This window comes from Procambarus clarkii, chromosome 6, assembly GCF_040958095.1.
Source record: "Procambarus clarkii isolate CNS0578487 chromosome 6, FALCON_Pclarkii_2.0, whole genome shotgun sequence".
In the NCBI taxonomy this organism is placed as follows: Eukaryota; Metazoa; Arthropoda; class Malacostraca; order Decapoda; family Cambaridae; genus Procambarus; species Procambarus clarkii.
This window is the reverse complement of record NC_091155.1, coordinates 15,839,320-15,983,498: the sequence shown is the minus strand read 5'-3', so window position 1 is coordinate 15,983,498 and position 144,179 is coordinate 15,839,320. Positions and strand designations below refer to the sequence as shown.

Sequence of the window (144,179 nt, the reverse complement as noted above, 5' to 3'; positions counted from 1 at the left end):
AAAATAAAAATTGTTGGTTGCAAATTCACAGACAGACACAGACACCAACAGAGGGGAGGGAATTATCAGGGGAAAGCGCCAAGCCATTGCGACTAGATAGCACTGGGAAGGGGTCAGGCTAAGGATTTGGGATGGCGGGGGGGGGGGGGGGGTGGGGAGGAGGAAGGAATGGTACCCAACCACTTGGACGGTCGGGGGATTGAACGCCGACTTGCATTAAGCGAGACCGTCGCTCTACCGTCCAGCCCAAGTGGTTCACCAACAGAAGACAGCCAAATTAAGATATATAGTTCTCATCTTCACTATACTGTCTCTCCATCACTGTAACTTGTCCTTTACTAGGGGGCGAGTCTTCCCAGGCACTTGGGGGCTATCTTGAGGTTATCTTGAGATAATTTCAGGGCTTTAGTGTCCCCGCGGCTCAGTCCTCGACCAGGCCTCCACCCCCAGGAAGCAGCCCATGACAGCTGACTAACACCCAGGTACCTATTTTACTGCTAGGTAACAGAGGCATAGGGTGAAAGAAACTCTGCCCATTGTTTCTCGCCGGCGCCTGGGATCGAACCCAGGATCACAAGTCCAGCGTGCTGTCCGTTCGGCCGACCGGCTAACTTAAACAATAAAATAATGGTGAGATAAGAGTGTCCGCCACCAACTATCCCTTATTCGTTTTGTTGCAACCGTCCTCATATGGACGATAGATAATGTTTACGTAAAGTGCACAAGACAATTGAAATGTTCTCATCTGGATATTAATAATATTATATGATATTTACTTTTGTATGGTTAGGAATGGGGTACTTTATATAATTTGTTTCTGGGTTTTAAATGTATTTATATAACATGAGTGAAGTATGCAGATAAATTATCTCCAAACATACGAAATGAACGAAGTTCGATTTAAGTTTGCTCCGTAATCAGATGTGAATCAGGAGTTAAGAATTGTTAATTATTTAACGAAATTGCTTGATTAGTGAGCATTTAGTCAATGTTTTGTGAAGGGGCTGTTTTATTTACAGAAAATTGGCGCAGCATTTTATGAAAGATATTTCTAGCATGGGAAATAAATTAAGTAATTTATGGAAAAATATTCAATCATAGGAAGAAAAATTCATGACTAAAGGCAGTGTCCAGGAGCTGGAACCTCACGAAGGTCATAATATGACCTTCGTCCATTCAAATGGAGAAGCGATGCAAAGTGTAGTTGAGTTCCAATCATCTGTGTCCGAATGCGTATCGGATACATAAGTAAGTCGACAGATTCATCGATTTGAATAGTTTCGTTAAAGTTTTTATTTGGAGTTATTCTTGAGATGCCTTATGACGATCAAACAATATACCATCCTCTTCTCTCTTGGCTTGCTATTCTTCTTAAGATTTTACAATGTTTTGAAGGCTATAGTTCAATGCTTCATGTCTGTGTTCATTATTGCTGACTGGGCGTTCTTCAGCTATTTGGTAATTCCTCCTGTTTCCGGTAACCAGAATATCTGTTATTGCTGCTTGCTTCGCTTGTGGCTTGGCATTCTCGTATCCAGTTTATTCACGTAATTTTTCTCGTCTTTATCTGTACTTCTCTCTTTCTTCCATTACCAGCCATCCAGTGATTCTTCCTTGAGCACTGGACGCTGACCTTGCTCAGTTCTCAAGGTTTCCTGGATCTTCAGGTAAAGCTCATCACAGATCTTTAATATTTCACAGGAGTAGTTCGTTTGTTCATTTTTAATCTCACGACTTTGCCTTTCTTTATTCTTTTCTATCTACATTCTACAGTGTCTCTAGTAAAGTTTGGTCTGGTACATTGTTTTGGCGATTCAGTCATTCCTAAATTATCTTATCTTTTGCCTCGAGATTTTGGTATGGAGTTTTTACTATCTATTATGTCTACTTATCTACATTTCTTCATTTTTCTGCTAATTCATTTTATACATATTTTTTGTTTCTTCATTTTATTTGAACCAAGCGCTGCCAAGTTCGTATTTATCATACTTGGCGTTTTAGATTGTAATTAATCCTTTTCACCTTCTGGAATACTATTGCAAGATTTATCATTCCTTGCAATGACCCGTAAATAAACTGAGAGTCACGCTGTATTCCATCCAATAAGTTCTTATTATCCAATTAGTTGGTTCAACTGATTGGATAATAAGAACTTATTGGATTAACACTTTTTGGGTTAACACTTTGTATCCACCTGGATATACGGCATCCGAGCTACCACACAAGCAGGGGGAAGGTGATCCACACTACCGTGGAAGTAAACATTCCACTCACCTGGGCCCTTGGAGACTCGAACCGCGGACCCTATATTGTAAGGCGATGTTATGTAGCCAGCATACACCTTACAGGGGAGCCACTAACGTCATCTTACTAGCCAATCTTGTCTATGCGGAGTTGTCTCAGGTCCTGGTGAGACGTCCTAGGTCCTAGTGTGATGTTCCAGGCCCTGGTGAGACGTCCTAGGTCCTAGTGTGATGTTCCAGGCCCTGGTGAGACGTCCTAGGTCCTAGTGTGATGTTCCAGGCCCTGGTGAGACGTCCTAGGTCCTAGTGTGATGTTCCAGGCCCTGGTGAGACGTCCTAGGTCCTAGTGTGATGTTCCAGGCCCTGGTGAGACGTCCTAGGTCCTAGTGTGATGCTCCAGGCCCTGGTGAGACGTCCTAGGTCCTAGTGTGATGTCCCAGGCCCTGGTGAGACGTCCTAGGTCCTAGTGTGATGCTCCAGGCCCTGGTGAGACGTCCTAGGTCCTAGTGTGATGCTCCAGGCCCTGGTGAGACGTCCTAGGTCCTAGTGTGATGCTCCAGGCCCTGGTGAGATGTCCCAGGCTCTGGTGAGATGCCCCAGGCTCTGGTGAGATGTCCCAGGCTCTGTTGAGATGTCCCAGGCTCTGGTGAGATGTCCCAGGATCTGTTGAGATGTCTCAGGCTCCGTTGAGATGTCCCAGGCTCTGTTGAGATGTCCCAGGCTCCGTTGAGATGTCCCAGGCTCTGTTGAGATGTCCCAGGCTCTGTTGAGATGTCCCAGGCTCTGTTGAGATGTCCCAGGCTCCGTTGAGATGTCTCAGGCTCTGTTGAGATGTCCCAGGCTCTGTTGAGATGTCTCAGGCTCTGTTGAGATGTCCCAGGCTCTGTTGAGATGTCCCAGGCTCTGTTGAGATGTCCCAGGCTCTGTTGAGATGTCCCAGGCCCTGTTGAGATGTCCCAGGCTCTGTTGAGAAGTCTCAGGCTCTGTTGAGATGTCCCAGGCCCTGTTGAGATGTCCCAGGCTCTGGTGAGATGTCCCAGACCCTGGTGACGTGACCCCACATCTCACGAGACACCTCTGTCTCTAGATTCAGGTCTTTGGCCCTGGTATGACAGCTATTGCTCAAGTAAAAGGAAGCAGGTATGACGTCTTTCACTCTGGTATAAGGTGTAGGGCTCTGATGATTGACACCAGACATCTGGTATAAGGTGTACAGATCTTGGACAGTGAAGGCCTCGCTTCTCACAACTGGATTTAGAAACATTATTTTCCCATCATTGTTGGCTTTATTTTTAACACTTCCTCACAGATGGCTTTATTTTTAACACTTTTCCTCACAATGGCTTTATTTTTAGCACTTTTCCTCACAGATGGCTTTATTTTTAACACTTTTCCTCACAGATGGCTTTATTTTTAACACTTTTCCTCACAGATGGCTTTATTTTTAATACTTTTCCTCATAGATGGCTTTATTTTTTAAACTTTTCCTCACAGATGGCTTTATTTTTAACACTTTTCCTCACAGATGGCTTTATTTTTAACACTTTTCCTCGCAGATGGCTTTAATTTTAACACTTTTCCTCACAGATGGCTTTATTTTTAACACTTTTCCTCGCAGATGGCTTTATTTTTAACACTTTTCCTCACAGATGGCTTTATTGTTAACATTCCCCCTCTTAGTTAGGTTTATATCAACATATATAACGGAAATATTTATATCAGCATTATATGTTATAAATATATAACATATATCTCCGTCAGCTGGCTTTAAGTAAACATTTTTCTCTTCACAGCTGACTTTATTGCAAAACATTTCATCTCACAGCTGCTTTATATCAATATTATTTCCACTCCCAGCTGACTTTACAGCAACATTATTTCCCCTCATTTCCCTTCCCCTGCTGATTTTTTATCAATATTATTTTCCCCCTCATACTTGGCTTTATAACAACATTATTTCGCCTCACAACTGGCTTTACAGCAGCATTAATTTCCACACACAACTGTCGTTATATCAGTATTATTTCCCTACACAGTTGGCTTTACAGCAGCAGCATTATTTCCCCAGACAGCTGGTTTTATATCAGCCTTATTCCCCTCATAGATGGCTTTATATATATGTATTATTTCCTCTCACAGCTGGCTTTCCAGCAGCATTATTTCCCCTCACAGCTGGCTTTACAACAGCATTATTCCCCCTCACAGCTGGCTTTACAACAGCATTATTCCCCCTCACAGCTGGCTTTACAACAGCATTATTCCCCCTCACAGCTGGCTTTACAACACCATTATTTCCCCTCACAACTGGCTTTACAGCATTATTTCCCCTCACAACTGGCTTTACAACACCATTACTTCCCCTCACAACTATAACTCTACTCTGTTACATTAAATAATTATCTCGCTTCTCTACTATTAATATCTCTCAGCGCCCTGAATATGGCTAAAATAGACGGCAGATTCAGTTGTTGATGTGCACAGGAGCGGGTGTTTAGATGGTCCCAGATCTCACTGGTGACGCCGCCGGAGCGACCTTGGCCTTGATACAGGGAGCTGTTGTGGTACTCGGTAGTGAGGAGCAGCAGTGCGTACTGGTGCCGCCAGGAGGACAGGAGCTTGTGCTGTGAATGATTGATATGGAAGAGGAAGGGGATGCGGACGTAGGATCTCTAGAGAGAAGTGTTTCTGTTCCTTCTTCGCGGGGTGTGCAATTAGACTGTTCCCTCATTATTTTAGACGAGCACCACTGAAGATCTGGTGTCTCCTCTTCACTTATACGAAAATATTGTTGGAAACATCGATAAAATCACAGGAATTAACCTGGCAGTACACTGTTGGCTCAGGTCGATAGAACCTAACATCATCTTAAACTGATCAAGTGTACGTCTAAGACTTTTAGAAACAGATAGACGACCGGACTAGTCGATAATAAAGAGGAGAATGTTACCAAGCAAGAGGGTGAGAGGCGTCCAAGCAAGAGGGTGAGAGCCGTCCAAGCAAGAGGGCGGGAGGCGTCCAAGCAAGAGTGTCTGAAGCGTCCAAGCAAGAAGGTGAGAGGCGTCCAAGCAAGAGGACGGTAGATCTGACGAAATACGAACGCTGTGCATCCCACCCACACGACCCATGAGTGCCTAAGCTAAGCGAGCATCACAACCCACACATCCCCACTACCGTGCGTGTTGCACAGTAGTGAGGTCGTGTACTATACACCCCCCTGTGAATAGTACACTATACACATGTGGCAACACTATACACCTTGAGCGTCACGCAGGATACACTTGCTTCAATTGGGTCTTGCGTCACCCGGTGCTCAGTCAGCACACAACTGCTTATTACACCTGATTCCTCTGTTCTAGCTGAAGTGATGTGAACAAAGTAAGGCATTATAATGTTGAAATGATGATTACATGCAGAGAACCAGCCACAACAACGTGGTTGAACACAGATCCCTTCTGTAACCCTTATCACTCCTGCCACTACAAGAGTGGTTGAGGGAGTCAATATAAGGCAAGAGAGAAGGGGAGATGAGGTAAGGGATAAGGGGAAAAGTAAAGAATGAAACCCAAGAAACAATAATAATAATAATAATAATAATAATAATAATAATAATCAGAAAATTAGTAGATGCCATGAGGAGGATTCGAACCCTCACACTTGGTACACCCGAGCCCGCGCCCTAGATCACTACACCATGATATTGTTAAACTTATGCAACCGGAGATTCTACTGAATCCTCTAAGGGTCCTGAGGCTTCCACTGAAGCCTAATCAGAGGCTTCACTCATCCCCCCCCCATTCGCTCTGTCTGGCATTGCCCCCCCCCCCCACAAAAGAAATTTGCAGTAGCCATACACAGACTCAGACTTGGTTACAAGTGCTGCTGGGAGGTAATAAACCCAATAGTTAAAGAGTGTCATATATGTGGAACAGAAGCAGAGGCGCCACTATTGCATTACTTACTGGAATGTGAAGCTACTAAAGCCCTGTACATCAAACTCAACATTAATCCAACGACAGCAACTGCATTAGATGCACAATCCACAGCGACTACAATGTATAGAAAAGCAGTTGAAGAATGAGACACACTAGTGAACACTGTGTATCTATATCCTCCACCAAAGATAATGTTATTAAAACAAGACACAAACCAGTGCGCAAAAACAGAAGCGAAAAAGAAACGGGAGAAAAGGAGGAAATCCCACCTCCGTTTAAAACTTTGACCCAAATATCACAGTAACAAGGTTATCTTGAATAACTGAATTCAATTACAGGCTCACTATAGCCCTTGCTACATGGACATTTTGTTCTATCTAAATCTTAAACAAAAACAACATCAGAAAGCAGCATCATTAGTCGTTGACTAATGATGCTGAGGTTACATCTCAGCATGTCGTTGAGATGTAAGTCTCATCCTCACCTCACACTCAGACCTTAACAAAGTACTTCCTTAAATAAATTTCACAAATACACTAGTGTGAGTTTTATTATTATTATTATTACTATTATTCGAAGTTGGAAACCAGGTGTGTGGCCTCCAACATCGAACAGACAAACAGACGTTCTCTCCTTTAGTACAGATATATACAACGGTCAATTTCTAATTTATTAGTATAATATAATTTTAAGAGTTAGCATATATGATATAAACTACTCTATTGAAAAACAAAAAGTTTTGTTTCTCCGTCGTAGAATTTGCCCTTGAAATATCCATATACAGTGTCTACATATAAATGCCACACATGCTGTACAATTGGTATACATGCTGTCCAATTGGTACACATACCGTCCAGTGGGTACACATGCTGTACAATTCGTACACATGAAGTCCTCTTTGTACGCAAGTCACGTCCAATTCGTATGTATTAGATGAAAAAGACACACGATATCTGGAGAGGACGTTCATCACGAAAACGACACACGCACGTCGGTCAAACGACACACGCACGTCGTCCAAACGACACACACGTCGTCCAAACGACACACACGTCACCCAAACTACACACACACACATCGTCCAAACGATACACACACACTTGTCGTTCAAACGACACACACACATCGTCCAAACGACACACACACACTTGTCGTTCAAACGACACACACACGTCGTCCAAACGACAGACATAACATCTGAAGAAAGATAATTATTTGGTAAGTTATCAACGCTCAAAGTATCATATTAAAAATTCGTTTGACTATTTGAAGATTCATTTTTTTTCTTTTACCTCAACATTGCACTTGTTTTGTGAAATTTTCATTGACTGGTGAATCCTGATTCCCTAGTCCTTTACTTCATCAATCTGTTGTCATGGTAGTGTTGTTGATATGGTAGTTGCAATGTGCATTGTTATGCCCTACATGCAAGGTCCTGCGTTATGCTGTATTGGAAAGCATTTGCCAGTTTTCAGATCATTTGTGTTCATATAGTGGTCCAAACGTCCAAACGACCTATGAGGCCTATATACATGAGGCCTATGTAAGGCCTCAATATCGTCTTCACCTCATCTTTTACCATGTATTTTTTTTGTGTCATTTGCAAATTTGATGATTTGGTTTGTAATATTCTAATTTATGTTACTGATGACATATAACAAAAAAAAAGTTGGCCCCCAAGATGTGACCTTGCGGTACCCTACTAACTTTGTTATCTTTTGTTTTACCCAGTGTTTTGTCCATTTGACTATTTTATCACATATTCCAACTTATTCCTTATCGAAAGCTTAACAAAAAAAATCTTTGTCTGAATAGCTGGTTATAACGTCTCCAAAAATGTGACCAGGTTAATAAGCCAAGATTTATTTTTAACAAAACCGTATTGTGTTAAATTTGTGAAATGATAAATGATTCCCTCTCTTGGGATCCTTCCAGTTAGTTTGCAAATAGTTAAAGTTGGGATGATTGGTCGGTAGTTTCCTGCTTAATTAATATTAACATCGTCATTGACAGTATTAGTTTACAGTTTGGCCTAATCTGAGTAATTCAACTAGGTCTTGTTACAGTGAAGATGATGCTGGTTATTCACTGACACACGACAGAGGGTTATACACAAATTACACACAAATCGTTCTTCATTCTTTAAAATGGACATGCAAATTTCTTCAGTCTAGGAGACTTGCGATTCATCCTGAGATTTTCTGACTCGGTAAAGACTTAAACGACTCATAATAAGGGGGAAACGTCTTATAATAAGTCTTTTTAACGTTTCATTCTAAGTCTTATAACGTCATATAATTAGCCTTTAACTACTTGCATATCTCATAACGTCATGGTATTAACTTTAGTTCTCATCTTAACATATGAAACGCCGTTAATACAACGGTGTTACACATGTTGGATGACATGGTGGATGTTATTTGGTGGATGACATGGGTGACATATATTAAACGATATAATGGATGACATATGCAGGGTGACATGATGGATTACTTATGTTCATTGAATTGTAGAATAACGTATGTTGGATTTAACATGTTGGCTGACAATGTTGGATGATTTGTTGGATGACATGCCACTTGACATCTTGAATGACATATCGTGAATTACACATCTTGGAAAAAAAAGCGTTGAATGACATTATGAATGACAGATATATTGCCTGACATGACTGATGATGAAGTGTGTCAGATGACACGCTGTCAGAAATCTTCAGAATGCATCCGTCATTGAACGCTAAACGAGGTGGTTGAGTAATCACCATCACGCCACCACACAGTGGGTGACTTGGAGACCATATCGTGTCTAAGAATGAATATCATCCATTGCGTCTAAACCAAAAGCTTACTGCGGTAAGATGTGCGTAAAATGTATTGACTAAGAACTGTGCAAGACTCGACATGATGTGTACATTTTTTTATATATATGGTTGCACTGGCAAGATTGCAGTGCAAGATTGCATTCATTTCTACTCTGGATTTGAAAATGTTGATATGGGTCAACGAAGAATATTTATTGGCGTCTAACCATAATAAAACTATAAAATGTCTAACTCCCAGATTAGATGTAGCAGCTGTCTGACTCCCAGATTAGATGTAGCAGCTGTCTAACTCCCAGATTAGATGTAGCAGCTGTCTAACTCCCAGATTAGATGTAGCAGCTGTCTAACTCCCAGATTAGATGTAGCAGCTGTCTAACTCCCAGATTAGATGTAGCAGCTGTCTAACTCCCAGATTAGATGTAGCAGCTGTCTAACTCCCAGGTAAGACGTAGCAGCTGTCTAACTCCCAGATTAGATGTAGCAGATGTCTAACTCCCAGGTACCTATTTACTGCTAGGTGAACAAGTGCGTCAGGTGAAATAGATTTTGCCCATTTGTTTCTGCTTCAGCCGGGTATCGAACCCGGGTTCTTAGGACTACGACCCCAGAACGTTATCCAATGTGTGTATTCACCTGGTTGTGCTTGCGGGGGTTGAGCTCTGCTCTTTCGGCCCGCCTCTCAACTGTAAATATTTCAACTGTTACTAACTGCTACCTATTTTTTTTTCACACACACACACACACACACCCAGGAAGTAGCCCGTAGCAGCTCTCTAACTCCCAGGTACCTATTTACTGCTAGGTAACAGGAGCATCAGGGTGAAGGAAACTCTGCCCATTTGTTTTTCAAATGGACAGTTTTTCAAATGTTTTTTTTTCAAATGTGTGTGTGTGTGTGTGTGTGTGTGTGTGTGTGTGTGTGTGTGTGTACATGTGCATGCGCGTGCGTGCGTGTGCGCGAATAACGTTAAGAGAACGGACAACATGATTACGATGGATTGTATATTCCCCACTTAGCTCTTAGCCTTCTCTAGGCTAACCTACTTTTTAAAGTATTCTTCTTCCCACAGTCGCCCCAAGGTAGCTGAGTATAACACCGACCTTTAGAGGTCCATGTTAGTAAAAGTCCTCAACCTTCCTCATAATGACTCTGAGTAGAAACAAACCAATCTTCACATCAAATTTAATGGACTCGGTATCCACAGCTTCCCAGATGGCTTTACGGCCTTCCTTACCTCCTCAACAGTTTCTGATCCTATAGGAAATTGTAAGAAGAACTTCAGAGGAGAAACAGTGGTTTGCAGCACAAATTTAACACACTCCACTGGTTCTCCAGTATAGTCCTTGTACTTTGAATCACTATCACCTCCAGAATGATTCTGGTGGTGATAGTGATTGCAAAAAGGACACAAGCATAAACATGTGTGTGTACTTAAGTAATATAAGTGTGTAATATAACCTATATTTCTTGAGGTTATATTACACTAAACGTAGGAGTATTAGGTAAAAATTTATGAATTAAGTGCCACTTAGTGCACAGGAAAAATTTATTTTATTGCGATAACAGAAACATGGAAGAATGTAGATAACATGAAATCTATTAGCCGAAAATAAATTATGAAATGTGTATAGATTGACAGGTTATCTTGGGTTTATATGCAAATGATTTCGGGGCTTATAGTCCCCGCGGCCCGGTCTTCGACCAGGCCTTCTTTTTGTTACACATCCCCAGGAAGCAACCCGTAGCAGCTGTCTAACTGCCAGATACTTATTTACTGCTAGGTTAACAAGGGCATCAGGGTGAAAGAAACTCTGCTCATTTCTTTCCGCCTCCACTGGGTCTCGAACCCGGAACCTCAGGACTACGAATACCGAGCGCTGTCCACTCAGCTGTCAGGCCCCTGAAGGGATTTGTCAGGTAACGACAAATCCTAAAAGTTATTCTCAGATTAATAAAACAAAGATTATCGAGAAACTGGGCCACTAGAAAATGAAACAGGTCAAGAAAATTATAATGATTAAGACATGTTTCATTTCTAATATGTACTTCACCTGAACAAATATGTAGGTTGTGATGATGACAAATTGACTAGTTTCGTTGTTACGAGACAAAAAGTGCTGAAACAAATATACAAAATATTTCTAGTAAGTTACCTAGACCAAATTATTTGTTACTGGTCTAAATAATGTGAAGACCGGAGTATCTGCATCGTATATAGCTGCAAATGGGGTGCCGAATTTTTAAAAGAGTGATGGGTCACTTGCTTAGTATAAGACTCTCTCTCTCTCTCTCTCTCTCTCTCTCTCTCTCTCTCTCTCTCTCTCTCTCTCTCTCTCTCTCTCTCTCTCTCTCTCTCTCTCTCTCTCTCTCTCTCCCTCTCTCTCTCTCTCTCTCTCTCTCTCTCTCTCTCTCTCTCTCTCTCTCTCTCTCTCTCTCTCTCTCTCTCTCTCTCTCTCTCTCTCTCCCTCTCTCTCTCTCTCTCTCTCTCTCTCTCTCTCTCTCTCTCTCTCTCTCTCTCTCTCTCTCTCTCTCTCTCTCTCTCTCTCTCTCTCTCTCTCTCTCTCTCTCTCCCTCTCTCTCTCTCTCTCTCTCTCTCTCTCTCTCTCTCTCTCTCTCTCTCTCTCTCTCTCTCTCTCTCTCTCTCTCTCTCTCTCTCTCTCTCCCCCTCTCCCTCTCTCTCTCTCTCTCTCTCTCTCTCTCTCTCTCTCTCTCTCTCTCTCTCTCTCTCTCTCTCTCTCTCTCTCTCTCTCTCTCTCATAAATATATGGCTGCAAAAGAGAATTTTCTCTAAAAATGATATCTTGCAATAGAGCATAATAATTAATGGTGACTTCCATGTAAAATATTTTTTTTTACTAGAATAAAAAGGTAATTAATAAATCTTCGCAGTAAAACGTTTTCAGTAATATAGACCTCACCGAAATATATATAATTGACTCTTAGGAAGATTGTATTTCATTTTAGAATCTTCTGCAGTAAACGCTCTGAAACAAAAGGTTTGTGAGGACTAAAATTTTATCTTTATGAATGTGTGTCTGTTTACAAAAACAAAAATAATATCTGTATTAAAGATTTTATGAGTTGTAGAAGATAATATGCATAAAAAAATTAATGAAGGTCATTTTATACCAATCTTGTCTATAATAGACAAGATGATCTTGTCTATAATAATAAATTATTGACGATAATAGAGGTTTGTATAAATACTTGTCAGTGATTAAGAAATTCCTTTAATACAGATTTATTTATAAAAAAAAATGTATCGCCTTGAACACAGGATTGTGTGCACAAACAAGCTTGTTTGCCTTTGAAAGCTTGTCTGAAATACAAGCTTAATATTCTGTGATGCAGCCTTACAGCAGCATCTGAAACAAAGACTCACATATATATATTAATGGTTTGAATTTGATACAGGTTTTCTTGAAATATAGAATTTTGTTAATATTGGTTTAAGTGAAAACAGAAGTTTGCAATATTGGTTTGAGTGAAAAACCGAAGTTTGCAATATTGGTTTGAGTGAAAAAAAAAGAAATTTGCAGCATTGGTTTGAGTGAAAAACAGAAGTTTGCAATATTGGTTTGAGTGAAAAAACAGAAGTTTGCAATATTGGTTTGAGTGAAAAACAGAAGTTTGCAATATTGGTTTAAGTGAAAAACAGACGTTTGTAATATTGGTTTGAGTGAAAAACAGAAGTTTGCAATATTGGTTTGAGTGAAAAAAAAAGAAATTTGCAGCATTGGTTTGAGTGAAAAACAGAAGTTTGCAATATTGGTTTGAGTGAAAAAACTGAAGTTTGCAATATTGGTTTGAGTGAAAAACAGAAGTTTGCAATATTGGTTTAAGTGAAAAACAGACGTTTGCAATATTGGTTTGAGTGAAAAACAGAAGTTTGCAATATTGGTTTGAGTGAAAAACAGAAGTTTGCAATATTGGTTTAAGTGAAAAACAGACGTTTGTAATATTGGTTTAAGTGAAAAACAGACGTTTGTAATATTGGTTTGAGTGACAAACAGACGTTTGTAATATTGGTTTGAGTGAAAAACAGAAGTTTGCAATATTGGTTTGAGTGAAATATAGCCAGGAATGTAAGAGAACCTTTATGTTCAACAGGTTCCTAATAATTACCACTTGTTGGTAGTTAAGGCGAGCCTGTAATTATATCTTGTTTTCAGGAAGCTGTCACTGTAATAAATAGTTGGTGGAACTGAAGGTTTCTCAATGATTGAAGTTCCTTTTAGATTACTATTTTATTATTATTATTATTATTTATTATTATTATTATTATTATTATTTTTATTATTATTATTATTATTATTGTTATTGAGAAAATCAGTAGGAGCCGTGAGGAGGATTCGAACCTGTGCTCAGACTTCTCCCAAGCAAACGTTTTAGTTAATTTTCAGATTTTCTCATTGATGCATCACGTTAAATGTGATTTCTTTGTTCGTTTAATTAGTATTATTATTATTTTATTTTTTTATTTTTGTTCTAGTGTTATTAATAATATTATTACTCATTGATACAACTACAAATATTTTCGTTTATTTCAAGAACAAACTTCGTTATTAGTATTATCACTAAATTTATGATTCCATCAACCATATATGAATGATAAAGATGATTACAAACGACACAGCTCAGTGGAGAGTGATCCCAGAAGGCCACTGAGATCTTCACAACACCGGGTTCTAGGTTACTCTTAACATCATCTTGCTTGTCGAGTGCTACGTAATGGCTGTTATAGCCATTGCCTGTGGCTTGTGAAGACCTTACGCCGTCATCCCTCGTCATGTCTTGGGAGGTGGAGAGAACGCAGTTATCATTTGACCTCACTTTGCAACATGAGAACAACTGAACGCTTGAGCAAGTAGTCAACACGCAGGCTAGCAGCAATTGAACTCAAGTCTTAGTAGTCAACTTGGTAGCAATCGTGCAATAGAATACTTCCGGAAAAAGTTCTAATTCATAGTAGTGTAGTATTCAACTGGATATGAATGATTGTTGTTGTTTGAGTATCTGTAAACATTCTGTCAAGATTAACATAATGCACACAGCTTTCCTTTTGAATCCCCTCACTAAGGCCTTACTTTTTTTTTTATTTAAGAATGTAATATATATTTATAACGACCTGCGTAACGCTATTGTTATTACTGTTTTTTTGCGTTAATGAATTTTTTTTTTAATTTTTTAAACTAAATCAGTTATAAAAAGTAACCATTATATGAGTAGCAAATTTGAATTTGTATATATATATGTAAAACTTGATATTACCTAAGGTTAAACTAATGTTAAACTTTCTAGCTGAGTGTAGCCTTACTAGTTATTCTTAACAAATTTCGTACCTAAATTTTTGTTCTCTGTCATGCAGTCGTTTTAATAATTACGTGGGAATAGTTAAGCATGGAGTCTCCTCACGAAGAGCATAAGATTTCCACCCTTCCCATCGTCATGGTGTTGCTTCACTTGTGAGGTTTTGCGGTTATTGTGGAGGTCTTAGCATGACGAGAGCCTGCCAAGCCCTACCGTCCCTGCAAGTCATTTACAATGATTTTGTTCCCAGGGATCCGGCTGAAATTTCACGAGAGTGATTCGACCAATCGTCCAGTGTGTGTACAGCACAAATCTGGCTACAAAGTCAGATTTTACAGTCTCCGTGGTGTAGTGGTAAGACACTCGCCTGGCGTTCCGCGAGCGCTTTGTCATGGGTTCGTATCCTGGCCGGGGAGGATTTACTAGGCGCAAATCGTTAACTGTAGCCTCTGTTTAACGCAACAGTAAAATGGGTACTTGGTTGTAACAACGATTCTTCGCGGCAGGGGATCGTATTCCAGGCACCTGCCCGAAACGCTACGCGTACTAGTGGCTGTACAAGAATGTAACAACTCGTGTATATATCTCAAAAAAAAAGCCACTTGCGGGAGATGTATACCACGCCCGTCGGCAGTCTCTTCTGGGGCAAACATTAAAAACTCGACTCTCAATGTTTTTAAAATAAAGAGTGGCCAGAATGCCTAAAAAGATTTATTTATATTCGACAGAATGATAATTAACAGGAATCTTATTCCCAGGTTGATATTAGATTTAATAAACAATTGAAATTATAAGCGAATCGGTGACGTATTATTTTACTGAGCTGTTACTCACACTCTGTATAAATCAACAAGAAACGTGTACACTAAAACTTAAGTCAGTTACAGCCTCCAAATGCCGAAACGAGAGAGAGGGAGACCCAACACATATTATATTTTTTTATAATTTTGTATATATAGGATGATCATACTCGCTAACACCCACAATCACCCCCCCCCCCTCAGGTTATAATGAGCATTTATTCGAGAATGCGAGTGGCTGTGAGAGCCTAGCAAGGGGAATGTACAAGGCAGATGCCAGGGAGAGAGAAAAACACTACAGTCTTCCAGCGCCTGAAGGAAACATAAGGTAAACATGCAAAGAGGATGATCATCAAGAGATCACAGAAATGATCCACAAAACTCAGGCTGGAGGCGCAACCATGGCAATAGGAAGGTCGATTTTTTGCAATTACTTGCTCGTTAAGACTAAATTAGAGAGACATTAGAAACCCACCAAAGATGAAAACATTGTATAAACAGATTTTGGGAAAGCTATTGATAAGCTTTTGACAAGAAATACCTCATAAAATGTAAAGTAAATGAATAATTTGTAAAGATAAATGGAGGATTTTAAATCTTTTAACAAACATGGCAGAGAGAGAGATGAAGTAAATAACATAAAATCACCCTTAAGTACGGTATAACTCAATAAATCCTATTAACAAGCTGGGTGGACTAGCCAAGAAAAAAATGAGAGCTGTCATAATAACAGCACAATATGGGCCTCGTACTGTTGCTCATCCTCACAGTTTCTTATAACACATAACAATTTCAATCAGATATGAACAAAGCCCTCCCGTGGACGGCAGAAAATAAGTATGATGTTCAATAATACCAAATTCCACTTTTCTACGTACAGAAAGAAAATAAATGTCTTCCAAGGATAGACTTGCCTTTATCCTATACACCTTTTAATGCAATTTAACAGCGACCAGAGCAACCAAATCAAAGATCTTGAAATAATAATGACAAATGACTTTACCTTCACAAGACAACATAGCACACTTAGCAACAGTCAGGAAAATTTAATTTATTATTATTAACATCTTTATTGACAAAATTAATTACAATTTTGCCTAATCTGAGGATTTCGATTAAGTCTTATTAAAGTGAGGATAATGCTGGTATTCACTGTCACGCAGGACAGAGGGTCATACATAAGACAATAGGTCTAAACTGTAGGCGGAAGTACATATATATCATGGTTACAATCAATGTTTTAATGTATGGATATGTGAAAACAACTTTTTATTGTGCACTGCCACACAAGGGCAGGGATGGGTTCATAAGTGATGCAGCTTAGAAGTAATAAGATTTATACGGGAACATTTAGAACAAGAAATGCTACATAAATGATAGTACTATTCATAGCAATGGTACGATCTAGCATGGTAGAAAATGTTTAGAGATTCTCAACTCTCTAAAGTTCATTTTATAATTTTACTGGATCTGATAAAATTGCGTTGCGTTGAAGCACTTGACAAAATTCACGGAGGCAGAAACAAAGTGGATACATAATTCCCGGGAATTCATTATACACAGCAAGTAGGGTGAAGGCAGGGGGGGGGGGTAGTTACTATTGCAAATTTATATACAACAGTAACTATAGCAAATAATTTCTGTTTGATATGCAATAGCTCGGGTATTGCTATTTTTCTATTGTCGTTCTATCTGTCTATTATTTCTGTTATTGGTCAGGATATCTGGGAATACGACTTAGTTTGAGTGTTAAAGCGATATGATCTTTGACAGAACTTTGCTTTGTTAGAAACTTATAAATATTAGTATTTTCTTGACAGCATAATGAGGTCGTTAGGTTTGACAGTTATGTAAAAGACATATACCATATTACACACAGAAATTACACTAACGTGATGTATATCAAAGAGAAAATCCACCAGGACTGAGATGACAATACCCTACAGTTGTAGAGTATGAGGCTGGCAATGCCTTGGTCGCAGGTTCGCATCACCTCACAGCCCTGGTGGCTTTTTTCATATACTACATTAGTGTCACTACACACAGAAATCACAATAGCGTGATGCATCAAATGAACAAGTTCACAAGGGCCGTGACGAGGGATCGAACTTACGTCCGAGAGGATCCCAGACGCTGCTGTAATCGACTGAGCTAACGCATTTTAAAATCCTGGTTTGTGTCTCGGAGAGGCTGCAGGACCCGAGTAAGGTCAGTAGAACTTCCGGTTGCAGTTCTTTTACCATGTTGTAGTTCAGTCGATTAAAGCAGCGTCTGGGATCCTCTCGGACGTAGTTTCGAACCCTCGTCACGGCTCTTGTCGATTTGTTCCCATTAGTGTCCTTCGTGGTATTTTGCCTTATGCCGGGAGAGTTCTTCCTAAGTGGTCTTCACAGTCTTGCTGTATGCAGTGAGATGTATTTTCTAGTGTTGGTAGGGGTCACATCTTTGTTAATGATGACTGACGAACTATTCCCCAAGTCTGGTGAACTTTTGAGAAGAAGTTATTATGGTAAAGTTACTAAGGTGGAACAGAATCTGTAGTGTTCGTTGTTTCCTAAAAGATAACATGGCGGTGTACCATTGGTTTAATGATTTCTTCGACGCGGCAGTTAGAGAATCAATACCAAGTCCCGGGTCAAACATCTTCCAATTGGACTCAAGTGATAGAACATGGTTGACATAGGTATCGACAGGCGAGGCGTCACAATAACGTGGCTAAAGTATGTAGACCAGACCACACACTAGAAGGTGAAGGAACGACGATGTTTCGATCCGTCCAGGACCATTCTCAAACCATTCTTGGGTTTGGTCCATTCTTTGAGAATGGTCCAGGACGGACCGAAACGTCGTCGTCCCTTCACCATCTAGTGTGTGGTCTGGGTTACATTTGCATCGACAACGCCTCCATTGTCCTCTTTGCATTCTGTATTCACGTTATTTTTCTTAAAACGGCACTCGATACCCATGACGCTTCCATCATTATTAACATACTTTGTATTCAAAATCAGCATTTTCTTATTTATATATATATTTTAAAGTTATTGTATTTGAAAATTTGGTGAATAGTTAGACTTAGATTTCGTTAATTTAGGTGTTAAGGTTTAGTTAGAAATTATCTGTACTTGCAATACGTGAGTTAATCATTTATAGAGGTGCGATTAGAACATAAGAAGTGAACGAGGATATTGTCATAAAAAAACACACTTTATCTGTTGTTAGTCGTAAGTAAAGCATTTTTGTCATTAAGATGGTTTTACGGCTGTATTAACGAGCATTTGGTTATTTTTTAAAAAGAATGGGTTGCCTCCTTTGATATCCTAGAACGCTTACTGAGGCAACTTCTTGAAGCATGTATCTGACAGATATCTTTTCTGAGCACTGATTGTCTGATGTACTAGGAAGTAAATATTATCGCAATAGGCTCCTTTCCCTCTGTACTATTTGCGCTATTTCATATAGGTATTTTTAATTGGAAAGTCCTTGTCGACTTAGAACTTAAGCCTGACGTCTTCTGTAGGCATGTTGATGAAATCACCTTGCTGATACCTGACATGTAATGATTTCTACATATTAGAGAAGTTTCCTAGCGAAGATCCAGGTTTAGTTTAATTCTGGAGATGGAGGAAGATAGTGAACTGCCTTTCCCAAATGTAACAGTCCGGGAAAGTTGGAAATAGGTTGATGAGAAACTGAATTAGATTTATTACAATATATTTATATATATTGATATTCATAGAGAAATCACATTAACGTGATATATCAATAAACAAGGACTCCTGGTTCATCCTTGACGACGAGCGGACGTCTGGACGCCTCCTCCGCTTGGGAGCCGCTGGATCGCGTTCTGTTTTCGCGTTTTGACATTGCTACTGCCGTTTGGCATCCCTATTCACCGGTCCGGTTATACGACGCCTGGTGTACATATCGGGATTGTTGATAGTTTTTTTTTTTTTTTTAAGTGTTTTGGCTGGTTCTCCCGGCGGGGTGACGGTGTTCAGGGGCCGGCTTGGCCGACGGGTGCCGGGGGTTGGCGGGTCTTGGTGGGCTCCTGGTGTGCCATCAGTCGTGGTGGGCAGCTGGCTTCTGCTCTGCCGGAGGACACTGGATGACTTTTGCGTTTTGGTTGGGGGCCGAGTTTTGGTTTTGCTACCTGGTGTTCTCTGTGTGGAGCGGGGCCGGTGCTTGTCACCCTGAGGGACTCCTGGGGCTCCCCCAATCATCTGCCCGTCTGTGTTTATTTGCCACATGGCATATTAGTTTCCAGTGATTGGCGTCACTTGTTTCGCGATTTGGCTTGGTGTTTCACCTTTCCAGGCTTCGAGATTAACCCTTAAAGGGTACGCCGGGGCGCATCCGATCCCACGATCGTCGTCGCCCCTAAATGAACAACAAAAAAATACCAATGAACGAATTCACAGGCGCCTTGATGAGGGGTTCGAACCAATGCGCTGGGGGTCTTCACGCGCTCTAGTCGAGGGCACCACGACATGGTCAAAGAATTGCAACCTGGAGTAATACTGCATCCACAAGGGTTCCCGAGGATTCCACTGAAGCTTAACCGGGATTTCACACAATTTTCTCATGCACTCGAGCTCTGTCAACCAGTAATTCTACCTCTGACGCCCTTCCTTGTGGGTGCACTAGTACCCCAAGTTGCAATTATTTGACCATGTGATACAGTCGACTAAAGCATCCCTGAGAAGACCCATATTATATATATATTAATATATATAATATATATATATATATATATATATATATATATATATATATATATATATATAAACAATTTTAGTCATCATTTTATCGATAAAAAACAACGAGTATGTTGTTAATCACTTCATCTTAAAGGAAAAAAAACTCTTTCCTCAGGTTAGCAAGAAGCCTGTATAAGATATTTCATTCTTTATTGTAACATTAAACATTTAATAAATAAGGAATAATAAATAATAATTTTACAAGGTGTTTGTGCAAATATAAATATGTGAAGAGGCATTATAATACATTTACCACTGTGAGCTTACACAAGCACGCCTGATCACGTCACATGATGCACTGAGAGATCTTCGCCAGGCAGAAATATTTCCACTTCGTTTTGCAATTGCATGAGTTTGTTTATTTCCCATAGCTACTGCCACCGCCACCAGATGATCCACCTCCACCTGATCCACCTCCACATAGTATTCCATTACTACCGCAGAGTATACCACCTCCACCTCCTCCAGAAGGTGACGAATATCGTCCTCCACCGCCACCTCCACCTCCGCCGCCTCCAGAAGGTGCCGAATATCGTCCTCCACCACCACCGCCTCCACCTCCACCGCCTCCAGAAGGTGCCGAATATCGTCCTCCACCACCACCTCCACCTCCTCCAGAAGGTGCCGAATAGCGTCCTCCACCACCGCCTCCTCCTCCAACTCCTCCAGAAGGTGCCGAATATCGTCCTCCACCACCACCTCCACCTCCTCCAGAAGGTGCCGAATAGCGTCCTCCACCACCGCCTCCACCTCCTCCAGAAGATGCCGAATATCGTCCTCCACCACCACCTCCACCTCCACCTCCTCCAGAAGGTGCCGAATATCGTCCTCCACCACCGCCTCCTCCTCCACCTCCTCCAGAAGGTGCCGAATATCGTCCTCCACCACCACCTCCACCTCCTCCAGAAGGTGCCGAATATCGTCCTCCACCACCACCTCCACCTCCGCCGCCTCCAGAAGGTGCCGAATATCGTCCTCCACCACCGCCTCCTCCTCCACCTCCACCTCCTCCAGAAGGCGCCGAATATCGTCCTCCACCACCGCCTCCTCCTCCACCTCCACCTCCTCCAGAAGGCGCCGAATATCGTCCTCCTCCGCCGCCCCCACCTCCACTTCCACCAGAAGGTGCCGAATATCGTCCTCCACCACCACCTCCACCTCCGCCGCCTCCAGAAGGTGCCGAATATCGTCCTCCACCTCCTCCAGAAGGCGCCGAATATCGTCCTCCACCACCGCCTCCACCTCCACCTCCTCCAGAAGGTGCCGAGTATTTCCCTCCTACTCCTCCTCCACTGCCTCCACCTCCACATAGTATTCCATTACTACCGCAGAGTATACCACCACCTCCACCTCCACCGCCTCCAGAAGGTGCACCATACCGTCCACCTCCACCTCCACTTGGCAACTCAGCCCAGGAGAAGGTGACCAGGAGGGCCAGACATAGTCCAGCAACTCCAGCTCTCTGCAACAAACACAATAACTTGACTCATCTTGTACTGGAGATGAAGAAATTGCTTAAACAGCATTAACAAGAAACATTAACATTGACACTGAGCGAGAGAGAGCCGTGTCTTTATATTTTAAGTTCAGAAATTATTTGTTTACAATCATTAAGGAATCAATGTTCAGTTATATGCAAGTTGTTCATATATTGTTAGTGGTTGAATTAATATTTGGTTAATAGAGAGGAATAGTCTATGTAGTGGACTATGTACACTGTACAGGAGCATTGTAGCGAACTATGTGCACTAGACAGGAGCAAAAATTGCAACATACTGATGCTGGGAGTGACCAAGAGCTACTCACCATGTTGCTGGTGTGACAGGACGAGCTGAGGAGGTTATGATGGTCAGATGACTCTAGGTTCGCCTTTTATACAGATCCTTCTGGCTGTTGCTGCCACTGGAGGGTCAAGCAATTACTTGGACATTCCCGTCAAAGTTACACACACATATTGATTTACATCTTCTCTGCCCTTGAGTCCATCCACGAAGTCGAGGCGCTCAGGGGCAAGTCCATGGCTTCTGGTGGTGGTGGTGGTGGTGGTGGTAGGAGAGATTATATGGTCATGTAGCTTTATCAGTGACCTTCGAGATCTCACGGGACTTCAACAAATCCTCCTTTACAAGGGCCAGATTCACGAAGCAGTTACGCAAGAACTTATGAATGTGTACATCTTTCCTCAAACTTTGATGGCTTTGGTTACATTTATTAAACAGTTTACAAGCATGAAAACTTTCCAGTCAACTGTTGTTATTGTTATTGTTATAAACAGCCTTCCGACTTCGGAGGTTATTGACTATTTAATAATTGTAAACAAAGCCGCCAAAGATTGAGAAATGATGTAAAGGTTCGTAAATGCTTGCGTAGCTGCTTCGGGAATCTGGCCGTCTATCTGCTGTTCGTAGCTCTTCCTCTGATGTTGCTTGCTAATACACACATTCCCCCCCCCCCTCTTACTCTATCTGTCTACAGTTTATCTGAATCTCGGATTTCTTCTCCAATTTGTGTCTATCTCTAATGCTCTCTCTCTCTCCGTATTTAGCATTTATATTTGTATTTGAGAGTGTAAAGGAGAGACCACACTCAGAGGAACACAAGACCACAGTCGCCCTCGATTGCATGCTGGGCTTGTTCTCTCACTTGCATAGTGTCACTGCTCTCCCAAGCATGGGAGTGAGCGCTCATGCAATGTTGAAGAGGCAAATGTTAGGTAAAAAGACTTCATAACATAAGCACGCACTCCAGCACACATGTACTCATGACCATGCTGTCCCTCAGCATGTAAGAGCTCATTTCTGGACGCATTCTCGCATTTCTTTATGGACATTGGAAAAGTAGAGGTGTTTAGGTATAATGGTGGCGCTCCGCATACAGGAAAGCTATAGTAACCCTGGCTACTCTCACTGCTCGCCCCACAGTGAGGCTATAGCCACCGGGGCTACTCTCACCGTTCGCCCTACGGTGAGTCTATAGCAACCGGGGCTACTCTCACCGCTCGCCCCACGGGGAGGCTATAGTGACTGGGGCTACTCTCACCGCTCGCCCCACGGGGTGGCTATAGTGACTGGGGCTACTCTCACCGCTCGCCCTACGGTGAATCTATTGCCACCGGGGCTAGTCTCACCGCTCGCCCCACGGGGTGGCTATAGTGACTGGGGCTACTCTCACATAGCCATAAAAAATTTAAGGGGGATTGACAGAGTGGAAAAAGAGGAAATGTTTACAATGGACTTCAAGGCGGATGGTCGCCCAAGATTCAGATGTCTCAGAGATGTTATATAGTTTTTTATTTACCGTAAGAGCTGTGGGAGAATGGAATGAACTAAAGGAGGAGGTTGAAGGAGCCAACTCCATTCATAATTTGAAAAGTAGATGTGATAGGGAAATAGGTCAGGAGTCATTTCATCATGCAACCGATGGCAAGAACGCCTGGATCCAAGAGCTAGAGCTCGATCCTGCAGGGACAAATAGGGTAGACAGACTGAACTAGACAGACTGGATGAATAGTCCAACAAATGGCTACTAAATTTCAATCCGACTAAGCGCCAGGTCATGAAACTAGGTGGAAATAGGAGGCCAGACACAGGATACCAAATGGGAAATGAAGTACTTCATGAAACAGACAGAGAGAAAGATCTAGGAGTTGATATCACACCAAACCTGTTTCCTGAAGCCCACATAAAAAAAATTACATCTGCGGCATACGCTAGGCTGGCTAACATCAGAGCAGCCTTCAGGAACTTGTGTAAGGAATCATTCAGAACCTTGTACACAGCATATGTAAGACCAATTTTGAAGTATGCGGCCCCAGTATGGAGCCCGTACCTTGTCAAGCACCAGACGAAGCTGGAAAAAGTTCAGAGGTATGCCACTAGGCTAGTCCCAGAAGTAAAAGCCATGAGTTACGAGGAAAGGCTGCGGGAAATACACCTCACGACACAGGAAGACAGAAGAGTAAGTGGAGACATGATCACTACCTATAAAATTCTCAGAGGAATTGACAGGGTAGATAAGGATAAACGTTTTACCCAAATGAGCCACAGGGACGTTAGAAAGAACTTTTTCAGTGTCAAAGTAGTTGTTACGGCCACTATGGGTCGCAACCGGGTTCTTTTCTTTAGGAACCAAAGTACTAGTATCCGACCCCAAGTCGGTAGTTGCTTTCAAGGAATGAGCTCGGTAATGCAAGTAAAACACAAGAAGGGAGTTTAAAGGAATACGACACTTCATCAATTATCAATATATTCACATATTATCTCTTTTCCATCACCTTAAATAGAATCATAAACGAAGTATTACTACACTGATATATACACATGTGTCGCTCTCATAGGACACTAAGCGGTCCTCGATGCTCACGCGGTGCAGCCTTGTCAACTTCCGTGTTTCCTCAACACACAGTACCGTCCTCAACCAGTACTGGGAAACACCAACGAGTCTACCCTAGCCATGGGCCAGCCTATACACGGTCTCACTAGGTGCTCCTTGTGAACGCCCACAATCACTCTCCAGCCTGGTGCTGGCAGAGAACATCAGCATCGAGCTGCTGGGCCTCTACACGAACAAATACAAGGGTAGCGAACCCCTGGCAGGAGCTTCTTGCAACTAGCTAGTTACTCTCCCCCGTAGCACCTCACTGTCGGTCGTCTCTTCCTCTAGCCAGTCCCGGGATACGCCAAATTCTGTCACTGCCACTTCACAGGCAGACAGCAGATACATCATTGTTCCTCTTCGGCGGCGGCTCACTGCTCCCGTAAAGCAGAATGGAGTAGTGAGATAATGGCTGCCCTGGGTAGACTGACTGTCCTCCTACCACAGCAGCCCTAAGTCGCCTCTGTGGATGCAGACACGTCATCAGTAAACTGGCCAGTACTGGAGACACTAGGAAATACCAGTTATGGACTCTGACATTAACATACAACTCCTCCCACAATAGATGGCGCTGATTTCTAGGCGCCACCTCACCAGAGGTCAGCTACAGCGACTCTTCGGGCTGACCAAGGCAGGAATCTATAGTCTCTGACAGGTATCCTACTGCCACCACCAGATGGCGTCGTCCATTTTGTGGGAGTTTAGGGGGCAGACTCACAGATGGCGTTAACGTTGCTACTCCGTGCTCCAACGGTGGAGTCGGGTTCGTAACAGTAGTTAACAGGTGGAATGCATTAGGCAGTGATGTGGTGGAGGCTGACTCCATACACAGTTTCAAATGTAGATATGATAGAGCTTAAGAAGCTCAGTAATCTGTACTCCAGAAGGTTGACGTTGATAGGCAGGACCAAAAGAGCTCAACCCACGCAAGCACAACTAGATGAGTACAACTAGGTGAGTACACACACATACACTAAAGAGTACTGGGAAGACGGAACACTACGATAATAGCTCCCATCCTGTAACTACACTTAAGTAACTACAAACATGCTAAATATACATCCGGAGGTCCACATGTGACATCTGCTGAAAGACAAATAATGAAACAGCTGACAAAAGTCACCCGGACCCCGTATTCTTTATGCCTTATTTGACCTGATTTTGCAACCAAATGTTCTCACCACTCGTAAGGTTTCTTGCTCCAGGCGCGAGTAATGAACATTTGCTGGTAAAAAAAAAATCAATGTTAGCTGACATTAATGACTGTCAAGAGTGGAAACAAGGCACGCAGTCGCATGTGGGTCAGTGAAGCAAGGCAGTACGACTTATGGTCCTGCATAGTGTAGATATAGGCAGTACGACTTATGGTCCTGTATAATGTAACTATAGGCAGTACGACCTATGGTTCTGTATAGTGTAACTAGGCAGTACGACTATAGATATAATCGTATTGTGTATGACTATAGTGTAAATAGTCGGTATTATAGTCCCAATTCAACATATAACATTATTATAAATATTGCAGGATTATTTATACAGGAATTTATTTACGCCTGTTTACTAAATGAAACTGATAATTTCATGTATATTTTTTCTCAGTATGTTAATAGAGTAGGCCTAGTTGTGCAACAACCACTGCTGTTGATGTTGATATTCATTTGTACCTCATTGACTTTAATTACATTAGGGTGTTCAAAGCCTTTAATTACATTAGGGTGTTCAAAGCCTTTAATTACATTAGGGTGTTCAAAGCCTTTAATTACATTGGGTTGTTCCAAGACTTTAATTATATTGGGCTGTTCCAAGCCTTTAATTATATTAGAATGTTCCAACCCGGAAATGCACTTTGTTTTTGCTATCTGTAGCTATGTGAGTTTTGCCTTGAGCTAAAATATCCTTATTAAGGCTTCACATTTGGCAGAGACCAGTTTGTGTCAAGACAGTGTTTACAAAACTGGAATATGAACTGAAGTGACGGTATGATTTTTGCGTCGTCAGCACAGTAACAAAGTGAGTTCAACGATTTGGTGTATTTCTGATGATACACTCGTCGAAATTGCTCTGTTTGGGATAAGAAGACCTTTTTCTGATGGTCACTAATGGTCATTAATAGTAGCTCTCGTACGGTAGTATATTCTTGAGATGACGAGCTGTATTAGTTCCTAATGGTTAAATATATATTTTGAATTGAATTTTACTATGGTTTTAATAATAATAATAATAATAATAATAATAATAATAATAATAATAATAATAATATAATTATTATCATTATTATTGGGAAAATCAATTGGAGCAATGTATAGTGATTCGAATCAGCGTCCTGGGTATTCCCAGTTGCACACCATAACCCATTGCTTTGCAGTACGCAAAAATTAGCTTAACCTGGAACTTATCTGCATCCACTAGGGGTCCTCCTGGCACTGAACTGATACCAAATCAAGTTTTCACAACTTACCCTTGTGCACTCTGGTGTAGGTGTAAGACTTCTCCACGCGCTTCCCTCAAATACATACAAGGAAATCACTCTAATTTGCGTCAAGGGGAAGAATAGATAGAAGACTAGCACTGGGAAGTTCTTCCTGATTTTGAAGACTGGCCTGAAAGACTAACCATAATATCATAGTGCTTTCTCGTGATAATTGCCATTCCTTGCGTTATAAACTTTGAATTTATATTAAAGTATTGCAAAGGAACATCTGAAATTTTCTCTCAGGAGCACAACTAACAAAGTTAGAACAATGCACAAGGAAATTTATATGCCTGAAAGCCAATGTGTGCTTGAAATTTTAAGTCTCACCAAATCAATCCCTGAATAATAATTTTGTATACCTGTCCACGATCTAAAGTTATTAGAAACACTGAAGACAATGTCACGCATCTAATGATAAGCAAACATAAATACCCGATAAAATGCCGTCCCTTCAGACTCTCCAACTCACAAGAGATATCGCTGGTTTGTGGATATAAATAACTATATATTATAATTAATATAATATATTAACATCACAAAAAACATACCCCACAGTTTCCTTCACTTCAACTCCCTCTATCAAGAATAACACGCTATGTATGCATGTGAATATCAGAATAGTCTTTCCTTTGAACGAACGCAGTATTTCGAAGATTATGGCCTAGGAAATATATAGTAATACAATTTGTGAAGAGGTTCGCAGCCGCAACACAGTTGCTACATCAGCTGAGACATCTTGTTAAGATGTGTTATGACAAATAACGTAAATTGAATTCAGTAAAATTTCAAGCTGAACTGAACTGATACATCATGTTAATGTGATTTCCTTGTGCATTAATAATAATAAGAAGAAGAAGAATAATAATAACAACATAAGACAAAAACCCTCACTTCTGTGGGTTTGTGTGAATGTGTGAATGTTTTTTTAAGGATTTTACACAAGTCTTTCACACTCTCCTGAGTGCTTTATCAAGGTCTTAATATGTGATTAGGACGAGACTTACATCTCAACGTCTAATCTTATTCGTTCAGATGTAATCATTACAAAAAATTGACAAATACACAAGTGTGGGGTTTTTATTCTATGTTATTATGTCTGTGAGAAGACATTACCAATAATAATAATAATAGTAATAATAATAACATATTTGCTAGCATTTATTTATCGTAAAATTTCACAAATCCACAAATGTTCATTGTAAGAGTTCAGTTTCATATAATTTAAGTCGCTCATCACTGTTGTTCCGTCAGAGAATTTCACTTTCTCACCTCTAATGCATCAGTGACGTCCTTCCATCCTGGTTCTCATGTTTGTGAATGATTAGGCGCTTATCGTGCATCTGGGTTTATGTGCCATGCATCTAGACGTTGTAGCCACAGGCAGGTGGATCTACTCATTTAATCTAATGGAATATAATACGAGTCTCTGTTTTGTCCTCCACTTTGTTGTTGGTGTTACAAGCGTCGCATTTTAACGTTTACCCAAGCAATAAACCCAGTAGAGAGCCTTATGCCACTATTTGCGAGAGCCGTCAACTTCATTTATGCTAACCTTATTTTTCTGTCTTTAATCCATGCTATAATCCACGTTAATATGTTTCGTTTTCGAAGGTTTGGAATCTGACCTTCCATTATTTTCCAGATGTATATTATTTCGTTTTCGTCTCAAAGAGTGCAAAACTGAGTAATTTTGGGTCTCAGTAGTTTCACTATGGACCATTAATTATTAATCCTCCTTCCCAAATGAAGAACACAAGAAATGTGGAGGCGATTTGTGTTAGGATCATTTATCGATCATATTCATTGGAATATATCCCTACAAAGTGATTTTATGCCTAATATATCTGATCTGTGCCTAATAATGCTGGCGGATGTTGAGGGTAGAGGTCTTATAACTTCCCAACACTTGTACAGTCGGTGGCTAAATTATTTGAGTACTAGACTATCACAGACTTGAAATCTAATTCCTTTTCAAGTTTAGACATCTATTTGCAGGAAACAATTTTAGTCATCATTTTATCAATTAAAAAACAACGAGTATGTTCTTAATCATTCTTACTGGACGAAAAAAACAACTCTTTCCTCAGGAAAGCAAGAAGCCAGTATAAGATATTTCATTCTTTATTGTAACATTAAACATTTAATAAATAAGGAATAATAAATAATAATTTTACAAGGTGTTTGTGCAAATATAAATATGTGAAGAGGCATTATAATACATTTACCACTGTGAGCTTACACAAGCACGCCTGATCACGTCACATGATGGACTGAGAGATCTTCGCCAGGCAGAAATATTTCCACTTCGTTTTACAATTGCATGAGTTTGTTTATTTCCCATAGCTACTGCCACCGCCACCAGATGATCCACCTCCACCTGATCCACCTCCACATAGTATTCCATTACTACCGCAGAGTATACCACCTCCACCTCCTCAAGAAGGTGCCGAATATCGTCCTCCACCGCCACCTCCACCTCCGCCGCCTCCAGAAGGTGCCGAATATCGTCCTCCACCACCGCCTCCACCTCCACCTCCTCCAGAAGGTGACGAATATCGTCCTCCACCGCCGCCTCCACCTCCGCCGCCTCCAGAAGGTGCCGAATATCGTCCTCCACCACCGCCTCCACCTCCTCCAGAAGGTGCCGAATATCGTCCTCCACCACCACCGCCTCCACCTCCACCGCCTCCAGAAGGTGCCGAATATCGTCCTCCACCACCGCCTCCACCTCCACCTCCTCCAGAAGGCGCCGAATATCGTCCACCACCACCGCCTCCACCTCCACCTCCTCCAGAAGGTGCCGAATATCGTCCTCCACCACCACCTCCACCTCCACCGCCTCCAGAAGGTGCCGAATATCGTCCTCCACCAGCACCTCCACCTCCGCCGCCTCCAGAAGGTGCCGAATATCGTCCTCCACCACCACCTCCACCTCCCCCTCCTCCAGAAGGTGCCGAATATCGTCCTCCACCACCGCCTCCACCTCCGCCACCTCCAGAAGGTGCCGAATATCGCCCTCCACCACCACCACCACCGCCTCCACCTCCGCCTCCACCTCCACCTCCACCTCCTCCAGAAGGTGCCGAATATCGTCCTCCACCACCGCCACCTCCAGAAGGTGACGAATATCGTCCTCCACCACCACCTCCACCTCCTCCAGAAGGTGCCGAATATCGTCCTCCACCACCGCCTCCACCTCCGCCACCTCCAGAAGGTGCCGAATATCGTCCTCCACCACCGCCTCCACCTCCGCCACCTCCAGAAGGTGCCGAATATCGTCCTCCACCACCGCCTCCACCCCCGCCGCCTCCACCCCCGCCGCCTCCAGAAGGTGCCGAATATCGTCCTCCACCACCACCTCCTCCACCGCCTCCACCTCCTCCAGAAGGTGCCAAGTATTTCCCTCCTACTCCTCCTCCACTGCCTCCACCTCCACATAGTATTCCATTACTACCGCAGAGTATACCACCTCCTCCACCTCCACCGCCTCCAGAAGGTGCACCATACCGTCCACCTCCACCTCCACTTGGCAACTCAGCCCAGGAGAAGGTGACCAGGAGGGCCAGACATAGTCCAGCAACTCCAGCTCTCTGCAACAAACACAATAACTTGATTCATCTTGTACTAGAGATGAAGAAATTGCTTAAACAGCATTAACAAGAAACATTAACATTGACACTGAGCGAGAGAGAGCCGTGTCCTTATATTTTAAGTTCAGAAATTATTTGTTTACCATCATTAAAGAATCAATTACATGTTCAGTTATATGTAAGTTGTTCATATATTGTTAGTGGATGAATTAATATTTGGTTAATAGAGGGGAACAGTCTATGTAGTGGACTATGTACACTAGACAGGAACATTATAGCGAACTATGTACGCTAGACAGGAGCAAAAATTGTAACATACTGATGCTGGGAGTGACCAAGAGCTACTCACCATGTTGCTGGTGTAACAGGACGAGCTGAGAAGGTTATGATGGTTAGGTGACTCTAGGTTCGCCTTTTATACAGATCCTTCTGGCTGTTGCTGCCGCTGGAGGGTCAAGCAATGACTTGGACATTCCCATCAAAGTTACACACACACATATTGATTAACATCTTCTCTGCCCTTGAGTCCATCCACGAAGACGAGGCACTCAGGGGCAAGTCCATGGGTTCTGGTGGTGGTGGTGGTGATGGTGGTGGTGGTGGTGGTGGTAGGAGAGATTATATGGTCATGTAGCTTCGTCAGTGACCTTCGAGACCTCACGGGACTTCAACGAATCCTCCTCTACAGTGGCCAGATGCACGAAGCAGTTACGCAAGAACTTACGAATGTGTACATCTTTCCACAAACTTTGACGGCTTTGGTTATATTTATTAAACAGTTTACAAGCATGAAAACTTCACAATCATCTGTTATTATTGTTATAAACAGCCTCCTGACTTAGGAGCTTATTGATTGTTTAATAATGGTAAACAAAGCCGCCAAAGATTAAGAAAAGATGTACAGGTTCGTAAGTGCTTGCGTAACTGCTTCGGGAATCTGGCCGTCTATCTGCTGTTCGTAGCTCTTCCTCTGCTGATACTGCTTGCTAATACACACATTACCCCCCCCCCATTTACTATGTCTGTCTACAGTTTATCTGAATCTCGGATTTCTTCTGCAATTTGTGTCTATCTCTAATGCTCTCTCTCTCTCTCTCTCTCTCTCTCTCTCTCTCTCTCTCTCTCTCTCTCTCTCCGTATTTAGTATTTTATTTGTATTTGAGAGTGTAAAGGAGAGACCACACTCAGAATGTGTAAGTGTAAGGAGAGACCACACTCAGAATGTGTAAGTGTAAGGAGAGACCACACTCAGAATGTGTAAGTGTAAGGAGAGACCACACTCAGGATGTGAGAGTGTAAAGGAGAGACCACACTCAGAATGTGTAAGTGTAAGGAGAGACCACACTCAGAATGTGTAAGTGTAAGGAGAGACCACAATCAGGATGTGAGAGTGTAAAGGAGAGACCACACTCAGAATGTGTAAGTGTAAGGAGAGACCACACTCAGGATGTGAGAGTGTAAAGGAGAGACCACACTCTGAGGAACACAAGACCACAGTCGTCCTCGTTTGCATGTTGGGCTTGTTCTCTCACTTACGTCGTGTCACTGCTCTCCCAAGCATGGGAGTGAGCGTTCATGCATTGTTGAAGAGGCAAATGTTAGGTAAAAAGATTTCTTAACACAAGCACGCACTCCAGCACGCATGTACTCATGACCATGCTGACCCTCAGCATGCACGCGCTCATTTCTAGACGCATTCTCGCATTTCTTCATGGATATTGGAAAATTAGAGATGTTTAAGTATGGTGGTCGCCCTCCGCACACAGGGAGGCTATAGTAACTGGGGCTACTCTCACTGCTCGCTCCACGGGGAGGTTATAGTGAGTGGGGCTACTCTCACCGCTCGCCCCACGGGGTGGCTATAGTGACGGGGCTACACTCACATAGCCATAAAAAATTTAAGGGGGATTGACAGAGTGGAAAAAGAGGAAATGTTTACAGTGGACTTCAAGGCGGACGGTCGCCCAAGATTCAGATGACTCAGAGATGCTATATAGTTTTTTACTTACCGTAAGAGCTGTGGGAGAATGGAATGAAATAAAGGAGGAGGTTGAGGAAGCTAACTCTATTCATAATTTGAAAAGTAGATGTGATAGGGAAATAGGTCAGGAGTCATTACAACAGACAACCGATGGCAAGAACGCCTGGATCCAAGAGCTAGAGCTCGATCCTGCAGGGAAAAACAGGGTAGACAGACTGAATTAGACAGACTGAACGAATGGTCCAACAAATGGCTACTAAAGTTCAATCCGACTAAATGTAAGGTCATGAAACTAGGCGGTGGAAATAGGAGGCCAGATACAAGATACCGAATGGGAAATGAAGAACTTCATGAAACAGACAGAGAGAAAGATCTAGGAGTTGATATCACACCAAACCTGTTTCCTGAAGCCCACATAAAAAAATACATCTGCGGCATACGCTAGACTGGCTAACATCAGAGCAGCCTTCAGGAACCTGTGTAATTAATCATTCAGAACCTTGTACACAGCATATGTAAGACTATTCCTGGAGTATGCGGCCCCAGCATGGAGCCCGTACCTTGTCAAGCACAAGACGAAGCTGGAAAAAGATCAGAGGTATGCCACTAGGCTAGTCCCAGAAGTAAAAGCCATGAGTTACGAGGAAAGGCTGCGTGAAATACACCTCACAATACAGGGAGACAGAGGAGTAAAAGGAGACATGGATCACTACCTATAAAATTCTCAGAGGAATTGACAGGGTAGATAAGGATAAACTTTTTACCCAAATGAGCCACAGGGATGTTAGAAAGAACTTTTTCAGTGTCAAAGTAGTTGTTACGGCCACTATGGGTCGCAACCGGGTTCTTTGCTTTAGGAACCAATGTACTAGTAACCGACCCCAAGTCGGTAGTGGCTTTCAAGGAGTGAGCTCGGTAATGCAAGTAAAGCACAAGAAGGGAGTTTAAAGGAATACGACACTTCATCAATTATCAATATATTCACATATTATCTCTATCCCATCACCTTAAATAGAATGATAAACGAAGTATTACTACACTGATATATACACACGTGTCGCTCTCATAGGACACTAAGCGGTCCTCGATGCTCATGCAATGCAGCCTTGTCAACTTCCGTGTTTCCTCAACACACAGTACCGTCCTCAACCAGTACTGGGAAACACCAACGAGTCTACCCTAGCCATGGGCCAGCCTATACACGGTCTCACTAGGTGCTCCTTGTGAACGCCCACAATCACTCTCCAGCCTGGTGCTGGCAGAGAACATCAGCATCGAGCTGCTGGGCCTCTCCACGAACAAATACAAGGGTAGCGAACCCCTGACAGGAGCTTCTTGCAACTAGCTAGTTACACTCCTCAGTAGCACCTCACTGTCGGTCGTCTCTTCCTCTAGCCAGTCCCGGGATACGCCAAATTCTGTCACTGCCACTTCACAGGCAGACAGCAGATACATCATAGTTCCTCTTCGGCGGCGGCTCACTGCTCCCGTAAAGCAGAATGGAGTAGAGAGATAATAGGCTGCCCTGGGTAGACTGACTGTTCTCATACCACAGCAGCCCTACGTCGCCTCTGTGGTTACAGACACGTCATCAGTGAACTGGCCAGTACTTGGGACACTAGGAAATACCACTTACGGACTCTGACATTAACATACAACTCCTCTCACAATATATGGCGCTGATTTCTAGGCGCCACCTTACCAGAGGTCAGCTACAACGACTCTTCGGGCTGACCAAGGCAGGAATCTAGAGTCTCTGACAGGTATCCTACTGCCACCACCAGATGGCGTCGTCCATTTTGTGGGAGTTTAGGAGGCAGACTCACAGATGGCGTTGACGTTCCTATTCCATGCTCCAACGGTGGAGTCGGGTTCGTAACAGTAGTTGACAGGTGGAATGCATTAGGTAGTGATGTGGTGGAGACTGACTCCATACACAGTTTCAAATGTAGATATGATGAAGCTTAAGAAACTCAGTAATCTGTACTCCAGAAGATTGACGTTTGAGAGGCGGGACCAAAGAACTCAACCTCCGCAAGCACAACTAGATGAGTACAACTAGGTGAGTACACACACATACACTAAAGAGTACTGGGAAGACGAAACACCACGATAATAGCTCCCAGCCTGTGACTACACTTAAGTAACTACACACATACTAAATATACATCCGGAGGTCCACATGTCACATCTGCCGAAAGACAAATAATGAAACAGCTGACAAGTCACCCCGTATTCTCTATGCCTTATTTGACCGGATTTTGCAACCAAATGTTCTCACCACTCGTAAGTTTCTGTGCTCCAGGCGCGAGTAATGAACATTTGCTGGTAAAAAAAATCAGTATTTGCTGACATTATTGACCGTCAAGAGTGGAAACAAGGCACGCAGTCGCATGTGGGTCAGTGAAGCTAGGCAGTACGACTTATGATCCTGTATAGTGTAGCTATAGGCAGTACGACTTATGGTCCTGTATAGTGTAACTATAGGCAGTACGACCTATGGTCCTGTATAGTGTAACTAGGCAGTACGACTATAGATATAATCGTATAGTGTATGACTGTATAGTGTAACTAGTCGGTATTATAGTCCCAATTCAACATATAACATTATTATAAATATTGCAGGATTATTTATACAGGAATTTATTTACGCCTGTTTACTAAATGGAACTGATAATTACATGTATATTTTTTCTCAGTATGTTAAAAGAGTAGGCCTAGTTGTGCAACAACCACTGCTGTTGATGTTGATATTCATTTGTACCTCATTGACTTTAATTACATTAGGTTGTTCCAAGACTTTAATTATATTGGGCTGTTCCAAGCCTTTAGAATGTTCCAACCCGGAAATACACTTTGTTTTTGCTATCTGTAGCTATGTGAGTTTTGCCTTGAGCTAAAATATCCATATTAAGGCTTCACATTTGGCAGAGACCAGTTTGTGTCATCAAGACAGTGTTTATAAAACTGGAATATGAACTGAAGGGACGGTATGTTTTTTGCGTCGCCAGCACGGTAAGAAAGTGAGTTCAACGATTTGGTGTATTTTGGATGATACACTCGTCGAAATTGCTTTGTTTGTGATAAGAAGACCGTCTTCTGATGGTCACTAATGGTCGTTAATAGTAGCTCTCGTTCGGTAGTATATTCTTGAGATGACGAGCTGTATTAGTTCCTAATGGGTAAATATATATTTTGATTTAAATTTTACTATGTTTATAAAAATCATAAAAATAATATTAATAATAATAATTATTATTATTATTATTATTTTTATTATTATTATTATTGGGAAAATCAATTGGAGCAATGTATAGTGATTCGAATCAGTGTCCTGGGTATTCCCAGTTGCACACCATAACGCAATGCTCTGCAGTACACTATAAATAACTTAACCTGGAACTTATCTGCATCCCCTAGGGGTCCTCCTGGCACCGAACTGATACCAAATCATGTTTTTACAACTTACCCTTGTACACTCTGGTGTGGGTGTAAGACTTCTTAACGCGCTTCCCTCAAATACATACATGGAAATCATTCTAATCTGCGTCAAGGTAAGAAAAGAGGGAAGACTGGCACTGGGAAGTTCTTCCTGACCTGAAGACTGGCTAGGAAGACTAACCATAACGTCTTAGTGCTTTCTCGTGATAATTGCCAATCCTTGCCTTATAAACTTTGAATTTATATTAGAGTATTACAAAGAAACATCTGAAATTTTCTCTCTGGAGCATAACTAACAAAGTTGCAACAATGCACAAGGAAATTTGTATGCCTGAAAGATAATGTGTGCTTGAAATTTTAAGTCTCACCAAATCAATCCATGAGTAATAATTTTGTATTCCTGTCCACGATCTTATCTAAACTTATTGGAAACACTGAAGACAGTGTCACGCATCTAATGATAAGCAAACATAAATACCCGATACAATGCCGTCCCTTCAGACTCTCCCACTCAGAAGAGATGTCGCTGGTTTGTGGATATAAATAACTATATATTATAATTAATAAATATATTAACATCACAAAAACCATACCCCACAGGTTCCTTCACTTCAACTCCCTCTATCAAGAATAACACGCCATGCATGCATGTGAATATCAGAATGGTCTTTCCGTTGAACGAACGCAGTAATTTCAGAGATTATGGCATAGGAAATATATAGTAATACAATTTGTGAAGAGGTTCGCAGCCGCAACACAGGTGCTACATCAACTAAGACATCTTGTTAAGATGTCTTATGACAAATAACACAAATTGAATTCAGTAAAATTTCAAGCTGAACTGAACTGATACATCATGTAATTGTGATTTCCTTGTGCATTAAAAATAATAATAATAATAATAATAATAATAATAATAATAATAATAATAATAACAACATAAGACAAAAATCCACAGTTCTGTGGGTTTGTGTGAATGTGTGAATGTTTTTTTTAAAGATTTTACACAAGTCTTTCACACTCTCCTGAGTGCTTTATCAAGGTCTTAGTGTGTGATTAGGACGAGACTTACATCTCAACGTCTAATCATAGACATTGAGATGTAATCATTACAAAAATTTGACAAATACACGAGTGTGGGGGGGTTTATTCTATGTTATTATGTCTGTGAGAAGACATTACCAATAATAATAATAATAGTAATAATAATAACATATTTGCTAGCATTTATTTATAGTAAAATTTCACCAATCCACAAATGTTCATTGTAAGAGTTCAGTTTCATATATTTTAACTCGCTCATCACTGTGGTTCCGTCAGAGAATTTCACTTTCTCACCTCTAATGCATCACTATAACGACGTCCTTCCATCTTGGTTGTCATGTTTGTGAATGATTAGGCGCTTATCGTGCATCTGGGTTTAGATTTCATGCATTAACGCTGTAGCCACAGGCAGGTGGATCTACCTATTTTTCTTGCCTGATTTCTCCTTGTTGACTCATTTTCCTCATCAACTGTATTATGAGAGTTTCTGTTTTGTCCTCCACTTTGTGGCTGGTGTTGCAAGCGTCGTATTTTGACGTTTACCCACTGCCAAAAATCTTTTTACTAGGAAATGATAGCGGCTCGCGAAAGTGACGAACTATCATGTTTTCTGTTTTAGGTCCTCTGGTAGGTTAGGATAATGGCACTTTAGTACGACAGATTCTTGACGTTGGGAGACCTTAGGAGGACGAACTGGTCCATAAGCAATAAGCCCATTACAGAGCTCTATGGCACTACTTGCGAGACCCTTCAACTTCATTTATGCTGACCTTATTTTTCTGTCTTTAATCCATGTCCTGATCCACGTTAATATATTTCGTTTGCGAAGGTTTGGAATCTGACCTTCCATTATTTTCCAGATGAATATTATTTTGTCTCTATCTTCTCCGTTTTAAATAGTGCAAAACTGAGTAGTTTTGGGTCGCAGTAGTTTCACTATGGACCATTAGTTATTAAACCTCCTTCCCAAATGAAGAACACAAGAAATATGGAGGCGATTTGTGTTAGGATTATTTATCGATCATATTCATTGGAATATATCCCTACAAAGTGATTTGATGAAATATCTGTGCCTAATAATGCTGGCGGATGTTGAGGGTAGAGGTCTTATAACTTCCCAACACTTTTGTACAGTCGGTGGCTAAATTGTTTGAGTACTAGACTATCACAGACATGAGATCTAATTACTTTTAAGTTTAGACATCTATTTGCAGGCAACAATTTTAGTCATCATTTTATCAATTAGAAAACAACGAGTATGTTCTTAATCATTCTTACTGGACGGAAAAAACTAATCTTTCCTCAGGAAAGCAAGAAGCCAGTATAAGATATTTCATTCTTTATTGTAACATTAAACATTTAAGTAAAGAATAATAAATAATAATTTTACAAGGTGTTTGTGCAAATATAAATATGTGAAGAGGCATTATAATACATTTATCACTGAGCTTACACAAGCACGCCTGATCACGTCACATGATGGACTGAGAAATCTTCGCCAGGCAGAAATATTTCCACTTCGTTTTGCAATTGCATGAGTTTCTTTATTTCCCATAACTACTGCCACCGCCACCAGATGATCCACCTCCACCTGATCCACCTCCACATAGTATTCCATTACTACCGCAGAGTATACCACCTCCACCTCCTCCAGAAGGAGCCGAATATCGTCCTCCACCACCACCTCCACCTCCTCCAGAAGGTGCCGAATAGCGTCCTCCACCACCGCCTCCACCTCCACCTCCTCCAGAAGGTGCCGAATAGCGTCCTCCACCACCGCCTCCACCTCCACCTCCTCCAGAAGGTGCCGAATATCGTCCTCCACCGCCACCTCCACCTCCTCTGCCTCCAGAAGGTGCCGAATATCGTCCTCCACCACCACCTCCACCTCCGCCGCCTCCAGAAGGTGCCGAATATCGTCCTCCACCACCACCTCCACCTCCGCCGCCTCCAGAAGGTGCCGAATATCGTCCTCCACCACCACCTCCGCCGCCTCCCGAAGGTGCCGAATATCGTCCTCCACCGCCGCCCCCACCTCCACCAGAAGGTGCCGAATATCGTCCTCCACCACCGCCTCCACCTCCACCTCCTCCAGAAGGTGCCGAATATCGTCCTCCACCACCGCCTCCACCTCCACCTCCTCCAGAAGGTGCCGAATATCGTCCTCCACCACCACCTCCACCGCCACCAGAAGGTGCCGAATATCGTCCTCCACCACCGCCTCCACCTCCACCTCCTCCAGAAGGTGCCGAATATCGTCCTCCACCGCCGCCCCCACCTCCGCCGCCTCCCGAAGGAGCCGAATATCGTCCTCCACCACCACCGCCTCCACCTCCACCCCCTCCAGAAGGTGCTGAATAGCGTCCTCCACCACCACCACCGCCTCCACCGCCTCCACCTCCACCGCCTCCAGAAGGTGCCGAATAGCGTCCTCCACCACCACCTCCACCTCCGCCGCCTCCAGAAGGTGCCGAATAGCGTCCTCCACCACCACCGCCTCCACCGCCTCCACCTCCGCCGCCTCCAGAAGGTGCCGAATATCGTCCTCCACCACCGCCTCCACCTCCGCCGCCTCCAGAAGGTGCCGAATATCGTCCTCCACCGCCGCCTCCACCTCCTCCAGAAGATGCCGAATATCGTCCTCCACCACCACCGCCTCCACCTCCTCCAGAAGGTGCCGAATATCGTCCTCCACCACCACCTCCTCCACCGCCTCCACCTCCTCCAGAAGGCGCCGAATATCGTCCTCCACCACCGCCTCCACCTCCTCCAGAAGGTACCGAGTATTTCCCTCCTACTCCTCCTCCACTGCCTCCACCTCCACATAATATTCCATTACTACCGCAGAGTATACCACCTCCTCCACCTCCACCGCCTCCAGAAGGTGCACTATACCGTCCACCTCCACCTCCACTTGGCAACTCAGCCCAGGAGAAGGTGACCAGGAGGGCCAGACATAGTCCAGCAACTCCAGCTCTCTGCAACAAACACAATAACTTGACTCATCTTGTACTGGAGATGAAGAAATTGCTTAAACAGCATTAACAAGAAATATTAACATTGACACTGAGCGAGAGAGAGCCGCGTCCTTATATTTTAAGTTCAGAAATTATTTGTTTACAATCATTAAGGAATCAATTACATGTTCAGTTATATGTAAGTTGTTCATATATTGTTAGTGGTCGAATTAATATTTGGTTAATAGAGAGGAACAGTCTATGTAGTGGACTATGTACACTAGACAGGAACATTGTAGCGAACTATGTACACTAGACAGGAACATTGTAGCGAACTATGTACACTAGACAGGAGCAAAAATTGCAACATACTGATGCTGGGAGTGACCAAGAGCTACTCACCATGATGCTGGTGTGACAGGACGAGCTGAGGAGGTTATGATGGTTAGGTGACTCGAGGTTCGCCTTTTATACAGATCCTTCTGGCTGTTGCTGCCGCTGGAGGGTCAAGCAATGACTTGGACATTCCCGCCAAAGTTACACACACACATATTGATTAACATCTTCTCTGCCCTTGAGTCCATCCACGAAGTCGAGGCGCTCAGGGGCAAGTCCATGGCTTCTGGGGGTGGTGGTGGTGATGGTGGTGGTGGTAGGAGAGTTTATATGGTCATGTAGCTTCGTCAGTGACCTTCGAGACCTCAAGGGACTTCAACAAATCCTCCTTAACAAGGGCCAGATTCACGAAGCAGTTACGCAAGAACTTACGAATGTGTACATCTTTCCTCAAACTTTGACGGCTTTGGTTACATTTATTAAACAGTTTACAAGCATGAAATAATCCCAGTCAACTGTTGTTATTGTTATTGTTATAAACAGCCTCCTGACTTCGGAGCTTATTGTCTATTTAATAATTGTAAACAAAGCCACCAAAGATTGAGAAATGATGTAAAGGTTCGTAAGTGCTTGCGTAGCTGCTTCGGGAATCTGGCGTCTATCTGCTGTTCGTAGCTCTTCCTCTGCTGATGTTGCTTGCTAATACACACATTACCCCCCCCCCCCCCATTTACTATGTCTGTCTACAGTTTATCTGAATCTCAGATTTCCTCTTATTTTTGTGTCTATCTCTAATGCTCTCTCCCTCTCTCTCTCTTTCCCTCTCTCTCTCTCTCTCTCTCTCTCTCTCTCTCTCTCTCTCTCTCTCTCTCTCTCTCTCTCTCTCTCTTTCCCTCTCTCTCTCTCTCTCTCTCTCTCTCTCTCTCTCTCTCTCTCTCTCTCTCTCTCTTCTCTCTCTCTCTCTCTCTCTCTCTCTCTCTCTCTCTCTCTCTCTCTCTCTCTCTCTCTCTCTCTCTCTCTCTCTCTCTCTCTCTCTCTCTCTCTCTCTCTCTCTCTCTCTCTCTCTCTCTCTCTCTCTCTCTCTCTCTCTCTCTCTCTCTCTCTCTCTCTCTCTCTCTCTCTCTCTCTCTCTCTCTCTCTCTCTCTCTCTCTCTCTCTCTCTCTCTCTCTCTCTCTCTCTCTCTCTCTCTCTCTCTCTCTCTCTCTCTCTCTCTCTCTCTCTCTCTCTCTCTCTCTCTCTCTCTCTCTCTCTCTCTCTCTCTCTCTCTCTCTCTCTCTCTCTCTCTCTCTCTCTCTCTCTCTCTCTCTCTCTCTCTCTCTCTCTCTCTCTCTCTCTCTCTCTCTCTCTCTCTCTCTCTCTCTCTCTCTCTCTCTCTCTCTCTCTCTCTCTCTCTCTCTCTCTCTCTCTCTCTCTCTCTCTCTCTCTCTCTCTCTCTCTCTCTCTCTCTCTCTCTCTCTCTCTCTCTCTCTCTCTCTCTCTCTCTCTCTCTCTCTCTCTCTCTCTCTCTCTCTCTCTCTCTCTCTCTCTCTCTCTCTCTCTTTCTCTCTCTCTCTCTCTCTCTCTCTCTCTCTCTCTCTCTCTCTCTCTCTCTCTCTCTCTCTCTCTCTCTCTCTCTCTCTCTCTCCGTATTTAGCATTTTTATTTGTATTTGAGAGTGTAAAGGAGAGACCACACTCAGAGGAACACAAGACCACAGTCGTCCTCGTCTGCATGTTGGGCTTGTTCTCTCACTTGCGTCGTGTCACTGCTCTCCCAAGCATGGGAGTGAGCGTTCATGCAATGTTGAAGAGGCAAATGTTAGGTAAAAAGATTTCTTAACATAAGCACGCACTCCAGCACGCACTCCAGCACGTATGTACTCATGACCATGCTGTCCCACAGAATGCACGAGGTGATTTCTGGACGCATTCTCGCATTTCTTAATGGACAGAAGTAGCGCCTCATGCTGTCTTCAGGTCTGGACATGTAAGGAGCTCTTAATGAAGGATAACGCATCTTAACTATTGGAAGAGTTGAGGGGGTTTAGATATAGTTGCGGCGCTCCGCCCCACGGGGTGGCTATAGTCACCGGGCTACTCTCACATGGCCATACAAAATTTAAGGGGGATTGACAGAGTGAAAAAAGAGAAAATGTTTACAATCTACTTCAAGGCGAATGGTCGCTCAAGATTTAGATGAATGGAATGAACTAAAGGAGGAGGTTGAAGAAGCCAACTCAGTTCATAGTTTGAAAAGTAGATGTGATAGGGAAATAGGTCAGGAGTCATTTCAACAGAAAACCAATGGCAAGAACGCCTGGATCCAAGAGCTAGAGCTCGATCCTGCAGGAACAAATTGGGTAGTACACACACACACACACACACACACCTGTACACCTGTTGATTGACGGTTGAGAGGCGGGACCAGAGAGCTAGAGATCAACCGCCGCATGCACAATTTCTCTCAGAACCACAACTAACAAAGTTTCAAAAATGCACATGGAAATTTTTATATCTGGAAGCCAAATGCATGCTTGAAATTTTAAGTCTCACCAAATAAATCGATCTCTGAGTAATAATTTTGGATTCTTGTCCACGATCTTTTCTAATGTTATTAGAAACACTGACGACTGTGTCAGGCATCAAATTCTAAGTAAAGACAAATACCCGATATAATGCCGTCCATTCACTCTCCCATTCTGAAGAGATGTCGCTGGTTTGTGGATATAATTAAATATATATTATAATTAATAGAATATATTAACATCACAAAAAAGTATACTCCACAGGTTCCATCATGACAGCTCCTGCTATCAAGAATAATACGCCATGTAAAAGATGCTGCATGAGAATATCAGAATGATCTTGCCTTTGCACGCAGTAATTTCGACGATTATGCATAGGAAATATATAGTAATTCAATTTATGAAGAGGTTTTCAGCCGAAACACTGTTGCTTCAACAGCTAAGACATCTTGTTAATATTTACTATTAACTCAAATTAAATTTAGTCAAATTCATATTTACTGAAAATTTACACCAAGTCTTTTGCACTCTCCTAAGCGCTTTATCAATGTCTTAGTGTGTGATTAAGACGAGACTTTCATTTCAACGTCTAATCTTAGCCGTTGAGATGTAATCATTACAAAAATTTCACAAATACACAAGTGTGGGGTTTTTATCCTATGTTATTATGTCTGAGAAGACATTACCATAAATAATAATAATAATAATAATAATAATAATAATAATAATAATAATAATAATAATAATAATAATAATAATAATAACATATTTGCTAGTATTTATTTATCATAAAATTTCACCTATCCACAAATGTTAATTTTAAGAGCTCAGTTTCATATATTTTAACTCGCTCATCACTTGTTCCGTCAGAGAATTTCACTTTCTCACCTCTAATGCATCACTATTACGACGTCCTTCCATCCTGGTTGCCATGTTTGTGAGTAATTAAACACTTATCGTGCATCTGGGTTTTGATGCCATGCATTAACGCTGTAGCCACAGGCAGGTGGATCTATCTATTTTCCTGCCTAATTTCTATTTGTTGACTCCTTTTCCTCATCGACTGTAATATGAGAGTTTCTGTTTTGTCCTCCACTTTGTTGCTGATGTTACAAGCGTCGCATTTTGACGTTTACCCAAGGCCAAAAATCGTCGTACTAACAAATGGAAGACGCTTGCGAAAGTGATGTACGGTCATGATTTCTGTTTTAGGTCCTCTGGTAGGTTAGGATAAGGGCACTTTAGTACGACAGATTCTTGACGTTGGGAGACTTTAGCAGGACGAACTGGTCCATAAGTAATAAGCCCATTACAGAGTTCTATAACACTACTTGCGAGACCCTTCAACTTCATTTATGCTGACCTTATTTTTCTGTCTTTAATCCATGTCCTGGTCCACGTTAATATATTTCGTTGTGTAGTTTGGAATCTGATCTTCCACTATTTTCCAGATGTATATTATTTTGTCTCTCTCGTCTCCGTTTCAAAGAGTGCAAAACTGAGTAGTTTTGGGTCTCAGTAGTTTCACTATGGACCATTAGTTATTAATCCTCCTTCCCAAATGAAGAACACAAGAAATATGGAGGCGATTCGTGTTAGGATCATTTATCGATCATATTTCATCGAAATATTCCTACAAAAAAGTCTGCTTCCAAAACAGTTCAGAGGGGAAATGCCTGCTACATCCTGTGTATGAGTCCAACCTCGAAGGAGTTCGAAGAGGTGTTTGATTTACAATAATGATCAAACTGTTTGTGACATCTATTAATGTATCCCACTGGGGTGTTTTTTGTCATTTCACTTGTAATAATTTTGCTATGTACATGTTAATCCCACATAATTTTATCTCATGCAATTATGTACAATAAAGTTCCCTATCAAATAGGGATGGTAGGAGAAGCAACTATACGAGAAATCAGACAAACGACAAATTTTCTCTCAGTTCAACCAAGGTATCTTATGTACTAAACTGTACCCAACTGGAACTTAAAACCTTGTCTGGAGTAGTAGTAGTAGTAGTAGGCATCCTTCAGTCTCGGAAGACTATGGAGTTGCGCCCTGACAGGCCAGAGGCACGCCCTCGCCCCTTCTTCTGTCGGTAAAAGCAGTTCCGCCGGACTTAAAGACTAAGCCACCCGTGCAGGCCAGGAGTTGGACTTGGTTGTCAGAGGCTATTGGAGACGCATGCCGTATAGGAGCATTTTATAGGTCATGGGAGCTCGTCCCCCATTACCACCCCCTGGCTATGACAACCCCTTGAAACCGACAGGTTCCAGGTGTCTGGAGTACCACTATGGTATCTGCAAGTAACCAAATCCATCAACCATGTCATGAAGAATGCAACCAACAATTACTTGGAATATATTATTTCATCCACTTGATGCTCCAGGGAGGGTTTAACGTCCCGGTCGGATGTCAATTAGGTCATTCTGGCGTTAGCGTTCAATTCCCGACCGTCCAAAGGGTTGGGCACCATTCCATCCCCCCGTCCCATCCCAAATCCTAATCTCGACTTCTTCCAAGTGCTATATAGTCTTATGACTTGGCGCATTCTCCTGATAGTTCCCTTCCTTCCCATATTCTTGCCACGGGCTAGTTGGTAGATCGACGGAATCGTAATTTTTCAAACAAATGTTCGAATCTCGATGAATATAGTAAATAAAATGTTGTATCTCAGAACTGTTGAATGTATTATATATATGTTTCGTGCATTTTAGGACAACTAAGCACAGTTGGACTTGACCAGTATGAAGATTTAATTATTTATTCACTCTGTCGTCTGTGAATTGTATATATCACCATTCTAGTATGTGACTGATGACTTAAGTTCTTCAATAATATCGGCTGAGTTATACTTAAGCCAGGCAATACTGACTGCGTTCTAGTTCAAAATATATAAAATGCATTGCTTAAGTAAGAGTCATCGCCAGCAACTCTCCAAGAGGTAAATTTACAAAATTATTTTCCACTTCTGTGGTTAGTTGTTCTTGAAAAGCAAGGTCACATTGTACCTATACTATATAATTTATATATATATATATATATATATATATATATATATATATATATATATATATATATATATATATATATATATATATGCGAACAAGCCAGAATGGTCCCCTGGACAATATGCAACTGAAAACTCACACCCCAGAAGTGACTCGAACCCATACTCCCAGAAGCAACGCAACTGGTATGTACAAGACGCCTTAATCCACTTGACCATCACGACCGGACATAATGAGGTGATAGCCGAGGCTATTTGAACCACCCCACCGCCGGCACTCGGATAGTTATCTTGGGCATAGCATTTTACCAAATCACCTCATTCTTAGGGGCACACGTGAGGAACACAAATGCGAACAAGCCAGAATGGTCCCCTGGACAATATGCAACTGAAAACTCACACCCCAGAAGTGACTCGAACCCATACTCCCAGAAGCAACGCAACTGGTATGTACAAGACGCCTTAATCCACTTGACCATCACGACCGGACATAATGAGGTGATAGCCGAGGCTATTTGAACCACCCCACCGCCGGCACTCGGATAGTTATCTTGGGCATAGCATTTTACCAAATCACCTCATTCTTAGGGGCACACGTGAGGAACACAAATGCGAACAAGCCAGAATGGTCCCCTGGACAATATGCAACTGAAAACTCACACCCCAGAAGTGACTCGAACCCATACTCCCAGAAGCAACGCAACTGGTATGTACAAGACGCCTTAATCCACTTGACCATCACGACCGGACATAATGAGGTGATAGCCGAGGCTATTTGAACCACCCCACCGCCGGCACTCGGATAGTTATCTTGGGCATAGCATTTTACCAAATCACCTCATTCTTAGGGGCACACGTGAGGAACACAAATGCGAACAAGCCAGAATGGTCCCCTGGACAATATGCAACTGAAAACTCACACCCCAGAAGTGACTCGAACCCATACTCCCAGAAGCAACGCAACTGGTATGTACAAGACGCCTTAATCCACTTGACCATCACGACCGGACATAATGAGGTGATAGCCGAGGCTATTTGAACCACCCCACCGCCGGCACTCGGATAGTTATCTTGGGCATAGCATTTTACCAAATCACCTCATTCTTAGGGGCACACGTGAGGAACACAAATGCGAACAAGCCAGAATGGTCCCCTGGACAATATGCAACTGAAAACTCACACCCCAGAAGTGACTCGAACCCATACTCCCAGAAGCAACGCAACTGGTATGTACAAGACGCCTTAATCCACTTGACCATCACGACCGGACATAATGAGGTGATAGCCGAGGCTATTTGAACCACCCCACCGCCGGCACTCGGATAGTTATCTTGAGGTGATTTGGTAAAATGCTATGCCCAAGATAACTATCCGAGTGCCGGCGGTGGGGTGGTTCAAATAGCCTCGGCTATCACCTCATTATGTCCGGTCGTGATGGTCAAGTGGATTAAGGCGTCTTGTACATACCAGTTGCGTTGCTTCTGGGAGTATGGGTTCGAGTCACTTCTGGGGTGTGAGTTTTCAGTTGCATATTGTCCAGGGGACCATTCTGGCTTGTTCGCATTTGTGTTCCTCACGTGTGCCCCTAAGAATGAGGTGATTTGGTAAAATGCTATGCCCAAGATAACTATCCGAGTGCCGGCGGTGGGGTGGTTCAAATAGCCTCGGCTATCACCTCATTATGTCCGGTCGTGATGGTCAAGTGGATTAAGCGTCTTGTACATACCAGTTGCGTTGCTTCTGGGAGTATGGGTTCGAGTCACTTCTGGGGTGTGAGTTTTCAGTTGCATATTGTCCAGGGGACCATTCTGGCTTGTTCGCATTTGTGTTCCTCACGTGTGCCCCTAAGAATGAGGTGATTTGGTAAAATGCTATGCCCAAGATAACTATCCGAGTGCCGGCGGTGGGGTGGTTCAAATAGCCTCGGCTATCACCTCATTATGTCCGGTCGTGATGGTCAAGTGGATTAAGGCGTCTTGTACATACCAGTTGCGTTGCTTCTGGGAGTATGGGTTCGAGTCACTTCTGGGGTGTGAGTTTTCAGTTATATATATATATATATATATATATATATATACATATATATATATATATATATATATATATATATATATATATATATATATATATATATATATGTCGTACCTAGTAGCCAGAACTCACTTCTCAGCCTACTATGCAAGGCCCAATTTGCCTAATAAGCCAAGTTTTCATGAATTAATTGTTTTTCGACTACCTAACCTACCTAACCTAACCTAACCTAACTTTTTCCGCTACCTAACCTAACCTAACCTATAAAGATAGGTTAGGTTAGGTTAGGTAGGGTTGGTTAGGTTCGGTCATATATCTACGTTAATTTAAACTCCAATAAAAAAAAATTGGCCTCATACATAATGAAATGGTTAGATTTATCATTTCATAAGAAAACAATTAGAGAAAATATATTAATTCAGGAAAACTTGGCTTATTAGGCAAATCGGGCCTTGCATAGTAGGCCGATAACTGCGTTCTGGCTACTAGGTACGACATATATATATATATATATATATATATATATATATATATATATATATATATATATATATATGTCGTACCTAGTAGCCAGAACGCACTTCTCAGCCTACTATGCAAGGCCCGATTTGCCTAATAAGCCAAGTTTTCATGAATTAATTGTTTTTCGACTACCTAACCTAACCTAACTTTTTCGGCTACCTAACCTAACCTAACTTTTTCGGCTACCTAACCTAACCTAACTTTTTCGGCTACCTAACCTAACCTAACTTTTTCGGCTACCTAACCTAACCTAACTTTTTCGGCTACCTAACCTAACCTAACCTATAAAGATAGGTTAGGTTAGGTTAGGTAGGGTTGGTTAGGTTCGGTCATATATCTACGTTAATTTTAACTCCAATAAAATAAAATTGACCTCATACATAATGAAATAGGTAGCTTTATCATTTCATAAGAAAAAAATTAGAGAAAATATATTAATTCAAGAAAACTCGGGTTATTAGGCAAATCGGGCCTTGCATAGTAGGCCGAGTACGACGTTCTGGCTACTAGGTACAACATATATATATATATATTATATATATATATAGTATATATATATTATATAGTATTTGTACAATGTGACTTAAATACATATAATTTTCGAAACGTATATATAAGAGGTTCGAAACGTTGTGCAAAATGTATAAATAAGTGTAATACATTCTATAGTAGTTCACTTTTTTCTTCACCTTGAAATACCGAAAATGAGTTTTGGAGAACTCCTCTTTCAGCTAAGCCCTGATGCTAGGAAAATAGTTAGAGGGATAGAAGCCCTAAACCAGAAGATAGTAAATACTGATTATGCGGTCATATTCAATGAGACATATATAAAAGAAAACCTGCTGCCAGTATATACCAATATATATATATATATATATATATATATATATATATATATATATATATATATATATATATATATATATATATATATATATATATATATTTATATATATATATATATATATATATATATAAATATATATATATATATATATATATATATATATATATATATATATAATATATAAATGTATATATTAGTGTAATTGTCAAACGAATGCGCAATGTCAGTATAGTCATTGCTTGACCCTCCAGCGGCAGCAACAGCCAGAAGGATCTGTATAAAAGGCGAACCTCGAGTCACCTAACCATCATAACCTCCTCAGCTCGTCCTGTCACACCAGCATCATGGTGAGTAGCTCTTGGTCACTCCCAGCATCAGTATGTTGCAATCTTTGCTGCTGTCTAGTGTACATAGTTCACCACAATGCTCCTGTACAGTGTACATAGTCCACTACATAGACTGTTCCTCTTTATTAACCAAAGATTACTTCAACCACTAACAATATATGAACAACTTACATATAACTGAACATGTAATTGATTCCTTAATGATTGTAAACAAATAATTTCTGAACTTAAAATATAAGGACACGGCTCTCTCTCGCTCAGTGTCAATGTTAATGTTTCTTGTTAATGCTGTTTAAGCAATTTCTTCATCTCCAGTGCAAGATGAGTCAAGTTATTGTGTTTGTTGCAGAGAGCTGGAGTTGCTGGACTATGTCTGGCCCTCCTGGTCACCTTCTCCTGGGCTGAGTTGCCAAGTGGAGGTGGAGGTGGACGGTATGGTGCTCCTTCTGGAGGCGGTGGAGGTGGAGGAGGTGGTATACTCTGCGGTAGTAATGGAATACTATGTGGAGGTGGAGGCAGTGGAGGAGGAGTAGGAGGGAAATACTCGGCACCTTCTGGAGGAGGTTTAGGTGGAGGCGGTAGAGGTGGAGGAGGTGGTGGTGGAGGACGCTATTCGGCACCTTCTGGAGGCGGCGGAGGTGGAGGCGGTGGTGGTGGAGGACGATATTCAGCACCTTCAGGAGGAGGAGGAGGTGGATCTGGATCATTTGGTAAAGGAGGATTTGGAGGTGGTGGATCATCCAGCAGTGGATACAGAGGCTCCTCCTCAGGAGATGGATTCAGCGGTTCAGGACAGAGAGGATTTGGTAGTGGTGGATCTTCTGCTGGAAGTTATGGTGGTGGTGGATTCGGAGCGGGATCAAGAGGTTCCGGAGGTGGTGGATTTGGTGGTGGATCCAGTGGTTCAGGTCGCGGTGGTGGCGGGTCTACTGGCGGTGCTTATGGATCTGGAGGTTTTTCTGGCCGTGGATTTGGAGGTGGTTCTAGCGGTGGTGGATCTTCCAGTGGTTCTTCAGGCAGCGGTGGATTTGGAAGTGGCTCTGGTGGTGGATCCTCCGGTGGTTCATACGGTGGTTCTTCAAGCAGCGGCGGATTTGGACGTGGATCTGGAGGCTCCTCTGGTGGTGGTGGATCCTCCGGCGGTGTGTATGGTGGCTCGTTCAACAGTGGTGGATTTGGACGAGGATCTGGAAGCTCCATTGGTGGTGGTGGATTTGGCGGAGGCGGATCCTCCGGTGGTGGTTATGGAGGTTCTTCAAGCAGTGGTGGATTTGCAAGAGGATCTGGGAGCTCCTTTGGTGGTGGTGGATTTGGCGGTGGAGGATCCTCTGGTGGTTCTTATGGAGGTTCTTCAAGCAGTGGTGGATTCGGAAGAGGATCTGGAAGCTCCTCTGGTGGTGGTGGTGGATTTGGAGGAGGTGGATCCTCTGGTGGTTCTTATGGAGGTTCTTCAAGCAGTGGTGGATTTGGAAGAGGATCTGGAAGCTCCTCAGGTGGTGGTGGATTTGGCGGTGGAGGATCCTCCGGTAGATCTTACGGAGGTTCTTCAAGCAGTGGTGGATTTGGAAGAGGATCTGGAAGCTCCTCAGGTGGTGGTGGATTTGGCGGTGGAGGATCCTCCGGTAGTTCTTACGGAGGTTCTTCAAGCAGTGGTGGATTTGGAAGAGGATCTGGAAGCTCCTCTGGTGGTGGTGGTGGATTTGGCGGAGGTGGATCCTCTGGTGGTGGTGGATTTGGCAGAGGTGGATCCTCCGGTAGTTCTTATGGAGGTTCTTCAAGCAGTGGTGGATTTGGAAGAGGATCTGGAAGCTCCTCTAGTGGTGGTGGATTTGGCGGTGGAGGATCCTCCGGTGGTGGTTATGGAGGCTCTTCAAGCAGCGGTGGATTCAGAGGTGGATCAGGTGGTGGTGGATCATCTGGTGGCGGTGGCAGTAGCTATGGGAAATAAACAAACTCATGCAATTGCAAAACGAAGTGGAAATATTTCTGCCTGGCGAAGATCTCTCAGTCCATCATGTGACGTGATCAGGCGTGCTTGTGTAAGCTCAGTGATAAATGTATTATAATGCCTCTTCACATATTTATATTTGCACAAACACGTTGTAAAATTATTTATTATTCCTTATTTATTAAATGTCTAATGTTACAATAAAGAATGATATCTTATACTGGCTTCTTGCTTCCCTGAGGAAAGAGTTGTATTTTTCGTCCAGTTAGAATGATTAGGAACATACTCGTTGTTTATTAATCGATAAAATGATGACTAAAATTGCTTCCTGCAAATAGATGTCTAAACTTGAAAAGGAATTAGATTTCAAGTCTGTGATAAGCCAGTACTCCAGCAATTAAGCCACCGACTGTACAAAAGTGTTGGGAAGTTGTAGGACTTCTACCCCCTAACAGCCGTTGCATTATTGGGCACAGATATTTCATCAAACCACTTCAACATGCTGGGGCCGCATGAGCATGGTGGTGCTGGAGCATTTGGAGGTGGAGGAAGCATTGAGAGAGAATTTGTCGTTTGTCTGATTTCTCGATTAGTTGCTTCTCATACCACCCCTATTTGATAGGGAACTTTATTATACATGATTGTATGAGTACAAATTGTGTGATATTAACATATAATAGCATAATTATGACAAGTAAAATTTAAAAAAAACAGCGGGATATATAATAGATGTCACAAACAGTTTCGATCACTATTGCAAATCTAACAGCTCTCCGAACTCCTTCAAGGTTGAACTCATACCCCTCATACATACATTCCCTTTTCCCTCTGAACTGTTATGGAAGCAGCCTCTTTTTGTAGGAATATTTCAATGAACATGACCGATAAATGATCCTAACACGAATCCCCTTCATATTTCTTATGTTCTTCATTTGGGAAGGAAGTTTAATAACTAATGGTCCATAGTGAAACTACTCAGACCCAAAACTATTCAGTTTTGCACTCTTTGAAACGGAGACGAGAGAGACAATATAATATACACATGGAAAATAGTGGAAGGTCAGATTCCACACCTACACAACGAAATATATTAACGTGGATCAGGACATGGATTAAAGACAGAAAAATAAGGTCAGCATAAATGAAGTTGAAGGGTCTTGCAAGTAGTTTTATAGAGCTCTGTATTGAGCTTATTGCTTATGGACCAGTTCGTCCTGCTAAGGTTTCCCAACGTCAAGAATCTGTCGTACTAAAGTGCCATTATCGTAACCTACCAGAGGACCTAAAACAGAAAACATGATAGTTCGTTACTTTCGCGAGCCGCTACCATTTCCTAGTAAAAAGATTTTTGGCCGTGGGTAAACGTCAAAATGCGACGCTTGCAACACCAGCCACAAAGTGGAGGAAAAAACAGAAACTCTCATATTACAGTCGATGAGGAAAATGAGTCAACAAGGAGAAATCAGCAAGAAAAATAGGTAGATCCACCTGCCTGTGGCTACAACGTCTAGATGCATGGCACCTAAACCCAGATGAACGATAAGCGCCTAATCATTCACAAACATGACAACCAAGATGGAAGGACGTCGTAATAGTGATGAATTAGAGGTGAGAAAGTGAAATTCTCTGACGGAACAAGTGATGAGCGAGTTAAATTATATGAAACTGAGCTCTTACAATGAACATTTGTGGATAGGTGAAATTTTACGATAAATAAATACTAGCAAACATATTATTATTATTATTATTATTATTATTATTATTATTATTATTATTATTATTATTATTATTATTATTATTATTATTATTATTATTGATGGTAATGTTTTCTCACAGACATAATAACAGGATAAAAAAACCACACCTGTGTATTTGTAAAATTTTTGTAAGGATTACATCTCATTCTCTAATATTAGACGTTGAGATGTAAGTCTCGTGCTAATCACACAATAAGACCTTGATAATGCACTCAGGAGAGTGCGAAAGACTTGGTGTGAGACCCTTAACAAAACTTTTACACATACAAAAGTGTGTTCAGTTCAGCTTGGAATTTTACTGAATTCGATTTGAATTATTAGTCAATGTTAACAAGATGTCTTTGCTCTTGAAGCAACTGTGTTTCGGCTATGAACCTCTTCACAAATTGAAATACTATTTATATATCCAATGCATAATCGTCGAAATTACTCCGTTTGTGCTGAAGAAAGATCATTCTGATTCATGTGGCATCTCTTCCATGGCGTGTTATTCTTGATAGAAGGAGTTCTCATGAAGGAACCTGTGAGGTATACTTTTTGTGATGGAATATATTAATCATAATATATAGTTAATTATATCCACAAACCAGCGACATCTCTTCTGTGTGGGGAGTCTCAAGGGACGGTAAATATCGGGTATTAGTGTTTGCTTATCATTAGATGCGTGACACTGTCTTCAATGTTTCTAATAACTTTAGATAAGATCGTGGACAGGAATCCAAAATTATTCCTCAAGCATTGATTTATTTGGTGAGACTTAAAATTTTAATTTCAAGCACACATTGGCTTTCAGATATACATATTTCCTTGTACATTTTTGTAAATTTGATAGTTGTCCTCCTGAGCGAAAATTTCAAATGCTCCTTAGCAATACTTTAAGTTAAGTTCAAAGTTTATAAGGCAAGGAATGCCAATTAACACGAGAGAGCACTATGACATTATGGTTAGTCTTTCTGGCCAGTCTTCAGGTCAGGAAGAACTTCCCAGTGCTAGTCTTCCATCTATTCTTCCCTTGACGCAAATTAGAATGATTTCCTTGTATGTATTTGAGGGAAACGCGTGGAGAAGTCTTACACCCACACCAGAGTGTACAAGGGTAAGTTGTGAAAACTTGATTTGGATCAGCTCGGTGTCTCAAGGACACCTAGTGGATTCAGATAAGTTCCAGGTTAAGTTACTTACAACGTATTGTGGAGCAGTGGGTTATGGTGTACGACTGGAAATACCCAGAACGCTGATTCGAATCCCTATACAATGCTCTACTTGATTTTCCCAATAATAATAATGATAGTTATTATTATTATTATTATTATTATTTATATTTTTATTATGATAATCATAGTAAAATTAAATTCAAATTTTATGCACACGAGGAGTCACAATAACGTGGCTGCAATATTTTGACCAAACCACACACTAGAAAATGAAGGGACGACGACGTTTCGGTCCGTAATGAACCATTTTCAAGTCGATTGTTGATTGAAGTTATGTCACAATCGACTTGAGAATGGTGCTGGATGGACCGAAACGTCGCCGTCCCTTCACTTACTAGTGTGTGGTTTGTTCAAATTATATATTTAGCCATTAGGAACTAATACAGCTCGTCATCTCAAGAATATACTACCGAACGAGAGCTACTATTAACGACCATTAGTGATCATCAGAAGACGGTCTTCTTATCACAAACAAAGCAATTTCGACGAGTGTATCATCCAAAATACACCAAATCGTTAAACTCACTTTGTTATCGTGCTGGCGACGCAAAAAACATACCGTCCCTTCAGTTCATATTCCAGTTTTGTAAACATTGCCTTGATGACACAAACTGGTCTCTGCCAAATGTGAAGCCTTAATAAGGATATTTTAGGTCAAGGCAAAACTCACATAGCTACAGATAGCAAAAACAAAGTGCATTTCCAGCTTCAAACAACCTAATGTAATTAATGACTTGGAACAACCTAATGTAATTAATGGCTTAGGAGAACCTAATGTAATTAAAGATGTTACGGACTCGTCGCCGTCGTCTAAGTATGGCCTGGTAATTCCAGCGCCATCTATGAGTCTGTACCCAAACTCCCCTGGAATTGGACGCTATGTAGACAACGCCATCTATGAGTGGTGGCGTGACTGTGGCAAATGGCTCAAGATTCCTGCCTTGGTCAGCCAGAGGAGTCGCTGTGGATGACCTCTGGTGAGGTGGCGACAAGAGATCAGCGCCATCTGTTGTGCTACTAAGCACAATGTCTACGTCCCCAGTGCATAAGTGGTATTTCTTGATTTCACCAGTACCGTCTATATAACTGATGACGTGTTTGTACACTGAAGTGACGTGGAGCAGCAGTGGTGCTGAGGATGGCAGTTTTACCTTGAGCACCTTACGTTCTCCCGCATTAGTCTAGGCAGATGACTAAGTAAGCCGATGCCGATCTGTAGCAGAGTGTGTTGTCTGTTAGTGAAGTTGTATTGGAAGAGATCGGTGTATCCCGGGACTGGCTAAGGGGAAGAAACGAGCGACAGTAAGGTGTCTGTGGAAAAGCGCTGCTAACCGAACGCTAGAGTCTTCTGCCGGGGGTTCGCTACCACTGTATTAATTGTGTTGTGGCCCCCAATCAGCGTGTGGTTGAAGTTCTCTGCCAGGAAGTGGTTGAGGGGCATAGGCACCTTATGACACAGTCGGTGGGTTGGCCCAAGGGATAGGTAAACTCGCCAGTGTTTTCCAGTACTATGGCCAGTACGGTTGGAAGAGGTACTGAATGTAGTGGAAACACTGAGTTTTGACGAACTCTGCACGGACTTTTAGTATCACTGCTGCCTTATTCTTATGTTGATGATATCCTCATAACGAACCCAGAGTCTGCCAGTGCAGACTACTGATCACATGCCTCTGTATGACGAACCATCCTGTGTGACGGGGACTTTTAGCAGCACGTAGCTAGCTTTTTGACACACAGTACTCCCCTTTATATAGTCATATAGCTACAAAAATACACATGTACCTAATGTATTAATAATACTAATAATAAAATGAGCGCGTTCGAAGCCCTGAGTGAAAGGGTATCATTGTATATAAGTATAGAATATTTTTATCAGTTCTTTCATATATATTTAATGATGGTGACAATTTAATACGTTGGTGAAGGAAACAGTGTTTTGCTCATCCCCTCTATTCTTAATTTTGCACTATATAGCCACTTTCTTGAAAGCGTACTACCGACTCGGGGTCGGATACGACACATTGGGTTCCTCCAACAAGAACCCGGTTACTGGTCCTAAGTGGCCGTAACAAAAGGCTTGGAACAACCTAATGTAATTAAAGGTTTCGAACAACCTATTGTAATTAAAGGCAATTCCGTGCAAATGAATATTAACATCAACAGCAGTGGTTGTTGCACAACTAGGCTTACTCTATTAACATACTGAGAAAAAGTATACATGCATTTATCAGTTTCATTTAGTAAACAGGTGTAAATAAATTCCTGTACAATCCTGTAATATTTATAATAATGTTACATGTTTCATTGGGACTATAATACCTACTAGTTACACTAGTCATACACTATACGACTATCTCTATAGTCGTACTGCCTAGCTACACAATACAGGACCATAAGTCGTACTGCCTAGCTTCACTGACCCACATGCGACTGGGGGGCCTTGTTTCCACTCCTGTCTGTCATTAATGTCAGCAAATACTGATTTTTTTTTTTTTTTTACCAGCAAATGGTCATTACTCGCGTCTGGAGCACGGAACCTTAAGAGTGGTGAGACCATGTGGTTGCAAAATCGGGTCAAATAAACCATAAAGCATACGGGGTTCATGTGACTTTTGTCAGCTGTTTTATTATGTGTCTTTCGGCTGATGTCACATGTGATTATCGTCACATGTGGCTCTCCGGATGTATATTTAGCATGTGTGTAGTTACCCAAGTGTAGTTACAGGCTGGTAGCTATTATCGTGGTGTCCCGTCTTCCCAGTACTCTTTAGTGTTTATTCGTCTAGTTGTACTCGTCTAGTTGTGCTTGCCGGGGGTTAAGATCTCTGGTCCCGCCTCTCAACCGTCAATCTACTGGTGTACATATTACTGAGCTTCTCAAGCTCCATCATATCTACATTTGAAACTGTATTCATCAAGTTGTATTCACCTAGTTGTGCTTGCGGGGATTGAGCTCTGCTCTTTCGGCCAGCCTCTCGACTGTTTCTATCTACTACTATTTTTTTTCACACACACACACACACACACACACACACACACACACACACACACACACACCCCAGGAAGCAGCTTACTAACTCCCAGGTACCTATTTACTGCTAAGTAACAGGGAGCATAGGGTGAAAGAAACTCTGCCCAATGTTTCTCGCTGGCTCCCGGGATCGAACCCGGGACCACAGGATCACATGTCCGACGTGCTGTCCACTCGGCCAGCCGGCCCCATACTGTGTATGGAGTCAGCCTCCACCACATCACTGCCTAATGCATTCCACCTGTTAACTACTCTGACGCTGAAAAAAAAAAATCTAACGTCCCTGTGGCTCATTTGGGTACTCAATCTTCACCTGAGTCCCCCCTTGTTCGCATACCACCCGTGTTAAAATGTTTACATTTATCCACCCTGTCAATTCCTCTGAGAATTTTGTAGGTAGTGATCATGTCTTCCCCCCTACTCTTCTGCCTTCCAGTGTCGTGAGGTGGATCTCACGCAGCCTTTCGAAGTAACTCATGCCTCTTAGTTCTGGGACTAGCTTAGTGGCATACCTCGGAACTTTTGCCAGCTTATTTTTTCGTGTGTGTGTGTGTGTGTGTGTGTGTGTGTGTGCGCGCGCTCACTTATTTGTGCCTACAGGATCGAGCACTAGCTCCTGGATCCAGACGTTCTTGCCATCGGTTGCATGATGAAATGACTCCTGACCTATTTCCCTATCACATCTACTTTTCAAATTATGAAATGAGTTACCTTCTTCAACCTCCTCCTTTAGTTCAATCCATTTTCCACTGCTCTTACGCTAAATGAAAATTTGACACCTCTGACTCGTCTGAATCTTGAGCGACCATCCGCATTGTTGTTATACTTGTGTCCATTGTAAACATTTTTCCCTTTTTCCCACTCGGTCAGTCACCCTTAAATATGTTATGGCTATGTGAGAGTAGCCCTGGTGGCTTTAGGTTCCTCGTGGGGCGAGCAGTGAGAGTAGCCCCTGTCACTATAGCCTCCATGTGGGGCGAGCAGTGAGACTAACCCTGGTCACTATAGGGTGCCTGTGGGGCGAGCGGCGAGAGTAGCCCCAGTCAAAATAGCCTCCCTGTGGGGCGGAGCGCCGCCACTATACCTAAATACCCTCAACTCTTCCAATAGTTAAGATGCGTTATCATTCATTAAGAGCTCCTTACATGTCCGGACCTTAAGACAGCAAGAGGTGCTGCTTCTATCCACGAAGAAATGCAAGAATGCGTACAGAAATGACCTCGTGCATGCTGAGGGGCAGCATGGTCATGAGTACATGCGTGCTGGAGTGCGTGCTTATGTTGAGAAATCTTTTTACCTAACATTTGCCTCTTCAACATTGCATGAACGCTCACTTCCATGCTTGGGAGAGCAGTGACAAGACGCAAGTGAGAGAACAAGCCCAACATGCAAACGAGGACGACTGTGGTCTTGTGTTCCTCTAAGTGTGGTCTCTCCTTACACTCTCACATCCTGAGTGTGGTCTCTCCTTACACTCTCACATCCTGAGTGTGGTCTCTCCTTTACACTCTCACATCCTGAGTGTGGTCTCTCCTTACACTCTCACATCCTGAGTGTGGTCTCTCCTTACACTCTCACATCCTGAGTGTGGTCTCTCCTTTACACTCTCACATCCTGAGTGTGGTCTCTCCTTTACACTCTCAAGTATCAACACCATGGTGGTAATTTCACTCACTTGACCACGAAGTATGAGAGAGAGAGGGAAAGGGAGAGAGAGGGAGAGAGCATAAGAGATGCACAAAATTAAGAGAAAATCTGAGACAGATAACCTGTAGACAGATATAGCGGGTGGATGGGAAGGTGTGTATTAGCAAGCAACATCAGCAGAGGAAGAGCTACGAACAGCAGATAGACGGCCATATTCACGAAGCAGTTACGCAAGCACATGAAATCAAAATCAAATGTTTATTCAGGTAAAGTACATACATACAAGGTGAGATACAAACATTGATGGATTTATAGAGCTAGTACATACAATGCCTAAAGCCACTATTACGCAAAGTGTTTCCGGCACTTACGAACCTGTACATCTTTTCTCAATCTTTGGCGTCTTTGTTTACAATTATTAAACAGTCAATAAGCTCCGAAGCACCAGGAGGCTGTTTATAACAATAACAGTAGATGACTAGGAAGTTTTCATGCTTCTTAACTGTTTAATAAATGTAACAAAAGCCGTCAAAGTTTCAGGAAGGATGTACACGTTCGTAAGTACTTGCGTAGTTCCTTCGTGAATCTGGTCCTTGTTAAGGAGAATTTGTTAAAGTCCCGTGAGGTCTCGAAGGTTAGTGTCGAAGCTACATGACTATATAATCTCTCCTACCACCACCACCACCAGAAGCCATGGACTTGCCCCTGAGCGCCTCGACTTCGTGGATGGACTCGAGGGCAGAGAAGATGTTAATCAATATGTGTGTGTGTCACTTTGGCGGGAATGTCCAAGTCATTACTTGACCCTCCTGCGGCAGCAGCTGCCAGAAGGATCTGTATAAAAGGCGAACCTAGAGTCACCTAACCATCATAACCTTCTCAGCTCGTCCTGTCACACCAGCATCATGGTGAGTAGCTCTTGGTCACTCCCAGCATCAGTATGTTGCAATTTTTGCTCCTGTCTAGAGCACATAGTTCACAATTATGATCTTGTCTAGTGTACATAGTCCACTACAAAGATTGTTCCTCTCTATTAACCAAAGATTAATTCAACCACTAATAATATATAAACAACTTGCATATAACTGAACATATAATTGATTTCTTAATGATGGTAAACAAATAATTTCTGAACTTAAAATATAAAGACACGGCTCTCTCTCGCTCAGTGTCAATGTTAATGTTTCTTGTTAATGCTGTTTAAGCAATTTCTTCATCTCCAGTACAAGATGAATCAAGTTATTGTGTTTGTTGCAGAGAGCTGGAGTTGCTGGACTATGTCTGGCCCTCCTGGTAACCTTCTCCTGGGCTGAGTTGCCAAGTGGAGGTGGAGGTGGACGGTATGGTGCACCTTCTGGAAGCGGTGGAGGTGGAGGAGGTGGTATACTCTGCGGTAGTAATGGAATACTATGTGGAGGTGGAGGCAGTGGAGGAGGAGTAGGAGGGAAATACTCGGCACCTTCTGGAGGAGGTGGAGGCGGTGGTGGAGGACGATATTCGGCGCCGTCTGAAGGCGGCGGAGGTGGAGGCGGTGGTGGTGGAGGACGATATTCGGCAACTTCAGGAGGAGGAGGTGGATCTGGATCATTTGGTAAAGGAGGATTCGGAGGTGGTGGATCATCCAGCAGTGGATACAGAGGCTCCTCCTCAGGAGGTGGATTCAGCGGTTCAGGACAGAGAGGATTTGGTAGTGGTGGATCCTCTGCTGGAAGTTATGGTGGTAGTGGATTCGGAGCGGGATCAAGAGGTTCCGGAGGTGGTGGATCCAGTGGTTCAGGTCGCGGTGGTGGCGGGTCTACTGGCGGTGCTTATGGATCTGGAGGTTTTTCTGGCCGTGGATTTGGAGGTGGTTCTAGCGGTGGTGGATCTTCCAGTGGTTCTTCAGGCAGCGGTGGATTTGGAAGTGGCTCTGGTGGTGGATCCTCCGGTGGTTCATACGGTGGTTCTTCAAGCAGCGGCGGATTTGGACGTGGATCTGGAGGCTCCTCTGGTGGTGGTGGATCCTCCGGCGGTGTGTATGGTGGCTCGTTCAACAGTGGTGGATTTGGACGAGGATCTGGAAGCTCCATTGGTGGTGGTGGATTTGGCGGAGGCGGATCCTCCGGTGGTGGTTATGGAGGTTCTTCAAGCAGTGGTGGATTTGGAAGAGGATCTGGGAGCTCCTTTGGTGGTGGTGGATTTGGCGGTGGAGGATCCTCCGGTGGTGGTTATGGAGGTTCTTCAAGCAGTGGTGGATTTGGAAGAGGATCTGGAAGCTTCTCAGGTGGTGGTGGATTTGGCGGTGGAGGATCCTCCGGTGGTGGTTATGGAGGTTCTTCAAGCAGTGGTGGATTTGGAAGAGGATCTGGAAGCTCCTCTGGTGGTGGTGGTGGATTTGGAGGAGGTGGATCCTCTGGTGGTTCTTATGGAGGTTCTTCAAGCAGTAGTGGATTTGGAAGAGGATCTGGAAGCTCCTCAGGTGGTGGTGGATTTGGCGGTGGAGGATCCTCCGGTAGTTCTTACGGAGGTTCTTCAAGCAGTGGTGGATTTGGAAGAGGATCTGGAAGCTCCTCTGGTGGTGGATTTGGCGGAGGTGGATCCTCTGGTGGTGGTGGATTTGGCAGAGGTGGATCCTCCGGTAGTTCTTATGGAGGTTCTTCAAGCAGTGGTGGATTTGGAAGAGGATCTGGAAGCTCCTCTAGTGGTGGTGGATTTGGCGGTGGAGGATCCTCCAGTGGTGGTTATGGAGGTTCTTCAAACAGCGGTGGATTACGAGGTGGATCAGGTGGTGGTGGATCATCTGGTGGCGGTGGCAGTAGCTATGGGAAATAAACAAACTCATGCAATTGCAAAACGAAGTAGAAATATTTCTGCCTGGCGAAGATCTCTCAGTCCATCATGTGACGTGATCAGGCGTGCTTGTGTAAGCTCAATGATAAATGTATTATAATGCCTCTTCACATATTTATATTTGCACAAACACGTTGTAAAATTATTTATTATTCCTTATTTATTAAATGTCTAATGTTACAATAAAGAATGATATACCTTATACTGGCTTCTTTCTTCCCTGAGGAAAGAGTTGTATTTTTCGTCCAGTTAGAATGATTAAGAACATACTCGTTGTTTTTTAATCGATAAAATGATCACTAAAATTGTTTCCTGCAAATAGATGTCTAAACTTGAAAAGGAATTAGATTTCAAGTCTGTGATAGGCCAGTACTCCAGCAATTAAGCCACCGACTGAACAAAAGTGTTGGGAAGTTGTAGGACTTCTACCCCCTAACAGCCGTTGCATTATTGGGCACAGATATTTCATCAAACCACTTCAACATGCTGGGGCCGCATGAGCAAGGTGGTGGTGGAGCATTTGGAGGTGGAGGAAGCATTGAGAGAGAATTTGTCGTTTGTCTGATTTCTCGATTAGTTGCTTCTCATACCACCCCTATTTGATAGGGATCATTATTATACATGATTGTATCAGTACAAATTGTGTGATATTAACATAATAGCATAATTATGACAAGTAAAATTTAAAAAAAACAGCGGGATATATTAATAGATGTCACAAACAGTTTCGATCACTATTGCAAATCTAACACCATTCCGAACTCCTTCAAGGTTGAACTCATACCCCTTATACATACATTCCCTTTTCCCACTGAACTGTTATGGAAGCAGCCTCTTTTTGTAGGAATATTTCAATGAATATGACCGATAAATATTACTAACACGAATCCCCTTCATATTTCTTGTGTTCTTCATTTGGGAAGGTGGTTCAATAACTAATGGTCCATAGTGAAACTACTGAGACCCAAAACTACTCAGTTTTGCACTCTTTGAAACGGAGACGAGAGAGACAAAATAATATACACATGGAAAATAGTGGAAGGTCAGATTCCAAACCTACACAACGAAATATATTAACGCAGATCAGGACATGGATTAAAGACAGAAAAAAAACGTCAGCATAAATGAAGTTGAAGGGTCTCGCAAGTAGTTTTATAGAGCTCTGTAATGAGCTTATTGCTTATGGACCAGTTCGTCCTCCTAAGGTCTCCCAACGTCAAGAATCTGTCGTACTAAAGTGCCATTATCCTAACCTACCAGAGGACCTAAAACAGAAAACATGATAGTTCGTCACTTTCGCGAGCCGCTACCATTTCCTAGTAAAAAGATTTTTGGCAGTGGGTAAACGTCAAAATACGACGCTTGCAACACCAGCCACAAAGTGGAGGACAAAACAAACTCTCATATTACAGTTGATGAGGAAAATGAGTCAACAAGGAGAAATCAGGCAAGAAAAATAGGTAGATCCACCTGCCTGTGGCTACAGCGTTAATGCATGAAATCTAAACCCAGATGCACGATAAGCGCCTAATCATTCACAAACATGACAACCAAGATGGAAGGACGTCGTAATAGTGATGCATTAGAGGTGAGAAAGTGAAATTCTCTGACGGAAGAACAGTGATGAGCGAGTTAAAATATATGAAACTGAGTTCTTACAATGAACATTTGTGGATTGGTGAAATTTTACGATAAATAAATACTAGCAAACATGTTATTATTATTATTATTATTATTATTATTAGTGATGGTAATGTCTTCTCACAGACATAATAACATAGGATAAAAACCCACACTTGTGTATCTGTAAAATTTTTGTAAGGACTACATCTCAATGTCTAATATTAGACGTTGAGATGTAAGTCTCACGCTAATCACACACTAAGACCTTGATAATGCACTCAGAAGAGTGCGAAAGACTTGGTGTAAGACCCTGACCAAAACTTTTACACATACAAAAGTGTGTTCAGTTCAGCTTGGAATTTTACTAAATTCGATTTGAATTATTAGTCAATGTTAACAAGATGTCTTTGCTCTTGAAGCAACTGTGTTTCGGCTGTGAACCTCTTCACAAATTTAATTACTATATATATACCCAATGCATAATCGTCGAAATTACTCCGTTTGTGCAGAGAAAAGATCATTCCGATTCATGTGGCATCTCTTCCATGGCGTGTTATTATTGATAGAAGGAGTTCTCATGCAGGAACCTGTGAGGTATACTTTTTGTGATAGAATATATTAATCATAATATATAGTTAATTATATCCACAAACCAGCGACATCTCTTCTGTGTGAGGAGAGCCTAAAGGGACGGCAAAATGTCGGGTATTAGTGTTTGCTTATCATTAGATGCGTGACACTGTCTTCAATGTGTCTATTAACTTTAGATAAGATCGTGGACAGGAATCCAAAATTATTGCTCAGGCATTGATTTATTTGGTGAGACTTTAAATTTTAATTTCAAGCACACATTGGCTTTCAGATATACAAATTTCCTTGTACATTTTTGTAAATTTGTTAGTTGTGCTCCTGAGCGAAAATTTCAAAAGTTCCTTAGCAATACTTTAAGTTAAGTTCAAAGTTTATAAGGCAAGGAATGCCAATTAACACGAGAGAGCACTATGACATTATGGTTAGTCTTTCTGGCCAGTCTTCAGGTCAGAAAGGTCAGAAAGAACTTCCCAGTGCTAGTCTTCCATCTATTCCTCCCTTGACGCAAATTAGAGTGATTTCCTTGTATGTATTTGAGGGAAACGCGTGGAGAAGTCTTACACCCACACCAGAGTGTACAAGGGTAAATTGTGAAAACTTGATTTGGATCAGCTCGGTGTCTCAAGGACACCTAGTGGATTCAGATAAGTTCCAGGTTAAGTTACTTACAACGTATTGTGGAGCGGTGGGTTATGGTGTACGACTGGGAATACCCAGAACGCTGATTCGAATCCCTATACATTGCTCTACTTGATTTTCCCAATAATAATAATAGTTATTATTATTATTATTATTATTATTTTTATTATGATAATCATAGTAAAATTAAATTCAAATTTTATGCACACGAGGAGTCACAATAACGTGGCTGCAATATTTTGACCAAACTACACACTAGAAAATGAAGGGACGACGACGTTTCGGTCCGTCCTGGACCATTCTCAAGTCGATTGTTGATTGAAGCTATGTCACAATCGACTTGTTAATGGTCCAGGACATACCGAAACGTCGTCGTCCCTTCACTTTCTGGTGTGTGGTTTGTTCAAATTATATATTTGACTATTAGGAACTAATACAGCTCGTCATCCAACCCGTTCTCGTACTTTCTTACAGTCAATATTGACTTATTAAATACGTGCATATGTGACATACTAAACATACTAGTTCACCTTGAAAAGCTTCATAGAAAACACCGACGAAAACATGTATAAGCAAGTAGATGGGGTCGCCATGGGTTCTCCCCTAGGTGTCCTGTTTGCGAACTTCTACATGGGTACCATCGAACAGGAGGTCTTAGTCGACATGAACTTGAAACCGGCCATATACTGCAGGTATGTTGAAGACATTTTTACACAGTTACCTGATGTTAGACATCTGCAGGAGCTGAAGGAGGCATTTGAGCGGAATTTTGTGTTGCGTTTCACTTACGAGATGGAGAAGGATGGGAAGCTGCCCTTTCTAGATGTAACAGTCATGGATAGGAGCGGAGGTTTCCACACTGCAGTCTACACTAAGGAAACAAATATAGGAATGTGCCTCAATGCCTATAGTGACTGCCCAGACAGGTACAAGAGGAGTGTTGTTAACGCTTATGTCGACCGTGCTCTCAGTCACAGCTCAGGATGGAAGCAAGTCGATGAAGAACTCTGTAGGGTAAAGCAGGTCCTAGTCAACAACGGCTTCTCCGATGGTTTCGTTGAAGACATCATAAGAAGGAAGGTGAAACGCCATGCAACCTCTGAAGAGACAACTAACACAACACCTGTACCCCCTATTAGACTATTTTACAGGAACTTCTTTTCCACAACTCACAAAACGGAGGAAAGGGTCCTGAAAGATATTGTTAATAGGAACGTTATCCCTACAGACAAAAATCAGAAGATACAATTGACGATTTACTATAAAACCAAAAAAACGGCCAACCTACTCATGAGAAACTCTCCAGACACAAAGCAGAACGCTTTAAAAGAGACCAACGTCGTCTATGCCTTCAAATGCCCACTTGGGGACTGTAAGCCTCAAAGAAATCAGTATATAGGCAAGACAACAACATCTCTTTCCAGGCGATTAACGATGCATAAGCAACAGGGCTCCATTAAGGAGCATATAATCTCTTCCCATAACCAGACTATCACCAGGGAAGTCTTAACAAACAACACAGACATCATCGATAGATACAGCGATAGCAGGCGGCTAGACATCTGCGAGGCACTACACATCAAGAAGTTAACACCAGCAATCAACAGCCAATTAATGCACAACTATATTCTACCCACTTCAAGACTCCGCACCAATATAGAAGCATCAAGAAATATGGGCCAATAGGCCCTTTGCAGTTACTTCCATTTTTCCCTTTAATTACCCATTGCACCGTGTTCTGTCTTGGGTTGAAAGTTTGCTCCATCTTGTGTTGAAAGTTTGCTCTATCTTGTGTTGAAAGTTTTGTTCACCTCATCCAAAACTGTTGTAACATATCACCTCACCCAAATGCGGGTATATATGATAAAAGCTGTTAAAATGATAGCATAGTAGAACTCTGTTTAGTGTTTGCAGGTTATAGTTGTGTGTGTGTGAACTAAAGTCTTTGAAAATGTAATAAGTTATTACGAAATGCGTTCAAGTGTCGCGTCAGACTAGAAATAAAAATGAATTTTGGAGAATTGATTTTTCAATTACCATCGACAGTGAAAAGAAAAGTAAGAATTATGAGAAACTTCGTGTTAGAATTATTAATCTTACTTTTTCGGTCATATTTAATAATATATGTTTACAAGAAAGACTGCTACCAAAATATATATATATATATATATATATATATATATATATATATATATATATATATATATATATATATATATATATATATATATATATATGTATATATATATATATATATATGTATATATGTATATATGTATATATATATATATGTCGTACCTAGTAGCCAGAACTCACTTCTCAGCCTACTATTCAAGGCCCGATTTGCCTAATAAGCCAAGTTTTCCTGAATTAATATATTTACTATAATTTTTTTCTTATGAAATGATAAAGCAACCCTTTTCTCTATGTATGAGGTCAATTTTTTTTTATTGGAGTTAAAATTAACGTAGATATATGACCGAACCTAACCAACCCTACCTAACCTAACCTAACCTATATTTATAGGTAAGGTTAGGTTAGGTAGCCAAAAAAAGCTAGGTTAGGTTAGGTTAGGTAGGTTAGGTAGACGAAAAAACATTAATTCATGAAAACTTGGCTTATTAGGCAAATCGGGCCTTGAATAGTAGGCTGAGAAGTGCGTTCTGGCTATTAGGTACGACATATATATATATATATATATATATATATATGTCGTACCTAGTAGCCAGAATGCACTTTTCGGCCCACTATGCAAGGCCTGATTTGCCTAATAAGCCAAGTTTTCATGAATTAATGTTTTTTCGTCTACCTAACCTACCTAACCTAACCTAACCTAGCTTTTTTTGGCTACCTAACCTAACCTTACCTATATATATAGGTTAGGTTAGGTTAGGTAGGGTTGGTTAGGTTCGGTAATATATCTACGTTAATTTTAACTCCAATAAAAAAAAATTGACCTCATACATAGTGAAAAGGGTAGCTTTATCATTTCATAAGAAAAAAATTATAGTAAATATATTAATTCAGGAAAACTTGGCTTATTAGGCAAATCGGGCCTTGAATAGTAGGCTGAGAAGTGAGTTCTGGCTACTAGGTACGACATATATATATATATATATATATATATATATATATATATATATATATATATATATATATATATATATATATATATATATATATATGTCGTACCTAATAGCCAGAACGCACTTCTATGCCTACTATTCAAGGCCCGATTTGCCTAATAAGCCAAGTTTTCATGAATTAATTGTTTTTCGACTACCTAACCTACCTAACCTAACCTAACCTACCTTTTTCGGCTACCTAACCTAACCTTACCTATAAAGATAGGTTAGGTTAGGTTAGGTAGGGTTGGTTAGGTTCGGTCATATATCTACGTTATTTTTAACTCCAATAAAAAAAAATTGACCTCATACATAATGAAATGGGTAGCTTTATCATTTCATAAGAAAAAAATTAGAGAAAATATATTAATTCATGAAAACTTGGCTTATTAGGCAAATCGGGCCTTGAATAGTAGGCATAGAAGTGCGTTCTGGCTATTAGGTACGACATATATATATATATGTATATATATATATATATATGTATATATATATATATATATATATGTCGTACCTAGTAGCCAGAACGCACTTCTATGCCTACTATTCAAGGCCCGATTTGCTTAATAAGCCAAGTTTTCATGAATTAATATATTTTCTCTAATTTTTTTCTTATGAAATTATAAAGCTACCCATTTCATTACGTATGAGGTCAATTTTTTTTATTGGAGTTAAAATTAATGTAGATATTTGACCGAACCTAACCAACCCTACCTAACCTAACCTAACCTATTTTTATAGGTTAGGTTAGGTTAGGTAGCCGAAAACGTTAGGTTAGGTTAGGTTAGGTAGGTTTGGTAGTCGAAAAACAATTAATTCATGAAAACTTGGCTTATTAGGCAAATCGGGCCTTGAATAGTAGGCATAGAAGTGCGTTCTGGCTACTAGGTACGACATATATATATATATATATATATATATATATATATATATATATATATATATATATATATATATATATATATATATATATATATATATATATTATTTTTTTTTTTACTTTAACAAGGTTGGAAGCCATCACTTGCACTTTGCCTCACAGAACTTTCCATATTTTCTTGTCGGTGGGGTCGGCCCCATCCCCCCTTCTAAGTAGTACTATTGTAACAATCATCGACTTCTGTGAAGTATAAAATATGAGTTTTGTTTTCCATAGAGCTTTCCAACAGATTTTAAACATGATAAAAAAATTACAACATTGTCCCAATGTTACATCAAATTAATAACAGTAGTAAAAATAAAGTGGTTATACTGTGTGTTAGATGGACATATTCGATATTCTGTGAGAGAGAATGGGAAGAATTGAAAGAAAACGGAGGGGAAATGAATGGGAGGGAGAAAACGGGAGCGAGGGAGAACGGGAGAGAGTATGTGACGACTAATAGGCATCAGCTCTGGCAGTTTACGTCTGTTGGGTTAACTTGCTTATACATAAACCCGTTCTCTTAATTTTCCCCGACTTACAACAAAGAAACTCCTCATCTATCCATAGCAACATACCTACCCTAACTACCTGGTGCATAGAAAACGTGTATTTTGTGCTGTATTGGTACTGTATTTGTAATAATACATACTGTATTAGCATGTACTTCTCTTGGTGCTTTGATCTATGTACTTTGGGGATCGAAACGTACAAAATGAGACGTACTGTACAGGTTGCATTCAGACAATAATAGCTGACATAAAAATACAACAGTGTAGAAAGCAACAAACTAGCTTATGCCTATATACTCCTATATTTAATTTAGAACCAAATTTATATAACGATTAAAATAGGCTTTCATGCTGACTTAATCAGCATTGAGTATATATAATTTATATATTGTATATTAATATATTATGTACTTTAGAATATATACCTTAGTATATATTATATACTTTAGTATATAACATATACTCTAGTCCTAACCTTTGTCCATGGACTAAAGTATATTTTCTGGTTGCTTAGTAAGCTATTGCGTTGCTAATAACTTTACATAGCAAAAAGTAACCTGCCTTATTGATAATTAAAAAGGTCAAAGCTCACCACAATTTCTTGTATTTGTCAAATTATCATTAATTATTAAATATTTTATGAATCCTTCAGTTATACTGAAGTTAACTGTTGGGTAAAGCCAAGAGTCATTCAAAGAAAACGAAATAATCTATGCAATACTACTTTAATTTGGAGAATATAATTAAATAATAATAAAATAAACAAATGTTTATTCAGGTAAAGTACATACATACAAGAGGTTATACAAAAATTGATAGATTTATAGATAGAGCTAGTACATACAATGCCTAAAGCCACTATTACGCAAAGCGTTTCGGGCAGGAAAAACATTAAAGACTAAAACTTAATACTACATTTTGAAAATACGTACACACAAACACGCTGACAGTCTGAGTTCTCTCAGATCTGAGCTAATTCCATATATTTACCACAAAAAAGGGGACATCACAAGCACTTTACGATACAGTATTCACTACTGATGGATGAAAAGATGGAGAAAAAAGATCCATCAAAATTATAAGGGAACTACTGTAGCTTCTATTAATTTAAAAACAATTATTAATGTTATTATTAAATTAATATGACCTTGCTTGTTGAAGATGGTTGTAGAAGTGATGTCTTCTGCTAGCTAATAATTTCAATAAAGTACTCAAGTCAGCAGATTTCCAAGAATTCTAGAAAAATTACACAGCTCCAATATTAAAAACTTAACGGGCTCAGTATAGCCCATAACCTTGGATTGCCAATAGGCAGTCTGATAGCAATAGTACACCAAGAACTTAAACAAAATATTTTAGATCTGAGGCAAAGTGAAATCGATACCAGTAATTCCATCTATTATCATGCAAGCGTGGCGGTTCTGACATGGGAGGCCATCTTCCCCCTGTTGTGCGTGTGAACTCCGTGGGCCTCGAGTTCACTTGTAAGGCTGGTTATACGATCATCGAGATGGTGAAGTGTGACATGCTTCGTATCCCGGTGGAGGCTATTTACGGTGTGGAGCTTGTTACGGCCAACTGGGTTGTTATTAAGTTCGTGAGGGAGGAGGAGTACCGGGACTTCTCCGACGGTATGAGGGGCGCACGTTGCTGTTGCCGGCTCTGTGGCGATTTCGGACCGCAGTGGTGCCCTGACCTCTGGCAGTGTCCATGGTGCGCCCCTGGAGTTCCCTGAAGACCTCCTCCGGAGTTACTTCGGGAGATTTGGTACTGTTGTCAGCGTGTGGGTGAACACGCTCTCCTCGGGGCGGTATGCTGGGAGGCAAACGAACATTCGCACGTCGGGAATGCGCCTGCGGTCGGATATACCTTCTTCTGTCCGGCTTATGGTATACTACGTCCGGGTGTATTATGCCTGGCAGCCTCGTACCTGCTTCCGGTGTGGCCTGTTGGGGCATCAGGCTGCCGGGTGTTCTGAGGCCCCGGCTGCTCCTGTCAACTTGTTCCGAGAAGAGGATTTCCCACCGCTCCCACTGGAGGCAGTCTCCGGTGATGATGAGGAGGTGCGCATCCCGTTCGCTGCTGCAGCTCCCCGGCGACGCCTGACGTTCCTCTGGTTGTTGCTGGCCCTCCTCTGGGTATTGCGGTACCGTCGGTTGGTCTGCCTGATCCTGTCACTGTCCAAGCTGCTCCCGTGGGCCTTCCTGGTGCCCCCTGTGTGGCGTCGCTGTCTTCTCCCTCGTCTTCGGATGCTGCGCCTGGCCCTGTGACCGTGTCTCGGGTCCCGGATGTGCTGAGTGCTGGGGTGGCTGCAGAGTCTCCTGCTGTGTGTGGCCCAGTTTCCCCTGTGGTAGATGCCGTTCTGTGTCGGGCGTCGGTTCATCCGGCTCGTGGTACCCGTGTTTCTGTGTCTGCTTCCGGCTCTGACGATATCCGGCCGGTGCCCAAACGTTCCCGGCGTTCGTCTTCTGCCTGGGCCGATGTTGGTAACTTCAGTGACTGTGGGTCTTCGGGTGTTGACGGTGTGTATACGGATACGTCGATGTCTCCGCAGTTCGTGGTGGCGGAGGTCCATGTGCCTGCTGGAGCTGGTGCCCATGTCTCTGACGTGCCTTCTGTTCATTCTTGAACAGAAGGGGTGGTGTCTTCCGCTGACAGGGGTGGTGTGGACTCTGGTGCTGGGCGTGGCCTGGTGATGACGTTACGGAAGGATGCGCGTCGTCCGGGTTCCCTGCTGTCGTCTGGTGGTGTGCCCGGGGCCGCGGGTGCCCCTGTGGTGAGGATGCACGTTGGGGCCCTGGAGGACGTGATGCCGCCGGGTCACTGGTCGGAGATTGCCGAGTTACTGCTGTCTGACCGACCGGAGTACTTTCATGGTGGGCAAGTTCCCTTTATGTGGGGGCGAGTGGCGACTTCTCGCCTCATGAGTATTACCATCTGGGTCCCCTGTTTGCGGGTGTTTGTTGCCCCGGTTCCGGATGTTATGGCGTCCCCGGTGGATGGACGAGACCCTTGGCTCTGGGTGCTCTGGGAAGCGTTCAATGTACGGTTCCCGCAGGCCAGGTTCCCGGGCAAGTATGTGCACTGATTTCTTGTGTATTTGCTCTATAAAATGCTGTGTACCCCTCTGGCTGTTTGTTTGCCCTGTTATATTATGTGCTTATGCCTCTCCCTTTGTGCGTTTCTTTGCCGTGTGGCATTTTAGTTTCTAGTGCTTGGCGTCACTCGTTTGGCGTTTTGGCTTGGCGTTTCGCCTTTCCTGGCTTCGCGTTTCACCCTTTACGGGTACGCCGGGGAGCATCCGATCCCACGATCGTCGTCGCCCCTAACTCAACAACAACAACAACAACATTATCATGCAAGAGGAGCCACACATTTATGGATCGTCCAATAAAATCAGCAGACTTCTAGATGTTACTACTGCTCGGTTTAGACTCGGTAACAAGTATCTCTGGGAATTCTCATTGTCCGCTGATGTAGACCTGACCATATGTAAACTGTGTTAACAAAAGTATTCGCACACCCTCCGTCACCATGTGATGGAGTGCGAAAATATACGTGAATTCAGAGACAATTATATAATAAATGTTCAAGAGATGTGTAAAAATTTCATTCGAAATGATCTGCTACCAGAAATCTTGGCCAAGTATCACCAGTTTTCTAATTGTAGGTAGTAACTAAGTGATTGTAATCTATCCATCGCTGCCCACTGGATAGGGAGGGGCCGTGTGCAGGACAAACATGTCAATTGTGACACTAGGTCTCCACATATGTCAGTTGCTTAATTTAGAGACTGTACTTGTGGTCGATCTCGATCCTATTGTTGATATGACGATGTACATTGAGTTTTGTAACAAGCTCATCGAGATTGTAACTTGCTAACTTGCTTAGCTAAATGAATTGTGGAGTTCAGTCCCTGAGCCCATTATGTGCCTCTCTCTAACCCAACAACATTAAAAACAACAACATTAAAAAAATAACAGACATCAGGTACTAAATTACAGATCAGTTTGCATAACAAATATCCCATGTAAAAGGCTGGAAAAGTAATTAAGTTGAGAATTAAGAGCATCTAGAATGGATAAACTTTGTAATGAAAGAACAATCTTTCTGAGGGGGAAAGTCATTACTGAAAATTGTTATCAAATTATATGATTAGGCTGTCTAAAGACGAAACAGAAAGCGGCTAAACATAGATCGTCTTTCTAGATTGAGAATAATAGAAGCACAAATGAGTCGAAGAAATGTAAAGAAATACTCGTACCTGTACGGGTGGTCAACAAGTAGAATGCAGTTTTTATTATTATTATTATTATTATTATTATTATTATTATTATTATTATTATTATTATTATTATTATTATTATTATTATTAATAATATTATTATTATTATTATTATTTTCTACCACAGACGTGGCCACACATTAACAATGCTAAGCAACATATATACATTTTCTTCTGTCCTCCATGGACAGGGTTAGAGATTTGTTAAACATATAGTTCAGGAATTTATTGAACAATCAACCACAGAAGGTCATTGAAGTGCTTTTAAAATGCTAGGCTAAGCTACATACGTAAATACATAAATACACAGATTTACGTATGCCCTACATAAAGTGTTCGATGTGTCTTTTACATAGTGTCATTAACGTGTATTTACAAAGGTGAAATGGAATTCTGATCAGCTTCCACATATACTTTATACGCATACATATACACACACACACATACGTACATATACATATATACACTCATGCAAACACATACATTTGTCTCTTTTACTCTGACAGGGTGAGATAACTGATAGAGAAACTAGTGTGCAATTAACCACTTAATCACTAAGATGATTAAGGTGCTTTTACAAACTCAGGTTATAGAGTTACATCACATACATTCATTGTATAATTGATACGTTACATGGTCAATCTAGGGTACAAGTCCAATATATCATCAAGTGTTTCAGTACTCATATAGTAGTTACAGAGTTCAGCATACCTTAGCCCAGGAGGGCGATGGTCAGTCAATATGGGACATTCTACAATATAATGTTCAAGGGAGTGCATGTTTTTCTTTCACAAAGTTGACACATTGTGTACTCGACATTTCGGTTTTGAGAAAGCTGCCAGATACGTCTATATCCCAGGCGTATTCTGGCCACTATAACATATTGCCGAGTTCTTGTTCTATTAGTCCCATATTTGAATGTCTCCACGATATCTATCATAATATTTAATGCTACAACTTTCAGGTCTTTGTGAATTTGTTAGGTCGGTGAGATTTCCATTAGATATTTGTTTAAGTAGAAAGCAGTGAATGAAGAAGCTGTAGAAGCCACCTCCAGCTACGCCTTAAAAAAATAAGATTCTACACAACTCAATCTTCAGGAAAGTTAAATTATAATACAAAAGGAATAATGAGGCTCGTAGGCATTGTATACGGAGTTAGACATCACTTTCCATCCTCAAAGACAGGTAAGCAAAGTTACGATTAATTTAAGCCTTATTTACACACACACACACACACACACACACATATATATATATATATATATATATTGTGACGATAATCTCTTTCAAGAGAGATTGAGCCTGCTCTTCCCTACATAATTACGTCAAAATACAAGATACTATATACAAGATACCTTCACCAAGTATCGCCAAACGTTTTGCCCAGAGAGCAAATCGTACCCAGCACACCTGGCCACCGCCGTAACCAGCTAACTGCTCATCCTTTGCCTGCCTGTTGCTGATTGGCTGGTGTCTCGTCGCCCCTGCCCTCCGCCACCACCACAAGTCGACGTCTGGGATGCAGTGCGCCAGTCTCGTCAGAATATCTCAGTGCTCCATGCAGTTGACATCTCTCGCTGGTAGACTAAGCCTTGGCTTTCGTGTACTAAGGGAGGTGGCAGCTCGAAGCCAGTATTCCAGCACTCATATTTTATTTTGCTATCACTGTAACTTACTTGTCTTAGCGTAACTTTTCATTTGCCAGTGATTATTCATGTTATTTTGTTTGTTGACTTGTCTTGCATATTTTTATGAGATTGCCTTTATTCATGTCTTGTTTTTCTAGAGTAATTAAAATTTCATTGTTTATATACTTGTGTTTTGTGTGTCTTCCCATTACCTTACCACAGAAAAAAGGACCAACTTTTCTCTTTTTTTTTTTTTTGACTATGTGACGAGGCCCTGCCCCTAGCTTTTGAAACAGCCGAACACCAACGCTTTACCGTCACAATATATATATATATATATATATATATATATATATATATATATATATATATATATATATATATATATATATATATATATACATATATATATATATATATATATATATATATATGTATATATATATATATATATATATATATATATATATATATATATATATATATATATATATATATATATATATAAGACTTTGTAGCTTAAACGGACACATCAACGGAAGAGAGTATACCTGCTCTCTTAACATAAGTATACCGAGAGCTTACTACAGTATTATGATCAGGCCTAAAGAATACCTGCTTGTTGGTGATGGATAACCCTATAGAGGTTGAAAGCCATAAGCTCAATACCAACACGAAACAAACCTCTTCCGTAAGACTAAGGACCACTATATTAGATGAAAGACACGCACTCATGACAAACACACGCGCATATGCAAAGAACCGCACTCACACAACCACGCACACACACATCAAAAGGTGAAAAAGATCATCAGCCACAATAACGTGGCTGAAGATATAGAGCCACACCAGTAGATGGAGAACCGTCAACGTTTCGGTCCGTCCTGGATCATTATCAAGTCGTGTGATAGTGGTCCAGGACGGACCGAAACGTCGTCGTTTCTCCATCTTCAGATATGTGGTTCGGTCTTCAACAGGTTAAGCACACTCCAAAATGTTACTACATCCGAGACTTAGCTGGGCAGAAGTAACATATAGGAGTCTGCTCTATTGGAAGATCAATAGATTCGTAACTTCTTGAATGGAAATATGATTTCAATTCGGCCAGCTACTGTAGAATGCAGCACTTCCAACGTCACTTATCTTCATAATCAGTTCAGGATGCATGATAGGGATATAATTTTGAAGTTTTTTTTTTCACCAAGTATGTTAATTGCTTACCAGATCATTGGAGGATCTAAATCCATAATGGGAGCCAGAAACCTTCAACCACTCGCCTACTCATAGGGTATTAGAGCCTTAATATTCTAACAGAAACTAAAAAAAAATCACATAAATGCGTAAAATGAACAATATAACAGATGGAAGAAAAATTCAATCTATATTTAAAGTGTATTTTGGTAAGGTTATTAAAATAAATATATGTTACGAACTCGGATCCAGCGTCCGAGCCTGGAGCAGTGACAACCACGCCATCTGTGGGTCAGCTCCCGAAACCCCCGCCAAACGAACGACGACACCTAGTGAGGACAGCGTGTACTGGCCTCGAGGACCAGTTTCCAGTCTGGTTCAGCACTCAACACCGCCGCTCCTGACCTCTGGTGAGGTGGTGCTCCGACGACAGCGCCATCTATGGAGTGGATAGGTCGGGCGTTTGTATCTGAGCCTGTGAGTGTGGTGTATTAGTGTCCCAGTTATTGATGACGTGTCTGTTTACAGAGCCGACCTGGGACCACTGTGTTGAAGGTTGAGTCAGTCTACCCGAGGCAGCCAGTCTCCATACAGTGAAGTTTGCTGCAGCTGTCGTGACGTCGTCCCCCCGGAAGAACACTGTGGTGTGTTAAGCCTGCCAGTGGAGTGGCAGTGGAAGGATTTACCCGGGACCGACGGTTGGAGACGATAATCCACTGGGGTATTGAGGACAGGAGGGTGATTGGTGATATCACACGAGACTCCTGTCTAGGGCGTACCCCTTTTATCGTTCGTGGAGTGGCCGTACCAGCCTTGGTGGCTCAGTACCTGCCAGCAGACCTGCTGGACGTGTGGTTGACGGCCTCCACGACGGTGCCCCCAGTGGACCTGTGTTGTGGCTGACCTGTGGCCAGGGTAGACTCGGCGTTCTCAGAGGACACGTCTGGAGGCCACGAAGAAAGCACCGCGGACTCAGCACCTAGCTTCAAGGATCCATAGTCTCCAGCAGAAGACTACCGTGTTGACCCCCTTTGTAAAGTGTTAATACCCCTCCCCCTTGTGTACGTTTTACTTTTATATATTTAAATGGTGAAGGTTATATTATATTATAAGTTCTTACCTTTCTTTCCCTACTCCCTTTAAGTTACTTGCGTCACGGATCGCATCCCTTGATAGCCTCTACTGGCTTGGGGCCGGATATATATCTTCCTCTAACTACATCAGAGTGAGAACCCTGTTGCGTCCCGAGAGGGTCGTAACAATATAACACAATATAACAAAAACAGTTGAAGGTCACACAGGTGTTCATTGTCACAATGTGACTTATACTGTAAAACTTGAGACAGATGTGGCACTGTAGAACTTGAGATAGGTGTGAAACAGTAAAACAATGAGACAGATGTGACCACATGTTGACGACTGTGACGTGATATGAGAGTGAACACTATTTTACACAGGTCATACCTGAGGTGTAATGATTCTTATAATCCCAATGTTACAAATGATATGAGTGGGGCTTCTATGGGGTACTGGTACTATTAAGGGGTATAGGTAGTTAGAAGACAGGAGTATCAAATATGGGAGAGCTAAAAGGCCCGGCCCCCAAAATAAACTATCCACAGTAGTAATAACTTGCTACAAGACCAAATATGTTCGTCTAAGGGTTGATCACTGCGCTCCCACCTTGGAAGAAGAGATACTCTGTAATTCATGTACTTATTTATTAACCCGTTAACAACCCCCCATATACACTCACACCAATAACAATAATAATAATAACTTTACCACACTATCTTACATTAAAAGCCTTGGTCCACATAGACAGGATACAAGGTTTACACTAATAACAAGCTAGGGTAAAGTACTACTGGATAAGCACTGAAGCTGGATGCAGCTTAGGGTAGTGAGACCATGTGGTACCCTAATACAAAACACAACACTTAGGGTAAACAAAACACTGGCAAATACTAACCCCAGGTCTCACCAATAGTTACTACCAGAGTAGGCACACTTACACCATATAATACTTAACTTAAGGGTACAGGAACTTCAGGTAAGGGAAATAAGTAAGAGGAGAAGGAAGGAGAGTAGGGATACAGCCACAGAGTAGGTCTTAACCTCACGCCACCAGCCAAGAGAAGACCGAGCTAGCCACCAGCTGCCTCCCTCATGTTGTGGTGCCGGGAGGAGCCTAATTGATCGTGCAGCTAAGCACATTAAAGATCTTCCCCTATGCAACGTATTGTTACTTTATGAATGATTAGAAAGTATTAGTAAGCAAAGTTGGTGCCTATGTTATTATTTAATAATCAACCCCCAGCTCAGTCTTTAAATGCTCTTTGAGAAACAATAATAGTCTTACGTCTGGCAGGGAAGATACAAACAATTGACATTCTAGATGCCCAACTGTGCTACCAGGAAGTTTAATAGCTCAATTTTGACCTCTGGTTTCCACTGGAGAACCCAGGGTCGTAACACTCCTCCCCCCTTCAGAGAAAAAAAAATGTGACTACTAGAATAGTAGTCATATTTTTTTGTAAGAGTATACAGAGAACAAAAAGAAAAACATATGACAAAAACAAAAAATCAATCAAAAGCAATTTCTCTGCAAAAAAAATACAAAGGAGTTCTCTGAAAGAAAAAAAAAACATACACAACAAAAATAAACGAACAGGGAAGTAAATAAATTGGACACGGAATATTTAATGTCACAGGAGAACCTAAAAAAAATTAACTAAAGCATGACGGTTGGTAAATGGCTTTCTGTGGCTCAGATGAATGTTATTCAGGCAACCGGGACAGAGCGTCGGCTATCACGTTGAGTCTGCCCGGTAGGTGGGTAATGGAAAGATTGAAGTCCTGTAGGTACAACGCCCACCTGAGGATGCGTTTATTCTTACCCTTCATCTGAGTCAGGAAGACTAGTGGGTTATGGTCCGTGTACACTTCCACTATATTACCTGTGAGGTAAACTTCGAACTTTTTACATGTTAACACTAGCGCCAACGCCTCTTTTTCTACCACTGAATAATTGCGTTGCGCCTTGTCGAATTTCACAGAGTAATAATATACTGGGTGTTCCACCTGATCATCCCCAGTTTGCAACAACACTGCACCAGCACCCGAGTCAGACGCGTCAACATGAATTTTAAACGGTCGGTCGAACCTTGGACTAGCAAGCACTGGGGCGGAAGCTAAGATCAATTTAAAATTTTTAAATGCCTCTGCACAGTCTGATGACCACTTAAATTTAACGGCTTTCCGCAACAAGTCTGTGAGAGGAGTGGCAACACTGGAAAAGTTCTGACAAAAACGTCGATAGTACGCACACATACCGATAAATCTTTGAACGTCCTTTTTAGACTTTAGTACTGGATACTCCAGAATGGCATTGATTTTATCTTGCCGAGGTAACACTTTTCCTTGGCCCACTTCATAACAGAGGTACGTCACTGTGCCTTGGCCAAAATGACACTTTTTAGCATTTAAGGTAAGATTTGCCCTTTTCAAGATGGCAAACAACTGGCGTAACCTAGCTATGTGGTCAGCCCAATTACTGTCAAACAGCACGATATCATCTAAATACGCCCGACAATTTGGCACCTTAGCGAGTAGAGAGTTCATGAGTCTCTGGAACGTGGCAGGGGCATTACGCAAGCCGAACGGTAACACTTGATACTCAAAAACACCCTCGGGTGTCACGAACGCAGTGAGCTGTTTAGCACGTTCAGTGAGTGGGATTTGATAATACCCCCTCGAGAGGTCGAATTTCGAAACGTACTTGGCATTTCCCAACTCGTCGATGCAGTCCTCGAGGAGGGGCAGTGGATAGGCATCCACAATGGTCACCTTGTTGAGCTGCCGATAGTCGGTGCATAATCGCCAGGAGCCGTCTGGTTTGGGGACCAAAAGGCAGGGCGAGCACCAAGAGCCCTGGCTCGGCCGGATGAGGCCGTGCTGGAGCAAGTAGTCGACCTCCTTCCGTACGATGGCCTTCTTTTCTGGACTCATCCGATAGGGTTGAAGGCGAATGGGAGTGTAGTCCGTCAACTCGACATCATGGCAAATGGCATCAGTCTGGGTCGGGACCTCCCCGAACAGACTGGAGAATTCATCAACCAACGACTGCACCTCTTCACGTTGGGCCATCTGCAAATGGGACAGTTCCTCCACAGCATTCACAGAACTAGAATTATTGAAAATGAGATTAGTTGGGTCCCCAGAACAATCATCCCCTCTCTCACTGGAAATGGAAACATTGGTTAGTGCAATGGGCCTGGGGCCCTGGAACTTCTTCAGTCGATTTACATGTATGAGCATTACCTGGTTACGTTTGTCAGAGTGCCTCACTTTGTACGTGAGGTCCCCAGTCTTTTCTGTCACAATGTAGGGGCCTTCGTACTTGTGGGACATAGTGTTCCCTAGTCGAGGCTTTAATACCAGGACAGGGTCGCCAGGCTGAAATACCCGTAACTTAGATTTAGCATCGTTACGTTCTTTCATCTTTTCTTGGGCCTTGCCAAGATACTTTAATGCAGCCGCCTTGCAGTCCTTGAGTCTCTGGTGGTGTTGCGCAAAGAAAGCCGAACCTTCGGATAACGTTACGTTCCCTAACAGATTCTCCTGTAACATTTGCAAGGGTCCACGAACTTTATGGCCAAAGACTATCTCAAAAGGAGAACAGCCCAGTGAACTTTGCAATCCCTCTCTAGCCGCAAACAAAACATACGGTAAATTCTCATCCCAGAAGGTGTGGGAACTCTCGCACGATGTCTTCAACATCTGCTTCAGAGTTAGATGGAAACGTTCAATTACCCCCTGACTCTGTGGATGGTATGGGCTGGAAACCTTATGAGTTATTCCATGTTCCTTACAAAATTGCTCGAAAATATCAGACTTAAAATTAGTACCATTGTCAGTTTGCACGACCCGAGGCAGTCCAAAAGTGGAAAAAAATTGCAACATACGAGCAACAACAGTTTTTGCTCGGATGTTCCTTACAGCAAAAGCCTCTGGGTAACGAGTAGTGATACACATCATCGTGATTAGGTAAATATTACCAGACTTAGTTCTAGGTAATGGTCCAACACAGTCCATTACCACATGAGAAAATGGTTCCTCTGGCACGACAATAGGCCTTAGAGGAGCTTTAGGTGGAGTCTGGTTTGGTTTCCCAACCAGATGACAAACAATACACGCATTACAAAATTTTGCCACATCGCTTTTCAGCTTGGGCCAGAAAAAATACTTTAAAATTTTGTGATACGTAATATTAATACCTTGATGTCCCCCCATAGGATCATCATGAGCAGCTGCCAAAACCCTTTCTCTATAGCAGGTCGGCAACATAACCTGGTGGACTACCTCCCACTCATTTGACAAGGGAGCACTCTGTGGTCTCCATTTTCTCATCAAAATCCGATCATTGTAGTAGTACCCAGTTGCTGCGTCTACAATTTCCTCCATAGAGACGGCTGTTTCATGACAATCTGCAAGAGTGGGGTCAGCTTTCTGTAACTCACTCAAGGAGGCATCTAGGCCTTGGTCAGATGCCATTGGCCGAGGCTCAACAGTGTTCTCCACCTCCCCACTACTCTCGGTAGATGGCGGTGGCAGGCTCTCCACAATGTCCTCGGCCACGTCATCGAGTCGGGCCATAAATGTGTCCGCGAGGTCCACTTGGTTTTCACCACTCGGAAAGCTCCTTGTGACCTCGGGATTTACCACCTTGGCAAGCACAGGGCTGCCCTTACATTTAAGTCCCATAGACCTGGTCACCGCGCACGCAGGGTACACAACATTATCCTCTGCGGCGGGTGGATCCAGGCAAACCTTAGGGGTAGGCAACATAATAGGCAGTCTGGAGTCCCCTACCTTATCCCCTGCTAAATCATTACCAACTATTACATCAACATTAGGGAAAGGTAGGTATGAAGTGACTCCGACTGTACAAACACCCTTGTGGAAATCAGATTCCAGGGTAACCTTATGGAGGGGTACTTCCCGAGTATCACTAGTGACACCCTCGACCAGCACCACCTCTCCAGTGTCGAGAGTGTTGGCACCTTGCAATGCACTCTCTAAAATTAAAGTCTGGATGGCACCGGTGTCTCGGAAGATCACCACGTCCTTCCAGGAAGAACCCTCAGACAAAAGTAGTCTCCCTTTCGATAAGAATGGGGTAAGCAAGTCCAACCACTGTGGGTTGGAGGTCTTACTCCCTAACCCTTCTGAAAGCCTCAAGCCCTGTGTCACAACTAGAGCATTGGGTCTTTTTTCAGGGTGCAGTTGCCAACAACGGCTAATAGTGTGGTTTGGACGATTACAGTGACCACAAAAACGTCGGGGAGAAGAGACATTACTAACAGAATTACCCTTCGGTTCACCTTTAGGTGCCGTTGGGCTAGACACTTTAACAGGGTTAGTTATGTCTGAAACAGAAGGTGCATTAGGTAAAGGGTTAGAATGAGCTGGTCTGGACTGGCTGTGGGTATAAGGTTTGCTACTCTGTGGGGTATAATTATTTTTATTGGGCCTTTTGCCCGCCAATTGGTAGTTTTCTGCCAACTTGGCCAAATCCCCTATTTTAGAATTTAACTCTATCCTTCCTTTAATGTATTGTGATACGTTCTCTGGCATAACATCTATAAAATGCTCCATTAAAATTAAGTTCCTGAGAGCCTCGTATGTTTCGGCTTTCGCCGAGCGAATCCATCTATCAAACAATCGAATTTGATCATTCACAAATTCAGTGAGCGGTTGGTTGTGAGTAGGCCTAAGGTTACGATAAACTTGGCGGTGAGCTTCAGGAGTAATTTCATATGCCCGCAAAATACCTTCCCTGACTTTATCATATTCGAAACACTCGTCGTCAGGCATGTTTATAAAAATATCTTGTGCTTTACCCCTAAGTCTTCCCTGTAGGATTTTCACCCACTCTTCCTTTGGCCAGTTCATGGACGTGGCCACTCTCTGAAAATGGTTGAAAAACCTTTCAGGGTCAGACTCGGAAAATTCAGGCAAATTATGCTTTTTCTCATAATGCCTGGGGTTTGAATCCCCGGCAGGTGGAGTTCCAGTGGCATTCGCTCTAATTCTAGCCTCCTCGGTTTTGAGTTTTTGCTCCTCTAATTTTATTTTTGCTAACTCTAAAGCTAATTCACTTTCCCTATGAGTTGCACTTTCTGCTTGGCTAGGCTGGCATAAAGGTGTATCACTTGCCAATAGTTGTTCATCAATACAATGTTCTAATATTTCATTTACCAAAGTCCACTTTTTATCTGCGACATTTAATTCTAGGCCAAATTCCTGGCCTAACAATACTAAATTAGACTTTTTAAGTTTCTTTATCTCTACCACTGAAGGCTCCCTTGCCAGTTTCTGCATTTCAGAAGACATCACTAATAATTTTAGCTCCCAGCCAAAGAAAAAATTAAAAAATAAAAATTGGAAAAAAAACAAAAATTTGCACGGCCCCTAACACAAGGCCACACTAACCTTAATCGTGAAGGGATCCAGCTGGGTGTCCAGTCAGTGCAAGAATGTCCTTTGCTAGATGAGCTGGACCCTAGGCTAGCACACAACCGTTCTGCAGAAATAAAAAATTTTAATTTTGGCACTCAAGAATCTAATTTTTTACACTTATAATGTTCCTCCCGGACTGGCCAACCACTTGTTACAAATGATATGAGTGGGGCTTCTATGGGGTACTGGTACTATTAAGGGGTATAGGTAGTTAGAAGACAGGAGTATCAAATATGGGAGAGCTAAAAGGCCCGGCCCCCAAAATAAACTATCCACAGTAGTAATAACTTGCTACAAGACCAAATATGTTCGTCTAAGGGTTGATCACTGCGCTCCCACCTTGGAAGAAGAGATACTCTGTAATTCATGTACTTATTTATTAACCCGTTAACAACCCCCCATATACACTCACACCAATAACAATAATAATAATAACTTTACCACACTATCTTACGTTAAAAGCCTTGGTCCACATAGACAGGATACAAGGTTTACACTAATAACAAGCTAGGGTAAAGTACTACTGGATAAGCACTGAAGCTGGATGCAGCTTAGGGTAGTGAGACCATGTGGTACCCTAATACAAAACACAACACTTAGGGTAAACAAAACACTGGCAAATACTAACCCCAGGTCTCACCAATAGTTACTACCAGAGTAGGCACACTTACACCATATAATACTTAACTTAAGGGTACAGGAACTTCAGGTAAGGGAAATAAGTAAGAGGAGAAGGAAGGAGAGTAGGGATACAGCCACAGAGTAGGTCTTAACCTCACGCCACCAGCCAAGAGAAGACCGAGCTAGCCACCAGCTGCCTCCCTCATGTTGTGGTGCCGGGAGGAGCCTAATTGATCGTGCAGCTAAGCACATTAAAGATCTTCCCCTATGCAACGTATTGTTACTTTATGAATGATTAGAAAGTATTAGTAAGCAAAGTTGGTGCCTATGTTATTATTTAATAATCAACCCCCAGCTCAGTCTTTAAATGCTCTTTGAGAAACAATAATAGTCTTACGTCTGGCAGGGAAGATACAAACAATTGACATTCTAGATGCCCAACTGTGCTACCAGGAAGTTTAATAGCTCAATTTTGACCTCTGGTTTCCACTGGAGAACCCAGGGTCGTAACACCCAACAAAAAAACTTTACTTCCCATACATGCTAGAGCCACCACCACCTGAAGAACCGCCGTAACCTCCTCCACCACCACCACTGTATCCTCCACCACCACCACTGTATCCTCCACCACCAGAGGAGCCTCCTCCACCACTGTATCCACCACCACCAGAGGAGCCACCTCCACCACTGTATCCTCCACCACCAGAGGAGCCACCTCCACCTCCACCACTGTATCCTCCACCACTAGAGGAGCCTCCTCCACCTCCACCACTGTATCCTCCACTACCAGAGGAGCCACCTCCACTACTGTATCCTCTACCACCAGAGCCACCGCCACCTCCACCACTGTATCCTCCACCACCAGAGGAGCTACCTCCACCACTGTATCCTCCACCACCAGAGCCACCGCCACCTCCACCTCCACCACTGTATCCTCCGCCACCAGAGGAGCCACCTCCACCACTGTATCCTCCACCACCAGAGGAGCCACCTCCACCTCCACCACTGTATCCTCCTCCACCAGATGAGCCACCTCCACCACTGTATCCTCCTCCACCAGAGGAGCCACCTCCACCACTGTATCCTCCACCTCCGCCTCCACCACTATATCCTCCACCCCCGCCTCCTCCAGAGAAGCCGCCACCGCCGCCGCTGTAACTACTGCCACCTCCGCCACCTCCATGGCCACCGCCTCCTCCTCTAGACGGAGCACTGTAGCCTCCACCTCCACCTCCTCCTCCTCCAGAGAAGCCGCCCCCGCCGCCACTGTAGCCACTGCCACCTCTGCCACCGCCTCCTCCTCCTCTAGACGGAGCACTGTAGCCTCCACCTCCTCCTCCCCCTCCAGAGAAGCCGCCACCGCCGCCGCTGTAGCCACTGCCACCTCCGCCACCTCCATGGCCACCGCCTCCTCCTCCGCCACTGAAGTCAGCGATGCAGACCGCCAACATCACAGCGAGGAACGCCCCGCCAACAGCTCGTCTCTGTAATATATGATGTCCGGTATTTACTGTTATGTCTGACTGCCTTCGTATTCAAGTGTGTTTGTTACTTGTTTTATCATTGATGAGTTCCTTAACAAGTTGGCGTTTTTATCATAAAAAAGTTGTCAAAAACTGAGCCTATTTGTATATATGTATGTTTGTTTTTATGAATTATCTATTAGTCATAATTGTGAATGCACTTTTTCAAATATTTCGGAACCCCACATTTCATCTTTTATAATATATGAAATATAAAAGAAGATTTTCATCTACTAGATATCTAGTTAACTGCAAAGTACTCAGAACACTTGGGAGGTATGTCAGCACACTATAATATAATGATAACTTCACTCAAGATATGATTACGAAGCTGATTGTGTATAAAATAAAGCTTAAGTGTTGGCAAGAGAAGCTGACCATGTTGCCTGTGTGCCGTCCACGGCTGGTCTGCCTTCCTCTGTGGCATTACAGCTTCTTATACTCAGCCTCGTGACGTTGTCTGACGTATTACCTTCACTGCTGTGAGCGCCGCTCTTACTACACATCCATGATAACTATTTTTTTATGATAATTGCAGTCTATAGCAATGCTTTTAAATTATACCTTTCATAGATAATCTGAAGCTTGATTTTATTTTTGTGTAAATTGATGGAACAAAAGTATAATGCCAGTGTAATGCTTAGGTACTTATCCTAAAACTGTCGAGTGATTAAAGAAATATATTTTAATCCTGAACATGTTTCTGGACAAAAGTAATCTATCGGTTTAGATATAACAAGAGATGTGGATGTACATCTCACCACAAAGTACTCACCTAGCTTTACTCACCTAGTGGTGCTTGCGGGGGTTTGATCTCTGTCTCTTTTGTACTAGCTCTCAACTGTCGGTCAACTGGTATACAGATTCCTGTGCCTACTTGGCTCTATCATATCTGCATTTAAAATTGAGTAAGGAGTCTGTCTCAACCACATCACTGCCTAATGCATTCCATCCGTTAACTACTCTGACACTGAAAAAAATCTTTTTAACATCCCTGTGCTTTATTTGGGTTCTCAGTTTCCACCTGTGTCCCCTTGTTCGCATTCCACCCATGTTAAGCAGAGTATTTTTTATCTACCCAATCAGTTCCTCTGAGAATTTTGTAGGTAATGTTCATGCCTCCCCCTTACTCTTCTTTCTTCCAGTGTCGTGAGGTGCATTTCACGCAGCCTTTCCTCGTAACTCATGCCTCTTAGTTCTGGGACTAGCCTAGTGGCATACCTCTGAACTTTTTCCAGTTTTTTCTTGTGCTTGACAAGGTACGGGCTCCATGCTGGAGCAGCATACTCCAGGATTGGTCTTACATATGTGGTATACAATATTCTGAATGATTCCTTACACAGGATCCTGAAGTCAGCTCTGATGTTAGGCAGTCTTGCATGCGCCGCAGATGTTATTCGCTTTATGTTGGTTTCATGAGACAGGTTTGGTGAGTTACCAACTGCTAGATCTTTCTCTCTGTCCGTTTTTATGAATGACTTCATCTCCTATTCGGTATCCTTTGTCTGGCCTTCTGTTTCCACCGCCTAGTTTTATTGCTTTTATATTTACTCGGGTTGAACTTTAGCAGCCATTTGTTGGACCATTCATTCAGTTTGTCTAGGTCGTCTTGTATCCTCATACTGTCTTCCTCTAATCCTCCTCATAATTTTTGCATCATTAGCAAACAATGAGAGGAACGATTCTATATCCTCTGGGAGATCATATAAAAATATCAAAAACAGTAAAGGTTCAAGGACTGAACCCTGAGGGACTCCACTGGTGACGCCTCGCCAATCTGACACCTAATTCCTCACAGTGACTCGCTGTCTTCTGTTGTTTAAGTTCTCCCTTATCCAATGGAGTACCTTCCCTTTCACCCCTGCCTGCATCTCCAGGTTTTGCATTAGTATCTTGTGGGGTACTGTGTCAAAGGCTTTTTGACAATCCAAAAATATGCAGTCTGCTCACCCCTCTATTTCTTGCCTGATTTTTGTTGTCTGATCGTAGAATTTAATTAATTATGTAAAGGAGGACTTGGCGTCCCTGAAACCATGCTGATGTGTTACAAAGTTTTTTCGCTCCAGATGTTTTGTGTATATATTGTATATGTGTCAATAAGATGTGAATATTGTAGCGTGTGCTCGTTAGGGCTATTCAAACTCGATAGTTAAAGAGTGTCATATCAGTGGATCAGATGCAGAGGCGCCACTATTGCAGTACTTATTGGATTATGAAGCAACTGAAGCCCTGTACATCAAACTCAACTTTCATCCATTGAGAGCAGTTCATTAGATTTATAATCCACAGCGACTACAATGGTTATAAAAGCAGCTAAGGAATGGGACTACCAAATGAACACTGCATCTATATATGCCACCAAGATAATGTTATTACAACAAGACCAAATCCACTGCGCTAAAATAGAAGCAGAAAAGAAATGGGAGAAAAGGACAAAATCCCTCCTCCATTTAAAATTTTGACCAAATATCACAGTAATAAGGTTATCGCGAATAACCGATCTCAATTATAGGCCCGTGCTGCATGGACATTTCGTTCAAAGTAGTTATATCTAAAACAACAACAACATTTAAGGGTTATTCATGCCCATGCCACCTCGTGAGTGGCTTATTCTCTATTAATCAATCAATTTCTTCATCACGACACTTGAGTGTTGACTGCAGCTCTGCTACTCACGTAACACGTGAGCTCATAATACTCTTCCTCGTCACGTTGTTAAATTCTATTTCGTAATTGTTTCTCTTTATAAAAAAAAATCATTGTCTTCTTGTAATAGTGATTTGTTTCAAATAGGACATTTTTTTCCCTAATGACAAGACAACTCAATGTTATTATACGCAGTATGGATATTTCTATTATATTCCTCATAGTTATATTATTGACAAAAACATTATTTTGTCAATAATATAGTGGAATTTAAACATTTGGAATTAACCACATTTTACGAGATCATGAAGAAGTTTAACGATGATTAATAAATAATACATATTAATATAATTTTATCAATCGTCATAAAAAACACTAGATAAATAGAAAAAGAATTAAAAACTAGAAACATTCTTTTGAATTGTAGACGACGAGTCACAATAATGTTGCTAAGATATGATGACCAAACCACACATCAAAACAAAGTAAAACGACAACATCTCGGTCCATCCTGGACCATTATGAAGCCTTGATAATGGTCCAGCATGGACCGAAACGACGTTGTTTTTTAATCTTCTGGTGTGTGGTTTGTTCTTAAGTTAAAGTGTTCCGTTTTATTTAAACTGCAAGTGCTTGAAATATAGGAGAGAACTTGAGGGCTACATACACACACCAATGAATGTTGGTTTGTATATTGTTAAAGCGATACGTACGAAATTAGTCTATTTCAAGGCGCAAATGCATAACAGACTCACTTAGGCAGGTGAGGAAATTTTCAGAGATTATTATATAACCTAGCCTAAGCAGAGTAGAAGTGAAATCTACGAATCTCCTTTTTCTATTGGATATTTAATAGATGTGTAGCAATTATTACATTGTGTAATGTTGATAGATGAAGTAGCCACTGTGTACAGTAATATTCTTCTTCCATCTAGCTTCAAGAGGAGTGTAAGGAAGGCAGATGAAAATTTTATTTTACTTCCTCACCACAAAGGCGAATTCCAAATCTTACAGATCCTTGAGGCCTCAACCTGCAGCTATAATGTGACGTTGTACCCTTTCTGTCACTTACCCTCGGAAAAGCCATGAGGAATCATCAATAAACCAATTGAGATAAAACACTCAAACCAAAATTTAGACAAAAAATATGCAAGGAAAAGTCGGTCTGTATTACAAGTTTATTTATCACAATTTTGATCCTTAAAAAAATATAACAGATAATAACAAAAACAGTTGAAGGTGACACAGGTTTTCAGTCACTATGGGACTTACACTGTACAATTTGAGACAGATGCAACACTATACAATTTGAGACAGATGTGACACTGAACAACTTGAGACATATGTGACACTGTACAACTTGAGACAGATGTGGCCATATGTTGACGACCGTGACGTGATATGGGAGTGGACACTATTTTACACAGGTCATACCTGAGGTGTGAAGATTTATATAATCCCACAATTTTTTTGGCATATTTACTTCCCATACATGCCAGAGCTACCTGAAGAACCACCGTAACCTCCTCCACCACCACCACCGCCACCTCCACTTCCACTACTGTATCCTCCACCACCAGAGCCACCGCCACCTCCACCACTGTATCCTCCACCACCAGAGCCACCGCCACCTCCACCACTGTATCCTCCACCACCAGAGGAGCCACCTCCACCACTGTAGCCTCTACCACCAGAGGAGCCACTTCCACCACTGTATCCTCTACCACCAGAGGAGCCACCTCCACCACTGTATCCTCCACCACCAGATGAGCCTCCTCCACCTCCACTACTGTATCCTCCTCCACTAGAGGAGCCACCACTGTATCCTCCACCACCAGATGAGCCTCCTCCACCTCCACCACTGTATCCTCCACCACCAGATGAGCCACCTCCACCGCCACCACTGTATCCTCCACCACCAGAGGAGCCACCTCCACCACTGTATCCTCCACCACCAGAGGAGCCACCTCCACCACCACTGTATCCTCCACCACCAGAGGAACCACCTCCGCCTCCACCACTATATCCTCCACCCCCGCCTCCTCCAGAGAAGCCGCCACCGCCGCCGCTGTAACTACTGCCACCTCCGCCACCTCCATGGCCACCGCCTCCTCTAGACGGAGCACTGTAGCCTCCACCTCCTCCTCCTCCTCCTCCAGAGAAGCCGCCACCGCCGCCGCTGTAGCCACTGCCACCTCCGCCACCGCCTCCTCCTCTAAACGGAGCACTGTAGCCTCCACTACCTCCTCCTCCTCCAGAGAAGCCGCCACTACCGCTGCTGTAGCCACTGCCACCTCCGCCACCTCCATGGCCACCGCCTCCTCCTCCGCCACTGAAGTCAGCGATGCAGACCGCCACCATGACAGCGAGGAACGCCCCGCCAACAGCTCGTCTCTGTAATATATGATGTCAGGTATTTACTGTTATGTCTAACTGCCTTTGTATCCAAGTGTGTTTGTTACTTGTTTTATCATTGATGAGTTACTTAACAAGTTGGCGTTTTTATCATAAAATATGTTGTCAAAAACTGAGCCTATTTGTGTATATGTATGTTTGTTTTTATGAATTATCTATTAGTCATAATTGTGAATGCACGTTTTCAAATTCTTCGTAACCTCACATTTCCTCTACTTTTATAATATACGAAATATAAAAGGAGATTTTCATCCACTAGATATCTAGTTAACTGCAAGGTACTCAGAACACTTAGGAGGTATGTCAGCACACTATAATATAATGAAAACTTCACTCAAGATATGATTACGAAGCTGATTGTGTATAAAATACAGCTTAAGTGTTGGCAAGAGAAGCTGACCATGTTGCCTGTGTGCCGTCCACGGCTAGTCTGCCTTCCTCTGTGGCATTACAGCTTCTTATACTCAGCCTCGTGACGTTGTCTGACGTATTACCTTCACTGCTGTGAGCGCCGCTCTTACTACACATCCATGATAACTATTTTTTTATGATAATTGCTGTCTATAGCAATGCTTTTAAATTATACCTTTCATAGATAATCTGAAGCTTGATTTTATTTTTGTGTAAATTGATGGAACAAAAGTATAATGCCAGTGTAATGCTTAGGTACTTATCCTAAAACTGTCGAGTGATTAAAGAAATATATTTTAATCCTGAACATGTTCCTGGACTAAAGTAATCTATCGGTTTAGATATAACAAGAGATGTGGATGTACATCTCACCACAAGGTACTCACCTAGCTTTACTCACTTTGTTGTGCTTGCGGGGTTTGATTTCTGTCTCTTTGGTACTAGCTCTCAACTTTCGATCAACTGTTATATAGATTCCTGTGCCTACTTGGCTCTATCATATCTGCATTTGAAATTGTGTAACGAGTCTGCCTCAACCACATCACTGCCTAATGCATTCCATCCGTTAACTACTCAGACACTGAAAAATTTCTTTTTAACATCCCTGTGCTTCATTTGGGTTCTCAGTTTCCACCTGTGTCCCCTTGTTCGCATTCCACCCATCTTAAGCAGAGTATTTTTATCTACCCTATCAGTTCCTCTGAGAATTTTGTAGGTAATGTTCATGCCTCCCCCCTTACTCTTCTTTCTTCCAGTGTCGTGAGGTGCATTTCACGCAGCCTTTCCTCGTAACTCATGCCTCTTAGTTCTGGGACTAGCCTAGTGGCATACCTCTGAACTTTTTCCAGTTTTTTCTTGTGTTTGACAAGGCACTGGCTCCATGTTGAAGCCGCATACTCCAGGATTGGTCTTACATATGTGGTATACAATATTCTGAATGATTCCTTACACAGGATCCTGAAGTCAGCTCTGATGTTAGGCAGTCTTGCATGCGCCGCAGATGTTTTTCGCTTTATGTTGGATTCAGGAGACAGGTTTGGTGAGTTATCAACTGCTAGATCTTTCTCTCTGTCCGTTTTTATGAATGACTTCATCTCCTATTCGGTATGCTTTGTCTGGCCTTCTGTTTCCACCGCCTAGTTTTATTGCTTTTATATTTACTCGGGTTGAACTTTAGCAGCCATTTGTTGGACCATTCATTCAGTTTGTCTAGGTCGTCTTGTATCCTCACACTGTCTTCCTCTAATCCTCCTCATAATTTTTGCATCATTAGCAAACAATGAGAGGAACGATTCTATATCCTCTGGGAGATCATATAAAAATATCAAAAACAGTACAGGTTCAAGGACTCAACCCTGAGGGACTCCACTGGTGACGCCTCGCCAATCTGACACCTAATTCCTCACAGTGACTCGCTGTCTTCTGTTGTTTAAAATCTCCCTTATCCAATGGAGTACCTTCCCTTTCACCCCTGCCTGCATCTCCAGGTTTTGCACTAGTATCTTGTGGGATACTGAGTCAAAGGCTTTTTGACAATCCAAAAATATGCAGTCAGCTCACCCCTCTATTTCTTGCCTGATTTTTGTTGTCTGATCGTAGAATTGAATTAATCCTGTGAGGGAGGACTTGGCGTCCCTGAACCCATGCTGATGTGTTACAAAGTTTTTTCGCTCCAGATGTTTTGTGTATATATTGTATATGTATCAATAAGATGTGAATATTGTTGCGTGTGCTCGTTAGGGCTATTCAAACTCGATAGTTAAAGAGTGTCATATCAGTGGATCAGATGCAGAGGCGCCACTATTGCAGTACTTATTGGAATATGAAGCAACTGAAGCCCTGTACATCAAACTCAACTTTCATCCATTGAGAGCAGTTCATTAGATTTATAATTCACAGCGACTACAATGGTTAGAAAAGCAGCTAAGGAATGGGACTCCCAAATGAACACTGCATCTATATATGCCACCAAGATAATGTTATTACAACAAGACCAAATCCACTGCGCTAAAATAGAAGCAGAAAAGAAATGGGAGAAAAGGACAAAATCCCTCCTCCATTTAAAATTTTGACCCAAATATCACAGTAATAAGGTTATCGCGAATAACCGATCTCAATTATAGGCCCGTGCTGCATGGACATTTCGTTCAAAGTAGTTATATCTAAAACAACAACAACATTTAAGGGTTATTCATGCCCGTGCCACCTCGTGAGTGGCTTATTCTCTATCAATCAATCAATTTCTTCATCACGACACTTGAGTGTTGACTGCAGCTCTGCTACTCACGTAACACGTGAGCTCATAATACTCTTCCTCGTCACGTTGTTAAATTCTATTTCGTAATTGTTTCTCTTTATAAAAAAATCATTGTCTTCTTGTAATAGTGATTTGTTTCTAATAGGACATTTTTTCCCTAATGACAAGACAACTCAATGTTATTGTACGCAGTATGGATATTTCTATTATATTCCTCATAGCTATATTATTGACAAAAACATTATTTTGTCAATAATATAGTGGAATTTAAACATTTGGAATTAACCAGATTTTACGAGATCATGAAGAAGTTTAACGATGATTAATAAATAATACATATTAATATAATTTTATCAATCGTCATAAAAAATACTAGATAAATAGAAAAAGAATTAAAAACTAGAAACATTCTTTTGAATTGTAGGCGACGAGTCACAATAATGTTGCTAAGATATGATGACCAAACCACACATCAAAACAAAGTAAAACGACAACATCTCGGTCCATCCTGGACCATTATGAAGCCTTGATAATGGTCCAGCATGGACCGAAACGACGTTGTTTTTTAATCTTCTGGTGTGTGGTTTGTTCTTAAGTTAAAGTGTTCCGTTTTATTTAAACTGCAAGTGCTTGAAATATAGGAGAGAACTTGAGGGCTACATACACACACCAATGAATGTTGGTTTGTATATTGTTAAAGCGATACGTACGAAATTAGTCTTTTTCAAGGCGCAAATGCATAACAGACTCACTTAGGCAGGTGAGGAAATTTCCAGAGATTATTATATAACCTAGCCTAAGCAGAGTAGAAGTGAAATCTACGAATCTCCTTTTTCTATTGGATATTTAATAGTTGTGTAGCAATTATTACATTGTGTAATGTTGATAGATGAAGTAGCCACTGTGGACAGTAATATTCTTCTTCCATCTAGCTTCAAGAGGAGTGTAAGGAAGGCAGATGATAATTTTATTTTACTTCCTAACCACAAAGGCGAATTCCAAATCTTACAGATCCTTGAGGCCTCAACCTGCAGCTATAATGTGACGTTGTACCCTTTCTGTCACTTACCCTCGGAAAAGCCATGAGGAATCATCAATAAGCCAATTGAGATAAAACACTCAAACCAAAATTTAGACGAAAAATATGCAAGGAAAAGTCGGTCTGTATTATAAGTTTATTTATCACAATTTTGATCCTTAAAAAAATATAACAGATAATAACAAAAACAGTTGAAGGTAACACAGGTTTTCAATCACAATGTGACTTACACTGTACAATTTGAGACAGATGTGACACTATACAACTTGAGACAGATGGGACACTGAACACCTTGAGACATATGTGACACTGTAAAACTTGAGACAGATGTGGCCATATATTGACGACCGTGACGTGATATGGGAGTGGACACTATTTTACACAGGTCATACCTGAAGTGTGAAGATTTATATAATCCCACAATTTTTTGGCATATTTACTTCCCATACATGCCAGAGCCACCTGAAGAACCACCGTAACCTCCTCCACCACCAGAGCCTCCGCCACCTCCACCACTGTATCCTCCACCACCAGAGCCACCGAAACCTCCACCACTGTATCCTCCACCACCAGAGCCACCGCCACCTCCACCACCAGAAAAGCCACCTCCACCACTGTATCCTCCACCACCAGAGCCACCGCCACCTCCACCACTGTATCCTCCACCACCAGAGGAGCCACCTCCACCACTGTAGCCTCCACCACCAGAGGAGCCACTTCCACCACTGTATCCTCCACCACCAGAGGAGCCACCTCCACTTCCACCACTGTATCCTCCACCACCAGATCCACCACCACCTCCACCACTGTATCCTCTACCACCAGAGGAGCCACCTCCACCACTGTATCCTCCACCACCAGATGAGCCTCCTCCACCAGAGGAGCCACCACTGTATCCTCCACCACCAGATGAGCCTCCTCCACCTCCACCACTGTATCCTCCACCACCAGATGAGCCACCTCCACCGCCACCACTGTATCCTCCACCACCAGAGGAGCCACCTCCACCACTGTATCCTCCACCACCAGAGGAGCCACCTCCACCACCACTGTATCCTCCACCACCAGAGGAACCACCTCCGCCTCCACCACTATATCCTCCACCCCCGCCTCCTCCAGAGAAGCCGCCACCGCCGCTGCTGTAACTACTGCCACCTCCGCCACCGCCTCCTCTAGACGGAGCACTGTAGCCTCCACCTCCTCCTCCTCCAGAGAAGCCGCCACCGCCGCCGCTGTAGCCACTGCCACCGCCTCCTCCTCTAGACGGAGCACTGTAGCCTCCACCACCTCCTCCTCCTCCAGAGAAGCCGCCACTACCGCCGCCGTAGCCACTGCCACCTCCGCCACCTCCATGGCCACCGCCTCCTCCTCCGCCACTGAAGTCAGCGATGCAGACCGCCACCATCACAGCGAGGAATGCCCCGCCAACAGCTCTTCTCTGTAATATATGATGTCAGGTATTTACTGTTATGTCTGACTGCCTTTGTATCTAAGTGTGTTTGTTACTTGTTTTATCATTGATGAGTTCCTTAACAAGTTGGCGTTTTTATCATAAAATATGTTGTCAAAAACTGAGCCTATTTGTGTATATGTATGTTTGTTTTTATGAATTATCTATTAGTCATAATTGTGAATGCACGTTTTCAAATTCTTCGGAACCTCACATTTCATCTACTTTTATAATATACGAAATACAAAAGGAGATTTTCATCTACTAGATATCTAGTTAACTGTAAAGTACTCAGAACACTTGGGAGGTATGTCAGCACATTATAATATAATGATAACTTCACTCAAGATATGATTACGAAGCTGATTGTGTATAAAATACAGCTTAAGTGTTGGCAAGAGAAGCTGACCATGTTGCCTGTGTGCCGTCCACGGCTGGTCTGCCTTCCTCTGTGGCATTACAGCTTCTTATACTCAGCCTCGTGACGTTGGCTGACGCATTACCTTCAATGCTGTGAGCGCCGCTCTTACTACACATCCATGATAACTGTTTTTTTATGATAATTGCTGTCTATAGCAATGCTTTTAAATTATACCTTTCATAGATAATCTGAAGCTTGATCTTATTTTTCTGTAAATTGATGGAACAAAAGTATAATGCCAGTGTAATGCTTAGGTACTTGTCCTAAAACTGTCGAGTGATTAAAGAAATATATTTTAATCCTGAATATGTTCCTGGACTAAAGTAATCTATCGGTTTAGATATAACAAGATATGTGGATGTACATCTCACCACAAGGTACTCACCTAACTTTACTCACTTAGTTGTGCTTGCGGGGTTTGATTTCTGTCTCTTTGGTACTAGCTCTCAACTTTCGATCAACTGTTATATAGATTCTTGTGCCAACTTGGCTCTATCATATCTGCATTTGAAATTGTGTAACGAGTCTGCCTCAACCACATCACTGCCTAATGCATTCCATCCGTTAACTACTCAGACACTGAAAAATTTCTTTTTAACATCCCTGTGCTTCATTTGGGTTCTCAGTTTCCACCTGTGTCCCCTTGTTCGCATTCCACCCATGTTAAGCAGAGTATTTGTATCTACCCTATCAGTTCCTCTGAGAATTTTGTAGGTAATGTTCATGCCTCCCCCCTTACTCTTCTTTCTTCCAGTGTCGTGAGGTGCATTTCACGCAGCCTTTCCTCGTAACTCATGCCTCTTAGTTCTGGGACTAGCCTAGTGGCATACCTCTGAACTTTTTCCAGTTTTTTCTCGTGCTTGAAAAGGTACGGGCTCCATGCTGGAGCCGCATACTCCAGGATTGGTCGTACATATGTGGTATACAATATTCTGAATGATTCCTTACACAGGTTCCTGAAGTCAGCTCTGATGTTAGGCAGTCTTGCATGCGCCGCAGATGTTATTCGTTTTATGTTGGTTTCAGGAGACAGGTTTGGTGAGTTATCAACTGCTAGATCTTTCTCTCTGTCCGTTTTTATGAATAACTTCATCTCCTATTCGGTATGCTTTGTCTGGCCTTCTGTTTCCACCGCCTAGTTTTATTGTTTTTATACTTACTCGGGTTGAACTTTAGCAGCCATTTGTTAGACCATTCATTCAGTTTGTCTAGGTCATCTTGTATCCTCATATTGTCTTCCTCTAATCCTCCTCATAATTTTTGCATCATTAGCAAACAATGAGAGGAACGATTCTATACCCTCTGGGAGATCATATAAAAATATCAGAAACAGTACAGGTTCAAGGACTGAACCCTGAGGGACTCCACTGGTGACGCCTCGCCAATCTGACACCTAATTCCTCATGGTGACTCGCTGTCTTCTGTTGTTTAAGTTCTCCCTTATCCAATGGAGTACCTTCCCTTTCACCCCTGCCTGCATCTCCAGGTTTTGCACTAGTATCTTGTGGGATACTGTGTCAAAGGCTTTTTGACAATCCAAAAATATGCAGTCTGCTCACCCCTCTATTTCTTGCCTGATTTTTGTTGTCTGATCGTAGAATTGAATTAATCCTGTGAGGGAGGACTTGGCGTCCCGGAACCCATGCTGATGTGTTACAAAGTTTTTTCGCTCCAGATGTTTTGTGTATATATTGTATATGTATCAATAAGATGTGAATATTGCTGCGTGCGCTCGTTAGGGCTATTCAAACTCGATAGTTAAAGAGTGTCATATCAGTGGATCAGATGCAGAGGCGCCACTATTGCAGTACTTATTGGAATATGAAGCAACTGAAGCCCTGTACATCAAACTCAACGTTCATCCATTGAGAGCAGTTCATTAGATTTATAATCCACAGCGACTACAATGGTTAGAAAAGCAGCTAAGGAATGGGACTACCAAATAAACACTGCATCTATATGTGCCACCAAGATAATGTTATTACAACAAAACCAAATCCACTGCGCTAAAATAGAAGCAGAAAAGAAATGGGAGAAAAGGACAAAATCCCTCCTCCATTTAAAATTTTGACCCAAATATCACAGTAATAAGGTTATCGCGAATAACCGATCTCAATTATAGGCCCGTGCTGCATGGACATTTCGTTCAAAGTAGTTATATCTAAAACAACAACAACATTTAAGGGTTATTCATGCTCATGCCACCTCGTGAGTGGCTTATTCTCTATCAATCAATCAATTTCTTCATCACGACACTTGAGTGTTGACTGCAGCTCTGCTACTCACGTAACACGTGAGCTCATAATACTCTTCCTCGTCACGTTGTTAAATTCTATTTCGTAATTGTTTCTCTTTATAAAAAAAAATCATTGTCTTCTTGTAATAGTGATTTGTTTTTAATTGGACATTTTTTCCCTAATGACAAGACAACTCAATGTTATTGTACGCAGTATGGATATTTCTATTATATTTGCTCATTGCTATATTATTGACAAAAACATTATTTTCTCAATAATATAGTGGAATTTAAACATTTGGAATTAATCACATTTTACGAGATCATGAAGTAGTTTAACAATGATTAATAAATAATACATATTAATATAATTTTATCAATCGTCATAAAAAATACTAGATGAATAGAAAAAGAATTAAAAACTAGAAACATTCTTTTGAATTGTAGACGACGAGTCACAATAATGTTGCTAAGATATGATGACCAAACCACACATCAAAACAAAGTAAAACGACAAGATCTCGGTCCATCCTGGACCATTATGAAGCCTTGATAATGGTCCAGCATGGACCGAAACGACGTTGTTTTTTCATCTTCTGGTGTGAGGTTTGTTCTTAAGTTAAAGTGTTTCGTTTTATTTAAACTGCAAGTGCTTGAAATATAAGAGAGAACTTGAGGGCCCACTTACACACACCAATGAATGTTGGTTTGTATATTGTTAAAGCGATACGTACGAAATTAGTCTATTTCAAGGCGCAAATGCATAACAGACTCACTTAGGCAGGTGAGGAAATTTCCAGAGATTATTATATGACCTAGCCTAAGCAGAGTAGAAGTGAAATCTACGAATCTCCTTTTTCTATTGGATATTTAATAGATATGTAGCAATTATTACATTGTGAAATGTTGATAGATGAAGTAGCCACTGTGGACAGTAATATTCTTCTTCCATCTAGCTTCAGAAGGAGTGTAAGGAAGGCAGATGAAAATTTTATTTTACTTCCTCACCACAAAGGCGAATTCCAAATCTTACAGATCCTTGAGGCCTCAACCTGCAGCTATAATGTGACGTTGTACCCTTTCTGTCACTTACCCTCGAAAAAGTCATGAGGAATCATCAATAAGCCAATTGAGATAAAACACTCAAACCAAAATTTAGACGAAAAATATGCAAGAAAAAGTCGGTCTGTATTATAAGTTTATTTATCACAATTTTGATCCTTAAAAAAATATAACAGATAATAACAAAAACAGTTGAAGGTGACACAGGTTTTCAGTCACAATGTGACTTACACTGTACAATTTGAGACAGATGTGACACTATACAACTAAAGACAGATGTGACACTGAACAACTTGAGACAGATGTGACACTATACAACTTGAGACAGATGTGCCCATATGTTGACCACCGTGACGTGATATGGGAGTGGACACTATTTTACACAGGTCATACCTGAGGTGTGAAGATTTATATAATCCCACAATTTTTTTGGCATATTTACTTCCCATACATGCCAGAGCCACCTGAAGAACCACCATAACCTCCTCCACCACCAGAGCCACCGCCACCTCCACCACTGTATCCTCCACCACCAGAGGAGCCACCTCCACCACCAGAGGAGCCACTTCCACCACGGTATCCTCCACCACCAGAGGAGCCACCTCCACCTCCACCACTGTATCCTCCACCACCAGAGCCACCGCCACCTCCACCACTGTATCCTCTACCACCAGAGGAGCCACCTCCACCACTGTATCCTCCACCACCAGATGAGCCTCCTCCACCTCCACTACTGTATCCTCCTCCACCAGAGGAGCCACCACTGTATCCTCCACCACCAGATGAGCCTCCTCCACCTCCACCACTGTATCCTCCACCACCAGAGCCACCGCCACCTCCACCACTGTATCCTCCACCACCAGAGCCACCGCCACCTCCACCACTGTATCCTCCACCACCAGAGGAGCTACCTCCACCACTGTAGCCTCCACCACCAGAGGAGCCACTTCCACCACTGTATCCTCCACCACCAGAGGAGCCACCTCCACCTCCACCACTGTATCCTCCACCACCAGAGCCACCGCCACCTCCACCACTGTATCCTCTACCACCAGAGGAGCCACCTCCACCACTGTATCCTCCACCACCAGATGAGCCTCCTCCACCTCCACTACTGTATCCTCCTCCACCAGAGGAGCCACCACTGTATCCTCCACCACCAGATGAGCCTCCTCCACCTCCACCACTGTATCCTCCACCACCAGATGAGCCACCTCCGCCGCCACCACTGTATCCTCCACCACCAGAGGAGCCACCTCCACCACTGTATCCTCCACCACCAGAGGAGCCACCTCCACCACCACTGTATCCTCCACCACCAGAGGAACCACCTCCGCCTCCACCACTATATCCTCCACCCCCGCCTCCTCCAGAGAAGCCGCCACCGCCGCCGCTGTAACTACTGCCACCTCCGCCACCTCCATGGCCACCGCCTCCTCTAGACGGAGCACTGTAGCCTCCACCTCCTCCTCCTCCTCCTCCTCCTCCAGAGAAGCCGCCACCGCCGCCGCTGTAGCCACTGCCACCTCCGCCACCGCCTCCTCCTCTAGACGGAGCACTGTATCCTCCACCACCTCCTCCTCCTCCTCCTCCTCCAGAGAAGCCGCCACCGCCGCCGCTGTAGCCACTGCCACCTCCGCCACCGCCTCCTCCTCTAGACGGAGCACTGTAGCCTCCACCACCTCCTCCACCAGAGAAGCCGCCCCCGCCGCCGCTGTTGCCACTGCCACCTCCGCCACCTCCATGGCCACCGCCTCCTCCTCCGCCACTGAAGTCAGCGATGCAGACCGCCACCATCACAGCGAGGAACGCCCCGCCAACAGCTCGTATCTGTAATATATGATGTCCGGTATTTACTGTTATGTCTGACTGCCTTTGTATCCAAGTGTGTTTGTTACTTGTTTTATCATTGATGAGTTACTTAACAAGTTGGCGTTTTTATCATAAAATATGTTGTCAAAAACTGAGCCTATTTGTGTATATGTATGTTTGTTTTTATGAATTATCTATTAGTCATAATTGTGAATGCACGTTTTCAAATTCTTCGGAACCTCACATTTCATCTACTTTTATAATATACGAAATATAAAAGGAGATTTTCATATACTAGATATCAAGTTAACTGCAAAGTACTCAGAACACTTAGGAGGTATGTCAGCACACTATAATATAATGATAACTTCACTCAAGATATGATTACGAAGCTGATTGTGTATAAAATACAGCTTAAGTGTTGGCAAGAGAAGCTGACCATGTTGCCTGTGTGCCGTCCACGGCTGGTCTGCCTTCCTCTGTGGCATTACAGCTTCTTATACTCAGCCTCGTGACGTTGTCTGACGCATTACCTTCACTGCTGTGAGCGCCGCTCTTACTACACATCCATGATAACTATTTTTTTATGATAATTGCAGTCTATAGCAATGCTTTTAAATTATACCTTTCATAGATAATCTGAAGCTTGATTTTATTTTTCTGTAAATTGATGGAACAAAAGTATAATGCCAGTGTAATGCTTAGGTACTTATCCTAAAACTGTCGAGTGATTAAAGAAATATATTTTAATCCTGAACATGTTCCTGGACTAAAGTAATCTATCGGTTTAGATATAACAAGAGATGTGGATGTACATCTCACCATAAGGTACTCACCTAGCTTTACTCACTTAGTTGTGCTTGCGGGGTTTGATTTCTGTCTCTTTGGTACTAGCTCTCAACTTTCGATCAACTGTTATATAGATTCCTGTGCCTACTTGGCTCTATCATATCTGCATTTGAAATTGTGTAAGGAGTCTGCCTCAACCACATCACTGCCTAATGCATTCCATCCGTTAACTACTCAGACTGAAATTTTTTTTTTAACATCCCTGTGCTTCATTTGGGTTTTCAGTTTCCACCTGTGTCCCCTTGTTCGCATTCCACCCATCTTAAGCAGAGTATTTTTATCTACCCTATCAGTTCCTCTGAGAATTTTGTAGGTAATGTTCATGCCTCCCCCCTTACTCTTCTTTCTTCCAGTGTCGTGAGGTGCATTTCACGCAGCCTTTCCTCGTAACTCATGCCTCTTAGTTCTGGGACTAGCCTAGTGGCATACCTCTGAACTTTTTCCAGTTTTTTCTTGTGTTTGACAAGGTACGGGCTCCTTGCTGGAGCCGCATACTCCAGGATTGGTCTTACATATGTGGTATACAATATTCTGAATGATTCCTTACACAGGTTCCTGAAGTCAGCTCTGATGTTAGGCAGTCTTGCATGCGCCGCAGATGTTATTCGCTTTTTGTTGGTTTCAGGAGACAGGTTTGGTGAGTTATCAACTGCTAGATCTTTCTCTCTGTCCGTTTTTATGAATGACTTCATCTTCTATTCGGTATCCTTTGTCTGGCCTTCTGTTTCCACCGCCTAGTTTTATTGCTTTTATATTTACTCGGGTTGAACTTTAGCAGCCATTTGTTGGACCATTCATTCAGTTTGTCTAGGTCATCTTGTATCCTCATACTGTCTTCCTCTAATCCTCCTCATAATTTTTGCATCATTAGCAAACAATGAGAGGAACGATTCTATATCCTCTGGGAGATCATATAAAAATATAAAAAACAGTACAGGTTCAAGGACTGAACCCTGAGGGACTCCACTGGTGACGCCTCGCCAATCTGACACCTAATTCCTCACAGTGACTCGCTGTCTTCTGTTGTTTAAGTTCTCCCTTATCCAATGGAGTACCTTCCCTTTCACCCCTGCCTGCATCTCCAGGTTTTGCACTAGTATCTTGTGGGATACTGTGTCAAAGGCTTTTTGACAATCCAAAAATATGCAGTCTGCTCACCCCTCTATTTCTTGCCTGATTTTTGTTGTCTGATCGTAGAATTTAATTAATCCTGTGAGGGAGGACTTGGCGTCCCTGAACCCATGCTGATGTGTTACAAAGTTTTTTCGCTCCAGATGTTTTGTGTATATATTGTATATGTATCAATAAGATGTGAATATTGCTGCGTGCGCTCGTTAGGGCTATTCAAACTCGATAGTTAAAGAGTGTCATATCAGTGGATCAGATGCAGAGGCGCCACTATTGCAGTACTTATTGGAATATGAAGCAACTGAAGCCCTGTACATCAAACTCAACGTTCATCCATTGAGAGCAGTTCATTAGATTTATAATCCACAGCGACTACAATGGTTAGAAAAGCAGCTAAGGAATGGGACTACCAAATAAACACTGCATCTATATATGCCACCAAGATAATGTTATTACAACAAAACCAAATCCACTGCGCTAAAATAGAAGCAGAAAAGAAATGGGAGAAAAGGACAAAATCCCTCCTCCATTTAAAATTTTGACCCAAATATCACAGTAATAAGGTTATCGCGAATAACCGATCTCAATTATAGGCCCGTGCTGCATGGACATTTCGTTCAAAGTAGTTATATCTAAAACAACAACAACATTTAAGGGTTATTCATGCTCATGCCACCTCGTGAGTGGCTTATTCTCTATCAATCAATCAATTTCTTCATCACGACACTTGAGTGTTGACTGCAGCTCTGCTACTCACGTAACACGTGAGCTCATAATACTCTTCCTCGTCACGTTGTTAAATTCTATTTCGTAATTGTTTCTCTTTATAAAAAAAAATCATTGTCTTCTTGTAATAGTGATTTGTTTTTAATTGGACATTTTTTTCCCTAATGACAAGACAACTCAATGTTATTGTACGCAGTATGGATATTTCTATTATATTTGCTCATTGCTATATTATTGACAAAAACATTATTTTCTCAATAATATAGTGGAATTTAAACATTTGGAATTAATCACATTTTACGAGATCATGAAGTAGTTTAACAATGATTAATAAATAATACATATTAATATAATTTTATCAATCGTCATAAAAAATACTAGATGAATAGAAAAAGAATTAAAAACTAGAAACATTCTTTTGAATTGTAGACGACGAGTCACAATAATGTTGCTAAGATATGATGACCAAACCACACATCAAAACAAAGTAAAACGACAAGATCTCGGTCCATCCTGGACCATTATGAAGCCTTGATAATGGTCCAGCATGGACCGAAACGACGTTGTTTTTTCATCTTCTGGTGTGAGGTTTGTTCTTAAGTTAAAGTGTTTCGTTTTATTTAAACTGCAAGTGCTTGAAATATAAGAGAGAACTTGAGGGCCCACTTACACACACCAATGAATGTTGGTTTGTATATTGTTAAAGCGATACGTACGAAATTAGTCTATTTCAAGGCGCAAATGCATAACAGACTCACTTAGGCAGGTGAGGAAATTTCCAGAGATTATTATATGACCTAGCCTAAGCAGAGTAGAAGTGAAATCTACGAATCTCCTTTTTCTATTGGATATTTAATAGATATGTAGCAATTATTACATTGTGAAATGTTGATAGATGAAGTAGCCACTGTGGACAGTAATATTCTTCTTCCATCTAGCTTCAGGAGGAGTGTAAGGAAGGCAGATGAAAATTTTATTTTACTTCCTCACCACAAAGGCGAATTCCAAATCTTACAGATCCTTGAGGCCTCAACCTGCAGCTATAATGTGACGTTGTACCCTTTCTGTCACTTACCCTCGAAAAAGTCATGAGGAATCATCAATAAGCCAATTGAGATAAAACACTCAAACCAAAATTTAGACGAAAAATATGCAAGAAAAAGTCGGTCTGTATTATAAGTTTATTTATCACAATTTTGATCCTTAAAAAAATATAACAGATAATAACAAAAACAGTTGAAGGTGACACAGGTTTTCAGTCACAATGTGACTTACACTGTACAATTTGAGACAGATGTGACACTATACAACTAAAGACAGATGTGACACTGAACAACTTGAGACAGATGTGACACTATACAACTTGAGACAGATGTGCCCATATGTTGACCACCGTGACGTGATATGGGAGTGGACACTATTTTACACAGGTCATACCTGAGGTGTGAAGATTTATATAATCCCACAATTTTTTTGGCATATTTACTTCCCATACATGCCAGAGCCACCTGAAGAACCACCATAACCTCCTCCACCACCAGAGCCACCGCCACCTCCACCACTGTATCCTCCACCACCAGAGGAGCCACCTCCACCACCAGAGGAGCCACTTCCACCACGGTATCCTCCACCACCAGAGGAGCCACCTCCACCTCCACCACTGTATCCTCCACCACCAGAGCCACCGCCACCTCCACCACTGTATCCTCTACCACCAGAGGAGCCACCTCCACCACTGTATCCTCCACCACCAGATGAGCCTCCTCCACCTCCACTACTGTATCCTCCTCCACCAGAGGAGCCACCACTGTATCCTCCACCACCAGATGAGCCTCCTCCACCTCCACCACTGTATCCTCCACCACCAGAGCCACCGCCACCTCCACCACTGTATCCTCCACCACCAGAGCCACCGCCACCTCCACCACTGTATCCTCCACCACCAGAGGAGCTACCTCCACCACTGTAGCCTCCACCACCAGAGGAGCCACTTCCACCACTGTATCCTCCACCACCAGAGGAGCCACCTCCACCTCCACCACTGTATCCTCCACCACCAGAGCCACCGCCACCTCCACCACTGTATCCTCTACCACCAGAGGAGCCACCTCCACCACTGTATCCTCCACCACCAGATGAGCCTCCTCCACCTCCACTACTGTATCCTCCTCCACCAGAGGAGCCACCACTGTATCCTCCACCACCAGATGAGCCTCCTCCACCTCCACCACTGTATCCTCCACCACCAGATGAGCCACCTCCGCCGCCACCACTGTATCCTCCACCACCAGAGGAGCCACCTCCACCACTGTATCCTCCACCACCAGAGGAGCCACCTCCACCACCACTGTATCCTCCACCACCAGAGGAACCACCTCCGCCTCCACCACTATATCCTCCACCCCCGCCTCCTCCAGAGAAGCCGCCACCGCCGCCGCTGTAACTACTGCCACCTCCGCCACCTCCATGGCCACCGCCTCCTCTAGACGGAGCACTGTAGCCTCCACCTCCTCCTCCTCCTCCTCCTCCTCCAGAGAAGCCGCCACCGCCGCCGCTGTAGCCACTGCCACCTCCGCCACCGCCTCCTCCTCTAGACGGAGCACTGTATCCTCCACCACCTCCTCCTCCTCCTCCTCCTCCAGAGAAGCCGCCACCGCCGCCGCTGTAGCCACTGCCACCTCCGCCACCGCCTCCTCCTCTAGACGGAGCACTGTAGCCTCCACCACCTCCTCCACCAGAGAAGCCGCCCCCGCCGCCGCTGTTGCCACTGCCACCTCCGCCACCTCCATGGCCACCGCCTCCTCCTCCGCCACTGAAGTCAGCGATGCAGACCGCCACCATCACAGCGAGGAACGCCCCGCCAACAGCTCGTATCTGTAATATATGATGTCCGGTATTTACTGTTATGTCTGACTGCCTTTGTATCCAAGTGTGTTTGTTACTTGTTTTATCATTGATGAGTTACTTAACAAGTTGGCGTTTTTATCATAAAATATGTTGTCAAAAACTGAGCCTATTTGTGTATATGTATGTTTGTTTTTATGAATTATCTATTAGTCATAATTGTGAATGCACGTTTTCAAATTCTTCGGAACCTCACATTTCATCTACTTTTATAATATACGAAATATAAAAGGAGATTTTCATATACTAGATATCAAGTTAACTGCAAAGTACTCAGAACACTTAGGAGGTATGTCAGCACACTATAATATAATGATAACTTCACTCAAGATATGATTACGAAGCTGATTGTGTATAAAATACAGCTTAAGTGTTGGCAAGAGAAGCTGACCATGTTGCCTGTGTGCCGTCCACGGCTGGTCTGCCTTCCTCTGTGGCATTACAGCTTCTTATACTCAGCCTCGTGACGTTGTCTGACGCATTACCTTCACTGCTGTGAGCGCCGCTCTTACTACACATCCATGATAACTATTTTTTTATGATAATTGCAGTCTATAGCAATGCTTTTAAATTATACCTTTCATAGATAATCTGAAGCTTGATTTTATTTTTCTGTAAATTGATGGAACAAAAGTATAATGCCAGTGTAATGCTTAGGTACTTATCCTAAAACTGTCGAGTGATTAAAGAAATATATTTTAATCCTGAACATGTTCCTGGACTAAAGTAATCTATCGGTTTAGATATAACAAGAGATGTGGATGTACATCTCACCATAAGGTACTCACCTAGCTTTACTCACTTAGTTGTGCTTGCGGGGTTTGATTTCTGTCTCTTTGGTACTAGCTCTCAACTTTCGATCAACTGTTATATAGATTCCTGTGCCTACTTGGCTCTATCATATCTGCATTTGAAATTGTGTAAGGAGTCTGCCTCAACCACATCACTGCCTAATGCATTCCATCCGTTAACTACTCAGACTGAAATTTTTTTTTTAACATCCCTGTGCTTCATTTGGGTTTTCAGTTTCCACCTGTGTCCCCTTGTTCGCATTCCACCCATCTTAAGCAGAGTATTTTTATCTACCCTATCAGTTCCTCTGAGAATTTTGTAGGTAATGTTCATGCCTCCCCCCTTACTCTTCTTTCTTCCAGTGTCGTGAGGTGCATTTCACGCAGCCTTTCCTCGTAACTCATGCCTCTTAGTTCTGGGACTAGCCTAGTGGCATACCTCTGAACTTTTTCCAGTTTTTTCTTGTGTTTGACAAGGTACGGGCTCCTTGCTGGAGCCGCATACTCCAGGATTGGTCTTACATATGTGGTATACAATATTCTGAATGATTCCTTACACAGGTTCCTGAAGTCAGCTCTGATGTTAGGCAGTCTTGCATGCGCCGCAGATGTTATTCGCTTTTTGTTGGTTTCAGGAGACAGGTTTGGTGAGTTATCAACTGCTAGATCTTTCTCTCTGTCCGTTTTTATGAATGACTTCATCTTCTATTCGGTATCCTTTGTCTGGCCTTCTGTTTCCACCGCCTAGTTTTATTGCTTTTATATTTACTCGGGTTGAACTTTAGCAGCCATTTGTTGGACCATTCATTCAGTTTGTCTAGGTCATCTTGTATCCTCATACTGTCTTCCTCTAATCCTCCTCATAATTTTTGCATCATTAGCAAACAATGAGAGGAACGATTCTATATCCTCTGGGAGATCATATAAAAATATAAAAAACAGTACAGGTTCAAGGACTGAACCCTGAGGGACTCCACTGGTGACGCCTCGCCAATCTGACACCTAATTCCTCACAGTGACTCGCTGTCTTCTGTTGTTTAAGTTCTCCCTTATCCAATGGAGTACCTTCCCTTTCACCCCTGCCTGCATCTCCAGGTTTTGCACTAGTATCTTGTGGGATACTGTGTCAAAGGCTTTTTGACAATCCAAAAATATGCAGTCTGCTCACCCCTCTATTTCTTGCCTGATTTTTGTTGTCTGATCGTAGAATTTAATTAATCCTGTGAGGGAGGACTTGGCGTCCCTGAACCCATGCTGATGTGTTACAAAGTTTTTTCGCTCCAGATGTTTTGTGTATATATTGTATATGTATCAATAAGATGTGAATATTGCTGCGTGCGCTCGTTAGGGCTATTCAAACTCGATAGTTAAAGAGTGTCATATCAGTGGATCAGATGCAGAGGCGCCACTATTGCAGTACTTATTGGAATATGAAGCAACTGAAGCCCTGTACATCAAACTCAACGTTCATCCATTGAGAGCAGTTCATTAGATTTATAATCCACAGCGACTACAATGGTTAGAAAAGCAGCTAAGGAATGGGACTACCAAATAAACACTGCATCTATATATGCCACCAAGATAATGTTATTACAACAAAACCAAATCCACTGCGCTAAAATAGAAGCAGAAAAGAAATGGGAGAAAAGGACAAAATCCCTCCTCCATTTAAAATTTTGACCCAAATATCACAGTAATAAGGTTATCGCGAATAACCGATCTCAATTATAGGCCCGTGCTGCATGGACATTTCGTTCAAAGTAGTTATATCTAAAACAACAACAACATTTAAGGGTTATTCATGCTCATGCCACCTCGTGAGTGGCTTATTCTCTATCAATCAATCAATTTCTTCATCACGACACTTGAGTGTTGACTGCAGCTCTGCTACTCACGTAACACGTGAGCTCATAATACTCTTCCTCGTCACGTTGTTAAATTCTATTTCGTAATTGTTTCTCTTTATAAAAAAAAATCATTGTCTTCTTGTAATAGTGATTTGTTTTTAATTGGACATTTTTTTCCCTAATGACAAGACAACTCAATGTTATTGTACGCAGTATGGATATTTCTATTATATTTGCTCATTGCTATATTATTGACAAAAACATTATTTTCTCAATAATATAGTGGAATTTAAACATTTGGAATTAACCAGATTTTACGAGATCATGAAGTAGTTTAACAATGATTAATAAATAATACATATTAATATAATTTTATCAATCGTCATAAAAAATACTAGATGAATAGAAAAAGAATTAAAAACTAGAAACATTCTTTTGAATTGTAGACGACGAGTCACAATAATGTTGCTAAAGATATGATGACCAAACCACACATCAAAACAAAGTAAAACGACAAGATCTCGGTCCATCCTGGACCATTATGAAGCCTTGATAATGGTCCAGCATGGACCGACACGACGGTGTTTTTTTCATCTTCTGGTGTGTGGTTTGTTCTTAAGTTAAAGTGTTTCGTTCTATTTAAACTGCAAGTGCTTGAAATATAAGAGAGAACTTGAGGGCTACATACACACACCAATGAATGTTGGTTTGTATATTGTTAAAGCGATACGTACGAAATTAGTCTATTTCAAGGCGCAAATGCATAACAGACTCACTTAGGCAGGTGAGGAAATTTCCAGAGATTATTATATGACCTAGCCTAAGCAGAGTAGAAGTGAAATCTACGAATCTCCTTTTTCTATTGGATATTTAATAGATGTGTAGCAATTATTACATTGTGAAATGTTGATAGATGAAGTAGCCACTGTGGACAGTAATATTCTTCTTCCATCTAGCTTCAGGAGGAGTGTAAGGAAGGCAGATGAAAATTTTATTTTACTTCCTCACCACAAAGGCGAATTCCAAATCTTACAGATCCTTGAGGCCTCAACCTGCAGCTATAATGTGACGTTGTACCCTTTCTGTCACTTACCCTCGAAAAAGTCATGAGGAATCATCAATAAGCCAATTGAGATAAAACACTCAAACCAAAATTTAGACGAAAAATATGCAAGAAAAAGTCGGTCTGTATTATAAGTTTATTTATCACAATTTTGATCCTTAAAAAAATATAACAGATAATAACAAAAACAGTTGAAGGTGACACAGGTTTTCAGTCACAATGTGACTTACACTGTACAATTTGAGACAGATGTGACACTATACAACTAAAGACAGATGTGACACTGAACAACTTGAGACTGATGTGACACTATACAACTTGAGACAGATGTGGCCATATGTTGACCACCGTGACGTGATATGGGAGTGGACACTATTTTACACAGGTCATACCTGAGGTGTGAAGATTTATATAATCCCACAATTTTTTTGGCATATTTACTTCCCATACATGCCAGAGCCACCTGAAGAACCACCGTAACCTCCTCCACCACCAGAGCCACCGCCACCTCCACCACTGTATCCTCTACCACCAGAGGAGCCACCTCCACCACTGTATCCTCCACCACCAGATGAGCCTCCTCCACCTCCACTACTGTATCCTCCTCCACCAGAGGAGCCACCACTGTATCCTCCACCACCAGATGAGCCTCCTCCACCTCCACCACTGTATCCTCCACCACCAGAGCCACCGCCACCTCCACCACTGTATCCTCCACCACCAGAGCCACCGCCACCTCCACCACTGTATCCTCCACCACCTGAGGAGCCACCTCCACCACTGTAGCCTCCACCACCAGAGGAGCCACTTCCACCACTGTATCCTCCACCACCAGAGGAGCCACCTCCACCTCCACCACTGTATCCTCCACCACCAGAGCCACCGCCACCTCCACCACTGTATCCTCTACCACCAGAGGAGCCACCCCCACCACTGTATCCTCCACCACCAGATGAGCCTCCTCCACCTCCACTACTGTATCCTCCTCCACCAGAGGAGCCACCACTGTATCCTCCACCACCAGATGAGCCTCCTCCACCTCCACCACTGTATCCTCCACCACCAGATGAGCCACCTCCGCCGCCACCACTGTATCCTCTACCACCAGAGGAGCCACCTCCACCACTGTATCCTCCACCACCAGAGGAGCCACCTCCACCACCACTGTATCCTCCACCACCAGAGGAACCACCTCCGCCTCCACCACTATATCCTCCACCCCCGCCTCCTCCAGAGAAGCCGCCACCGCCGCCGCTGTAACTACTGCCACCTCCGCCACCTCCATGGCCACCGCCTCCTCTAGACGGAGCACTGTAGCCTCCACCACCTCCTCCTCCTCCAGAGAAGCCGCCACCGCCGCCGCTGTAGCCACTGCCACCTCCGCCACCGCCTCCTCCTCTAGACGGAGCACTGTATCCTCCACCACCTCCTCCTACTCCTCCTCCTCCAGAGAAGCCGCCACTACCGCCGCTGTACCCACTGCCACCTCCGCCACCTCCATGGCCACCGCCTCCTCCTCCGCCACTGAAGTCAGCGATGCAGACCGCCACCATGACAGCGAGGAACGCCCCGCCAACAGCTCGTCTCTGTAATATAAGATGTCCGGTATTTACTGTTATGTCTGACTGCCTTTGTATCCAAGTGTGTTTGTTACTTGTTTTATCATTGATGAGTTCCTTAACAAGTTGGCGTTTTTATCATAAAATATGTTGTCAAAAACTGAGCCTATTTGTGTATATGTATGTTTGTTTTTATGAATTATCTATTAGTCATAATTGTGAATGCACGTTTTCAAATTCTTCGTAACCTCACATTTCATCTACTTTTATAATATACGAAATATAAAAGGAGATTTTCATCTACTAGATATCTAGTTAACTGCAAAGTACTCAGAACACTTAGGAGGTATGTCAGCACACTATAATATAATGAATACTTCACTCAAGATATGATTACGAAGCTGATTGTGTATAAAATACAGCTTAAGTGTTGGCAAGAGAAGCTGACCATGTTGCCTGTGTGCCGTCCACGGCTGGTCTGCCTTCCTCTGTGGCATTACAGCTTCTTATACTCAGCCTCGTGACGTTGGCTGACGCATTACCTTCAATGCTGTGAGCGCCGCTCTTACTACACATCCATGATAACTGTTTTTTTATGATAATTGCAGTCTATAGCAATGCTTTTAAATTATACCTTTCATAGATAATCTGAAGCTTGATCTTATTTTTCTGTAAATTGATGGAACAAAAGTATAATGCCAGTGTAATGCTTAGGTACTTGTCCTAAAACTGTCGAGTGATTAAAGAAATATATTTTAATCCTGAATATGTTCCTGGACTAAAGTAATCTATCGGTTTAGATATAACAAGATATGTGGATGTACATCTCACCACAAGGTACTCACCTAACTTTACTCACTTAGTTGTGCTTGCGGGGTTTGATTTCTGTCTCTTTGGTACTAGCTCTCAACTTTCGATCAACTGTTATATAGATTCTTGTGCCAACTTGGCTCTATCATATCTGCATTTGAAATTGTGTAACGAGTCTGCCTCAACCACATCACTGCCTAATGCATTCCATCCGTTAACTACTCAGACACTGAAAAATTTCTTTTTAACATCCCTGTGCTTCATTTGGGTTCTCAGTTTCCACCTGTGTCCCCTTGTTCGCATTCCACCCATGTTAAGCAGAGTATTTGTATCTACCCTATCAGTTCCTCTGAGAATTTTGTAGGTAATGTTCATGCCTCCCCCCTTACTCTTCTTTCTTCCAGTGTCGTGAGGTGCATTTCACGCAGCCTTTCCTCGTAACTCATGCCTCTTAGTTCTGGGACTAGCCTAGTGGCATACCTCTGAACTTTTTCCAGTTTTTTCTCGTGCTTGAAAAGGTACGGGCTCCATGCTGGAGCCGCATACTCCAGGATTGGTCGTACATATGTGGTATACAATATTCTGAATGATTCCTTACACAGGTTCCTGAAGTCAGCTCTGATGTTAGGCAGTCTTGCATGCGCCGCAGATGTTATTCGTTTTATGTTGGTTTCAGGAGACAGGTTTGGTGAGTTATCAACTGCTAGATCTTTCTCTCTGTCCGTTTTTATGAATAACTTCATCTCCTATTCGGTATGCTTTGTCTGGCCTTCTGTTTCCACCGCCTAGTTTTATTGTTTTTATACTTACTCGGGTTGAACTTTAGCAGCCATTTGTTAGACCATTCATTCAGTTTGTCTAGGTCATCTTGTATCCTCATATTGTCTTCCTCTAATCCTCCTCATAATTTTTGCATCATTAGCAAACAATGAGAGGAACGATTCTATACCCTCTGGGAGATCATATAAAAATATCAGAAACAGTACAGGTTCAAGGACTGAACCCTGAGGGACTCCACTGGTGACGCCTCGCCAATCTGACACCTAATTCCTCACGGTGACTCGCTGTCTTCTGTTGTTTAAGTTCTCCCTTATCCAATGGAGTACCTTCCCTTTCACCCCTGCCTGCATCTCCAGGTTTTGCACTAGTATCTTGTGGGATACTGTGTCAAAGGCTTTTTGACAATCCAAAAATATGCAGTCTGCTCACCCCTCTATTTCTTGCCTGATTTTTGTTGTCTGATCGTAGAATTGAATTAATCCTGTGAGGGAGGACTTGGCGTCCCGGAACCCATGCTGATGTGTTACAAAGTTTTTTCGCTCCAGATGTTTTGTGTATATATTGTATATGTATCAATAAGATGTGAATATTGCTGCGTGCGCTCGTTAGGGCTATTCAAACTCGATAGTTAAAGAGTGTCATATCAGTGGATCAGATGCAGAGGCGCCACTATTGCAGTACTTATTGGAATATGAAGCAACTGAAGCCCTGTACATCAAACTCAACGTTCATCCATTGAGAGCAGTTCATTAGATTTATAATCCACAGCGACTACAATGGTTAGAAAAGCAGCCAAGGAATGGGACTACCAAATAAACACTGCATCTATATGTGCCACCAAGATAATGTTATTACAACAAAACCAAATCCACTGCGCTAAAATAGAAGCAGAAAAGAAATGGGAGAAAAGGACAAAATCCCTCCTCCATTTAAAATTTTGACCCAAATATCACAGTAATAAGGTTATCGCGAATAACCGATCTCAATTATAGGCCCGAGCTGCATGGACATTTCGTTCAAAGTAGTTATATCTAAAACAACAACAACATTTAAGGGTTATTCATGCTCATGCCACCTCGTGAGTGGCTTATTCTCTATCAATCAATCAATTTCTTCATCACGACACTTGAGTGTTGACTGCAGCTCTGCTACTCACGTAACACGTGAGCTCATAATACTCTTCCTCGTCACGTTGTTAAATTCTATTTCGTAATTGTTTCTCTTTATAAAAAAAAATCATTGTCTTCTTGTAATAGTGATTTGTTTTTAATTGGACATTTTTTCCCTAATGACAAGACAACTCAATGTTATTGTACGCAGTATGGATATTTCTATTATATTTGCTCATTGCTATATTATTGACAAAAACATTATTTTCTCAATAATATAGTGGAATTTAAACATTTGGAATTAATCACATTTTACGAGATCATGAAGTAGTTTAACAATGATTAATAAATAATACATATTAATATAATTTTATCAATCGTCATAAAAAATACTAGATGAATAGAAAAAGAATTAAAAACTAGAAACATTCTTTTGAATTGTAGACGACGAGTCACAATAATGTTGCTAAGATATGATGACCAAACCACACATCAAAACAAAGTAAAACGACAAGATCTCGGTCCATCCTGGACCATTATGAAGCCTTGATAATGGTCCAGCATGGACCGAAACGACGTTGTTTTTTCATCTTCTGGTGTGAGGTTTGTTCTTAAGTTAAAGTGTTTCGTTTTATTTAAACTGCAAGTGCTTGAAATATAAGAGAGAACTTGAGGGCCCACTTACACACACCAATGAATGTTGGTTTGTATATTGTTAAAGCGATACGTACGAAATTAGTCTATTTCAAGGCGCAAATGCATAACAGACTCACTTAGGCAGGTGAGGAAATTTCCAGAGATTATTATATGACCTAGCCTAAGCAGAGTAGAAGTGAAATCTACGAATCTCCTTTTTCTATTGGATATTTAATAGATATGTAGCAATTATTACATTGTGAAATGTTGATAGATGAAGTAGCCACTGTGGACAGTAATATTCTTCTTCCATCTAGCTTCAGGAGGAGTGTAAGGAAGGCAGATGAAAATTTTATTTTACTTCCTCACCACAAAGGCGAATTCCAAATCTTACAGATCCTTGAGGCCTCAACCTGCAGCTATAATGTGACGTTGTACCCTTTCTGTCACTTACCCTCGAAAAAGTCATGAGGAATCATCAATAAGCCAATTGAGATAAAACACTCAAACCAAAATTTAGACGAAAAATATGCAAGAAAAAGTCGGTCTGTATTATAAGTTTATTTATCACAATTTTGATCCTTAAAAAAATATAACAGATAATAACAAAAACAGTTGAAGGTGACACAGGTTTTCAGTCACAATGTGACTTACACTGTACAATTTGAGACAGATGTGACACTATACAACTAAAGACAGATGTGACACTGAACAACTTGAGACAGATGTGACACTATACAACTTGAGACAGATGTGCCCATATGTTGACCACCGTGACGTGATATGGGAGTGGACACTATTTTACACAGGTCATACCTGAGGTGTGAAGATTTATATAATCCCACAATTTTTTTGGCATATTTACTTCCCATACATGCCAGAGCCACCTGAAGAACCACCATAACCTCCTCCACCACCAGAGCCACCGCCACCTCCACCACTGTATCCTCCACCACCAGAGGAGCCACCTCCACCACCAGAGGAGCCACTTCCACCACGGTATCCTCCACCACCAGAGGAGCCACCTCCACCTCCACCACTGTATCCTCCACCACCAGAGCCACCGCCACCTCCACCACTGTATCCTCTACCACCAGAGGAGCCACCTCCACCACTGTATCCTCCACCACCAGATGAGCCTCCTCCACCTCCACTACTGTATCCTCCTCCACCAGAGGAGCCACCACTGTATCCTCCACCACCAGATGAGCCTCCTCCACCTCCACCACTGTATCCTCCACCACCAGAGCCACCGCCACCTCCACCACTGTATCCTCCACCACCAGAGCCACCGCCACCTCCACCACTGTATCCTCCACCACCAGAGGAGCTACCTCCACCACTGTAGCCTCCACCACCAGAGGAGCCACTTCCACCACTGTATCCTCCACCACCAGAGGAGCCACCTCCACCTCCACCACTGTATCCTCCACCACCAGAGCCACCGCCACCTCCACCACTGTATCCTCTACCACCAGAGGAGCCACCTCCACCACTGTATCCTCCACCACCAGATGAGCCTCCTCCACCTCCACTACTGTATCCTCCTCCACCAGAGGAGCCACCACTGTATCCTCCACCACCAGATGAGCCTCCTCCACCTCCACCACTGTATCCTCCACCACCAGATGAGCCACCTCCGCCGCCACCACTGTATCCTCCACCACCAGAGGAGCCACCTCCACCACCAGAGGAGCCACCTCCACCACCACTGTATCCTCCACCACCAGAGGAACCACCTCCGCCTCCACCACTATATCCTCCACCCCCGCCTCCTCCAGAGAAGCCGCCACCGCCGCCGCTGTAACTACTGCCACCTCCGCCACCTCCATGGCCACCGCCTCCTCTAGACGGAGCACTGTAGCCTCCACCTCCTCCTCCTCCTCCTCCTCCTCCAGAGAAGCCGCCACCGCCGCCGCTGTAGCCACTGCCACCTCCGCCACCGCCTCCTCCTCTAGACGGAGCACTGTATCCTCCACCACCTCCTCCTCCTCCTCCTCCAGAGAAGCCGCCACCGCCGCCGCTGTAGCCACTGCCACCTCCGCCACCGCCTCCTCCTCTAGACGGAGCACTGTAGCCTCCACCACCTCCTCCACCAGAGAAGCCGCCCCCGCCGCCGCTGTTGCCACTGCCACCTCCGCCACCTCCATGGCCACCGCCTCCTCCTCCGCCACTGAAGTCAGCGACGCAGACCGCCACCATCACAGCGAGGAACGCCCCGCCAACAGCTCGTATCTGTAATATATGATGTCCGGTATTTACTGTTATGTCTGACTGCCTTTGTATCCAAGTGTGTTTGTTACTTGTTTTATCATTGATGAGTTCCTTAACAAGTTGGCGTTTTTATCATAAAATATGTTGTCAAAAACTGAGCCTATTTGTGTATATGTATGTTTGTTTTTATGAATTATCTATTAGTCATAATTGTGAATGCACGTTTTCAAATTCTTCGGAACCTCACATTTCATCTACTTTTATAATATACGAAATATAAAAGGAGATTTTCATATACTAGATATCAAGTTAACTGCAAAGTACTCAGAACACTTGGGATGTATGTCAGCACACTATAATATAATGATAACTTCACTCAAGATATGATTACGAAGCTGATTGTGTATAAAATACAGCTTAAGTGTTGGCAAGAGAAGCTGACCATGTTGCCTGTGTGCCGTCCACGGCTGGTCTGCCTTCCTCTGTGGCATTACAGCTTCTTATACTCAGCCTCGTGACGTTGTCTGACGCATTACCTTCACTGCTGTGAGCGCCGCTCTTACTACACATCCATGATAACTATTTTTTTATGATAATTGCAGTCTATAGCAATGCTTTTAAATTATACCTTTCATAGATAATCTGAAGCTTGATTTTATTTTTCTGTAAATTGATGGAACAAAAGTATAATGCCAGTGTAATGCTTAGGTACTTATCCTAAAACTGTCGAGTGATTAAAGAAATATATTTTAATCCTGAACATGTTCCTGGACTAAAGTAATCTATCGGTTTAGATATAACAAGAGATGTGGATGTACATCTCACCATAAGGTACTCACCTAGCTTTACTCACTTAGTTGTGCTTGCGGGGTTTGATTTCTGTCTCTTTGGTACTAGCTCTCAACTTTCGATCAACTGTTATATAGATTCCTGTGCCTACTTGGCTCTATCATATCTGCATTTGAAATTGTGTAAGGAGTCTGCCTCAACCACATCACTGCCTAATGCATTCCATCCGTTAACTACTCAGACTGAAATTTTTTTTTTTAACATCCCTGTGCTTCATTTGGGTTTTCAGTTTCCACCTGTGTCCCCTTGTTCGCATTCCACCCATCTTAAGCAGAGTATTTTTATCTACCCTATCAGTTCCTCTGAGAATTTTGTAGGTAATGTTCATGCCTCCCCCCTTACTCTTCTTTCTTCCAGTGTCGTGAGGTGCATTTCACGCAGCCTTTCCTCGTAACTCATGCCTCTTAGTTCTGGGACTAGCCTAGTGGCATACCTCTGAACTTTTTCCAGTTTTTTCTTGTGTTTGACAAGGTACGGGCTCCTTGCTGGAGCCGCATACTCCAGGATTGGTCTTACATATGTGGTATACAATATTCTGAATGATTCCTTACACAGGTTCCTGAAGTCAGCTCTGATGTTAGGCAGTCTTGCATGCGCCGCAGATGTTATTCGCTTTTTGTTGGTTTCAGGAGACAGGTTTGGTGAGTTATCAACTGCTAGATCTTTCTCTCTGTCCGTTTTTATGAATGACTTCATCTTCTATTCGGTATCCTTTGTCTGGCCTTCTGTTTCCACCGCCTAGTTTTATTGCTTTTATATTTACTCGGGTTGAACTTTAGCAGCCATTTGTTGGACCATTCATTCAGTTTGTCTAGGTCATCTTGTATCCTCATACTGTCTTCCTCTAATCCTCCTCATAATTTTTGCATCATTAGCAAACAATGAGAGGAACGATTCTATATCCTCTGGGAGATCATATAAAAATATAAAAAACAGTACAGGTTCAAGGACTGAACCCTGAGGGACTCCACTGGTGACGCCTCGCCAATCTGACACCTAATTCCTCACAGTGACTCGCTGTCTTCTGTTGTTTAAGTTCTCCCTTATCCAATGGAGTACCTTCCCTTTCACCCCTGCCTGCATCTCCAGGTTTTGCACTAGTATCTTGTGGGATACTGTGTCAAAGGCTTTTTGACAATCCAAAAATATGCAGTCTGCTCACCCCTCTATTTCTTGCCTGATTTTTGTTGTCTGATCGTAGAATTTAATTAATCCTGTGAGGGAGGACTTGGCGTCCCTGAACCCATGCTGATGTGTTACAAAGTTTTTTCGCTCCAGATGTTTTGTGTATATATTGTATATGTATCAATAAGATGTGAATATTGCTGCGTGCGCTCGTTAGGGCTATTCAAACTCGATAGTTAAAGAGTGTCATATCAGTGGATCAGATGCAGAGGCGCCACTATTGCAGTACTTATTGGAATATGAAGCAACTGAAGCCCTGTACATCAAACTCAACGTTCATCCATTGAGAGCTGTTCATTAGATTTATAATCCACAGCGACTACAATGGTTAGAAAAGCAGCTAAGGAATGGGACTACCAAATAAACACTGCATCTATATATGCCACCAAGATAATGTTATTACAACAAAACCAAATCCACTGCGCTAAAATAGAAGCAGAAAAGAAATGGGAGAAAAGGACAAAATCCCTCCTCCATTTAAAATTTTGACCCAAATATCACAGTAATAAGGTTATCGCGAATAACCGATCTCAATTATAGGCCCGTGCTGCATGGACATTTCGTTCAAAGTAGTTATATCTAAAACAACAACAAGATTTAAGGGTTATTCATGCTCATGCCACCTCGTGAGTGGCTTATTCTCTATCAATCAATCAATTTCTTCATCACGACACTTGAGTGTTGACTGCAGCTCTGCTACTCACGTAACACGTGAGCTCATAATACTCTTCCTCGTCACGTTGTTAAATTCTATTTCGTAATTGTTTCTCTTTATAAAAAAAAATCATTGTCTTCTTGTAATAGTGATTTGTTTTTAATTGGACATTTTTTTCCCTAATGACAAGACAACTCAATGTTATTGTACGCAGTATGGATATTTCTATTATATTTGCTCATTGCTATATTATTGACAAAAACATTATTTTCTCAATAATATAGTGGAATTTAAACATTTGGAATTAACCAGATTTTACGAGATCATGAAGTAGTTTAACAATGATTAATAAATAATACATATTAATATAATTTTATCAATCGTCATAAAAAATACTAGATGAATAGAAAAAGAATTAAAAACTAGAAACATTCTTTTGAATTGTAGACGACGAGTCACAATAATGTTGCTAAAGATATGATGACCAAACCACACATCAAAACAAAGTAAAACGACAAGTTCTCGGTCCATCCTGGACCATTATGAAGCCTTGATAATGGTCCAGCATGGACCGACACGACGGTGTTTTTTCATCTTCTGGTGTGTGGTTTGTTCTTAAGTTAAAGTGTTTCGTTCTATTTAAACTGCAAGTGCTTGAAATATAAGAGAGAACTTGAGGGCTACATACACACACCAATGAATGTTGGTTTGTATATTGTTAAAGCGATACGTACGAAATTAGTCTATTTCAAGGCGCAAATGCATAACAGACTCACTTAGGCAGGTGAGGAAATTTCCAGAGATTATTATATGACCTAGCCTAAGCAGAGTAGAAGTGAAATCTACGAATCTCCTTTTTCTATTGGATATTTAATAGATGTGTAGCAATTATTACATTGTGAAATGTTGATAGATGAAGTAGCCACTGTGGACAGTAATATTCTTCTTCCATCTAGCTTCAGGAGGAGTGTAAGGAAGGCAGATGAAAATTTTATTTTACTTCCTCACCACAAAGGCGAATTCCAAATCTTACAGATCCTTGAGGCCTCAACCTGCAGCTATAATGTGACGTTGTACCCTTTCTGTCACTTACCCTCGAAAAAGTCATGAGGAATCATCAATAAGCCAATTGAGATAAAACACTCAAACCAAAATTTAGACGAAAAATATGCAAGAAAAAGTCGGTCTGTATTATAAGTTTATTTATCACAATTTTGATCCTTAAAAAATATAACAGATAATAACAAAAACAGTTGAAGGTGACACAGGTTTTCAGTCACAATGTGACTTACACTGTACAATTTGAGACAGATGTGACACTATACAACTAAAGACAGATGTGACACTGAACAACTTGAGACTGATGTGACACTATACAACTTGAGACAGATGTGGCCATATGTTGACCACCGTGACGTGATATGGGAGTGGACACTATTTTACACAGGTCATACCTGAGGTGTGAAGATTTATATAATCCCACAATTTTTTTGGCATATTTACTTCCCATACATGCCAGAGCCACCTGAAGAACCACCGTAACCTCCTCCACCACCAGAGCCACCGCCACCTCCACCACTGTATCCTCTACCACCAGAGGAGCCACCTCCACCACTGTATCCTCCACCACCAGATGAGCCTCCTCCACCTCCACTACTGTATCCTCCTCCACCAGAGGAGCCACCACTGTATCCTCCACCACCAGATGAGCCTCCTCCACCTCCACCACTGTATCCTCCACCACCAGAGCCACCGCCACCTCCACCACTGTATCCTCCACCACCAGAGCCACCGCCACCTCCACCACTGTATCCTCCACCACCTGAGGAGCCACCTCCACCACTGTAGCCTCCACCACCAGAGGAGCCACTTCCACCACTGTATCCTCCACCACCAGAGGAGCCACCTCCACCTCCACCACTGTATCCTCCACCACCAGAGCCACCGCCACCTCCACCACTGTATCCTCTACCACCAGAGGAGCCACCCCCACCACTGTATCCTCCACCACCAGATGAGCCTCCTCCACCTCCACTACTGTATCCTCCTCCACCAGAGGAGCCACCACTGTATCCTCCACCACCAGATGAGCCTCCTCCACCTCCACCACTGTATCCTCCACCACCAGATGAGCCACCTCCGCCGCCACCACTGTATCCTCCACCACCAGAGGAGCCACCTCCACCACTGTATCCTCCACCACCAGAGGAGCCACCTCCACCACCACTGTATCCTCCACCACCAGAGGAACCACCTCCGCCTCCACCACTATATCCTCCACCCCCGCCTCCTCCAGAGAAGCCGCCACCGCCGCCGCTGTAACTACTGCCACCTCCGCCACCTCCATGGCCACCGCCTCCTCTAGACGGAGCACTGTAGCCTCCACCACCTCCTCCTCCTCCAGAGAAGCCGCCACCGCCGCCGCTGTAGCCACTGCCACCTCCGCCTCCTCCTCTAGACGGAGCACTGTATCCTCCACCACCTCCTCCTACTCCTCCTCCTCCAGAGAAGCCGCCACTACCGCCGCTGTACCCACTGCCACCTCCGCCACCTCCATGGCCACCGCCTCCTCCTCCGCCACTGAAGTCAGCGATGCAGACCGCCACCATGACAGCGAGGAACGCCCCGCCAACAGCTCGTCTCTGTAATATATGATGTCAGGTATTTACTGTTATGTCTAACTGCCTTTGTATCCAAGTGTGTTTGTTACTTGTTTTATCATTGATGAGTTCCTTAACAAGTTGGCGTTTTTATCATAAAATATGTTGTCAAAAACTGAGCCTATTTGTGTATATGTATGTTTGTTTTTATGAATTATCTATTAGTCATAATTGTGAATGCACGTTTTCAAATTCTTCGTAACCTCACATTTCATCTACTTTTATAATATACGAAATATAAAAGGAGATTTTCATCTACTAGATATCTAGTTAACTGCAAAGTACTCAGAACACTTAGGAGGTATGTCAGCACACTATAATATAATGAAAACTTCACTCAAGATATGATTACGAAGCTGATTGTGTATAAAATACAGCTTAAGTGTTGGCAAGAGAAGCTGACCATGTTGCCTGTGTGCCGTCCACGGCTGGTCTGCCTTCCTCTGTGGCATTACAGCTTCTTATACTCAGCCTCGTGACGTTGTCTGACGCATTACCTTCACTGCTGTGAGCGCCGCTCTTACTACACATCCATGATAACTATTTTTTATGATAATTGCAGTCTATAGCAATGCTTTTAAATTATACCTTTCATAGATAATCTGAAGCTTGATTTTTTTTTCTGTAAATTGATGGAACAAAAGTATAATGCCAGTGTAATGCTTAGGTACTTATCCTAAAACTGTCGAGTGATTAAAGAAATATATTTTAATCCTGAACATGTTCCTGGACTAAAGTAATCTATCGGTTTAGATATAACAAGAGATGTGGATGTACATCTCACCACAAGGTACTCACCTAGCTTTACTCACTTAGTTGTGCTTGCGGGGTTTGATTTCTGTCTCTTTGGTACTAGCTCTCAACTTTCGATCAACTGTTATATAGATTCCTGTGCCTACTTGGCTCTATCATATCTGCATTTGAAATTGTGTAAGGAGTCTGCCTCAACCACATCACTGCCTAATGCATTCCATCCGTTAACTACTCAGACTGAAATTTTTTTTTTTAACATCCCTGTGCTTCATTTGGGTTTTCAGTTTCCACCTGTGTCCCCTTGTTCGCATTCCACCCATCTTAAGCAGAGTAATTTTATCCACCCTATCAGTTCCTCTGAGAATTTTGTAGGTAATGTTCATGCCTCCCCCCTTACTCTTCTGTCTTCCAGTGTCGTGAGGTGCATTTCACGCAGCCTTTCCTCGTAACTCATGCCTCTTAGTTCTGGGACTAGCCTAGTGGCATACCTCTGAACTTTTTCCAGTTTTTTCTTGTGTTTGACAAGGTACGGGCTCCTTGCTGGAGCCGCATACTCCAGGATTGGTCTTACATATGTGGTATACAATATTCTGAATGATTCCTTACACAGGTTCCTGAAGTCAGCTCTGATGTTAGGCAGTCTTGCATGCGCCGCAGATGTTATTCGCTTTTTGTTGGTTTCAGGAGACAGGTTTGGTGAGTTATCAACTGCTAGATCTTTCTCTCTGTCCGTTTTTATGAATGACTTCATCTTCTATTCGGTATCCTTTGTCTGGCCTTCTGTTTCCACCGCCTAGTTTTATTGCTTTTATATTTACTCGGGTTGAACTTTAGCAGCCATTTGTTGGACCATTCATTCAGTTTGTCTAGGTCATCTTGTATCCTCATACTGTCTTCCTCTAATCCTCCTCATAATTTTTGCATCATTAGCAATCAATGAGAGGAACGATTCTATATCCTCTGGGAGATCATATAAAAATATAAAAAACAGTACAGGTTCAAGGACTGAACCCTGAGGGACTCCACTGGTGACGCCTCGCCAATCTGACACCTAATTCCTCACAGTGACTCGCTGTCTTCTGTTGTTTAAGTTCTCCCTTATCCAATGGAGTACCTTCCCTTTCACCCCTGCCTGCATCTCCAGGTTTTGCACTAGTATCTTGTGGGATACTGTGTCAAAGGCTTTTTGACAATCCAAAAATATGCAGTCTGCTCACCCCTCTATTTCTTGCCTGATTTTTGTTGTCTGATCGTAGAATTTAATTAATCCTGTGAGGGAGGACTTGGAGTCCCTGAACCCATGCTGATGTGTTACAAAGTTTTTTCGCTCCAGATGTTTTGTGTATATATTGTATATGTATCAATAAGATGTGAATATTGTTGCGTGTGCTCGTTAGGGCTATTCAAACTCGATAGTTAAAGAGTGTCATATCAGTGGATCAGATGCAGAGGCGCCACTATTGCATTACTTACTGGAATATGAAGCAACTGAACCCCTGTATATCAAACTCAACTTTCATCCATTGAGAGCAGTTCATTAGATTCCTAATCCACAGCGACTAAAATGGTTAGAAAAGCAGCTAAGGAATGGGACTCCCAAATGAACACTGCATCTATATATGCCACCAAGATAATGTTATTACAACAAAACCAAATCCACTGCGCTAAAATAGAAGCAGAAAAGAAATAGGTGAAAAGGATAAAATCCCTCCTCCATTTAAAATTTTGACCCAAATATCACAGTAACAAGGTTATCGCGAATAACCGATCTCAATTATAGGCCCGTGCTGCATGGACATTTCGTTCAAAGTAGTTATATCTAAAACAACAACAACATTTAAGGGTTATTCATGCTCATGCCACCTCGTGAGTGGCTTATTCTCTATCAATCAATCAATTTCTTCATCACGACACTTGAGTGTTGACTGCAGCTCTGCTACTCACGTAACACGTGAGCTCATAATACTCTTCCTCGTCACGTTGTTAAATTCTATTTCCTAATTGTTTCTCTTTATAAAAAAAAAATCATTGTCTTCTTGTAATAGTGATTTGTTTTTAATAGTACATTTTTTTCCCCAATGACAAGACAACTCAATGTTATTGTACGCAGTATAGATATTTCTATTATATTGCTCATAGCTATATTATTGACAAAAACATTATTTTCTCAATAATATAGTGGAATTTAAATATTTGGAATTAACCAGATTTTACGAGATCATGAAGAAGTTTAACGATGATTAATAAATAAAACATAATATAATTTTATCAATCGTCATAAAAAATACTAGATAAATAGAAAAAGAATTAAAAACTAGAAACATCCCTTTGAATTGTAGACGACGAGTCACAATAATGTTGCTGAAGATATGATGACCAAACCACACATCAAAACAAAGTAAAACGACAACATCTCGGTCCATCCTGGACCATTATCAAGCCTTGATAATGGTCCAGGATGGACCGAAACGACGTTGTTTTTTCATCTTCTGGTGTGTGGTTTGTTCTTATGTTAAAGTGTTTCGTTCTATTTAAACTGCAAGTGCTTGAAATATAAGAGAGAACTTGAGGGCTACTTACACACACCAATGAATGTTGGTTTGTATATTGTTAAAGCGATACGTACGAAATTAGTCTATTTCAATGCGCAAATGCATAACAGACTCACTTAGGCAGGTGAGGAAATTTCCAGAGATTCTAATATAACCTAGCCTAAGCAGAGTAGAAGCGAAATCTACGAATCTTTTGATTCTATTGGATATTTAATAGATGTGTAGCAATTATTACATTGTGTAATGTTGATAGATGAAGTAGCCACTGTAGACGCTAATATTCTTCTTCCATCTAGCTTCAGGAGGAGTGTAAGGAAGGCAGATGAAAATTTTATTTTACTTCCTCACCACAAAGGCGAATTCCAAATCTTACAGATCCTTGAGGCCTCAACCTGCAGCTATAATGTGACGTTGTACCCTTTCTGTCACTTACCCTCGGAAAAGGCATGAGGAATCATCAATAAGCCAATTGAGATAAAACACTCAAACCAAAATTTAGACGAAAAATATGCAAGGAAAAGTCGGTCTGTATTACAAGTTTATTTATCACAATTTTGATCCTTAAAAAAAATATAACAGATAATAACAAAAACAGTTGAAGGTGACACAGGTTTTCAGTCACAATGTGACTTACACTGTACAATTTGAGACAGATGTGACACTATACAACTTGAGACAGATGTGACACTATACAACTAAAGACAGATGTGACACTGAACAACTTGAGACATGTGACACTGAACAACTTGAGACAGATGTGACCATATGTTGACGACCGTGACGTGATATAGGAGTGGACACTATTTTACACAGCTCATACCTGAGGTGTGAAGATTTCTATAATCCCACAATTTTTTTGGCATATTTACTTCCCATACATGCCAGAGCCACCTGAAGAACCGCCGTAACCTCCTCCACCACCAGAGCCACGGCCCCCTCCACCACTGTATCCTCCACCACCAGAGGAGACACCTCCACCACTGTATCCTCCACCACCACCTCCACCACTGTATCCTCCACCACCAGAGCCACCACCACCTCCACCACTGTATCCTCCACCACCAGAGCCACCACCACCTCCACCACTGTATCCTCCACCACCAGAGCCACCACCACCTCCACTACTGTATCCTCCACCACCAGAGCCGCCACCACCTCCACCACTGTATCCTCCACCACCAGAGGAGCCACCTCCACCACTGTATCCTCCACCACCAGAGGAGCCACCTCCACCACTGTATCCTCCACCACCAGAGCCACCACCACCTCCACCTCCGCTACTGTATCCTCCACCACCAGAGGAGCCACCTCCACCTCCACCACTGTATCCTCCACCACCAGAGCCACCGCCACCTCCACCTCCACCACTGTAGCCTCCTCCACCAGAGGAGCCACCTCCACCACTGTATCCTCCACCACCAGAGGAGCCACCTCCACCACTGTATCCTCCACCACCACCTCCACCACTAAAGGAGCCACCTCCACCACTGTATCCTCCACCACCACCTCCACCACCAGAGGAGCTACCTCCACCACTGTATCCTCCACCACCAGAGGAGCCGCCTCCACCACTGTATCCTCCACCACCTGAGGAGCCACCTCCACCACTGTATCCTCCACCACCAGAGGAGCCACCTCCACCACTGTATCCTCCACCACCAGAGGAGCCACCTCCACCACTGTATTCTCCACCACCAGATGAGCCACCTTCACCACGGTATCCTCCACCACCAGAGGAGCCACCTCCGCCTCCACCACTATATCCTCCACCCCCGCCTCCTCCAGAGAAGCCGCCACCGCCGCCGCTGTAACTACTGCCACCTCCGCCACCTCCATGGCCACCGCCTCCTCCTCTAGACGGAGCACTGTAGCCTCCACCACCTCCTCCTCCTCCAGAGAAGCCGCCCCCGCCGCCGCTGTAACTACTGCCACCTCCACCACCGCCTCCTCCTCTAGACGGAGCACTGTATCCTCCACCACCACCTCCTCCTCCTCCTCCAGAGAAGCCGCCACCGCCGCCGCTGTAGCCACTGCCACCTCCGCCACCTCCATGGCCACCGCCTCCTCCTCCGCCACTGAAGTCAGCGATGCAGACCGCCACCATCACAGCGAGGAACGCCCCGCCAACAGCTCGCCTCTGTAATATATGATGTCAGGTATTTACTGTTATGTCTGACTGCCTTCGTATTCAAGTGTGTTTGTTACTTGTTTTATCATTGATGAGTTCCTTAACAAGTTGGCGTTTTTATCATAAAATATGTTGTCAAAAACTGAGCAAATTTGTGTATATGTGTTTGTTTTATTTATTATTTCTGAGTCACATTGGTGAATGCACTTTTTCAAATTCTTTGGATCCCCACAGTTAATCTAGTTTTCATAATATATGAAATATAAATAGAAAATTTTATCTACTGTACTAGATATCTAGTTAACTGTAAAGTGCTGAGAACACTTGGGAGTTATATCAGCACACTATAATGAAACGATATCTTCACTCAAGATATATGCACTAAGCTGATTGTGTATACAGCTTAAGTGTTGACAAGAGAAGCTGACCATGTTGCCTGTGTGCCGTCCACGGCTGGTCTGCCTTCCTCTGTGGCTTCACAGCTTCTTATACTCAGCCACGTGACGTTTCCTGACGCATTACCTTCCCTGCTGTGAGCGCCACTCTTACTACACACACATCACTCTCAATGTCCATCACCATGATATTCATCCTTCTAAGATTTCCTAAGTCCACCATTATGTGACTAGCATATTTGTGATATTTCCTAAATATTACATCAGGTAAATTTGTTGTGCTATTGTAGGGGACGTTAGCCGTGTTCAATACTGATTTAGACTGTAACTAAAGTAAATGTTTATTTATTTTTACTTTTTCGTGAGAGATAGTGTGTAATTTCGATTGATAATGCATTTTCACCATATTTATGGAAACCTATTGACAGACTCTATGATGTTCAGGTTTGAGCGATGAAAATTTCATTTGGGCTGATAATATTTTCTACGATACTGTAAAGAGGATTTGAATTGATTCACACTTTCAAGGGTAATGCCAAATTGAAGCTTAATGGATTTTTTTTAAATTCTAAACAAAACTCGCAAATGCGGTTATACATTTATTTATAATTTTTGGCCATTTAGAAAATGATAGTTATTCTAAAGGTAAACATTCACATAAACTTTCCAGGCAAAAAATAGCATCACTGTTATACGTTTGAAGATAGATGAATTGATATAATTGATCACCGCCTCTGAATTCAATGGGTTGTCTAATTATCTTGTGTAGTTTTTGTAGTTATGGTTCCCATGATAATGATTATGACGGTGCTGTTAGTAATGGTCATATCGGTATGATTGTGTCCATATTATCATCTCCCATAGTTGGGGGCAATGAAGCCTTTTAGGTTTATTGAGGGCCTTCTAAACCAGGTCGAGGTTTCATCAAGCATTTGCACAACCGCTTACATCAGTTTAATGTTATGTTGTGAACGTGCGAGAGGATGGGCTGACCTAAGAGGACTAGTAGTGGTGATGATTCTGACAATTTGGTGAAGGGGGCATGGGGGACTTACTGGGTAATGCATGGGGGTCTGTAATTGAAAAGGTTGAGAAGACCTGATCTAGATCAACTACTGATGACCTTTCCCAGGATGCAACCAACAACAATAGTTGGATATCTCTAAGATATCATTTTGCTTCGTGAATCTTCCGGTTGTGACACAACTGCTCTGACCACTGCGCCAATGTACAAAATTTTATGTACAAATTAATAAAAAGTAAAATAGGATTTTTTGTAATATTTAAATAAAACAAAGTTTCGCAGAGTTGAGAAAAATTATTCATTTACCCATCACTTCGGATGAAATATACAACATGGCAATCCCGCTTGTGTTGTCGTAGTATTGGACTACGTTACGAATTTATAGACGCTTTTTAACGACGAGTCTCATTGGTTAAAACACCTCACGCCAGTTTATATAATTCACACTGCTGTCGAAAGTAATTTACAGTACTGCAGGTAATTTAAATGAATATACGTAGATTAGTGAACAAGGTAGATGGCTCTATTTTTGTGCTAAAGAGTTATTTGACCGTTTATATAAACGATATAACGTGCGATATTTTTACGTAATGGCATTTTGGCTGTAAGATGATTCATACTCACACTGGGATGAAAAAAGTTGATTTAATTGATTATTAAATTATTTAATATAAAATTTGTTTAATATAAGTAAAAGGAAATCTACTTGATGTAAGTAAAAGTCAAATGGTAAGTTAATTAGAGGACATAAATATAAAGTAATGATATAAGTGAAATAACTTAACTAAATTATAATGTATAACCAGTAATTAACAAATAACTAATTAGGCTTCGTTGGGAATTGGCCTAATAACAGTAAAGCTAGCAACAGGTAAAGTAACAATACGGTAGTTTATAAATTTTAAATGTAAGATAACAAGTAAATCACCTACAACCCACATGAACATAACTGAAAGTTTAAAGTCAACATTAAAAGTTATGAGTTAACAGTATTTAGCTCCCACTGGACAATCCAAATTACTGGTGACTGATAACAATTGAATAAGGACAGGCGTCAGGTAGCGACATGTATAATAAAGATCTTAGGTTCCTAACGGAAGGTAGACAGCTAGCCCAAGCACCGGAGAGAAGCACAGTGACAATCACATGTTTACAGGATAGCTTAAGGAAAAGATGCCAGCGGGTGCTAGCGTGCATGGACAGTGGGCGTATGCAAGAGTGTGTACTGTGGGATTGGGTCTGGGTGTAGTCTACCTAAACACCAAGAGGGTTTGGCATATAGGGCTTCGGCTGGCAGACGGTTTTGACAAAGGAAACTCGCCGTTACAAAGTGTCTATTCATTCTACGACAACAACAAGAGCGTTGCCATCTTGCAGTTTCCAAAAAACTAGGGTGGTAAAGGAATACGTTTCCTCGACTGTTCAAGACCTCGGTGATGTAGTTAGACTCATATTATATAAATATACTTCATTAGGTTAATTTAGCTATACAGAGGATAAGTCACAAGAACATGGCTGAACAAAAATAACCCCACCCCACACATATGGTATGAAGATTTATCCTAAAGCCAGGTTCGTTAAGGCGGCGGCCGTCCCTTCCCCCCCCCCTCCTTTATATATATATATATATATATATGTCGTACCTAGTAGCCAGAACTCACTTCTCAGCCTACTATGCAAGGCCCGATTTGCCTAATAAGCCAAGTTTTCATGAATTAATTGTTTTTCGACTACCTAACCTACCTAACCTAACCTAACCTAACTTTTTCGGCTACCTAACCTAACCTAACCTATAAAGATAGGTTAGGTTAGGTTAGGTAGGGTTGGTTAGGTTCGGTCATATATCTACTTTAATTTTATCTCCAATAAAAAACAATTGTCCTCATACATATTGAAATGGGTAGCTTTATCATTTCATAAGAAAAAAATTAGAGAAAATATATTAATTCATGAAAACTTGGCTTATTAGGCAAATCGGGCCTTGCATAGTAGGCTGAGAAGTGAGTTCTGGCTACTAGGTACGACATATATATATATATATATATATATATATATATATATATATATATATATATATATATATATATATATATGTATATATATTTATTTATTTAATTATTTAGGGTCCCGGTAGTACAGTCGGGTTGTTTTGGATTCACAATCGAAAATATCGAGTTCGAATCCCAGGTGGGACAGAAACGGTTGGGCGCATTTCCTCTCACCTAATGGTTCTGTTCACCTAGCAGTAAGTAGGTACTCGGGAGCTAGTCAGCTTCTGGTGGGGTAGCATCCTGTGCGGGGTCAGTAATTCAACCCTTTAGAACTTCATATAAGCCTAACGTGTATGAGTACACTCTGGCTGCCTGTCCCCGACACAATGAATTATTTAAATTATTACTAATTATTATGAGAAGAAACCACGTTTTATGTTATAAAAATAGGTTTGTTCTTATATATAAATTAATATTATTATTATACTATAAAGTTCAGTGTATAATTAGGCGTAGGTTAGGTTAGGTTAGGTTAGGTTAGGTTAGGTTAGGTTAGGTATTTAGGTTCAGTTGGAAATTATTTGTATTTGGGGGTGAAGCATTTACGGCGTTGCAATTCGAACAAAGATCGTTAGCGAATCAATGTAAGAGAAGTAAGTGTTCGAACGTCATCAGTTGTGAGTCGTGTGTAAACCGCTTTTTAATCATAAACAGCGGATTTGGCGGCAAGATTAACGATCCTTTGGCCATTGTTGTCGAGGATGGACTGATATGTTTACACCACGGGCTGATCATATTGAAAGCTCATCTAGAGCCATAGCTTCGATCATTATCAACGTCAGAAAAGTGCAATTAAAGACAACTCAGAGTTCACTGAGCGTTGAATTGTTTACCCACCAAGAGAAAACGTGAGCAGGGTTTAAACCGTTGTGAGACAGGTTAGTTTTCCAACTGTTCAACTTTTATCTTCTTAAAAGTAGCAGTGAGACATGCATTACTGAAAATAATAATAATAACAAGGATTTAACAGTTATATTTAGAAGAAACAAAAATAGAGTTCTCTCCCAAGCCACTTATCCTATAAAAACAGGAAATGGGACCCTTGTTCACAAGACAGGAATTATAGACAAAATTAAAATACTGCTTCAGTATTTACCATAGGTTTTAACACATTTTCCATTACCAATATCTTACGTAAACCGAAGCTAAATAAAACACTGGGCTCCTGAAGAACTCTCCCCAAGATTATTAAAACCACAAATTAAATGTAAATTTTACAAATCACAGAAGATATCAGTAGTCAGAACTCTTAAAGAACACATTAGTCTGAGATCACACTGCACATTCTGGAGAAACACATAATTAAACATTTCCAGCACTGTTTTCGAAAGAAATTTTCGTTTTTAACGAATCTACTTGATTGTTTAATCAAGTTGATTCATTAAATGTCCCCAGATTAACTACAATTTAGATATATAGAGAGAGCTGCTGTGGTTTAGATTCAGCCACTCAGAACAAAACTTCCAAATAGCACGGGCTATGGTGAGCTCGGAGCGGACTTATGATCTGACAAATGACAGATAATTTATATATTACCAGGATATATATTAATGTGTGGTACAGTAAATATATGTAACAACTTACAAAGGAGAAATATTACTGTGTGATTCAGTAAACTATGTAAAGTTAAATTAGATCAACATTTCTCCTCAAAGCCATGTCTTTCTTCATTTATAACTTGCTAATATCTCAATAAAAAAACACCCTAGTTAACATCTAATGATCTGTTGCTGTTTGCAATCCCATGCAACCCTTTGCTGATAAGTATTTAAATTACACATGTTGAACATAAGTTAAGGGATGGGCTGAGTTAATGCCTTGGAGGTCTGAAGGAGTTCTTAAGACGTGAAGAGCGTAGAAGGTTCCGAATTCTAAGATATTGAGAATAATGGAAGAAAAAGGGAAGGACAACCATATACATTAAAACAAAAATGAAGGAATATTTGTCTTCCTCTTAGTGGTTTTATAAATCTTCTATTCCTTGGTGCAAGCTAAATAGAAAACAATGGAAATGAGAAAAATATTATAAGCCGCAAATAGGAGATCGAGTCCCATCAGTGGAGAAAGATTTGGTGGTATTTTGGAAACTCTAAATGTTAAGGCCTTCGATGGTGTTATTTTTTTAGACAAAATATTAAAAAATATGCAGAAAATAGAGTGATAATGACATTCATTTATTATTTTGAAAATACATGAAATATGATCCAGCAAATAGTCAGGTGAGAAAGCTATTATTAATAAATTTGAAAGTGTAAATTCGCCGATATACTATTTCAGAACTTTACATTAGCATAACTCAGCATGGGTGTCAAACACATTTACTACCACAGGACAGATTTCATTCGATTCTACATAATGAGAGTATGCCAAGGAGCAGCTTCACTCTTCAGGAGAAAGACTACAGCATTCGCGAAAAAAAATGATAATAACATTTACTGCTTCCTGACATTGTTTCACAAAACTCAATACATCACCACATTGTTGATTTAATCGCTTCATTTCCTTTTCACGAGTTACCCATCGAGCATCAGTAGACTAATGAGGTCCGTGAGGGTTCTCATTTTCTTCAAAAAAACAGTTGAACTGTCTGGAGTTGAGATTTCGTTTATGGCGGCATCTATTACAGTATCCGTATTTAATGTTTATCTGCATAACACTTCTCTCTGAATATTGAAACGGACGCTGCGAAATTCATGGTTTTCGTTCACAGCTAGTAGTTTTTCCCCATCAATCTAGTACCCACATAAGCTTTTCTACCCATCATTTGCAGTGATCTGATCTTGATCTGTAGTTAGACTCAAAGCTGTTGTCCAATCAACGCCTAATTTATCCAAAACCAATTCAAAACATAAAAATATCATCCGTTGTTGTTCCATTGATTGACATCAATTCTACAAACACTTCTGTTATTTGCATACTGTCATCAACACCAGGTATGCAATTTTTAAGGTGTGCTGTCAGGAACATGTTTACTATAAGCTGCAATAGAATACACAGTAAAAGTATCTACTTTCCCTTTCAGTTGACTGTTAATATTCTCTCATAATTCACTGATCCTTTCGGCAACTTGAGAGGTTTATGTTGGCAGAAACTTGACGTTTCTCCAAGCAAATAATTTCTGAAATCATGAGCATTCACTTTTTTTTAAAGTTCCCCTTCGAGAGAGAGTTCGAAGGCAGCTATTATTGAACAATCGAGTAATTTGCCTAAACTGCAGCCTCAGTCACTCGATAAACACTTAATTACTTATTGTTGCTTTTGTTCAGTGACTGCTCGAACTCATTCACATTATCGTCACGCTATTTAACGCTTATATATATATATATTATCTTAGGGAAAAGGTTAGTTTCATAGTGAATTGTTCGTTTATCCGATAACAAATTTGTTAAAAGTAAATCATTCTGGAGCCTTCTCATCAATGGAAGGCTCCAGCTGCCACATACAACTGTGTATGACTGATATCAGACAGACACCGCTTGAGCAAAAAGTCCGACGCAGTTCAGAGCTGTCACGTCCAATACGAGTCTAAATCTCATCACGTGTTAGCCGTAGTACCATAACCGATGTCAACTGAACTGACAGACATAAACATCTTACACTACGGGCGACAATAAACAAAAATAGTAAGAAATGTCTTGTGTGTCAAAAACAGTAATTTGTCAATACATGTGCGGTAGTGTCGACCTAATCATTCAGTTGGGGGGCCTCGCTGGCCGCATGTCTGACACGACTAGGCCGGATGTCTGACACGACTAGGCCGCATGTCTGACACGACTAGGCCGGATGTCTGACACGACTAGGCCGCATGTCTGACACGACTAGGCCGCATGTCTGACACGACTAGGCCGCATGTCTGACACGACTAGGCCGGATGACACTGACACGTGTATATATATATATATATATATATATATATATATATATATATATATATATATATATATATATATATATATATATATATATATATATATATATATATATATATAGCATTATTGACCTCACTCGAGTGCACATTAAATTCACTCTACCCACACTAATTCCTATCACTCATTCCCTCTGTTCAGCAAGCACTGTTTCACAAGATAACAAACATCTGTTTGATTATAATTGATAATGACACTGACGAAGAGTCCCTTATAAAATTTCCTTTCAATGCTGCTCTTGCGTTAGATCGTGTTCAACACCGGTGTTGATAACGCTCTACGTCTCTGAAACTTTTTGTTTCTTCTCTTCCTGCTTTCCTCATCAGGTTATTCATCTCTGCGTCTTGCCGTCTCATGATCACCCATCTGTAACGGACTCATGACACGGCTGCATTCATTACACACTTGCACCACCACCACCACCTCCTCCTTCTCCAGCTGCCTCCAGCCACGTCTGTTTGCTTACATATCAACAAGCCGTAACTTTCCTTGGTGTTACATCACCACTACTTCACCAGTCATTACACACACACAATACTTTTTTTTCTACAAGTAAACATATTACAGTAATGCAAACGACAATTGAGCACAATGACACCGAGCTGCAAATAACACATTAAAGTCATTCTAAAAAGCAGAATGATTTTTGTTGTTTTCAAATATTTCTCTCCTCATTGGATATTTTCTAATAATAATAATACATAATACGCACACACACACACACACACACACACACACACACACACACACACACACACACACACACACACACACACACACACACACACACACACACACACACACACACACACACACACACACACACACACACACACACACATATATATATATATATATATATATATATATATATATATATATATATATATATATATATATATATATATATTAAGATAAAAAAAAGAAGGGAGTACCACCTCTAGCTGGAAGAAGGGGGACCCATAGCCTCGGAGGAAACCACGCATAACGCATTAGAGGGAATGTTTAGATCCCCTCCAATACAGTTTCTGTGTGCTTTTCTCCTACCACTCCCTTCCTTAAATATTTTTTGTGCTTTATTATGCATTTGATGGTTACAAGATATACATGGGTTGATACAAAAATAATAATGCAAAAAGGTGCTTAAAGGTTATGGATCTCTTGAAAAACACAACAATGGGAAACATTGATGAATGTCACAGACGGGTTCGATCATTGTTGCAAGTCAAACACTTCTTCGAATTCCTCTGAAGTTGGACTAGTGCCCAAGACGCAACAGGCATTTCCCCTCTGAATCGCAACACTGAGGCGCTGGAACAAGAAACTTTTTGCTCTCTGGTCTTTTGTAGCGCTGATCAATTTGTCCCCCAATTCCTTCAGGAACTTCAATGCACATTTGCCCCACGAACCGAGGGTCTCCGAGCCGATCGGAACAAAGCTGTAGCAGTGTGCTAGACCTCTGTATTTAATAATTTTCTGCGATTCCCTGAAAGAAGCAGCACCACCGCTGTCACGTGTGCTGTAGTGGAGGTAGGTACTGGCCAGTGTGGCAGCGCACGTGTAGTCCCATACCACTTGCTTACCATCCTTCCAAGGTAGCAAGGTGACCCCATCAGGGCGCTTCTGAGGGTCGTTAGGTCTGGATAAGTGTGGTTCTCTTTGTGCCGGGCAGCGGGCTGTGGCGAGACTCCTCTTGATGATGTCGTTGACTTCTTCATGTCTTGCAATTTTACCCTGTGATTTACGACATACCAGACCATGACGACCATATTGGTCTGCCATCGCAGTTCCGCAGATGCACCTATGTTCGGTGAGGATGGGGGCGGCAAGGCGAAGGGCAACTCCAATGCGGAGAGCGTCATTACTGAGGCGAGTTCCCAGGGCTGCATTGGGCACAGCAAATAAAAAATCCCCGGCGTGGGGTGCTGTTACCGCTAAGAGGCGGGCTTTGTTTTCAGCATCAGCGTTGTCAATCATTGCTGTGACAGTCTTTTCCATTATGGGGCTATCCCAGTGGGCCTGCTTGTGGTCTTTTGGGACTTGTGGTCGGGGTTGAGGGTGTGCAATGGTGTCCCATTGTCTGGCTGCTTCGATGAACGTTTGATCATGAGTTCCCGCTGTCTCTCTCATACGCTCTGGTAGGATCTGCCCTACCAATTCGTTGGCTGCTGTACATGAGGATAAGAATGCTGGAAGTGCTACCTCAGTTGCCTTTCGTATGCCTATCCCTCCAAATCTCACTGGTAGTGTTGCTTGGTCCCACTGACTGTCATCTAAATCTAGGTTGAGCGCCTTCCTGAATATTGACCTGAGGAGCTCATCATATTGATTTAGAAGTGGGTTGCCAAAAGTTGGTGCACACCTTAAGAAGTATGTTAGCCTGGGCAAGGTAAGGCACTTTGTGAGAAGGTAGAGGGCATCGTGGGAGTCCAAGTCCCCAATTCTCTCTTCCATCCTCTTTAGGTCTCTAAACTTTTCGTCAAGGACTGCAGCAATGGCATTGTGGCCCAGAGGTGCTCCGAGTAGTGTGCTGTCGGTAGGTTTAACGACTGAGGCTTCTGGTAGAACTGATTTCACTGCTCTAATGATTACTTCACTAGATGCAATAATTTCGCACTTGGAGGGGCTAAGAACGAGACCCATGGACTCCCCCCGTGTCTTCACCAGCTGTAAGTCTTCTAGCAGGGAATCTTGTGTGCCTGCCAGAGTGCCATCATCCAGGAACCATATGTTGAGCTCGCTGGACAGTCTGGTTGTAATTTCTCGATATATATATATATATATATATATATATATATATATATATATATATATATATATATATATATATATATATATATATATATATATATATATATATATATATATAACTGAAAACTCAGTTATATATATTATATAACAGTTATAAAACTCAGTTATATATATATATATTATGCAACTGAGTTTTCAGTTGCATATGTCCTGGGGACCATTCAGGCTTGTTCGCATATAATATATATATATATATATATATATATATATATATATATATATATATATATATATATATATATATATATATATATATATATATATATATATATATATTAGTATATTTTGGTAGCAGTCTTTCTTGTAAACATATATTATTAAATATGACCGAAAAAGTAAGATTAATAATTCTAACACAAATTTTCTCAATATCTCTTATGTTTCTTTTTACTGTCTATGTTAATTGAAAAATCAATTCTCCAAAATTCATTTTTATTTCTAGTCTGACGCGACGCTTGAACGCGTTTCGTAATAACTTATTTAATTTTCAAAGACTTTAGTTGACACACACACACAACTATAACCAGCAAACACTAAACAGAGTTCTTCTATGCTATAATTTTAAACAGCTTTCATCTTGTATACCTGCATTTGGGTGAGGTGATATGTTACAACAGTTTTGGATGAGGTGAACAAAACTTTCAACACAAGACAGAACACGAAACAATGGGTATATATATTGGGTAAATTAAAGGGAAGAATGGAAGTAACTGCAAAGGGCCTATTGGCCCATATTTCTTGATGCTTCTATATTGGTGCGGAGTCTTGAAGTGGGTAGAATATAGTTGTGCATTAATTGGCTGTTGATTACTGGTGTTGACTTCTTGATGTGTAGTGCCTCGCAGATGTCAAGCCGCCTGCTATCGCTGTATCTATCGATGATTTCTGTGTTGTTTGTTAAGATTTCTCTGGTGATGGTCTGGTTGTGGGAAGAGATTATATGTTCCTTAATGGAGCCCTGTTGCTTATGCATCGTTAATCGCCTGGAAAGAGATGTTGTTGTCTTGCCTATATACTGAGTTCTTTGAGGCTTACAGTCCCCAAGTGGACATTTGAAAGCATAGACGACGTTGGTCTCTTTTAAAGCGTTCTGCTTTGTGTCTGGAGAGTTTCTCATGAGTAGGTTGGCCGTTTTTTTGGTTTTATAGTAAATCGTCAATTGTATCTTCTGATTTTTGTCTGTAGGGATAACGTTCCTATCAACGATATCTTTCAGGACCCTTTCCTCCGTTTTATGAGCTGTGGAAAAGAAGTTACTGTAAAATAGTCTAATAGGGGGTAAAGGTGTTGTGTTAGTTGTCTCTTCAGAGGTTGCATGGCGTTTCACTTTCCTTCTTATGATGTCTTCCACGAAACCATTGGAGAAGCCGTTGTTGACTATTACCTGCCTTACCCTACAGAGTTCTTCATCGACTTGCTTCCATTCTGAGCTGTGGCTGAGAGCACGGTCGACATAAGCGTTAACAACACTCCTCTTGTACCTGCCTGGGCAGTCACTGTTGGCATTGAGGCACATTCCTATGTTTGTTTCCTTAGTGTAGACTGCAGTGTGGAAACCTCCGCTCCTTTCCATGACTGTTACATCTAGAAAGGGCAGCTTCCCATCCTTCTCCATCTCGTAAGTGAAACGCAACACAGAATTCTGTTCAAATGTCTCTTTCAGCTCTTGCAGATGTCTGACATCAGGTACCTGTGTAAAAATGTCGTCAACATACCTGCAGTATATGGCCGGTTGCAAGTTCATGTCGACTAAGACCTTCTGTTCGATGGTACCCATGTAGAAGTTCGCAAACAGGACACCTAGGAGGAACCCATGGCGACCCCATCTACTTGCTTATACATGTGCCCATCCAGGCTCAAGAAGGGATTGTACAAGCTAGTACAATCTTTAGTACAAGCTTGGAGTAGTTTCCTTAGAATGTTTTCTGGTATGTCAAGAGGAGTATAGGCCTGATCACGATACACTCTGTCCGCTCTCATCCCGATTGTATCGATAGATACAGCGATAGCAGGCGGCTTGACGTCTGCGAGGCACTACACATCAAGAAGTCAACACCAGCAATCAACAGCCAATTAATGCACAACTATATTCTACCCACTTCAAGACTCCGCTCCAATATAGAAGCATCAAGAAATATGGACCAATAGGCTTTCTACAATTACTTCCATTCAATACCCATTGTTTCGTGTTCTGTCTTGTGTTAGAATTTAATACCCATTTAATACCCATTGTTGAAAGTTCGTTTTCACCTCATCCACCTCACCCAAATGTAGATATAAACTCGAAGATGTGCAAAGCTCTATTCAGTTTCAGTTGTGTGTTTGTAAACTAAAGTCTTTGAAAATGTAATAAGTTTTACGAAACGCGCTCAAGTGTCGCGTCAGATAGAAATAAAAATGAATTTTGGAGAATTGATCTTTGAATTACCATCAACAGTGAAAAGAAACGTAAGAAAGATAGAGAAAATTCGTGTTAGAATTATTAATCTTACTTTTTCGGTCATATATATATATATATATATATATATATATATATATATATATATATATATATATATATATATATATATATATATATATATATATATATATATATATATATGTCGTACCTAATAGCCAGAACGCACTTCTCAGCCTACTATTCAAGGCCTGATTTGCCTAATAAGCCAAGTTTTCATGAATTAATGTTTTTTCGTCTACCTAACCTACCTAACCTAACCTAACCTAGCTTTTTTTGGCTACCTAACCTAACCTTACCTATAAATATAGGTTAGGTTAGGTTAGGTAGGGTTGGTTAGGTTCGGTCATATATCTACGTTAATTTTAACTCCAATAAAAAAAAATTAACCTCATACATAGAGAAAAGGGTTGCTTTATCATTTCATAAGAAAAAAATTATAGTAAATATATTAATTCAGGAAAACTTGGCTTATTAGGCAAATCGGGCCTTGAATAGTAGGCTGAGAAGTGAGTTCTGGCTACTAGGTACGACATATATATATATATATATATATATATATATATATATATATATATATATATATATATATATATATATATATATATATATATAATCTATAACTAGTATGCTTTAACCCACTACACCATCAGACCCTACATAAGAAGTAGAGACTTCAAGATATATATACATCTCAAATATCTCCACTTCCCGAGGGCACCAGATGAGTGTGAGGTTAGTCTGCATTTTTCGTCAAGCCACTGTCAATGTGAGAGAACTCGTGTCCAGCTTATAAGCCTATACTTGCATAAACCACAAGTGAAGATTAACAATCTTTGGACAACACCCACCAGTGGGACTCGAACCCAGAAAGCACAACTACCTTCCAGTAGCTGCCATAACTAGTATGCTTTAACCCACTACACCATCAGACCCTACATAAGACGTAGAGACTTCGAGATATATATACATCTCAAATATCTCCACTTCCCGAGGGCACCAGATGAGTGCGAGGTTAGTCTGCATTTTTCGTCAAGCCACTGTCAATGTGAGAGAACTCGTGTCCAGCTTATAAGCCTATACTTGCATAAACCACAAGTGAAGATTAACAATCTTTGGACAACACCCACCAGTGGGACTCGAACCCAGAAAGCACAACTACCTTCCAGTAGCTGCCATAACTAGTATGCTTTAACCCACTACACCATCAGACCCTACATAAGAAGTAGAGACTTCGAGATATATATACATCTCAAATATCTCCACTTCCCGAGGGCACCAGATGAGTGCGAGGTTAGTCTGCATTTTTCGTCAAGCCACTGTCAATGTGAGAGAACTCGTGTCCAGCTTATAAGCCTATACTTGCATAAACCACAAGTGAAGATTAACAATCTTTGGACAACACCAAAGTACGGCATATATATATATATATATATATATATATATATATATATATATATATATATATATATATATATATATATATATATATATATATATATATATATATATATATATATATATATATATATATATATATATATATATATGCGAACAAGCCTGAATGGTCCCCAGGACAATATGCAACTGAAAACTCACCAATGAAAATATGCAACTGAAAAATATCAATATCACCAAATATGCAACTGAAAAATATGCAATAATATATATATATATATATATATATATATATATATATATATATATATATATATATATATATATATATATATATATATATATATATATATATGCGAACAAGCCTGAATGGTCCCCAGGACAATATGCAACTGAAAACTCACACCCCAGAAGTCCCGAAGTATTAGGCCCGATTTGCCTAATAAGCCAAGTTTTCATGAATTAATTGTTTTTTGACTACCTAACCTACCTAACCTAACCTAACCTATCTTTTTCGGCTACCTAACCTAACCTAACCTATAAAGATAGGTTAGGTTAGGTTAGGTAGGGTTGGTTAGGTTCGGTCATATATCTACGTTAATTTTAACTCCAATAACAAAAAATTGACCTCATACATAATGAAATGGGTAGCTTTATCGTTTCATAAGAAAAAAAATTAGAGAAAATATATTTATTCAGGAAAACTTGGCTTATTAGGCAAATCGGGCCTTGCATAGTAGGCTGAGAAGTGCGTTCTGGCTACTAGGTACGACATATATATAAATATATATATGTCGTACCTAGTAGCCAGAACTCACTTCTCAGCCTACTATTCAAGGCCCGATTTGCCTAATAAGCCAAGTTTTCCTGAATTAATATATTTACTATAATTTTTTTCTTATGAAATGATAAAGCAACCCTTTTCTCTATGCATGAGGTCAATTTTTTTTTATTGGAGTTAAAATTAACGTAGATATATGACCGAACCTAACCAACCCTACCTAACCTAACCTAACCTATCTCTATAGGTTAGGTTAGGTTAGGTAGCCGAAAAAGTTAGGTTAGGTTAGGTTAGGTAGGTTAGGTTGCCAAAAAACAATTAATTCATGAAAACTTGGCTTATTAGGCAAATCGGGCCTTGCATAGTAGGCTGAGAAGAGCGTTCTGGCTACTAGGTACGACATATATATATATATATATATATATATATATATATATATATATATATATATATAT

The 144,179-nt window shown here is 41.9% G+C and overlaps 8 protein-coding genes across 8 annotated transcripts; 3 read left to right on the top strand and 5 right to left on the bottom strand.

The window, feature by feature from the left end:
- Positions 1-25,497: 25,497 nt before the first annotated feature.
- Positions 25,498-30,368, top strand: LOC123751210 (basic proline-rich protein-like). The gene is made up of 2 exons (XM_069310207.1): positions 25,498-25,539; positions 29,055-30,368. Exons 1-2 carry the CDS (start codon positions 25,498-25,500, stop codon positions 30,366-30,368), a joined length of 1,356 nt encoding a protein of 451 aa, XP_069166308.1.
- Positions 30,369-38,193: 7,825 nt separating this feature from the next.
- Positions 38,194-42,056, bottom strand: LOC138355326 (probable inactive protein kinase DDB_G0270444). Its single transcript, XM_069310205.1, has 2 exons — positions 41,928-42,056; positions 38,194-39,531 (listed from the first exon to the last, which is right to left on the bottom strand). Exons 1-2 carry the CDS (start codon positions 42,054-42,056, stop codon positions 38,194-38,196), a joined length of 1,467 nt encoding a protein of 488 aa, XP_069166306.1.
- A 160-nt stretch (positions 42,057-42,216) lies between these two features.
- Positions 42,217-72,247, top strand: LOC138355324 (uncharacterized). Its single transcript, XM_069310201.1, has 5 exons — positions 42,217-42,399; positions 49,891-51,360; positions 60,390-61,820; positions 70,571-70,790; positions 71,793-72,247. The coding sequence occupies exons 1-5, from the start codon at positions 42,217-42,219 to the stop codon at positions 72,245-72,247; spliced, it is 3,759 nt and encodes a 1,252-aa protein (XP_069166302.1).
- Positions 72,248-76,373: 4,126 nt separating this feature from the next.
- LOC138355319 (uncharacterized) lies at positions 76,374-85,809 on the bottom strand. Its single transcript, XM_069310194.1, has 2 exons — positions 85,366-85,809; positions 76,374-76,391 (listed from the first exon to the last, which is right to left on the bottom strand). The coding sequence occupies exons 1-2, from the start codon at positions 85,807-85,809 to the stop codon at positions 76,374-76,376; spliced, it is 462 nt and encodes a 153-aa protein (XP_069166295.1).
- Positions 85,810-104,285: 18,476 nt separating this feature from the next.
- Positions 104,286-107,174, bottom strand: LOC138355318 (uncharacterized). Its single transcript, XM_069310192.1, has 3 exons — positions 106,722-107,174; positions 106,098-106,433; positions 104,286-104,291 (listed from the first exon to the last, which is right to left on the bottom strand). Exons 1-3 carry the CDS (start codon positions 107,172-107,174, stop codon positions 104,286-104,288), a joined length of 795 nt encoding a protein of 264 aa, XP_069166293.1.
- A 2,627-nt stretch (positions 107,175-109,801) lies between these two features.
- LOC138355312 (uncharacterized) lies at positions 109,802-112,275 on the bottom strand. The gene is made up of 3 exons (XM_069310191.1): positions 111,922-112,275; positions 111,383-111,663; positions 109,802-109,850 (listed from the first exon to the last, which is right to left on the bottom strand). Exons 1-3 carry the CDS (start codon positions 112,273-112,275, stop codon positions 109,802-109,804), a joined length of 684 nt encoding a protein of 227 aa, XP_069166292.1.
- Positions 112,274-112,582, top strand: LOC138355307 (uncharacterized). The gene has a single exon (XM_069310184.1). The coding sequence runs from the start codon at positions 112,274-112,276 to the stop codon at positions 112,580-112,582; it is 309 nt and encodes a 102-aa protein (XP_069166285.1).
- Positions 112,583-112,972: 390 nt separating this feature from the next.
- Positions 112,973-118,034, bottom strand: LOC138355297 (magnetosome-associated protein MamJ-like). The gene is made up of 3 exons (XM_069310173.1): positions 117,564-118,034; positions 116,976-117,311; positions 112,973-113,134 (listed from the first exon to the last, which is right to left on the bottom strand). The coding sequence occupies exons 1-3, from the start codon at positions 118,032-118,034 to the stop codon at positions 112,973-112,975; spliced, it is 969 nt and encodes a 322-aa protein (XP_069166274.1).
- Positions 118,035-144,179: the final 26,145 nt, after the last annotated feature.

Bases quoted from the DNA above. Each gene is read 5' to 3' on its own strand.
- LOC123751210 (XM_069310207.1), top strand. From the start codon at position 25,498: ATGACTGTCAAGAGTGGAAACAAGGCACGCAGTCGCATGTGG. The intron at 25,540-29,054 runs GTCAGTGAAGCA...TATTTCCCATAG, and splicing joins AGGCACGCAGTCGCATGTGG to CTACTGCCACCGCCACCAGA.
- LOC138355326 (XM_069310205.1), bottom strand. From the start codon at position 42,056: ATGCGTTATCCTTCATTAAGAGCTCCTTACATGTCCAGACCTGAAGAC. The intron at 39,532-41,927 runs GTCATGAGTACA...CTTCTGGAGGAG, and splicing joins GCATTCTGTGGGACAGCATG to GTGGAGGCGGTGGTGGAGGA.
- LOC138355324 (XM_069310201.1), top strand. From the start codon at position 42,217: ATGGTCGCTCAAGATTTAGATGAATGGAATGAACTAAAGGAGGAGGTT. The intron at 42,400-49,890 runs GTAGTACACACA...GAGGAGGTTTAG, and splicing joins ATCCTGCAGGAACAAATTGG to GTGGAGGCGGTAGAGGTGGA. The intron at 51,361-60,389 runs GTAAGCTCAGTG...CTTCTGGAGGAG, and splicing joins ACGTGATCAGGCGTGCTTGT to GTGGAGGCGGTGGTGGAGGA.
- LOC138355319 (XM_069310194.1), bottom strand. From the start codon at position 85,809: ATGGAGGTGGCGGAGGTGGCAGTGGCTACAGCGGCGGCGGTGGCGGCT.
- LOC138355318 (XM_069310192.1), bottom strand. From the start codon at position 107,174: ATGGAGGTGGCGGAGGTGGCAGTGGCAACAGCGGCGGCGGGGGCGGCT. The intron at 106,434-106,721 runs GTGGCTCCTCTG...CTGGTGGTGGAG, and splicing joins AGGATACAGTGGTGGTGGAG to GATACAGTGGTGGAGGTGGA.
- LOC138355307 (XM_069310184.1), top strand. From the start codon at position 112,274: ATGGCCACCGCCTCCTCTAGACGGAGCACTGTAGCCTCCACCACCTCC.
- LOC138355312 (XM_069310191.1), bottom strand. From the start codon at position 112,275: ATGGAGGTGGCGGAGGTGGCAGTAGTTACAGCGGCGGCGGTGGCGGCT. The intron at 111,664-111,921 runs GTGGGGGTGGCT...CTGGTGGTGGAG, and splicing joins TGGTGGTGGAGGATACAGTG to GATACAGTGGTGGAGGTGGA. The intron at 109,851-111,382 runs GTATGACCTGTG...TTGTTGTTTTAG, and splicing joins TATAAATCTTCACACCTCAG to ATATAACTACTTTGAACGAA.
- LOC138355297 (XM_069310173.1), bottom strand. From the start codon at position 118,034: ATGGAGGTGGCGGAGGTGGCAGTGGCAACAGCGGCGGCGGGGGCGGCT. The intron at 117,312-117,563 runs GTGGCTCCTCTG...CTGGTGGTGGAG, and splicing joins TGGCTCCTCTGGTGGTGGAG to GATACAGTGGTGGAGGTGGA. The intron at 113,135-116,975 runs GTAGAGGATACA...ATAAAAAAACAG, and splicing joins TGGAGGTGGCTCCTCTGGTG to TTATCATGGATGTGTAGTAA.